Raw genomic sequence first — 144,179 nt, forward strand, 5'->3', positions numbered from 1 at the left:
GACTATGGGTCACATTTGCTCATATTTTTTGATTATATGAGAGGCCTTATGTATAAAAGAAGTATAAGGAATGTAGAAAATAATATTTACCTTGGAGAAGTACAGCCTCTAATTTGGGGGCTGAGTAACCCCCATTTGTAATAGAAGTAGGTCTGGTCTAATTTAAGCCAAAGCTTTTAGAGGTTTCATTAGTTTTAACACATCATGATCTCCAAATACTTTAAGGTCATGTTTGGGATTTTCCGTGAAACTGAGCTTGAGACCGGAGTACAGGCAAAGCTTTGGAGAGCTATTTATCCTTTACAGTTCAGAAAAAAGAGCTCCCTGAACTCTCTTGTGGTGTAAGTCCGAAAATTAACATACAACATGTACTTTTTTGACAGGCCAAACCGGAAGGCAAGAGATGGACTAACCACAAGTTGCCTCCCCGCTCTGCTCTTGAGGATAAGCTTGCAGTTAACCGCCCCTCTTATCAAGGACCAGGCACAGTTCCTGTTTATCCCTGAGTGGTGGGTTTCAGCTCCCTGCCAGCCCATAGCATTATTCAAACAAGCCAGTCTCACCCTCCCATGAGGGCCAGGGCGCCACACACTGTTGATTTTACAAAGCCTGCATCCTACACTCCTATGGTGCACTCTGCTCCAGTGTACAATCCCTGTGTGGCCTTGCATGGTGTGCCTGTTCTCCTTCCCAGGGCGGTGAGTATTTGTATGAAATGCTTTCTGTGTAATGCATCCAGTGTTGGGTGCTATGTTTTCAACTATCCTCAGAACTCTAGGGTGGGACTCTTCCCTTACTAAAGTGAAGAGGGGTGATTAAAATACTGTGAGGGAAGTTCTTCTACTTTGCATCCAGAAATCAGTCACTATTCATTTCTTTGCTCTTTCCACACCCTGATAAATTTCCACACCCTGATAAATATCACTCCATCCTCTTGCCTTATCTCCAGCCTTTGTAAAACTTTCATCCAAAGAGCTCCCTTTGAGGTATGCCTCAAAGCTATTTCAATTTTCTTGCTCTTTTACCAGCCTTTGGAAGGCTATGCAGTGCATTATGTGGTGCTTCTTTTATTTGTTTGGTTTTGGTTTTTTGAGACAGGACCTTACTATATAGTCCAGCTGCTACGAACAGGCTGTGCAGCCTAGAATGGCCTGGAACTTTCAATTTTCCTGACTCAGCCTCTGAGCTCTGGGATTACAGATATGCACTACCACGATGGGCTTGTGGTATCTTCTTGCTGATGAAATTTCTGGCTCCTCTGTTGGTCTTCTCTGACAATACAGTATAAGGGGACAAGGGTTGTGACACCAAGTAATCTTGCAAAGTGGAAGTCTAACTTCCATTTGGCAGGGTTGGGTTTTTTTTCTTCTTCTGATATTTAGTTGAAGTAAAACCCTTTCTATTTTTTTTAAATTCTATTTTCTCAAAATGTTTTAAAAAATTACCTGCTTTTTCAGGCTAAGAAATTTCTAGTTCTTTGCCTAGAAAGAGCAATGTTTTTTGGAGGAATTTATTGTTTGTGCCTGTTTGTGTTTCTAGTTTGCAAATTTCCTGGTACACCCATCCTGGAGCTGTGAGGTAAAATGAAGGCCAAGGAGACTCAGTGCTGTGCTGTTCCTCCTCAGGCTACTCTGACTTCTTTTCTCCACTTTTCAGAGTGCTATTATGTTTGTTTTATATATAACATCCAGGACTTTTAGATGTAGTTAGCAGTAGGAATAGGAGAAATGTGTCAATTCTGCATTTACAGAAATAGAAGTCTCTAATGATAATCACCTCATGACCAGCCATAAATTTCCATTAAGGAAATGAAAGCATTATTATTTCCAAAATGGTCAAAAGAAATGAGTCTTAAACACTTTTTAAATTTACTCTTTCAAGTGCTGTCTTACTTGAGTGAAAAATATAAAATAAGCAACAGATTAATTTTGCAAAGTATCAATATGGACATTTCCTTGTGAGGGACATTTACTCATCTTTATCTGTGTGTTCTTTATGTTCTTAATTATTAGACTTAAAATTAATGTTAGGCCAAAAGATGTGTTTATCCCTGAGAAACAAATATGCTTCTGTCACTTAAATTTAAGAATTATGTAAGCCAGGTGCTGGTGGCTCACGCCTGTAATCTTCCAGGAGGCAGAGATTAGGAGGATTGAGGTTCAAAGCAGCCCCAGGCAAATAGTTTGGGTGACCCTATCTCAAAAAAAACCCATCACAAAAAATGGTTGGAAGAGTGGCTCAAATGGTAGACTGCCTGCATAGCAGGTGTGAGGCCCTGAGTTCAAACTGCTGTATCACAAAAAAAAAAAAACAACAAAAAAAGGAATTGTGTAATTCATTATACTTCCATATTCCCTTTCCTGCCGATCCACTAAAACTTAAATTTTGTTCTTAATCTCATTTCATGTCTTATACTTTTCTAGTGTCACTGTTGTTTTATCATCCTTTATAACACAGCTCTTAGTCTTTGCTTTATGATTCTACTGTGGCCGTGAAGGCTCCAAAATAAACTTTCTCAGTTTTATTTCTAAAATGGATTATATAGAAACCATGCCTTTCTGGATTTTACTTACGAAGGATTTACAGGAGCAAATTTGATTGAAAGGGTATGCCAGGAGACTTGAAATTGTGTTCCTAGAACGAGTATGTTATATTTATTTTTATTGCTTCTCTTTTGTTTTGTGAAGCTATGAGGAGATGAAGTAGATTCCTACCAGTCCCTGGTAGGTGGTGTTATTGTATGCAGAAATGCATCCATAGCTTCATCTATGCATTCACTGATTCCACAAACTTCTATCAGTTATCTATGAAACGTTCTGGAGGCTGGGCATGTAATGTTCTGCTTTCCTGAAGATTCTGTTCTAACAAATGAAAGATGCTTATTATTTGTGTTCTCAAGGATATGGCAACATCAGTCCTGACAATTTTTTGCCAAAATTGAACGAGCACCCAGCTAAAGACATAAAAACAATTTCATTAGACTAAAAGAAAACTTACAAAAATACAAAAGTTCCCCTCTAATTCCATAGACACAAATTGATATAAATCATCAAAAATAACAGAGGATGAATTTAAGACAATCTGAAAACTATTTTCTCTAATTTTTTTCTAAAGTTAAATGCTTATTATATCTCTTGGGGGTTACTATCAAATAGTAGAATAAAAACTAGCCCCAGGTAAGTGTTTTATTAGTTCCTAGTACATTATCCTAGGAAATTTTTGACTTCTTAAACTTGGATTTCCTGTGGGTAAACTGGAAATAGAATAAGCACATAGTATGATTGCTAGAATTAAATAATATGCCAAATTTAACCTATCTAGCACATTCTTTCATTAAAACCATGCAGAAATTTGTTTTTCAACTTCTGCCAGCCCTTTTGCTGCATATGTGTAACTCCCTTTGTCTAATGTAAATTTAACAGGTTTTTAATATTTTCAACCAACATAAAATTTTTTTTAAAGCTTCAAACTCTGGTGTCTGCAATTATTTTTTAATAGATCCAACTTATAAAGAAAAGCTATAATAAAATTTTACTTTAAATATTTTAACCTATTTTATGAAAATAAAAATCTCTCATGTAGAAAATAAGATAGCTACCGAGAAGTCTTATTTTTCTAGTGGAAATTGTTGAATATCCACAGCATTTTACACATAATAATAACTCTTGAAGACATAAAAAAGGGTTTGAATCTACAATGCACACTGAAATCTTCAATTTAAGATTTTCTTTTAACTCACATTTGTATTTTGTTTCAATTTAATGAGCATTTTTAACTTTTTTATTATGGCTAAAAGATTAAGGTATATGGATTATAAAAGATAAAAGAAAAATACAGCAAATTGATTATCTCATCACCTATATAACCCATTTTGCATTGTATATTTAATTGTATGTTACTGATACAATGACAAATGACGTAAAAGTTTCCTGATAATACGTAAGCCTCAAGATTTATTTCTTATAAAATATTCAAAGGAATTAATATGATAAAACATAATATAAATAACCTTCTATGAGGACATAGCAGAATAACGGGGTCCGGGTGTACACAGATGATAGTAAGTTTAATTCAACAATTGCATTTAGAACATATAAAAGAATGAACTATTCTTGAGACAGTCACACTAGGAATATTACTTTTCTTAATTATAATCTGATGACTACTAATAACAGAAAGCAGAATTTGAGGTAAGGCCTTTGACAGTTTCTGTATTACAAATACAAATCCGGAAAAATATTACAGATATTTTATGTGTCCAATTAGTGGTTGATCCATACACCTAAAACCATCAAATGAGCTGGAGATTCTCTGGGGGAATTACAGCACAAAATGACTTACTAGATCAATATGAAATACAGAACCTTTAACCTTTGAACCACAAGGTCACTTGTAAGCGTGGATGAGGGCAAGCAAAGGGCATTATTGGGCAATACCTTTCAAGAGGTGAAGTGAATTTCCATCCAGTTTTACTACCATTTGTTAGCTATTTGTTGTCTGTTATAGATCCAATCAGTGACCTTGTACCACTAAAGATCACTTACTATAACCAGGATCAAGGAGCCCTTTTAAAACTTAGAAGCAAGAAGGAAAGAAAAGGGAAGAAGAAAGCAGAAAGAGAGAAAGGAAGGAAGGAAGGAAGGAAGGGGGAAGGAGGGAAAGAAGGGAGAAAAAAGGAAGGCGAGAAAAACTAGAGTATCATTATTCTGGTGTTTTTAAATATTCAAGATATTCTGTTCATCTACTTGTACTAAATCTAAGGAACTAGACTTAAAATCCTACCTTGAATAGAAATATTTTACTTGGAGTTTTCTGAATGACTATTCTGCTGTGGCCCAAAGTTAGTTGTTTCTGTTTTTTTCTAGGTAAAGAAACTACACTGTCTCTTTCTTAATACTGAACACCATACCCATATTGCAAAAATTATGCTGTTTTGTGGCTCTTTTAGTAACTACTTGCTGTCAGGATTGGATGCACTAGATTTTCTGCTGTTTTACTAATGCCAGGATTGTGAATTGTTCTGCTTTGTACTACACATGAAAGCAGAGCTACTGATTCTTGTGTCTTTTAGTTTAAAATAACTGCACCATATACTCTTTAGTAGGTTTACAATATGCTTGTAGGAATAAATGGCAAATATTGGGGGAGGAAAAGTGTAGTAAGACCAATTAGTAAGTAGGGGAAAATTAGACATTGTTTCATAATCCTGGAATCCTACGTTTAGAATTAGGGAAAAGAGCAGGTTTCTATAAAAATACATAACCAAACAGGCAGCAGGGACAGTTTTCCAGTTCTTAAAGATAATACTCCATGACAAACATTTAGTAAGAGCCAATACTTAGCATATAAACTGAAAGAAAGATTAATTACATATGGACTTCACCTTAAATAACACCTAATATACCACACCCAAAATGACATCCAAGAATATTCTTGATTTCTTTTAGAATCCCAGTACCTAAGAGAGAGTGCCTTTCACAGACTGTGGGATCAGGTAATCCCTTAATGGATGAACACGGGAATGCATGTAGAACTGTAACAAGTTAACACATTTGTCCAAAGTGTCTGGTATAGGGAGTTTTGCATATAAAAGGGGTAAACCGAAGGCTACGAATCAGAGATTTTTCTGCAGGAATGCAAGCATAACCCCTCTGAAGCATCTCCACAGGAGAAACAGCCCTAGAAAACTCTGATCAACTCAGCTGTCTGTGACTTACAACTAATATGTTTTGCAGTACAGCAAAAGTATAAAAGCATTATATGTGATCCCATTTTAATGTGTTTTCATGTGACTTCATTATTTCTTTATTTATTCCTCAGTGGTAAAATAATAACTACACCCAACCACTGGAAGATTGGTGTTGAAAACAGAGAAAGTGATATTCAAAATATTTATTCTATTGATTGGCATCATGGGTTCTGAGAGCCAAATTTAAAGTGAGTTTCTCATATGCCTTTTTGAAGGCTGGGTGTGGCACAAGTGGTAGAGCATCTACCTAGCAAACATGAGGTCCTGAGTTCAAGCCCCAGTACTGCTAAAAAAAAAAATTATGAAATCTTATATACCTTTACAACTTAATTATTTGTGCTATCTTTTTGTTATTACCTGTAATCATTAAAGTTAACTTCAAAGAATAATACAGGTGAAGTGTGTTTATAAAAAAGTGACATATGTATAGATATTTGATAATTCATCTTGTGATGTATGAAAGGACAGCAACATGACAAATACGTTTTTGCTTATATATGTGCACATGGTTTTGCATATGAAACAATGTAATTTTTTTCAGGTATGGCACAGTGGAAAATAAGTATCACAATTTTTTCTCAATTTCCTTAGGTGATAAAACAATATTAAACTCCTTCATTCAGCATATTCAAACACAATTCCATACTACCCATTGTGAAAGGGAAGTTTCTCTTCAAACCCAGTAAAACATGAAACACAAGCATAACTAGGAAAAGGAAAGTTACTTCATGGTTTTCTCATGGTTTTTCCTGATACTAATTGTCTGTGTTTTCCCATTTACCTTTAGCTTGGTCAGAGGCCCTTCATCACATCCACAGATCCATCCTGGGCCAGGTCACAGACCACTAAAGAACTACAGAAACAGGAAATCAAACTTCCTGAATTCACTCCAAAACAGAGAAACCTGTTTCCTCTACACATCTCAAACTGGCAAAGTTCTGTCTATGCACATTCAGTATAGAAGCAGTTGTCAAAAAGGATAGAAGGATTTTGCCTTTCAATTTCACATGAACTTTTTGCTTGAAGCTACTAAGATGAAGGGAGCGAAGTTATTTGTCCTGCTTTCTAGTTTATTGAGTGGTGGCTTTGGACTTGACAACACCAAGTATCCTTGGACTACACCTGAGGATGAAAATTCCCAGAAGAATATGACCTCTGCTTCTGCTTCAGTTCTGCTAAACAACATACAAAATCTGCAAATACTGTCAACCACTCGGATCACTTCATTTGAGGTAGCTACAACTCCAGAGGTGAGCTCTTCCGAAGAAAGTCTTCAGTCAACACTGCCTCCTTCAAAGACAAGGGCCTCTTCTGAAAGTTTGAGAAACCCAGTACTCACATCCACAGAGAAGACAGAAGAAAGAGTGGTAAAGTTAGAAAATATTGCCTTCCCTACTAAATCTAGTATCAAGTTCAGCCCTGGAGCAGAGACAGTCGTTCTTTCCAATGCTACACTGAAATTTCTTCAGAGCTTTGCTAGAACGTCAAATCAACAAGCAGTCTCTCTACAATCAGTTGGAAGTGTGGGAAATCGATCCCCGCGAGAAACCTACCTCAGCCAAGGAAATGGCAGTGGAAGTCAAAGACCTGGCTACCAAAAATCAAGTTTTGAAACAACTAGAGGAAAGTAGGAAACATTCTTTTCTTATTTTTTTTCTCTCTGACTATGAGATCTGTAAGATTGTAAGCTCAGTTACTAACTCACCCCAGAAAATTAATGAAGGTTTAAGATCAGATCAGGTCATAGATGCAATTTCACCATTACAATTGTTACCTTATCTGATAAGGTAACAAAATGCAGCAATTTCATTTGAACTAAAGTAGTCAAATCATTTTTCTATTCACTTATTTGTATCTTGTTACTAGGAAATTATCATTAACAAACAATGTAGCATCACAGTGTCTGTGAGTTTATTTAATTCAACTCAACAGAATGTTGATTGTGCTCAGAACACCTGTCATGAGAAAGAAAAAATTTAATAAAATTGGGACCATAAACAGATTTGAAAGTTGGAATAGGGTATACTGGAAAGTGCATAGTTACCAGAGATCAGACCAAATCCACTGACTTATGAGTACAACAACTGGATGTGATTGGGTTTGGATTGCAGTCCTGACTGCAAGACTGACTAGATGCATGACTCTGAGAGAGTCAATTGATCTCCATTAGTCTGAGTTTGTTCACATGTAAAATAGAAATATCATACAAGGAAAACAGACAAAAATACAGGGTTATCGTGCAAATTCAAATTTATGAATGGTACTTAGTTGTACAGAAGAGGTATTCAACAAGTTGTATTTTACTAGTACTGTGATTATATTAAATTGAGTTTCTCATCATAAATGTAATAAATCAGAAAGCTTATTTTTCAAATTTACTTTGATTTAAAGTTATAGCAATTCGAATTGTTAAAGTAAAACAATCAAACCAAGCTTAAAGGGATGTTGTTAGAGAAGGTTTTCAAATGGACTAAAAACCAAACACAACTAAGAAAGAACATACTTGAACAGGTCAATATTTTATTCAGTCATCTGTGTGTTTAGAGTACTAGAAGTTTATAATGTTACAAAGTTAAGCTTATAAATTCTTTTACCTATATTTAAACAATTTCAATACACCTTTTAAATGTGCCTTTAGAGCTAAATTGAGTTGAACATTTTACTAGTAATATAATAAAATTCTTCTTAAAAATAGTAATTGACACCTGACATATGAAAGACAGTTTGTCCAAGTTATTATTGATATAAACAGTTTGTGTCTTCAGGGACAAAACACAGGGAAGACTATAAGCTAGTGAATTTGTTTGTATGAATTTGTTATAGTTCAAGTCAACTTTTTCAGTACACTTCAAAAGCTATAGAATTTTTTAAAATACATAAATAAATGTGACTTTAATACTCACTTAGAATTTGGAATTACCCAAATTAAGTATAAAACAAAAACTACAGATGACAAAATGTTTAACTTGGGATGAGTAGATTTTGTCTGTAATAGGCAGGTAACTGACATGTATTGGTCTTTCTCACTTTGTCTAGTAAATAACAATGAAAAATGTCATTTATTGAGATCCTTTCTTAAGTTGCTTTCACATATCATTTCAATTATGTTTTGTTAGTGTCATAATTCAGTTTTCTTTAATTGCAATTGAACTATTGGACACTGATAAGGATTAATATGAGTTTGTCAGGAGACTTTTGCAGAATAGGAAATACAATGAAAAGAACAAAAGGGTAATTCAAATTAAAATACCACTTAAATTTTATATAGCATAAAAGATGTAGAAGATTGCTGTATCATAAATAAAACTAGTAATCAATAACTTGATAAATGCTAAGTTTTAAAGAAATGCTATTTATTTTATCTAATGCTCTCTCATTCAAAGCTTGGGAATACTTATTTATTTGATGATTTTATAATTTGTTTATCATGTGGCTAGCACTATGCTTGGCTCCATGAATACATAGAATTTAAATAATAATAATAATATCTGCCTAAAGGAATATTTATTATAAAAAATAAATACTGACATGTCTATTGAACTGCCAAAAATTCAATATGGTTTATGAGAAAAATATATATTAAGTGTAAATAGCCAAACAGAATTTCATTCTGTGGATTTTCCAATGAAATAATCTTAAATTCTTTCTATTGAAAAGCACCAACTGCACTTAAGAGATTCTACAGTTTGTGATCCTGGAGAGCTCTAAGTTTTTGTTCAGTAATCCTTTCAATTAAGTCAAAGATTTCCTACTCATTAGGACACGCAAATGAAACAGTATTAGAGAAATCTAAGTTGTTCTCTATGGACACAGTGCTGATGTGAAGAGCCATTTACAAGGTCAAAAGAAGTCTCACATTCTCATTTGATTAGCTAATAATAATAGTAGCAAACATTTATATAGCATCTTTTCCTAGAACTGTACAGCTCTGAGTAAAATATGTATACAATTTAATTTATTTAATCATTACCATAACTCTGTAAGGAAGAGAAAGATTTTTCCATGATTCCTTTGTAGAGAGGTTAAGTAACTTACCTAAGATCACTGAGCTAGCGAATCTCAGGGCAAAAATTCCAACCTAAGCTGCTGGCTAAAGTTTTAGCCCTCAGCTCCAGCAGGGTACTCCCTCCACAGGTACAGGTATTTCCCTAAGTGGGAAAATAAGAGAGAGTCTTTGGAGCCCATTAGTCTTCCCAGAATACAGTCTAGGGTCCTCACCCAGTACCTGCTGCCATCCTTGACCTGGCCTCTGCCTACTTTTCCAGACTCATCTTTGCTACTTCTTGCCTATGCAAATTTGTAGTTCTCTGGGCCACAATGTGTATTTGATAAGACTACCTTTCTTCCTGTTTGTCTCTTTTGGCAAGGACTTTTTCCATCAGGTAGGAATAATAATACCTATAGGAACTTTCTTGGGCTAAGTGACTCTTGTTAACTATTCCAGTGGCTCTCTGGTTTCTACACTACACTTATAATAATATATAATACTTATAACAAACTTGTGTGATATTTTGTATTATAGGGATTTATTTTCAGTGATAGCAAAATTTCTGGCTTCTGTGAGTAAGCAGTAAGTATTTAATCAAACTGAATGTGAAATACAAGGGTCAACATGTGAATATAAAGAAGAATCTTTCCCAAAGAAATATTTCTCAATGAAAATAAAAACTGGCTGACTTGGGATTAAACTCATCTTACTTTTTTCCACCTATCATTTTAAGAAATTTATAATAATTCTTAAAAAAAGAAGTACGTCTATTAAAGTTTTTTTTTCCTACAAGATAATTCTGGTATAGTTTTGTCTCATTTGTATTTTCTGCTATTTTAGCACTGCAAAAAACCCTACTTACAACAGAACTGTGGCTTCCTGTGTGGCAGAGGGGGTGTTTATAAATGATCAAGCACTTTGAAATAAGGAGAAATTAGACTTGGGTATTTATGTGTCAAACTGTCCTCAGCACTGTGGATGTGCCAGGAGTAAAAAGGTGAACAAAAGCTGCTTTATGTCCTGCCTGCATGAAATCCAGCACTCAGCAGGAAAGGAGCAAGGAGGAAAAACAACAAATCACAAATGCTAATGTTGAATGAAACAGTGATAAACATCTGGAGGGAAGTTTGTGAGCGTGTATAATGGGGTGATTGGTCTACCCACTGTGAATGGGGTCATTAAGTATAGCCTTGTCTGAGAGGATGATAGTGGAATAAGGTATTGATACAATCCAACTCCCTACTTTCCTTCTACCACACTCTTAAACCCTTGCATCTTAATTTTTATCATCTGAGTAAATGACTAGTTCCTTTATATTTTTCTGTGTCTCCTAGTTTTACCTAATTTACTAAATATTTTTGGTTCTCTAATTTATTCCAAATCTGGCAACTTCTCTCCTCCTTTGATATCACCATCCTATTCCTAGTGACCTTTTCTACTACTAACCTCCTAACTAGTCCATATCCTGCTGCTCCTGCCTTCCAAGCTTCATGCAAGTGAGAGACTTTTCAACATTTCACTGAACATGTTATTGTATTATTGTAAGTGACATACTATTTTAGGTGTTAAAATTAAAATGATTACATCATAGTTTCTTACTTAGAATTTTTAGGTTTATATTTTATACTTGAAGTTTTTTTATCATACATTGCTGTTTTGCAAACTTAAATGAAAACAGAAATAAAACTGATCAAAGAATTTCTAAGGCAATGGCAATAACTACTATCTGAACAATAGTGACCAAAAAATACCATTGGTTTCAAATACATACTGGATTCACAAAGATGTGTGACTTATATCTGTGAAACTTGGTATCACACTCCAAGCTCTCTACTTTCTTTCTTCCAGGGACACTGGCCTTCTATTTATTTGACATGACAAGTTCATATTCATCTCTAGAAAACATCTGTTTTCTTTTGCTGTAATCTACTTCCTTCAGCATTTAGAATAAGGGACACCTTTTCCTCTTACAACTTAAGCTTTAATGTCACCTTCTTGAAGACCTCTGATATAAAGCTTTTGTCTTCTTGCTCACCATTTCTATCTTATCATCCATATATTTTCTTTTTAAGTAGACAGTTGTGTATTTTATGCTTTTCCACAATAGAAAATATATCCTACGATAACAGGGACTTTGTCTGTTTTACAGATCATTCTATTCACTGCCTAGAACCGTGACAGGCACATAGAGCTAAAGAAGGACAGGTTATTGGATGGCTGGGGAGCTTGGAGAGCAGATCAAGACTAGAGGTGGAAATTGGGAAAGTAGTAGTGTATAGAAATCTTTTGTCATGAATGCGGGTAATACTGAAAGAAAGAGGAGTCCAGGGTCAGGACTGGAGAATTCCTAGCATTCAAAGCTCTAATTGTGATGGATACTTGCAATAGAGCCATAGGAAGGAAACTGGAAATGTGTGATGTCCTAGAGCAAGAGAAAAAAATATTTCAGGAAGGAAGTGACAATCAGCAGTGTGGAATATTTCTGAAAAAGACAGTAAAATAAGGACTGAAAAATATCCCCTTCTTTAGCGACATGAACATAAGTAGTGATGTGAACATGTGCCCTGGCCTGAGTGATTTGGGGTACAAAGAAAAGTGGAAAAAAGAGACAGCAGTTATGGACAACTCTGTTGAGGAGGCTTTTTTGTTTTTGTTTTGTTTTTAGTGAAAGGGAAGAGAAAGAGATATAGATCAGAAATAAAAGCTAGTCCAGACAATTCTCTGTTTTTGGTTTCTGTTTCTTTTCTAAATTTTATTTTATGTACAGAGAGGTCATACATATGTCAAAATGTTCACTCAAAGGGCCAAAAGGAAGGTGACATTTACTATGCAGGGGAAAAGTCACTTTGGATTGCTGAATATAGTGAGCATGGCTTTTACAAGTTTATTCTTTTGCTATAACTCGCTTTATTTACAAAGAGGTGGCACTTAATGTCTGGACAGATAAGTTCTACATATGTTTTATTAGGCTGCTTATAAATTAAAAATTACATGCTTCATTTAAAGTTGTGTTAAAATGATAAAACTGGGCTGGAGGTATGATTCAAGTAGTAGAGCTTCTACCTAAAAATTATAAAACCAACCCATTTAATTAATTTTGCTGTCCATCATAACACATTTTTCTGCTATTTTTATGAATTATGAGTTGGTTTGAGATGTGAACAATCTGAACAGTTTAATTCATGTGTGTTTAAAAAGTTATTATCAGGCCAAATGACAACCAGAGGGGATTATGCTTACATTTTATAAAGTTCCAAAGAGAAATGCAGCCTCACAGAGTGGTTTTTACCTCCTCAGCAATAAACGTATTTATTATTTTAATGCCAAAGAAAACTAACACGATACAAAATATGTTCCACATATCAAAATTTTCTCAGTAATCATCAACTTTATTTTATTACTTTGCCATTTCTACTCAAGGTTTCTACTAAATATGTAAATATACATTGTGTTTTTAAGTGCTAGAATTTAACAGGTTGCTTACATAGTTCAGGTACTTGAGAAAAATTTTGTATTTCCACACCTTCGACTTCTATAATTATAAAATATAATTTTGCAAATTATTCTTAAGAAAAACTTAAGAGTCAGTTTATAGGAACAAATGGATACAGCATAGAATTCCTCCTCACAGGTCAGCTAGCCTGCCATCATGCACTCTGGGAAAGCCTGACACCTACTGGCATAGAAAGAGTTTACAATGCCCTGAATGTACTAAGCCACAGTCTGAGGAAAAGTGGAATGAAATAAAATAATATAAGGTAAAATTTTTAAAAATTATGGAAAAGATTATATGAAATGATATTAAGAATCATTATTTACTATATATATATGTATATATACACACACACAGAAGTATATATACAGAGAGAGATGAGAAAGAGATATTATGTATTTTGAATTCAGTGTGCCTCTTTTGAAAAGTACTATTTTTGACTTTAAAATTAGAAAACAGGTTAGACAACCCCCCCAGTTATTATGTATCCTGGAAAGGGGACACATTCAGCTCATTATCCTACAATTTCACTCTGAGAATACTGTCTATAACAATAATTTTTGACTCTTGAGTCCCTGTACAGTCATTTGTCACTGAGAACTCAATTATGTTCACCATACTGTGCCCACTCCAGAAAGCAAATTAATGCTGCCTGACAAAGACTTTAATTGGAATAATTTATGTAGAAAGATGCTTCTTCTTAAAGCTTATATTAACCATAAAATTAAAGTATCAAAAATCCCCCATGATCGGGCTTTTGCATAGTTCCTTTTTGAATATTTGTTTTAAAAAATTTACTTATCTACATTTTTTTTTATAAAACTAAGACTTTTATCTAAGGTTGAATACTATGAAGAATTTTATAAAAGAGTGAACTGTAACTATACAAAAGCACATCAAATAAAAATGAACCACAAACATAAACTATTAATTATTATTATTATAGTTTTTGAGACAAGGCTTTGCTATGTAGCTCAGGTTGGCCTAAACTCTTGGTCCTCCTGCCTCACCCCACTGAGTGCTGGGATTGTAGGCACAAGCCACCATGCTTACAATAAGTACCATTTTTTAATATGAAGAGAAAGCATTCATTTTCCTAATGAAATAAGCATTGTAATAACTGACTCTCTTGGACTGTTAGTCAAAACTAAGTCTAAAAAGTGTCTAGTGCTTTATTTAAATGTGATTTACATATCACAAACCTTTAAGCTAAATGTAAACTTTTGCTTCCCATTTCAGATACTTTTTCATTCATCTTTTGTGTATTTCCCTCAGGCTTCTTTCTCATTTATGACTAGTGAATGACGTATACATTTCAGTCTCTGATATTAATAACTTGACAAAGGATATCTTTTAGTTTGATTGAAAAAAATGAGTCCTAATAAATTTTATAACACTTTGGAAATATTTATGTTCATAATTTCTTAAGACTATAGAGACATTTTGAATGCTGTATTTCTCTTGAGAGTTAAGTTTCTTCATCCATATTAAACATAAATGGTTATTGTAGCCTTCTGTATTGGTTTTCTGGAAATTATTATTGACTTGAAACATAAGCAATTATGGTTAAAAAGAAGTTATCAGGTCATTAAATCAGAAAACGGAGCTATATATGTTTGGATATGAGGTCAAAATAATTCCATACATATCTACTCCACATCTGTATATATCCTTCATAAAAATACCACAAAATTATTTAATTATTATAAGCAGTGGCAGCAGTAGCAGTGATTGGAATATGTATATATTAACTTATTTGGTCTCAGAACAGTTCATTGAGGTAGATAATTTTATTGTACTTACAATACAGATGGGAAGTCACCTATAACAGACAAGATGATGGCTCACAGGTTGTAGTCAACATCTAAAGCAGACATCAGCTTTGTTACCAGCCTCTAAATAACGTGTCAACAACTATGTTACATGACTATTCTGGGAATATTTTTCTTTATCTTTTTCTTTTGCTTATACCCCTCTCTTGCTTTACTCCACAATAGAAAACAGCCTCAACACTGAAATGAACTCTTCTTTATTTGCCTCCATGTGTGCAGTATAAAAAAGAATGAAATCTTATCCAGGAAACAGTTCGTCATCATCAGAAATCATCTTCCAGCTCTGACTTACAGAGGGTAGAGAGGAAAAAAAGCACATATTTGTGACGGCTATGATTTTAACAGAAATTCCTCATTTTCTCTCCCTACCCTTTCCTTTCCAGTTCTTATTTGTCCCTCTGTCTTTTCATTCTCACTTGTATTTATTTCTTCCTGGTTTTCTTATATTCAGCTGCATCTGATTTTGACAAGAATCATGCTGAAGTACTATCCATGGTCTTCTATGACATTTTGGTGTGTATATATGCATCAACATGTGTATGTGTGTATTTTGGTTGTGGTAAAACACGCACAATATAAACGTTACAGTTTTAACCACCTTTAAGTGTGCTTTTCTATGGCACTATGTCAACATTGTTCTGTAGCCATCACCACAGTCAATCTCTAGAACATTTTCATTTACCAAACTGAAGTCTATAGCCATTAAATAATAATTCTCCCTTCCTCCCTCCTCCCAGCCCCTTGCAACCAAATTCTAATTTCCACCTTTATGAATTGAACTACTCTAGGTGCCACATCACGTTAGTAGAATCGTATGGTGTTTGTCTTTTGTGACTACTTTATTCACTTTGCATAATATCTTTAAGATTTATTAATATTGTAACATATCAGAATTTACTCCCTAAAAAGGTTGAATAATGTTCCATTTTCTATGTGTACATATATAAAATATTACATATTGTATGCAAATGTAATGTACGTTATATATTTTTTCCATTCATCTATCAGTGGATGCTTGGGTTGCTTCCACCTTTGGCTATGGGGATACATGATAGTTTCACAATGCATTCAAATTAGAATAATGTGCTAAGGAGACCATTTATCCTTAGTGGCAGTGCTATATCTAAAATCTATTCTCTTTACTAACTTAAAGCACAGACATATCCTCTGGGACTTAATAATTGAACTGTGCAACCAAAGGAAGCTTTATTTGAATGTTAATATTTTTCCTGATAATTGACTTCAACAGAAATACATTTATTAAGAGATATCTTGCCTTTAAACTTTTATTTTCCTTTAAGAACAAACTAATTTTTAATAATTTATAGAAAGTAAGGAGCTAACTACAGATGTCAGGCTTGTTAAAGACTTGAGAATGAAATGAGCAGGTTAGATTTGCAAAAGCAGTAAACACTTATGAAAAGTGCAAGCCTAACTTTTATACATTTAGGGTATGTTTATCCTACTTATTATCATTGAATCAGTGGTGACCTAATTACTGTGTACTTGAGGGGTTTAGTGTACAAGGATTGCAATATTGTCATTTCACAGTTTTGCAACAGCCAAACTTAGTTAAGTATTTCTATGTGATAGTAATTTTATAATTAAGAAAATGGGGTGCTTTGGTGGATGAATTAGTGACAGTATGAATGATGTTTTCCTTATGTAGGATTAATTAATATTTTTACCTCTAAATCCCACCAGAGACTTAGTTTTTCCCTGAGGCATTTATGAATCTTTAATACATTATTACATTAATGCATTATTAATAATTATGATACATTATTAATACATATATATGTTATTGTCATCTGTAATGTGTATTCATCTTTAAGTTCAAAGTAAAGAAAAGTACAACCTTATACTTATCAAGTTGGGGAGGTAGGGATGGGAATTAGGTAAGCTGCAAGAGGTTGTTACGAGATTCACCAGATAAACTCATTTCTTTGAGAGAATAAAATTTCGGAAGCAGTCCTGTCTGTCTGGTTCTGTTTCATTTTTCTCTTGTCTCTGGCTGGATTCTAAATTGGCCTCAATAAGGGGATGACAGGAAATAAATTTCCTTCAAGCTAAAACATAAGATCTCCAACTTCTGAAAGAAAATTTTATACCATTGACTTGGTTTGTGGCAGATATTTTGCTAGTTTACCTTGACTAGTGAATCCTCAGGACTTGGTACTCTCCTTCTATTGTGTCAATTCAAACCACAGGTTATCAATAAGAAACTTTAAACATTTAGCCTGTAAGGAATTGGATGGGAAGGAATTTATTAATCTAAATTCTAAGTACTATTATAACTGAACAGTTCTAATTCTCGGATTGTTGCCCTTTATTTCTTAAAGAAAATATCCTGTGCTCTCATTATTTAAAGTTACCCTTGCTGTTTTAGTTCATGTCCACTCAAATCTAGGCAATAATGGATATGATTAGATGTGATTTTATCAATTAGTGGAAGTTTTCTTAGTTTAGTCTTTTCATTAGCTCCCTGAAAGACTGAGTTTCTAAAATGTCAAATAGAAAACAAGGTTTATTATTTATAATGCCTTCTCTTAAACTCATTAAGTAGTCTTTTAGTTTTTTTAAAGCATAATGGAACCCTTTTCAACCTTCTATGTATTCAACAAACTAGGCTTTTACTTACAACCAAAGATGTCTGCTTTTCCCTAGACTAAACCTTTTACCTAGTGACTTGGAAAATCCAAAGAATCAATACAAGCTTTTTTCAGTACAGGGTGCTGCACAAAAGCAACAAGTTATTACCCTTAAAGAGAGTTCCAAATGCAGTCTGTGGGGTGAAGGTTATGACCCCATGGAAAGCTAAACACTTCAAAGTCACTGCTCTCCATCCACTATAATCTGTCTAGAAAGATACAAATGATTTCCAGGTTTGAGCAAAATACTTGCCGAAATCATTGCCTTTGCCTTTAAACTGCCTGTCACCTACATTTAATAGGTACATTAAACCTACATTTTCAGATAATTTGTTTTTTAAATTATATTTTTTTAACATCCCTTCATGAGCTTATTTCATCAGTAGCATAAACTTAATTATGAGTCACACCAGGGGCTCTTTTTCTGAGTAGTTATCTCAGTTTGTACTGAAACAAAGATTGCTGGACCATGAGCATTCTGCTGATTTGAAGCTTTGCATTCTCATCTATTTTGGTCATGAGATTGTTTTATTATTTAGGATTTAAAAAAAAAGTTTCTGCTGGTGATAGTGCCATTTCATCTTATAGAGAAATAAAGATTTTTTTAAACCCCCAAGTATATAAAGATGGTGGCACTTCTGTTTTTTTCCTGCCCTCCACTCTATCCTTCATAGTCCTTTAGCTACCATTTATGTGATAGACAATCTTGTGTGTTTCTGTTGAAGTTATTTTCAGTGATTAAGATCATTATTGGATTTGCATCAGCAGTCTAGTTAATTGTTCTAAAGACCCCTTGATTATGGTTCTCTTAATTTTAAATCCTCCTTATTTTTATTTCTGGCTTTCCCCAGTTCTTTGTTTTGTATTATTTATGCCTCAAGTATCACCATGCTTTAGCAAAATTGCCAACATGTCTTTTTATCTCTTTATGGGGGCTGGATTTTTAAACATTTCATTCAAAAGAACCTATACAATATCTTTTATGGCACTCAATATGTCTGCTTTCCATGGATGCTTAAATAGATGCCCAGTGAGAATGATTAAATCAAGTTGACTTAATTGCCATTTATTTCTTTTCATGTGTTATTTTCTGGAATTTTTATATGATATAGTTCTGTGACATTATACTTTGCTTTGATCCTGTAAGATCAAATTTGTAGATATCTTTTCAAATCACATTTAGAAATTTTTTCCTTCTTTTTTTATCAAATGTTTATTCTGTCCCAATCTCTTTCCCACTCTTCTAGAACTCTAGCTACATAATCTTAGACAGTTTGAGTTGTACCTCAACTGTTGTTCCTCTGTACCTCAGCGAGGAAGGTTTCTACTGCCCTGTCAAGTTCATTGATATTAATTTCCATAGTGTCCAATACTCTGTTATGCACGTTCAGTTTTTAACTCAAAAACTTTGTGATTCTTGTTCTGTGGAATGTTAACTACTTTCGTCACTGGTTGCTAATTCCAACATCTATGTCCTCTCTCTCTTTTTTCTATTTACTGGAGTTTTGTTTTCCTGCTTCTACCTGTATCTAACTTTGTCCATGTTAAGCACTGTGGAGATTATGATTCAAGTGTCTGGGTTTTGTTGCTTAGAAGCAAAACATAGTACTTGGTCCCAAATTCAAGGAGATGCCTACATTGACTTCTAAAATGACATCTCTACCCAGCTCCCTCATTTCGTGAATCTTCCCCACATATTTTAAACATTTCAATGGCCCTAAATTTGAATCTCTGTTTCCCTTCCCCAGTGGTCTTTCTTTTGGGGGACTGACCACCTCTGTGATGAGTTTGAAGGTTGCTACTAGGCAGAAAACCAAACCAAATGTGAACTCATATCATATTGTCTATCTTGTTTCAAGAATTACATATGGCTGTTGTGTGCTCTACAACATCTGAAAGCTTTATATGATTTTACTAGATTTATAATTTTTACCATAGAAAGGTAATTTGATATCTTACAGAGACAGAATTCTCTGAAGTTCATGTTTTAGCTTATTATTAAAAAAATTATAGAGTAAGCTGGTTTAACTTTTCATATGTTACTAAAGTTTAAGTAGCTTGACATGTTAACATAAGATTTTCTCATCAATTAAAATAATTTATTAAATTTTGTTTAGTCTTTCAATAAAGCTTAATAATTTTATAAATTCAATCTTATACTGCTTTTGTTGAATTTCTTCTAATATATATTCCACTTACTAGATTTTCTATTGCAAATAGCATCTTTTATGAATAGAAATAAATGTAACTGATAGGAATCAAAATTAATTTAAATTAATTTGTTATCAGTTATAAAACATTTTATACTGAACTTCATTACATTGCTGAATTCTTATCATAATTTTCACTAAAACATTTTTATTTACTAACAAATCATTTTCTGCTAATAACAGCTCTTTTCCCCCGTTTTCTTCTTTGCACCATTTTTATTTACTTATGACTTTCTACATCTTATTCAGTTGATTTATTTATTTCTTAGTGAATATGACCCAAAGTAGAAGACCAAGAGCTGAGTCTCTGATCTCATTGCATTTATATTTGTAATGAGGCAACCTTGGATTTTGACTTATAACTAAATATAGTGAAGGTTCTGGTTTAGTTCTGACTTTTATTTCTTTATTTCAATCTTATAGTGTTTCTTTACTTTCCCTGAGTACAGTAGTGAGATAATGTTTTCTTTGTCTTATATGTGAACATTTTAAAAGTAAATATCAATCTTCCAAAGCATCTGATCTACAATATTGGCAGAAGTAGGTCTATAATGCTGACAGGTCTCTGAAAATAATTTTGATGAAAAGAATACGTGCTGACAATTTTTTCTAATGATAATGATTTCTGTCTTAGGAACTGGTGTGCTTATGTACATACCAGGTTATCTCCCACAGTGATACTAGACAATCAAGTCACTTATGTTCCAAGTGGGAGAGGACCTTGTAGCTGGACCAATGGCTGCCCTCAGAGGTATGTAGTGTTTCTTGAAAATGGCCACTGTTTGCACCATGATCATTTATGGCTGGGAGTATATAAAGTTTTCATCTCGGGTACATTTCTGTAGTATGGTGAGGGGAGACACCTTACATTACTTTGGTAAAGGAAAATACAAATATTAGTAATACTTTGTGTCATGTGGGATTTTTTCAGAATCAGGTGCATTTTGAATGTTCAATAAATGTCAATTCTCATGCTAATACAGTCAGTGCTACTTTTATTCTATGACCTGATCAACAATCCTGTTGTTTAAATCCTTACGAAATCTATCCACCATTTTGAACATTTGTTGATTAGGTAAGAAAGAAGTCCAAACATAAGTTGGCTTATATTCTAAAATTTGAGAAACCGTTAATTATAATTATGTGTTATAATTATGTATGGCAAAGCAGCTAAGTGGGGCCTTTCTTTCTTCCTGTGTCTACTTTAAATGCCCATATTATTTTTAAAAATCTGTTTCGTTGTCCTAAGATGTAGTGTTGAACACTTGGTAAATTCTCTGAATTCATGGAATCACAGTAGCTCAACTGGACATGTTCCTGAAGGGTCTGCAATAAAAACTAAAATTGCTGTTCAAGCCAGGGTGGCTAATATTATGCAAATTGTCATACAAATAACTCAGGAAATGAATCTGACACATCAGCAATATGGAACAATACACAGTAAGAACACACAAAATCAAGGTGCTTCTTAGTCCCCTGAGGAATAGCTAAAGTTCATGGTCCAGAGAACTAAGTACCTCTCAGAGATTTGGGAGAGCCAAGCTCTAGTTCTGCTTTCAGAATTTACTCCCTTTGTGACAATTTCCCTGTCACCACAAGACAAAAAGAATGCATTATTAATTCTTTAGTTAATAATGAAAATATTACAAAAGTAACCCCTATCATATTTCTCTTTCAGTTCAAGGTGAGCTCTTCTTATTTTCTCATTAAACACACAGGAATTCTTTATCTGTATTCTCATCTTTTTTCTTTTTTATACTTTTGTATGGGTCTCTCCATTCATTCACTATTTCAGTACTTACATAATTTTGTCACTTTTTCTTGTATTATGTCTGAGATACTGAGTTTTACAAAGAGAGAACATTAACCCCCAACTAAGTGCTGGAGCTTACTGGCACAAATTCTAAAATCCTTCCTTATTTCCTATTTAACATTAGCAACTGAACTGAACATGATATTTCACTGGACATAGTGATTTACTAAATATAATTTATTGAAATAAGAATAGGTAAATTGTTTTGCATGCTTTTAAAAATGGGAAGAATCATATAGCTCATTTTACAGTTGAGGAAATCTGGGTCTCGTAAAACCCAGTCCTTATAATGAATTTCTTTTGTATATTCTGGGGTGACTCATGGATTGGTTATATGTGACAATTCTAGAGCTGTGAGACTAGCCCACACAACATGAGGTAAAATTCCAGGTGTATCACTTTTGGATATGGGACTCTGAGTAAGTTATTTCATCTCTGTGTTCTCCAGGTTCCTTATCACAAATCAAGGTAAAAATATCTTTATCAAAGAAGTCACATGAAGATTAAACAAGATAATACGTACCAGTGCCATAGACCTTTTTGATATATGTCATATACATGTTGAAGTCATATGGATGGCAATAGTATGGTCACAATGCATGTACGACATACAAATGCCTGTAATTTACCACCACTCACTGATTAACTTGGGTATTATGTTCAATATTACAATTTACTCAGTTCTCTTTCATGATTTTATCTCAGAAATAGTATTTTCTCACATTTTATTCTCTCTCTTCTCTCTTTGAAATACTGTATGAAAAAAATGGTACATAGTATAATTTTAAAACTTGGAAGATGAGGTTGAAATGACAGTGGTTACCCTAATTCTAATTAGATCACTAATATTTATTTCAAGTTGTTTGACATTTGCCTGGAGGAAATGCAGATCTTTTAAATTATAACTCGGAGGTAAAAGGAATTGAAGTAGAATAAATTTTCCCACTATAACTTAAAAATTGGAGTTAAAATAAGTTCTAGCATGGGTTTACTTAAAAATTATGAAGGGAAAAGTTATAATAGATTCTTAAAATGGAGTAATAGGTATCAATTTAAAATAATAAATAGTATTATCACAAATGCTTTTTGTAGAATATTCAGAGAAATGTAGGTTTGGTAGTTTTGAATATAATATTTATAGTAAAAGATTACGATTATAATAATACCAGTTAACACTTAATAAATACTTCATATATTTCAAGCATTACTCCAAATACTTTACATTTTTAATGCTAACTGATAACGTGAGGCAAAAAAATCTGTATTCTCCCAATTGTTCTCTTTTCTAGATCACAGAAGGTATCCAATCCTGTCTATAGGATGCAACATAAAATTGTTACCTCATTGGAATGGAGGTGCTGTCCTGGATACAGTGGACCAAAATGTCAGCTGAAAGGTATGCTGCAATATTAAACTGAAAATAACAATTAGAAGCATAAAATTCTGAAGGATAAGCAACTGATTCCACTTCAGAGAAGACTTGAGTTTTTCCTTTTGAACCCAGACAAACTATTAAGACTGCTATTTTTAAAGTTTCCTAACTTATAGCTCTTATAACACTCTAAAATCACATACACAGTAAAATCCTTTAACTTCTCCCCCCAATTTTATGTTGATTATACATGATGAGTAGGTGAGATCTTACTATCTTGTTTGTTCTTAATGAAATGCCACAAAGACATGCCTTATTAAAATACCAGGAATGCTAATTTTATATTTTAAGCAATTTATTGTTAGAAGTCATCCTATGTAAAAATAAGAGTATCATCTAGCTTTGTTCCAGTCCAATTATCTGAAATGATTTGTATATGACTGAAATTCTGTGTTAAGAATATACCAAGTAAGCCATGAATAAGTCTTTTTTTTTTTTTAAATCCTAATGGAGACAATTTTTTCAAATGAAATTTTAAGGATTTTCTGGTGGTAAGGCTGATCAAAGACATGGAACCCCACTGCGGCCTAACATCCATGTGACAATTATTTCGCTTTTGACTTTAAACAGGCTTCCTTTGAAAAGTAAGATAGGGCATCAGCATAGATATTTTAAATGAATGAACACTACAAGAAAGGCCGTTAGTAGTCATGGGGAATTTAATCAACAGTGTAAGAGACTCTGATTAAAAATTAATGTAAGTGTGGAGAAATCCTTATGCTTCACATTAGGAAAAAGCAAATCATAATACAAAGGTGCTAGGAATTCTGCAATTTGGTTAGGGATATTATACATGGTTTTGCTTGCCCAGGCAATAAGAATCTGCAGGCAGATTTCTATGCGATGATATTTGTTCTGGGTCTGACTTGAATTTCAGAGATGATATAAATATTTCAATGCATTTTTCAGACTATAGCATGGATATGTACTAATTTTGTGATCAGACAAAATAAACTTTTAAAGAAAATATGATCTATACCAAAAATATTTGGAAATAAGGAAATATCCCATATCCTAAAAAAAAATCCAAATATGACCTTGCTTTCAAAAGATTTCTGATTTCCACAAGATGCACAAATATATTAACAATGTTAAAACATATTTGTTTCTCATCCATATTTTACAAATTATTAAAAATTCTGGACAGTATTTAGAATTATATTTCTAAGCTCTGTATTTCTCTTATTATATGAAGGGTGTTTAAAAATATTAATTCCATTACTACTTCTTGAAGTCAATTATTTGTTTGACTTTTAGAAATTTAGGCTGTCATTACACTCCTTTTTGTACAGAGCAGCTGAATGTTAACATGTAATCGGGAACAAATATCTGTCATAGAATGTTCCGACCTTCTGCTGAAGAGGACTGCAATTGTTCCGTGCTTTAGCCTTTTATATGTGTTAACTGATTCTTATTCACTGTTGTGGAGTACATACATGTAGATGAAAAAAAGCCATAGAACTCCATCATCACAAATATACACACAAGAAACAAAGATGAGCTGATAGGTTTGAACATCTAGTATGTGAAGTATTATCAAGTATTTATATCGAATTTTCTATTACTAATGACACTTTGTATTCTAATTGGAAGCAACCTTTAATACTAGATTCACAAATTGTTGTCTTAATTCACATTGACAAAAATGTCCCAGAATAGCTCTGATGGTGACCTCCTGTCAAAGGTATACAATTAGAGTTACTCAAAATTCAGGTATCTACTTATTAAGCGGTTATGGAAAGATCTCTTGCATTGAAACCTATGATGGCAGTAATGCTGTGATGGCCAGTATGTCCTGCTGTGTCACCTTGTCATGCAATCAATTCTAATACAGCTTTGATTCCACAAGAATGTCCGGTTGCTACACACAATACTCTGACCATTCATCTCTTACTTTTATTGTAGTCCATAAAGACTGCTGAATTTTTTATTAGTGCAATTGAAGCACTGGTAGTGCCAAGAACTTTTATGTTCCTTTGTCTCTGGACCATGCTTCATTATCTCTATCTTGTTTCTTTTTCTTATTTGCTCATTTTCTTTTCTAATACCAAATACAGGCTGCCTGCCCCTTCTCCCCCACACACCTTCTATCACACTTTAAATGTGCCACCTGTTCTTTACTTATACATTAGAGATAATCGTCCCCTGTAAGAAAAAGAAAAAAAAAACAGTGCTTGACAACGTTGCTCGGGCCACCTCCTATGACAGGCTTCTGCCTCACATTTGGTAAGAATAATCAGGTCAGCTGATCCATTCTTTAAACCTCTCCTAAGCCCTCAAGGGTTTGAAATAAACTGGCTATGTAGCTACCACGACAATTATTTCAGGGCTAGTCCCTCAAAGTGTCAGGAGATTGTTTTATTCATAGAAAATTGTAAAGTACTACACATACTTCACAAACCCCTGCTCCCCCAACAAATTTCTTCCCCTTAAATTTAATTTCACACTATAAAAATAACAATTTCTTTTTAATTTAGGTTGCAATAGGCTAATCTTTTAAATATACAGGAAACACCAACAAGTCATGAATAAAGTGGAATTGCTTCTCTTCTTTCCCTCAATATGCCACATCTTTCTTTTTCCTTCTCTTCATGCAGGTCAATCCTCAGTGTTATGAAGGAATTTGTTCATCAAAATTCATGTCACTTCTTTCAGGTGTCTTATTCCAGAATAGACCCACCGCACATGCCCATCAACTACAGCTCAGATGATAACAATGATAATAATAATAATAAAATAGGTAATTATTGTGGTAGATAACCTTACCAAGACATTAGTTATACTATCTAAAGAAAACCAATTTTTTTTTAACAATCTAAATGAATAGAACTTGGTTGGGAAAAAAAGGAGCATGAAGTACATCAAAGTAATAGTTTTAATATATTTTACATTTGTTATATCTTTCTGGGGATTACAGAGCTTTGCCTTCAGAAAGAGACCTAATTTTGTGATATGGTATTCAACACCATATCATGGTAACATGCCACTCTAAACCTGTTTTATAAAATTTGCAATTTTGTGCCTTTCCAGTAGATGTCTCTAAAATATTCCTAAATGGAACAAGGAAATTATGGCTTGCTCTAATGTCACAATTGAAAGGAATTTAAGTTCAAATCATGTTAAACTGGAGAGAATGATGATGGAAACTTTTTGCGATTCTGTTAAAAATACAGTCTGCTTTATACAAATTTTCTACGGAGGAAAAGGTATTTTATAAAATTATGTTTTACTGAAAAAATGTGAGTATACACAGATTTTGAAATAAACTGACCCCTTCTGTATGTTGTAAATATATGACAAATATTCTGTTTTATAAATGCCAAGAAGAAATTCAACAAATTATGAAATTATGACTGAAATTAACATTTTAACTATGGGACTTTTGCAGTAAGATTATTTTATGATACATTCCAAAAATATTAGTTGAAAATTACAGTGTTTAAAAGAGAAAAAAACCTATATTATTTTTTAATTTTACCAATCCAGTTCTTCCCAGTGGTATTCAATGTTTTCTGTTTTTCCATAGTCATCTTGCTCAATGAAATTATGATACATTTAGTTAAGGCACACTATTCCTTAAATCTTTGTTGCGCCAAGCTGTCACTTCAATTTAATTAGTAAATTTTTGTGTATATATACTGAACATTCATCATGCAAGTATTTACTTGATATTATAGGAAAATCTGGAAATCTGTTTTGTCAAGCCACATAGGAGGGCTTTCTGGCTCTAAGGGGGAGAGAGTCAGCATCCTCATTACTGAGTTGCCGTTAATGACTTCCTCCATATGGCTTAAAGGCCTGGAAGGAAAAAAAGGCTTGCAAATAAAACCTGTCTAATTAAAGAACAACAAAAAAGAAAAGCACTTAATAAGGAAGTTGTTGCTCTCACCATTGACACTTGCTGACCTTGTCTCTCTAGTTCTTGATCCACCAAGGTCAGAGTGTCCATAGTAGAGAAAGAAAATGAAACAAAGAATAGTTATGTTGGAAGATAAGACAAAGTGAGTCCAATTTAAAAAATAAATTTCATTTATCAAAAATCTAAAGTGCACAAAGATCTTTCAAAGTCCACTGAGTTAAACAAATCCTCTTTCTGCCTCTATCACTTAGAAAGCACCAAGAAAAAAGAGACCTACAAATCTGCACTGTACAGAACAAAGTAGGGGTCTGTATTTGACTGAAAGAGAAGATAGATTGCTTGGAAAACGTAGACTCTGTGGCAGTCCTTGTGATAGAGCATACTCTGAGAAGGAAGAAAGATTGATAAATGAAAAAGTAAAAGAACATCGATCCAGCAGGCTCTTTATCACAAGAGAGTAAATGACTCCACTGTCAGAGGTCCTATCAGCGCTTCTCAGCCCCTGGTTAAGTCCCAAGCAATAAATTGGGATGAATGCAAGTATTGAACTTCAGTTGACAAACCGAGCTAAGAAAAGATAACATGAACTACTGAATTTGTAAAACAAGCATTTCAAGTTTTTAACAGCCTTAGCAGGGAGTGACCCCATCCTATGAATTTCAGAGCAAAGAGGTTCATGTGACAACTGGATCCTAAGGATCTTTGCATGATGCTTAGTTAATAATTATTTCTTTTATTTGGAGTAATATATTGCTCACCTAGTTATACACAAAAAAACCCTCAACTACATTAGATTTTTTTCTATCGTTTAATGCTTCACAGCATTTTCCAATATTTTCTTTCAAATCAATCTTTTTAAAACTTCACAAAAATATTTAAAAATTTTATTTTTTTCTCACTATATATCATTTTGTATATAATCATATATACAAAATTATATATATATGTATATATATATATATATAGTGAGAGAGAGAGAGAGAGAAGAATTATTGGTCAGAATAGAATATGGAAGGAAACTAATACTTTCACTTGATACCTTTGCGTGTTGTTTTTTATCCCTTTCAATTTTCTTTCTGACAACTTTATTTACACCTGCTACCCACTTGTCATTGCAAAGTTTTTTCTTAAACTTTCAGTTCCTAGCCTGAAGCTACAGACTTTCTCTAACATCTCACTCTTTATTCCCTTGGTGTTGTTTGGATGGCATGAGTGATATTTAGCTGAATTCTTCTGACCCTAAGGTCAATAGAAAATTAGACTTTGATGCTCTTCATCTGCCTCTTTTTTTTCCTCCTGACACTTTACCTCTTAGTTGAAATTCCTCTTACTTCCTGAATACTTAGGGTCTTGCCTGAACTGAATAGCACAGAGAGAATTATAACTTCATGAAATTCTCACATTCAAATCTCAACTAGGACCTGAAAAGACTTAAAATACACCCCCACCTCCTGGAGTGTGTGTGCATGTGTATGTGTGTGTGTGTGTGTGTGTGTGTGTGTGTGTGTGTGCGATAGAGAGAGAGAGAAAAAAAGAGAGACAGAGACAGAGAGACCTAGCTTCCCCAGTTCTAGAAAGATGCTTAGTGAGACATGATGTTATAACCTCCATATTAAATATACAATATGCAGTGTTTTGCAAAGAGTGAAATGAAGACTTGATTTCATTAGAATGTAGTAACAAAATTTAAAATAAAGTTTTACTGTTAATACCAAAGCTAGAGCAAAGTATTTTGAGTTCCTTAAAATAATACTCATGGGGAGGAGCAGGGGCCATGTCAAATATTATCCACGGATTGAATAATATCCATTAATATTCAAAGCAAAGAGTAGAATTCATTATTTTAAAATCAGTACATATATTATTTATTATAAATATAATATTTGAAAAGCTATATATAAGGTAATAAAACCATAATTCAAGTCACACATAATCTAATAATTTCTAAAGAATGTGTTGACTTCTACAAATGGTTGGCATGCTTTCTCATTTGACCTGGCTGATATCAGCTAAATCATTTTCCTTTTGGAGAAATGATTTACATAAAGAAGTACTTTCACTTCCTTTGAAGACTTCCCTATCAGATTTAGAGTCATTGGGTGATGTGAGGTCTTCATAAATTGGTAATTTCTATTAATGTCAATGATATTGTAATCTTGCTGAATTATCTATTAGGATCTATTGAAGTAAAACTGATTGCATTCTAATTTTCTCCAGCCTATAAAAGCTGTGATTTTTAAATGTTCAATATCTTTCTTGTTACCTAGCTCATGAAAATTTTCATATGAAGGTCCTCTTTAATTGATAGAGCTCTATACACATTCTGTGACCAAATTTAGGGCACAGTAAATCAAGAAACATTTATTATAGTTTCTAGTTTGTTATATAAATTTAACTTCATATAAATTATTAGAAAATTCTATTTATTTTCTCATGCTGTTATTCATGGTTTCAAATATATAAAAACATTTCAAATATGTATATTTGTCTTAAATAGAATATTGTTTCAAATATGGATATATTTATAGCATTATGACATTTTAGCAAGAGGAGCTTAACAGGAGTACAATGTACAAAATGGCTTTTTTAGCCATAGTATCACAGGTTACCTTTGAAGACCAAACACTTTTTTCCAGTGTTTATTGTTTATTTAATTTTTTTCTTTATTGTTGCGTTAGGTAGGAGCTACATTGTGGCATTTGCAAAAGTTCTTAAAAATGTATCAAATATATCATACTTGGGTTCACCCACTCCACTGCTCTCCTTGATTCCTGGAATAGTTTCAATAGCTATCAATTTCCCATTTACATATAATTGTGCACATTTTTTGAAGGGTTTTGTTTGTTTAATACATCTGAAAAGAATGCATATACAAAGACTTGAGACATAAGAAAGCATTGTTCAACACTAATGAATCTACAAGAAGTAGGATTTGGGGAAGGTAGAAGATTACCTAAACATTTTTAGAAACTGGAAACTGAAACCAAAACAGTCTGATAAAATCCCTACTAACACTTACAAAGAGTCTTAGTAAGATTCTTGCAAAGATTTTTATTAAACTAGAGTTTCAGCAGGTTGCTCAAGGGTTCCTCAAATGCAAGACAGATAAAAAGGGATTTCCCTACCTGGTCCCCATGTTGATGCTGCCCTCTCCCAACCCCCCAGCTTCTCAATGAAGCAGGCCTGCATCCTCATCATCAGAAAGGATGCCACTCATCCTGTAGTCATCTGTCTTCTAGCACCACCCCTCAGTTTCTCTATGTGCCAGGTCTTCATCTGGGTTCTAGGAATATCACACTACTGAGTTGCAAATCTATGCTAAGCATATAAGACAATGACTAACAGAGGAAAAAAAAATTAAGTCTGTATGAACACAATCCATTTGGTGTACTTCAAAAGATACAATACTTTTTTTCATTTATCAGTGAAGTTAGAAATTACTTTAAAAAAAAATCAGCAAAATGGCAAACAAATTTCCTTGAAAGTCACAGTCACATATTGAGTGTGTCCTAGAAAAGAGGGGCAAAACAGCTTCCACCCACTTTTATGAGTATCATCAAATACTGGGTCTACTCAAGGGTGGAAAGGAAAGGCAACTTTCAAAAAGGAATACGTTATTAAATGAGGCATTTACTATACGCCTTCCTAAGAGCACCAGGTGGGGAACATTTTCTAAACTAGATCTATGAAGTGGAATGTGGAACTAATCCATCCTCCTTCCCCTTAAGGGATGTCCACTGGTTAATGAATTAAAAAAACAAGACTAAAAAACAAACCCCACACACTCTCCCCCCCCCCAAGAAAGGGAAGAAAAAGAAAAGAAAAAACAAAAAACAAAACAGAAAAAATCTAAGATGTCCCAGATTACTGTCTAAAATGGAACCAGGGAGCAGCTTCAACAATTCAAATTAGTCTGTTACAGAGTCATCACAAGCATGCCTCGCTTTTAAACAAAAAGAAAAAAATATTTTGAAACAAAACAAAAAACTAGTACTGATCATTTTTCTGACAATACACAATTATTAACTAGCACTGGGAGGGCAACGGGGGGCCATACCTATGGACCTTGTCTCACACAGTGCATGTGGGTAGATGCAGGGCATTTGTCATTATTGCAGAAACGAATTTTAATTTTTTTAATCTTTAGTTTGATTTAAACATTGCTTTTAGTATGATGCCGACACCAGCTGTGCAGAAAGGGCTCTGAAGAGATGTTCATAGCAGCACACACCTGCGGCTCGTCTTCGGTTCTGGAGGTTCCAGGGCAGCCAATATTGCCTCATCAAACACATTCTTTAGGCCTTTCTGTGTGAGCGCAGAACATTCCACACACTTGACAGCCTTCAGATCACGTGCCAGCTTTCCAGCAGTCTCTGGAGAGATAGGCTTCTGTTTGTTCTTGGCAAGCTTCTCAATTGTGGAGGGGTCATCTCTGAGATCAGTTTGGGTTCCAACAAGCCAGAAAGGAGTCTTTGGACAGTGGTGAGTTATCTCAGGCACCCACTTTTCTTTCACATTTTCAAATGAAGACAGAGAGACCACTGAAAAACAGACTAGAAATACATCTGTTTGTGGGTAACTCAGTGGTGGTAATCTGTTATAACCCTCTTGCCCTGCAGTATCAAAAAGCCCAAGGGTATACGGCTCTCCACCAATCAGAACTGTGACTGCATAGTTGTCAAAAACAGTCAGTACATATTAAGATGGAAATTTGTTTGTTGTGTAGGAAATCAGGAGACATGTTTTACCAGCAGCACCGTCGCCCACAATGACGCACTTAATTGTCTGCATTTCAGAAACAGTTTTGTATCCACTTTAAATATTTCAAATTTGGTGTTGACCTCAGCTTCTCCGCCGGGGCGTTGGCAGCACTGTGCAGGGTCTCCTCGCCTCCCGGACAGGGGTAGCGCCTCTATTTGTACACATTTTTTGACTGTGTTCACCCTCCTGCCCCCTTTCCTCACCACCTCCTCCCTTCCAACGGTACCAACCATCCCTCCTGGGCAGGACCAGTGTTTATTATCTTAATTACTAGCTGGAGGTTTTCTTTCCATCTCTCTTCAATATTCTCTTTGTAATTTATTTAATATCCGGCAAGAAATATGATGTTCATTAGAAAAGACTTAAGGATTTGTACTTGATGACACATTTGTCATGGTCTTAGTCAGAGATATGTGAATATAGTAACTTATAGTGGCAAAATTTTTTAAACCCAGAAATTTATAGGAAATTTTGTCTAGAATTTCTCATTTACTTTTTCATTATTATTTCATTGACTCTACAGGTTTAAAAATTCAGTACATCTTCCTGATCACAATTTTCATGAAAACATTGTTTTCTGGAACATTTATATGGTTGACTATAATATTAATGTAATATTGAAGATGTTTTTCTTTCTAATTTCCTCAGATAAAAGACAATTGTTACCTTCCCTCAAACTCTTGATTTTTACATTTTAGGTGAATTATGAAGACACTTAACATGTGAAATAGTTCATTTCATTAAAATATTTTAAAGTTTTATTTAACTGACTAATAAGTTTTCTAAGGATTTGTTCTCTCATTTTATAAGCTATGTTTTACAAAACTAATAACATAAAACTGATTTGCAATAATATAATAATAATGTCTTATTTCAGAATTTCTGTATTAGGTAAGTGCCAAATATTTTTCTTTTTCAGTATGAGCTATTATTTAAAATATGTGATAATGTTTAAGATTCTGATTTTATTTTCTTACTGTCTTTTTATTTATTTTTGGTGGCAGTAGGGGTTGAACTCAGGGCCTCACACTTGCTAAGCAGGCACTCTATCACTTGAGCCATGCCTCCCAGCCCTTTTTGCTTTGGCTATTTTTGAGATAGGGTTTCACTTTTTGTGCTGTCCATCCTGGACTATGATCTTCCTATTTATGTGTCTTGTGTAGCTGGAACAACAGACACATGCCACCATGCCTAACCATTAGTTGAAATGGGATCTCCCAAACTGCCATTATCCCAATCTGAGTAGCTAGGATTCCTGGTTTTGGCCATTGCTCCTGTTCCTATTTATATTTTCTTAATACTGTTTCATAAGGTGTTTTCAAAATATTTTATTTCTTCAAAATGTTTACTTCCATCAAAAACTTTTATTATTAAAATAGTTATTTCATGAAACTAATTTCATAATATTCTTCAACATTTCCTTCTTATTTTAATTAGTATATGTTAATTGTACAAAAGATATTATGATATTTCTCTCTATTCACATTATGTACTAGAATAAACTTCAATGTAATGAAAATGTAGTTATGATGAAAAATTAAGTTAAATAATTTTAACTTCAAATAATACAAACATGGAGCATTATTTGAATTTGACATTTATCTATCAAGTAAAAGTAATCTGCTAAATTTTATTAAAAATAAACTTGATTTTCATTCCAGGAACATTAAATATTAAATTTACTTTTGACATTGATTGATATTATTCATATAAATATTGTATGTAATTATTTCAGACAAACAGATATTTGTACAATATTAGGTAACTAAGTACTAAATTCACGATTGATAAGATTTCCACATTTCTTGCTCATTTTAAAAAAATTCACATTCATAATATCTGAAAGAAATGTTTCACAATTTAACTGTTGTCTCCTTCAGTGGTTTTAATAATTTATTATCAATTTCTAAATTACAATGGTAAATATGCCCTTAGAACAATTACTACATATTAGCAAGTAAATTTAGCACCAAAAATCTCTGAAGTTCTAGCATTACATAATCGTAGGTTAGGATAAACTGACAACTCTGCTGAAACACTGAATGCTTCACAATGTCTATGCTACGCATGACATGAACCAAAAACAATTCTGATTCTGAAGCACACAGTTCTCAGATGTTGCTGCCTTAGGAATTCCATTCATCATGCATCCTGTGAAACTCATCTCTTATCGTGTATTCACAATTAACTTGGAACAACTTAATATCACAATTTTTAAAATTAATTTTGTAGGTTATTGCTCTTTATCATTATATAAATATCATTATTTGCCAAAAGGTATGACTGTATTTTAATAGCTAAACAGGTTGGCTGCATACAGTCTTGGAGTAGGGGAATGTTTGAAACTTCTGGGTGGCATTGAGGATGCAACAGTGTAGCTTTGGAGTGGAAAGTGATTTTTATTTCTGAGACATTTTAACAATGTTTAATGTGGGTCTAGATGTGGTTGTTGGTGAGAAGGCAGCAAGACCACCCTTCCTGTGCACCAATGCTGAATGGCACCTCTGCAAGGGTTGAGAGTCAAAGATGCAGGATGGCAATCTATAGTGGGATCAAGATGCTATGAACTGTGCCTCCATTTCATATCACCTTGGTACTCTTTGCCATGGCCCACTTCTTTGTGGTAGGAGACTCAGGGTTCCACTTATTACACTTTTAATAAATTGTGTCTTTAACATATGCCCTGGTGACCAACAGGAATGCTGTTTAAAAATCTGTGAAGATCAATGTCTGGATTGCAATTTTAATATGAAAATAACCAGTCCTTTCTGCTTTACAGAAATTAGTTTACTTAATAGAATTGGAAAATTTTGTAATTTGTTCTAAGTTAGTGGTTGTCATCGAGAGCATTGCATCATAATCACCTGTAGAGTTAAAATTTAAAAAAAAAGTCACAAGCCCAATTCCCCAGAATAGATCTACTGAACAGAATCCCAGGTTGGGAGATGAAAGAACATGGACATTTTTAATGTGTCAAAGTTTATGGGTGCTTATTATTTTTCTCCATGATGGCAAACCAATACTCTAAAGGAATTGAGTAAATAAATAACATAGCAGTTGCTAAAAGTTGGTAAAGAAAGAAATCAAATAATAACCTGTTTTTATACCACAAAACAGTATAGTCTTTGTTTTCACTATAATTTAGCATCTTCCTATTGTCTCCTAAGTTATGGCTCTGTCTTTAAATGCCCTAGCTTTTTGTCCCAATGATCTAGCTCTAAAAAGTAAGCAATAAGAAAATGGAAAGGTCCTTGTTTATCCTGTTAAAACCACTGTTTCCTACTGCTTCAATATTTACAAGTTTGTGTCCTGAACACTACTCATTGCTCAGAGAAACAAGGAAGGTAGTGAGATGGGAAGATGTTAAGGAAAATTTATCCTGACACTTTACTCCAGCAGTTCTCAAACTTCATCATGCATTAGAATCACTTGGAGGACTTATTAAAAGGGAGATTGCTCTTATACCCCAGAGTTTCTTAAGTTAATAGGTCTAGGGTAGGGGTCTACAAGGAACAGGTACAAAAATACCTAGAGGATGTCCATAGTGCCAGTCTAGGACTATGGTTTGAAAACTACTGCTTTACTTTCCAGCCATATTCTTGAGTTGACTTAGATGCAAATCTCCAGAGAAAATGCTTCATTATACCATCTCAAGAGGAACCATGATAGAAAATCACACAATTATCTAGTAGATGTATTTGTATGGATTAATTTGAATTTAAGCTTTAAGAACCTGCCTGCTAGCACTTGGCAGAAGATTGAATTTTTCCGTACTTTCCCAGTCCCCAAGTAATTGTACTCCCCAAATCACACATGGTTTTCTTCCATTGAATAATTCAGTAATTATATGGGAATTTATGTAATACAATGGAGGAAAAAAAGAAAATAGTATCAAAACAAAAAAACATGGACATGAATCAAAATTCATTAATTTAGCTCAATTCCTTGAAGAAAAGCAATACAAAATCCAATCTAACAACAGAGAGACTAATCCAAATTAGTGCCAAACCCATTCTTCATGGAGTAGAAAAGCTTTAGTATTGTCACAGCCACCTGTGCCTAAGGGAGCATAGTTAACATATGCTAGAAGTACAGAATTTCACTGGTACCTAATTTCACTTGAGAAATAGTCTAGCCAGACACCAAACACTTGTTTGCACATGTTTGATTTGCAAACTTCAATGAATAAATTTTTTTCATTAAAAGTCTTGATGTATTCAGTTTTTAAATAAATTTTTCTAAGTTGTTTTTCCTGGTAAAGCATTATATTACCACTTAAAATATTACTAAATTTATGGGATTCCTTAAGAGTGGGTACAAGAATTTCTATTGTTCTAAAATGTCAATGACTTTATGGGTTCATTCCCTTGAGACATGCTTGTTACAGTTTATTTTTGCTTTTAGTCCACAAGAGGCCATATATTTCTTTAAAATCTGGGAATAAGCCATTTAAGTATCACTATTAATTAAATAGCTGTGTTTTTCTTCAAGGGAAAACATGCAGATCACCCTTATTTCCAGTAGTCCTGAGTTAGAAATTCCATTGTTAAACAATCACCTTTGGTGGCAGTCCCCTTTTAAGGATGCTGTAGCTTTTAACACAGTAAATTTTAAAGTCCACCCAATTATGCAGGCAGTTTACATCATGTAGTTTACACAGCCCACTCCTTTAAAGAAAAAAAAAACCCTACCATCCATTTTTACCTAAAGGGATTTTGAATAATTTTATCTTTTCCAGACAGAATTAGAGTCCTCACTTCCAACTCCGATGCGGTGTCACACTGCCCTATGGATGGGGGTGGAGTCACTTACTCTGCAATCATCCCAGACCATCACGCTTCAGTACACAGGAAAATGAATGTCACACATTATTGCACAGGACTGGAAAAAATGAGGCAGTTGCAACGCTTAACACTCTCTCTTCTCTTTGCTTCCTTCTAGCCCAGGAGTCACAGCAATTGGTGCACAGCAACCAGGCTGAAAGTCACTCAGCTACTGACAGAGGAACAGCTGAGCACCTGCAGCAGCAGCAGCAAGACTGTGGTGACCCAGGTCATAGATTGCAATTACTGTCATCTCTAACCCAATTATCGTCAACACTATTTATTTCGACTTCTAAACAAGCAATCTCCTGGCTGTCACATGTGTGATTGTAGCATATTAACAGACCTCTCAATCCTTCTCATTGGTGCTAGACGTCATGAGAGACTGCATGTGTTGAAGGTTCCCAGGGTGAAAGGACCACGTGTAATTGTAATTATTGAAGTGCTGTGCAGAAACACAAAAGGAGAATAAAAATGTGGTGGTACTAGGTTGTAAGGGAAAGGACAGATTCTCAAAATAAAACCAAACTTTTGTCTTCTAAACAGTGCAATCATGGAAGAATGTTGACATGGAAGGAATGACTTGATCATGATAAGGAAGTCAAGAAGGCTGTCTTCTATTGATTGATATGAGATCACTAGGGTGTGTTGATTACTGACTGAGAAAAACAATTATGACTAAGGACCAACAAGAACCTTGATCAAAAATCAATCAGAAGTTGGCATGTGCATGTTTTCCCATCTATATATTTATCATAATATAAATGCTTTGCCATTTCTTTTAGACTTAATTTTAGCCCTTAGAAACATACTGTATACAGATGTTACTGCTAACAACATCTCTTCACTGTGTTGACATAGATCTAGGCATAAAAAAACAAGGCACTTAAGTTGAGAAAAGTGATTTAAGGAGACAGCCTTAGGAATGCAGGTGAATGTGCCTTAGAAATTGTCCTCTAATTTATTTAAGAGATTTGGATATTATCAAATCCTTGAATTATTAAAGTGCATATGTAAGGAGATAGAGAGTACCATTGCTATATGAAATGAGTCAATCTAAATTCTGAGACTATCTCTCATTAAAGAACGTCCTGGTAAACAATATAATTCTCAGAATGCAGGGTACAGCTACATAGCACACACTGCTTCACAGACTTAATGCTGGGTCACTGGATTTAGAAGCAGTAGAGAAGTTATTAGCTCTGTAACCCCAAGCATGTCATTTTGGTTTTACTACCCTTGATATTTTCATCCATTCAGATGTGATAACAACTCTGAGAATTAAAAAAAAAATGACTGAAAATTCTGGGAAAAGTTAAGATATTATAGCGCATTTTACAAATACCTACCCTTACATACCCTTAACATTTAGGTTGCCATTTGATAAATGAATGCAGTCTATATTTTCAAATATATTACTGAAAACATGGTTATTTTGAATTTCCTTTAACCTATCATAAAATTTGAGTGGTTCTTAACATATACTTTTAATGGTTCCAATCTTCTTCCCTTCTCCATGCAGCTGTAATGCAAAAAATGACTGACCAGATGACCCAACAGGCAACGAAGCTCAGTCTTCTACAGAAGAAAGTAGACAATATCTCCTTGGCTGTAGGTCATATAAGGAGCACATTCTCCTCCCTAGAGGGGAAAATCAGTAAAGACAAAAGCAGGGAATTCCAATCTTTCCTAAAAGGTAAAAAAGAAACCAAAACAAATTATTCCTTCAGTTAAGACAAAAGGCAAATGATTCATTTAACTTTTCACATGTCACTTTGGGGTCTTTGCTTTAGATTGGTTCAATGGAAATCTAAGACATTGTTTTGGAATGAGATATGTTAAAATCATTCAGTTCCTAAAATAATTTGAAATATGGTATTGATTTTTTTTATTATATACTCAAATCTTTAACTGAATATTGCATCTGGTTGATTGGCATTATAGATATACCTAGATATAGTCTACCTTGTATTTATTTGTGGTTAAAATTAATCCACAAATCAATCCTGCAATATCCAGTTCAAGAATACTGATAGTGGTGAAGAGATGTTTATCAAGTCAGTTAAACATGCTTGTTTCAATATGATTGATGGAGGTATTGATGATAAAGCTAAAGTGATTATTCTAGAAATTATCTGGTTTGTGGTATACAATCAATAAAATATGTCTTAAAACATCAAAGTTCAGAGAAATAATAATTTCTATATAAATTGGACTCAATTTGCCTAAATTTTGTGATCTTAAATCAACAAGCAGGCTGTGTTTCTTTCAGGAGACTCAATAGGATAATCCATTTTCTCCTAATTTGACTTATTGGCTGAACTTATTTTCTTTCATTGTAATCCTCATTACAACTCTCTGACCCACTCTTCTGCCTTCCTCTCACTCCTCATATGATTTAGATTAGAACTACCTGATGACCCAGGACAATCTCCTGATCTCAAGGTTTTTCAACTTAATCACATCTGAAAAATCCCTTTTGCCATACAGAGTAACATAATCATGAGTACTGAGAATTAAAATGTGGACCTCTTGCAGAGAAAGGGGTATGCATTATTCTGTCTACCATCAAGATTTATATCTAGTGAGTAATCAGTATTGATTTTGTTATGCATAGGGTACAAAAGGGCCTTGTGACATTTGCAACACTTTCAACTAATTAAAGACCAGGAGTTAAGGAGGCACGGGGGTTCCAGGAAGGGCTTGGGTGTTCAGGGCAGATGGGTTGGTAACTAACAGTATCCCAGTTCACTGGGTTCATTGTGTGTTTTCAGGTCTCAGGACTCCTGATCCCTGTACTTTATTCATTAAAAATGGCTCTCATACCATTTCTGTCATTCACAGTGATATTTTTCCTCTATTGTGTTAAAAGGTTAAATTAGGTAGAAATTTGACATACTGTTTACCAGCACAGGCACTTTTGAAGCTCAATAGCAACCATGATTTTTCCCAATCACATAAATCACTGGTGTGATTAAGCTATAGGAAGAAAGACCCTGTCCTACATATCTGGGATGACCAAAATTACCCAAGCCAATCATAAGAGAGGAACATGTTTTTCTCCTGAAGTGATAACATAAGAAGTCAAATAGAAACAACTGTAACCACTGAATGAAATTTGTTCAGCAAACTTTGGTTATCATGACCTGAGAAAATTAGGCCTGGAAACTGCTTTATGTGAACTGGTAACCTACTAAAAAATTCTAGCACTGACATGGGAAAAAACACACAGTTGCAGCAACAGCAACACTATCAAAAGTCCCTACTCAGTAGGAGGGATTAATTGTGTACTTAGCACAGTCATTAGTTATGAGAACCAAAGGCCTTGCAGTAATGAATATTCTTACAGGGGAAAAAAAAAAACCCACCCCAAATTGCTGCACTTGCCTGGAAAAAACACAGCTTCCTCTCCTGTGTACTTCACATCCAAGGTGAAGAACACTGCTTAATCTGCCACCAGTCACAGACATAGTTGAAACTTCTATATGTCCACTCCCTGAAACACATCCCAATTTCATGAAAAGGGCCTACCTACATTCACAAATTATGGTAATGCAATTCTGTCTGAGACCAAATACATCTAAGTCATCAAGTTCAATATTATCCTTTTTGAGAAGGTAGAAGCATGTAAGTCACATGAAACACAATCAAATGTACCGACACATATATTAGCATAAAACATATCTTTTGCAAAATCAGATTCTTAAAGTAACATTGACCTTTTTTGAGTGTAGGATTTCTGGGGACATGTAAACAACCATCCATATTTACAAATTTTTCTTGTACCAGATTAATTAATATCAAGACATTCAAGCAGCACATCATTCTATTTTTTATAAATGCTCTTTTACAATAATTTTAAGTCCCATGTGCATGTTAATTATTTTTAAATATATGTTTGCAAAATACAGTGAAGATTATATTCATTTTGATTCTATCATTCTGGATTAGGCTGCATAGTAGCCATAAACTCATGTGGCAATATTCCATCTTACAGACCTTCCTTTTAAAAATCCTTTGTATTATGCTGTGGGTGTCTAACTTTATGGTTATTAAGTTTAAATGGATATGTCTTTCATTTATATACATTTTGTAGCTAGATATGCAATTATATATTTTAGTTTTTTTATTCTATAAGAAACTTTTTTTTATACTTTCAAATGTATTTCCTATTTAGGTCATTTGGAATAGTTCAGTACCCTTTCCCTTTTTCTTTTTTATTCTTTTTCTTTCTTTATTTTAATACTACTTTCCAAGTTTACTGCAATCTTGGCTTATGATCAGTCGTGCCTTCTCATACTGGAGACACTAATATGAGTTCCTCAGTAGCAAGTTTTCTCTTTCTGTTAAACATTAATGTCATCTTATAAAAATCAAGCATATCTTGATTTCCTCTTTTGATTTGTGATTGACTTGTTTTGGGATCCTCAAACCTCTTATTTCATTATTTTGTTGTTATTATAAAACATTGTCCTCTTGTGAATATTCATATTTTTCTTTAACTCATTATTATTTATTAAGGCAAAATGCCCAAAGAAACCTATTTTCATTTAATACTACATCTAGAATTATTGCACACAAAGGTCTGTTACTGAAAATGAGTAGTAGTTCCTGTATGCCTTTTGTTCATAGAACTCTAGGTTTATAGTTCTAGTATTTTCTGTACTGTAATTGATTTCTCTTCTCAGATTTATAAGTTTGGAAGGTGACCACCTTGTGTGAATTATAGCAATTTTTTTTGCAAAGTCGTAAGTAGTATGTTATTAGTATTTAGCGTCAAACTTTTTATCTCTTTGGAGATATTCAAAGTTTTTTCAAAACTGAACTCATGTAAATTTATTATCTCTTTCTTTAGGTCTAAAATCCAAAAACATTAATGATCTGGTAAAGGACATAGTAAAGGAACAATTTAAAGTCTTTCAAAATGACATGCAAGAAACTGTTGCACAACTCTTCAAGACTGTATCCAGTCTATCAGAGGACATTGAAAACACCAGGCAAGCAATTCGACAAGTCAATGAGTCTGTGGCTTCAATAACAGTCCAGCAAAAGTCTGTTTCAAAGCAAGAAAGTAGAACCACACTGAGTGATATAGCAGATCTAAAGAATCGCATTATTAGTGTAAGGCAAGAGATGACTTTTACATGTGAGAAGCCCATTAAAGAACTAGAAGCAAAGCAGGTTCATTTAGAAGGCACTCTTAGACAGGAACAGTCAAGGAGCTTTCTGTATTATGAAGCTCTCAATAAGACACTTTCTAAAATGAAGGAAGTACATGAGCAGATTTTATCAACTGAACGAGTATCAGACCAGAAGAATGCCACAACTGCTGAATCAGTTAGCAGTAATGTCACTAAAGACATGTCTATTCTACATGAGAAGATAAAGAAGCAAGGTTTGATGATGCTGCAAATGTTTGATGATTTGCACATCCAAGAAAGCAAGATTAACAATCTCACCATCAGTTTGGAGATGGAGAAAAAATCTGTCAGGGGTGAATGTGAAGAAATGCTGTCTAAGTGCAGAAGTGATTTCAAATTTCAGCTTAAGGACACAGAAGAGAATTTACATGTGTTAAACCAAACCTTGGCCGAGGTTCTCTTTCCAATGGACAACAAAATGGATAAAATGAGTGAGCAACTGAATGATTTGACATATGACATGGAGATCCTTCAACCTTTGCTCGAGCAGGGACCATCGCTTAAACAGGCAATCACACATGAACAACCAAAGGAAGCAGTGGTTACAAGGAAAAAGGTGGAAAATCTCATTAGTGCTGTCAACAGTCTAAATTTTCTTATCAAAGAACTTACTAAAAGACACAACTTACTTAGAAATGATGTACAGAGTCGTGGTGATGCCTTTGAAAGACGCATCAATGAATATGCCTTGGAAATGGAGGACGGCCTAAACAAGACAATGGCTATTATAAATAATGCCATTGATTTTGTTCAAGATAACTATGTGCTAAAAGAGACTTTAAGTGCTATGAAATATAATTCTGAGATCCATCATAAATGTGACCAAAATATGGAAACTATTTTAACTTTTATTCCTCAATTCCAACATTTGAATGATTCTATTCAGATTTTGGTCAATGACAATCAGAAATACAATTTTGTTTTGCAAGTTGCAAAGGCCCTTGCAGATATTTCTAAGGGTGAGAAACTGGGTCAGTCCAGCTTTCAAAAGGTTTATCAAATGTTTAATGAAATCACTTCTCAAGTGAAAAAATATCAGCAAAACATAAGTCATTTGGAAGCAAATATACTCTCAGTCATGAATATTTCTAAAAATTTTCAAACTCAATTGCAAGGCATTGAATCTAAAGTGACCCAGACACTCATACCTTATTATATTTCACTTAAAAGAGGCAGTGTGACTACAAATGAGAGAGACCAAGCTCTTCAACTGCAAGTACTAAATTCCAGATTTAAGGCACTGGAAGCTAAATCCATCCATCTTTCAATTAGTTTCTCTTTGCTTAATAAAACTGTTCATGAGCTTTTAACAATATGTCATAATGCTTCTACCAGTACATCTGAAATGAAAGTCACCATTGCTAAGTGTCCAAAAGGTTCCGTGCCAGATGGTGACCTTCCTCAGAAAGGTCTGACAGAACTTGTGGAATCAGTAATTGAAATAAAAACTCAAGCTGCACTATCTAATTTAACTTGGTATATAGAGCGATTGTTGTCTGATAGTCTGGCAAATATCAAGTCTCAGAAGCAAGTAAAAATGCAGAAGAAACCTCTTACACTTAAGAAACCAGCAGTGAATCTTACCACAATCCTGATAGGCCGAACTCAAAGAAACACGGACAACCTTATTTATCCTGGTAAGCTATTAGTACAAAATAACTTTTAACCTCTAGATTTGTTTAAATGGCATTTGGTAGATCTATACAGTTTATCAAGGCTATAAGCATGAAAGATACTTACTTAAGCTTGGATATACAGTCAAGTAGTGCAAAGATCACTGATACAGTACTTGAATATGATTCTGTATGTTAGGTGTCAATACAAATACATGTTTTTTCAAACTTTTTTCTGATTAGACCACTATAAAATAATTAAATTTTCTTCTATAGAACATATTTCTCCATGAATAATTAAAAAGAGCTGTTAGACAATGAACTTCTTGATAAATAAGACCATAAATTCATTTTGGCTGATCACAAAATTGGATATATAATAAGAATTCAATAAATATCTGTTCACTCACTGCTTGACAGTTAGATTTCAGTAGAGCACAGAAGGCCATGATTGTCAAACTAAGGCATTTGGATACAATTTTGTAATGAGGGGGATATATGAAAATTTGGAGTCATGGGTTGAGTATTATAAGAACTGTGATTGAGAAGTATGAAGCAGCAGAAAGGGCATAGCATGATTTCAGAGAACGACATTAGATTACCAGTTAGGACATTACTGAATTTGTGTTGACAAAAGCCTAAACATAAGATTTGAGGAAGAGGTAGTTGAAAAAAGACAGTTTAAGAAATGTGAGGGTATAAGCAACAGAAAAAGAGGAATGATGGGAAGAGTGACGATCTAAGAGTGGGACCTTGATTTCTGGTCAAGTTGTATTAGTTAAGTTTCTTTATTAGTTAGTAGCCTTAGGTAAAAAGTTTGCCTATCTGGGTCTGAGTTTACTCCTTTGAAGTGACATGATTGCAATGGGTTATTTGCTAAGGTCATAAAACAAAACAAAAAACCACCAGCTGTTTAAAGCCAGAACACATGACAATGACACTTGGAGAGAAGAGAAACCAGTTTTGAATTTGGGTAGTGAGGGGATAGTGATATGGTGTAAACACCCCGGGAGAAGCACAAATTTTGGAGGAAGGAGGAATTCAGTTTAGTGCATATAAACTGCATAATAGTCTCTCTGTGTGAAAGAAGTGTTTCACGGTTGGCATAAAAGTCATACCAAATAACATTTTGACAATTAGAATAGCTACTTATTCTTGCTAAAAGAAATGGCTGTGTTTTCCTCAAATAAGTATGCTGTTAAGTTTTGTGCCCATTTGGATGAATTTTTATGTTATTGTGTTCTAATTACAAAAAGATATTCATTATCCTAACATAAAATGACTTTCATATTTAATCTCTGATGTTTTGACAATGTTAAAAATCACAGAATAATATAGAGATGAATTCTCTTGACTGTTTAAATTAGTATATTTTTGTATGATTTTCACAAATTAATCTAACCTAGGAGGATTAATCTTGCTCTGATAGGAGCATAAACTTAACTACTTAGACTTCTGTGTTTGCCAGAGAAAGGTAGTCTCTTAGTACAAGATATTCTTATAGTAACAATTTTAGGAAGAATAATGTTTGTTTTCCATACTGCCATGCATACTACCCTTGATCTTTGCATGGGCACTGCAACATTTGCTTCAGTGAACCTCTCTCTGCACTGTGTGTGCATTCATGTAGGCTACTCCATTTCTTTTCTCTTAAGCCCAAAACTATCTGTATCTAAATAGTAAGTATAAAATTTAAAGTATCTCAAAATAAATTGAAGTAAAGAAAACTCATAGAACATAAGAAATGATAAACTTTAATAGTATAAATAATGCATATTGGGACCTCATAAAAACTGTATTTTGATAAATAGTGATTGACACAATATTGAGTTTAATGGGCTAATAGGAAATAACTCAGTTGTGATTCTCCTTTTTTCAATGATGCCTTGACAAAATTTCTTCCTGTTCCATTATACACTGTAAGTAGAATTTTTATAGACCTGTCTACCAAAATTAAAATTAATTAGAATTTCTTTATTCCATCTCAGTATAGATATAAATAATGCCCAGACAAAAAGTTGAATTGGCCTAATTCTATTGGCCGAGTTCTATTCTGTGTGCAGGATGAAATTCACTTTATGCAGGACTAGTGACATAACATGTGGGGCTGTGTCAAATAGGCATGTGGGTTTGCCTGCCCATTCAACTGTCCTTGCTGTATAAAATTAATGGCATTCTTTGTCTAACTGAGCAAGTAAGGTCTATGCAAAGTGATTAAACCAGTGGGATACAGCATAAGTTCATGTATAAGAATAAAGCAATTGCAAAATAAAGTGCTTCTTTTGACACTCTTAATACCTGGGGTAAGATATACTGGCAGATTGGCTAAATTTGGCTATATCCTTTGACCTTTGTATGATAAATACCAGACCCAGACTCTTATATAACTAAAGCCAGAAGATAATTTATAACCATCCTAGGAATGTCACAAACATGTTATTCAGATTTTGATGGATATCATTTGCCAAATAAGTATAGTTTATAAAGGAAAAGCTACATAAACATGGTTTTTAAGGTTTAATCTTAATTTTAATAAAGTATAACTTACTTTGAAGCCTAATACTAAAATAACATGATATTGGGCTCTTTTTGCTGTAGGCATACACTTTACACAGGCATTATAGAAATTATAATACTCATCACTTCATTTAGCAGTACCTGTGAGGTGGGTGTTATTGTTCTGTTTTGAAGATGAGTAAACAGATCCTCAGAAGGTTAAAGTTTCCTGCCTAAGGTCATTCAAGTAATAAATAGCTCCTGGTCCATTGGGCTCAAGCTCATCCTTTAACCACAGAGAGACAGGAGAGCACCTGCACCTGCCTTACTCTTCCTCTGCTTCTGTTCCATGCAGCATACAGTTTCCAGAGGCTGTTCCCTAACAGTTGATATTCCCAGGGAATTTCTTTCTTGAGCCTCCAAATACTGACAACTTATTTCTGCTTCTTTTCAGTTTAGCTTTTCAGTGACATGCCGGTGGGTACTTACTGGAAGTCACTATCAGGTAGTTACAAGATTGCAGGCAACACAATTCAGAGTACTCAACCTTCTTACTTCCTTTCAACCCATGTCTCCATTCACTTATGTTAATTCTGATACCTTGTAGGCCATTGCTGATAAGCTATTCTGGTTTAATTGCTAAATATTTTATTTGTTTCTAAACAACATTCCAATAAACATCAAGAGGTTTATTATTATTATTCATACTTGAAGATTTATTTGTACAGAAATTGGCAGACTTGTCCCTGCAGAGAGAGTTTGGCTGCTTGCCCTTCCAAGAATGGCTAAATCCTCTTCAGCATCACATGAGCAACTCCACCACTGAGCACATGCTCCTTCTGCTTGTGAGACCCTTCACTATTCATTTCAGCCATTTCCCCAGTATTTAATAATTCAGCTCTCACTAACAAACCCCTTTATTCTCAATCACCCCAGTATTCCTAGGAAAGACTGCATTTTCTAAAGCATTTGGTGGTGAACCATATGCAGGTTATAAAAATTATCATTGTTGTGAATCTAGGCAATTTAAAAGAGAATAAAAGATTCTGGGAATACTGGACTGTTTACTAATACTCTAGAACTATTTTTAGTTTTTGTGACTCTTCATAGGTAGTTGTGATGACTAATGAGCACTGAATTTGGAATGAGGAAACCAGGGTTCAAGTTCTGCCTGGAAACATACTTATTTGTAATAAGTCATTTCTTTTTCTGAAACTTCCTTGATTATAAAATAACAACTGAACTTTATAAGTTAATTTTGAGGATCCAGGAAATAATCTGCATACAGCATATTATTTATTTTATGACTACATGGTATAATTTTCTTAGCTGTATTCAATGTTCATATCTTCTCTATTTCACTTAGTATTTGCTATATAACTATTTTCATGCATTGATGTAATTTGAGAATCATGGTATTCCTTGTTCCCCATCTTTATTTTTATAAGTCATCGTGTTTTAACTTTAGCATAAGTTTATAATATAGCTTCTGTTTGTGGCATAATTATAATCAAAAAGTATAGTATACAAAATATAAAGACATAACTATATGAAAACATGTGCATCAGTAAGCACTAAAAAAAAACCTGCAAGACGTTTTAAGAATGGTGTTCTCCAAGAAATTTTTGATCTATATTATTGTCTATACTATAAAAATAAGGTTTCCAAAGATACCTCAAGATAATGAATAAAACTGACTTCGTACAAGTGACTAAATATAAGCCACTTAAAATTTGAAGGCTATCTTATTGACTTTAGAATATATAATCTATTTTTTAAAGTTCCTAAAACCATGTTCACTTTTGGTGGGTTTCCAGGAGCATTCATAAGACTTGGCATGTATATGTGTTTACGGCCAAGGTTATTATGAGGAAAAGATACACGACAGGATCAGGTAGGGAAAAAGATTCAGACAGAGTCTGGCAAACATATGCACAGGCTTCTTTATGAAGGAAGGGGGACATTTCTGTGTGCTATTTTATTCAGTCCGAAAAATCAAAATAACATGAGTGCAATATTTCTTTCTGGAGAAGCCCATCTGATACTCGGCACCAAGTGTCTCATTGAAGTCTGTCGCTTAGGTACTGTAGCTTAGCACATACCAGAACCTCATATCCTCTGAAGGAAAGCAGATGTTCTGCATAAACAGTATTGTTTGCACAGCGAATGGCTTTTATAGGTTAGGGTTTGAGGGAAGTCCAGTTCTCACAGGTCTGCCAAGGACATAGCCTTGCAAGCAGGCCTTTCTAAAGCCAGTAGTCCCTGGCCAGCTATGTTAGCTCTTTTGTGCACATGATCTTAATAATATTCTTTGTCTTTGTGTCGGAGTTGGTTAGAGGTCCATCTACTGGTAACAGCTACTGCAATTTGAATCAATAAAACATGTCAGTGTTGAAGAGAATAATAAATGAAGTACTTTTTGTTTACGGCTTACTGGGAGAAGAAAAGATTCCTCCAGCTTTCCATATCATTGCCTTCATAAGGAAGGGTGATGACAGATGAAGAGAGAAGGATGACAAACTTGACAACCTTTCCTGCCTTTTGTCTTACAATGAAATGACCTGAATATCTAAGGAAAATAATCAGAAATCCATGCATTTGGTGTTCATTTCCTGAACTGCAATCTTTAATATTTGGTCTGTTAAAAATGAAATATGATAAAAGAGCAGGTTCCATTTACGTAGTCAGTTAGCCACTACCTGTGCTTGAGTTCTTTCCCAAGCAAGAATCACAGGAGCTCTTTCTCCCCAAGGACTTGAAGCTAAATTCAATTAGCTGCTCTGTAAACTAAGTACACTGATCTTTTTTTTTTTTTTTACTGTTTATTCATTATTTTAAACTTGAAATTATGTACAATAGTATTAGGTTGAATTTATTATCAAATTCTTTTTATGGTTAATCTACACTCTTTTGTACATTTTTCACTCTAAGCAAGCATGAAAATTTGAATTTGAGTGGAGATTTAAATCTGAGAAGCATCAGTGTTAGACCTTGTTTTGTGACCTTAGGTGTGGTAAGATATGCCAGGGGAAGATACAGGTAACCAATGGATCTGGAACAGGATCAAAGTCAAAGAGCAGTAGATTTGAAAGGGTACTTGGAGAGAGATAAGTCAAGAGAATAGTGAAAAGAAACAAAGGATACCTTATGGGATGCTAACATCTGATAGCATTTTCCAGTCTTTCCAAGTACATGACAACTTATGGAAAACATTCAATAACCCAAATAATATTGAGGTATAACATGAAAAATACTGAAGAGACATAAACACTACCTTTCAGACATAACTTGAATTTATTGTCAACTAAGAAGTGACAGTACAAAATCATATGTATGTTTATTTAGTCATTTATTCTAAATGAAGACATTTATTTGAAAATGTTAAAATGCAGATTTATCCCAAGAAAATTTTTGTAAAACACCTTCCTAGATTACAGACAGTGAACATACAGATAACTTTTTTAATTGTTTCATATCCATGAACAATGTGCTAAAATTTATTTAAGCAGGTTTTTTATGATCAAAATCTTTAGAATTATTAATATTTTAGAACTCAATTTAATAAACATTAAATGCCAGATTGGATCATGTATTGTTATAGATGCATTGGATCTGTTATAATGTTTTAAAAAATGCTGACCTCCTGGAGTTTGTATTCTAGAAAGGATAGAATACAAACACATAATAAACACATAAATTACATGGTATGCTAAAAGATGATACATGCTACTCATAAAAGAAAAAGTAGAAGGAAATAGCCAGAAGTCAGAGCACCATGGGATGCATGTCAGGTGTGTGGAAGCAGTTTTTAGCATTATTAAGTAAAAACTGGCTTCATTTGTTGGAAACAGTGAACTCTGTAAGGAACTGGAATGGAAATCAAGGCTGTGGTTCAGGAAGTTTTGCATTTTTGTTCTAGGAAATGTTGATAGTGGAAGGAATGTCTATAGAGTATGTGATGTTTTGTTTGTTGTGTTTTATTAATTTTTGGCAAGTATGTTATTACAAAACTAACATGAAGGAAAAGAAATACCATACTACAGCATACACTAACTACTGAATGTTAATTATTAATTAACATTAATTTAAGAGGTTAGTCCTATCAAGAACTGGGTATTTGGGTAAATGCGGAAAGGTTAAGTGATTTGTCCAAACTTGCAGAGCTGATCAGTTTTGGAGCTGGGATTCAAATCTAAGCAATCTACCTTATCTCATTTTGCAGAAGTTATCCTGTCTCTCTATTACATGAAAAATTGTATTAACGTTTACCTACCTTATATTTCAATTTTTACTTCCAGATCATGTTCAGTTTTTTCTCCATTTTAAATAATGCTGTACAAATTCAGAAATTGTGTGTGCATCTCTAACTTTGCTTCCTTAGAATAATATTCAAGAAGTAACATCTCTGGGGCAGAGGCCATGTACTTTTAAAAAGAATTTGATAAATATTGCCAAGTTTCTTTTCAGAGTAGCAACTTATACTCTGCAGAACAAGTCACAAAAGGTCCTGAGTTGTATAACATTCACGGTGTCCAAACATGTATGGATATTCTAACTTTGCCTGAGAAGCTTGTCTGAAAAATATGAAAATGTTGCAGTATAAGATTTTAACATGCAATAATATCTGTGCTGTGGAGTATTAGGGAAGCATGTTTTGTAGCTTTATGGACAGAGTTTGTTTAAAGGCAGACAAAGTGGTTTTAAGATTATTGCGATCAAATTATCTAGATACGAGGTAATGAGAATGTCAAGTAGAAAATTAATGAGGATGAAATGGGCATCCAAAATCAAAAAGATAACTTTTGGAGCATTACATTTGGTAATAATAATAATAATAATAATAATAATTTTACAGACAAAGAGCCTGGACTATCCTCGAGTTATTTTGAAATCCCAGGTAGGAAATTGAGGGACTTGACATAGACATGTCTGTCTGTTTCTTTTTTTTTTAATTTTTAAATTCTATTTTATTCATATGTGCTGTTTGTTTCTTTATGCTATAATTTTCATACAGTTAATTTTACTGACATTGGTGTCCAGCCTATGAGTTTTAACAAAATATATACCTCCATCATTTCCTCTTCTAAATTTCTGCATGCACCTTTGTAGTCAAATCTTGTACCACTCTATTTTCTTCCCACACAATTTCAGCCTTTCCAGAACATCTTAAAAAAGAAATCTTGAATGTAGGCTTTTGAGTCTGGCTTCTTTCACTTATGTCTGACATTCATCCATGTTGCTGCGTGCATGTCTTGTTACTGCGAAGTGGTAGTCCATTTGATGGATGTACATGACACCTCATTTACCTGTATACCAGTTGAAGGATATTTTGGTTGTTTCCAGTTTTGGATGGTTGTGAATAAAGTTACCATAAATAGTCACATACAGGTTTTGTATGAACCTAAGTTTTTATTTCCCTTGAATTAACAAATAGGAATAACATAGCTTACTAGCTGTCCTTCTAAGGAATGGCCAATCACTTGGCATTTGCATCAATAATGTATAAAAATGTTTTTACTTGCTACACATTCTACCAGCCCTTGACATTGTCAACAACTTTTATTTTACCATTTTAATAGGTGCAGGGTTGTTTCCAAATGTGACTTTATTTTGCATTTTTTTAATAACTATGATTTTGAATAGCATTTTAGTCTATTTGCTAGTTCTTTCAATTCTTCTTTTGCTTGAGGGTTATAACTCTGAAGAAAAAGGAGAAAAACAGGTGATAATATCAAATAAAAAATTTTATCTTCTAGTTCGTGGCTTAAGACAACCAAATTATAGTTTCATGGCAAAGGCTAGAGTAAATCATCTGGGACAGGGCCAATAAGCCGGTAAAGATTGCTGATAGCATTGAAGTTATTTTAAAGTGACATTTTTTAAGGGTTGAGGAAAAAAAGACCTCAGGAGACTTTATCAAGTACAACAGATGTGATATAAAAAGAACAAATAGAAAAACTGTTCATTTTAAGAAAAAACAGGGCAGATGGTTAGAAGCAATATTTCCAGCTACTTATATACCAGTGAACACAATACAAGTAATTACAACAGTAAATCTCAACACTTAATGGAAACTTATATATTGACATTTCTAGGAATTGTTGGGAAAGAGGCTATGAAATATTTCTAGAGGAATGGAAAAGTAAATCTTATTTGATAGCAACAATTTTGGTAAATAGGGAGGCAGAATAGCACTGAAAGCTAAGAATGTATCTATAAATTTGAGACTGGAAATATTTTAGAGAGCATTGGTGTCAGGATGAAAGGTAAAGGAATGGGTCAATGCTGTGAGTATGTATTAACCAGGGACAAAGTTACACTGTGTGCAGTGATTTCCTCTGTGTATTGAAAACTGGCCCTCAGGCAGCATGATGGGTCCCCTCACTAATCTGTTGGAACTCCATTGTGTCATAAGCAGGGATAAAAGTCATCTGCCTTTTGCAATGTCTTGTTTTGTGGCAGTTCTGGGGTTTGAATTCAGGGCTTCACACTTGCTAGATAGTTTCTCTACAGCTTGAGCCATGCCTCTAGACATTTTTCTCTGCTTATTTTGGAGATAGGGTCTTGCTTTTTGCTCAGGTTAGCCTGCTCCTCAATCCTCCTATTTTATGCCTTCTGCTGTCACTTTGATTACAAGTATGTGACACCACAGCCAGCTATTGGTTGAAATGGGGGTATTAAGAACTTTTTGCCTAGACTGATCTCAAAATATAATCATCCCAATGTCAGTCTCCTAAGTACCTAGGATTACATTTGTGAGCCACAGGTGCTCAGCTGCAATGTTAATTTTTAAATGAAGAAACAAAGAATAAGAAGACCTTGATGCTAAAACACAAATAAGTAATAAAATAAAAATATAAGTGAAATAATAAATTAAATTCAAATATTGTATTAGTTAATGTATTATGACATATATCAACATAACATATTCTTTAATTTTTTTTATGAAATTCCTATTAAGTTCTGATTAAGCACTGAGAAAGTTTAACTAGAAAGAGAGTAAATTCAACACGTCTGTCTCCTCATGAAGTTCAGACACAAGGCAAGGAATTATAATAAAGAATGGCAGATAATAGCAAAGACAGGTTGCTTCAAAAATGCAAGGGATTCTCTAACCTGTTCAAATTTCACATGAACATTTATGACCTCTGATAGTAGGATTAAGAGAAAAGTGTTACTGGAGTACATATTAGGGTCCAGAAAGCAAAGGCCAGAACAAATGGAGATTTATGAAATATTCCAAGACAATGTAAAAGGAATTTTAATCATGTTCAGAGCAGGAAAATTAATATTGAAAGATTAGTCATGCTACTTGCACAAGAGAGTAGACTATTGAGTTGGGAGAAATGTTCAACTAATGACACTTACCTCTGTCAGAGAAAATAAATGAACTGGAAAGGGTTTAAGGGGTTTTTGAACCCAAAATAGGAGAGAAATTGTGGAATGTTTGCTTGAGATGATTTCAAGTCAATGAAATGATACAGAATCAAAGTCTATGTGATCTGTGCGAAAATGTAAAGGGATAAAGCTGGATAAGACTGTGGTCATCTATTCAATCTGATTTTTGTCCTTAAAAACACTAACAATTTCTATATACCATGTACTGTACTAATCAGTCGGGACACAAAGTTTAAGAAATAAACTGTGAGCTCTCACCTCACAAAAACTCACACTCCAGTTGGAAGGAAGAAGGACATGTGAACGATTACTGTCAAGTATTATAATAAGTTCAATGAGAGAACTTATTCAGATCATCAGGCAGTAATTGAGATAATGAAAGTAATTAACTCTAGCAGCACAGATGAGGGAAGATGTCATAAAATGATAATTTATTGGATTTTGATATTTGTTGTTAGTTGAAGAACAAATACTTTATTGAACACTAATATGAGCTGATATTAATAAAAGCACCTAATCATTTAAAAATGCATTAATAATGAGATAGAAAAGTATGAATCAGAAGATGTATAAAAATGGACTTGCAACTTATTGTATAAAAAATTATAGATAACTTCAACTAGCAAATCTGTGCCAATCAACTTTATTTGTCTAGGACACTGCACTTAACAATGATCCATGAAGTATTTTTATCAGTGAATAGCATTTTGAAGATGATGTCAAAGATGGGGAGGGATGGCTAAAACATCTCCTAGAAAATAAAACAATGAATGACCTCTGTGGACTGAGACGACACTCATGTATAATAAGATACACTTAATTATTATCAACAATTTAAATATATATTTGAGTGAAATGAACGTGGAATTGTGGAGCCTTTCAATAACATCAGCACATAGATGACTGCTAAGACAAAGTATGATACAGAAGAGAAACTAGACAATAAATACTGGATACTTATTTTACACTAACAGAGGTGTAAAGTAATTTCAGCAGGTTAACTAGGCACTGTTTCTGCAGGCCACACTATTTAGGTTCAGTTGGAATAATGTATCATGGATTCCATGACATTAATAAATGTGGGCTATTTTGGGAGGGACTTGAAGACCAGAGATACTTTAAATAGCAAGAAATACAAAGGAAGCAACTTAAAACCCAAGCGGTGGATTCAGGTGCAGGCAAGCGATGAGGTGTCCTGGACAGATGTCAGTCTGTGCTCTGAGAGATGTCCTGGAAGGCAAACTGTATGTGGTCTCAAGACTTGGAATACTGGAGTAACCTGAGAAAGTTGAGACCCTCACCTAGACTAAAGTGCATCCCTCCTCTAGATGAATGACCCTACAAAAAGACTAAAGGGTAAAATAACATGATCTGAAATGCTAAGAAAACAAGAGCAAGGCAAGACCATATGCCAGGATATAATAGAACACAGGAGGAGATAACTAGAATGTAGGTCCCAGGCATTAAATGCAAGGCAAAAGCCTTGGTCATGAAGAATCAGAGAAGAGCCAAAAGCCATGCAGCACAATCCATTATTTCTGCTTTCTTAGATTCCTCTCCCTAGAACAGATTTGGTCATTGAATCATGGGCAGGCTGGTTCTACAGGTGAGAGTGATTTTTGCTTATAAGGGAAAATTGCAATTATAGAATTGATTGAATTACATAAATAATTGAGTGGTCCTCCAACTCCATTTCACAAATGATTCATTTTGAGTGAAACATACTAATTGAGCACTCTCCTATGAGTCAATCATGGTGCTAGGTTCAGAGAAAGTGAGAACAAATGAAGCCAGGTAACAGATAATCATTGGTATTTTTAAAGCTAGCAAGTAATGTGCTAAGTTCTAGAATGACAGTTGACAGCAAATGAAAGTGATGACCTATTCCCTTGATGAAAAAAGGATGTGCACGAAATGCAGGTCAAGAGCCAAGCATGGTAGTAAGTGCCCATAATCCTAAACTACACAGTAGGTGCAGGTAGAAGGATCCTGGTCTGAGGCAGATCTGAGTGAAAAGCATGAGATGCTATCTGAAAAATAGCTTTAAAAAAAAGGGCTGACTCAAGTGGTAGAACACCTTTCTAGCAAGTACAAGGCCCTGAGTTCAACCCCACTACTGAAAAAGGAAGGAAGGAAGGAAGGAAGGTAGAAAGAAAAAGAAATAGGGGCTAGTTTGCAACATTTGTTACAATGAATTACACGTAATATATTTATACAAGTAAAAATCATAAAATATATTACTTGTAATATTTTCATACTTTCCTTGATAAGGGAAATAGTTTATAGGATATTGTGGAGACTACATCAAGATCATTCAAATTAGTTTGCAATTATGTAAGTAATATGTTAACATTCTCTTTGCAAAAATTTTAATAATAAAGCATGTAGTTACATTTTATGTAAATTTAAAACATGTAGATACAAAATATGAAGATATGAGTGCATACAAAATGTAACATGAAGCAAATATCAAATAAAATAAAACCCCCAAATTTAAAAATTGGCAATCGCATAATTTAAAACGTGAACTATAAACTTATTCACATTACTGCCACAACGTGGTGCTATTGTGGTGACTGTGGCAAGTTGGGTATTTCCCTACGTCTACATTTACATAAGAATGTGTTCATTCCACTTAAAACCAGACTTACAACTTTAAACTTTATAGACCTAAATTAATGAAATTATTTTGTATGTAATGTACAAACTGTAACCCACTGATGTTAGTAGACCAAATTCCTTGAAGACTTACCTCATTCTTTAACTGCTGTGTAATATTTCTTAGTTGGAATATATTATAATTGATTTGGCAAATCTTGAATTACTGATCAGTCACTGTTTTCAGATTTTTCACTAAGATCAATAATACTTTAGGGAATATCTTTACAGAAGAACTTTTGTAAATGTCACCGTGTATCCCCAGTACAAAAATTAAAAAAAATTTTAAAGTAATTAAAATTGGAAAAAAAATAATAAAGAGCATATTTGAAGAACTATCTTTGTACAATGGACCGAGGTCTTACACTTGTCAAGCAGGCGTTCTACCACGTGAGCCACTCTGCCAGCCCTGTTTGTGTTTTGTATTTTTGATATAGTGCCTTATGCTAGGATTGGCCTGGACTGAATTCCTCCTACTTGTGTTTACCTGTGTAGCAGGGATGAGAGGCTTGTGCCTGTTTTCCTAGGTTGAACTTCACCTTGATTCTCCCAATCTTCATCTCCCGAGTAGCTGGGATTTCAAGTTTGAGCCACTGCACCCAGCCAAATGAATCCTTTTTTCAATGCTGATAAATATGGTTGTCTTATTACAAAGGTGTAATCACTTAAGCTTTAATCAGTATTACATAAGAAACTTCATAATCCCTCATTACTTGTGTCTGCATATTTTTTACTTTTAAATATTGCTTCCTCAAATAAAACTGATGTTGCTGTAGTTTAGTTTAGTTTTACTAATTAGTAGCAAGCTATTGTGGTTTTGTTCAATGAATTTTCTGCTCATATCATTTGTTCTTTTTTCTTTGAGGTACTAGGGACTGAACTCAGGCTCTTCCCTACAGTGCTCTATCTCTTGAGCCATGCCACCAGTCCTTTTGCCTTCAGTTTATTTTTCAGATTGGATCTCATTAACTTTGCTAAGCTGGCAACAAACTCACAATCCTCTTGTCTCTGATTTAGGATTACCTGAGATTACAGGTGTGTACCACCACACTAGACCATTTTTCATTTTTTCTAAAGGGCCAATGTTCTTTTGCCTTTTGGATTCATCACAGCTTTTCCTGTGTTATAGATATTAGTTATTAGATTATGTCTGTTAAAACTATTTTTGAATTAATTTTTCACCTATCACAGAACTTTTGATTTGACAGTTTTCATTGCCAGTGAGTTTTAATTCTTAGGTGTGAGAATTATTTTTTCTCTTATGGCATCTGGGATTTGTTTTGTTTTCCTTTGAAAGAGTTTTCTAAAATATTTAAGCTATGAAGATTTTCTACTTTATCTGCTTGTAATATAACCCAAGTTTTTTTTTTTTTAAACACAGAGTATTTTTGTACACATAGAGTTTATATTTTTATAGATATGGAATTATTTTAGCACTATGAGATTGAAAGGACATTTTCTTTCTCTGACGATTTGAAAGTTCCTTTATCCTATGCCAGTTTGAAATATGCCTGGTTCTGTGCTGAACAATTATATTCCATTCTATAGTTGACCAAAATCTTAACATTTTCACATAAATAAATGCAATGGATCACAGAATTATCCCCATTTCACACGAAAGCAGGAGAGGAGGTTAGAGCTAAGATATTTGCATGAAATTCCATGACTACATTGGCAGGTGACTTGGGTCTAGGGACCCATTTTTCTTATTTTGCATTCAGTGTTTTACCTATCCACTGTAAACTATGATTTGAAATGAACGGGAGAAGAGGTCACTTTATCCTCTTTATCGCAATTCTCTTTTAGTGGCACAGGAGTACTCAGGCTGCAGCAGATCCCCGTGCAAGAATGGGGGTACCTGTATAAATGAGAGGACCAGCTTTGTCTGTGCGTGCCGCCACCCTTTCACTGGGGACAACTGCACTGTCAAGATGGCAGAAGAAAATGCATCAGCCCCAGGTAAAAAAGTCTGCAAGCTTGAATTTGCTCAGTGTCATGCACCGAAACATGCTCTGAAAATATTTGCAAATGAATCCTTAAGCCTACCTAATCTGTTTCCATGTGAGAATTAATTCATTTTACTTCTGAAACTTATTGAATAACGTACCTGATTTGCAAGTGGAAAAAATGTCTTTGTGTGAGAAAAACTTATGTTTGCAGGCACTTGTTGACATTTTTAATACTGGTATTCTAAAGCCAGTTTACTGAAAATCCGAGCACCCTCACTTTTATACATATTAAAAGAAAATGCAAATTTATGTATCTGAGTGGTATAAATTCTTTCTCCTCAAACAAACTGTTTAAGAAATAAATCTTTGGTTCATGTCAGACATGGCTGTTTAAGGGAGTTTTACTACGTGTTTGATGGTTTAAATGAAGATTACGCTAATAACACAGTTTCAACTACACAAAGATATGAGCATATGCTCAAATGTATTGCTCAAAACAAAATGCCTTTCTGCATTAACTCTATAGGTATTGTTTGCTTTACATTTACTGCCAGAGTACAGCACTTCTGATTTTTGTACAAGAAAATAGATATTATCTTTGAGAATAGCAAAACCATATTTAAAATTGACCTGTACTTAAAGTGCTGCATGCTCAAGAGTCAATTATTTTAGTCTGTTTTAAAATCTCAGCTTTAAAAAACACATTTAGCATTAATTATGAAGAAAATTCGTTTTGTCTACTTCTCTACAGTGATTATGACTTCATTTGGTTTCTGTTTCAGCCTCTAGAAACTGTTTGATGAGATGTTGGAAAAATTATTTCTATATCATGTCAGCTTCAATTCCTGCAAGGGACTCTAAAATATGCTAGCATACCGTGATAACCATCCAGTGAGCCCTCTGAGCTCCTTTATCTCCTGGGAGATCAAAGCAACATGCAAATTAATCTTTGAGGCGTTTCTATGAGGGAGGCATCAACTGTTAGTTTTATTCTGTCCTGATCTAAATGGAGAAACTGAGGCTTCAAGAGAGGAAAGTGACTTAGGATAGTTCAGCTAAGAGAAGAGCCAGGCAAACAGACACATATACCATTGTGAAATTTGATGTAGGAACTTTTGACTTCTCAGCATTTTTGCAACTGAGATAAAATGATAAGTATTTGGAGGAAAAACAAAGCAAGTCAAAATATGCAAATTAACCTCTGGTATTTTTTTCCCTTTAAACAGATTTTTCCAAAGGATCTTACAGATATGCACCCATGGTGGCATTTTTTGCATCTCATACATATGGAATGACAACACCTGGCCCTATCCTATTTAATAACCTGGAAGTCAATTATGGAGCCTCATATAACCCAAGAACTGGAAAATTCAGAATTCCCTATCTTGGAGTGTATATTTTCAGATATACAGTTGAGTCATTTAGTGCTCACGTCTCTGGATTTCTAGTGGTTGATGGAGTAGACAAGCTTACATTTGAGTCGGAAAATATTAACAGCGAAATACACTGTGATAGAGTCCTGACTGGGGATGCATTATTAGAATTAAATTATGGACAGGAAGTTTGGTTGCGTCTTCTAAAAGGAACTATTCCAGCCAAATTTCCCCCTGTTACTACATTTAGCGGTTACTTGTTGTATCGTACATAACGTAGAATGACTGACTACACATTTTCTGAGAAAGAGACAGCGGCTTTATCCTTGCATGCACATCTGCTCTGTGTGGTTTTTCTACACTAAATGAAAACCAACTTTTTAAAATCTGAGTAAAACTGTGTGTGTGTTTATCTCATAAAGTTATTTGGATAGCCTGTACATAAAGGAATTCTTTCTCCTACAGAAATTTAGAGGCACAGAGAACAAAGCATACTTTTAGCATGAATAACCCTGCTGTAGTTCCTTTATTTTAACTCATTTCAATGTAAAATGATATTATAAAATGCCACATTTATAATGCCATCACATAATATTGTCAGCCACAGTAGTCCTTCTGACGAAACTCTTAATTCTCATTATATTCTACAGCTTTAACAAACATTTCCTAGATTAACAAACTAAAATAAAAATTTCAAAGACAAAAAGTGCTTTACGAACTTTTATTTTTGCTTTATTGAGTTGTTTAATTTTACATACTAAAGTTTCATTACTAATCAAAACTAAAAGGTGAGGTAGAAATGTGAAATATGGTTAAGTGTTGTTCTCTTTTTGTAGTTTGAGGAGAAAGTCACAATTGATATGTATTGGATGTTTACACCCAAGTCTAAGGGTGTGTAAGTGGATTATTTACCTGGCTCCACTATACAGCTATAGGGAGAAACAGTAAAACCCTTTGTATAATAAGTATCTTCCTATTGAAATACATATATATCTCACCTAATTGTTACAAAGGATTAGTAATAATCTGTAAATTACTATGAATTATGGGATGTACAGAATACTCTGTTTATTTGTAAAACAATTACCATGAAATGTCCCCTTGAATCCTCACAATAACTCATATAAGGTGGCTTCATTATCGTTATGTTTATAGCTGAAAAAACTAAGACACAGACAGGCTAGGACCTGGACAGACATCCACAGCCCACAGGACTTGGCAGTGTTTAGAGTCAGGCCATATCTTATTCAGAACCTTCATCCTTCCTTGCTCTGTTTTGTTTCCTACAAAGGTACTAAATTTATCTAATAATCTCTTCTCTATGAGTGTTTAGGCTATCTCTGATTTTATTATAGAAATATTATTTTAATGGCATCCTTAAGATATATTGCTTGCATCTTTGACAAAGGGTTTAGTAAGAAAAGATTCCCAGAAGTAGTAAAAATAATAAAAAATTGATCTGGACATCATTTTCTATGCATTAGTTTATTTGATGCTTACTGTAATGACATACTAAGTTATGAAGTACATATTATATATTGTCATCCTCTTTAGTCCATGAGAAACAGAGGCCCATAGAGGCTAAGACATTTTTCAATATTATAGCAAATGGACCAAATGGACCAAAGGTCAAATATTTTCAGTTTTGGTTAGTATAATCAAACTGCCATAAAAATATTTCTACCAGCCTGTAACAAAATCAACAAGAAAGAGAGCATCTTCATGAAAGCTCATGATTTAAAAACATTTCCAGTCTTTAAGATGAAAATAGTATCTCTGTACAATAGAAACTTGAATTTTTTTTCAGATTTGCCAAAACTTGAAAGCATATGTGCATACAAAGAATTGTATATTTAATGTTCACAATTGCCAAAAACTGGAAATCACCCACATATCTAAGACAAGCAGTTAAGCCATCTGGACATGTCTGGACAATAGAATATTACAAAGTCATACAAAGGAATGAATATAATGCAACACCATGAATCTCACAGTAATTATTCAGAAGATTTTGAACTACAGCCAAACTAACCTTGGCAAGTCTGCAAGTGAGCATTCTCCACCAGAATGTCCCCAGTGGAACAGAAATTGCTGGGTCTTCATACCCCCCCCCCAATTCAGTAGTAGACTCAGGCTACCAGGGAAGAGTATGACCTAAGAGCCGAACACCAGAGGCTGGAGACTGACCACTTCTACCCTGATACGTGTAAATGCATCATTTGCAAAAGCATTTGAATAACTTGGATACTTTCCTCAGTCCTGGCCTAAAACTTCACTATAATTAAATTATTTTTCATTTTATTTCTTCAACTGCTCATAAATTAAATACAATTTTTGCATTCCAAATATACTTTTCAAAATATATCTTAGTGCTTTCATTTGATAATATTCATCATGGTCATGTCCAATTTAATTCATTGATTTTATAATTAGATAATTAACATCTAGCATTAAATAGTGTTTTGGTGTTTGGGAATTTAATTACCAATATTATTCTTGACTTTTGTATGTATTGATAGAATGCATGATTAAATAAGCAAATTATCCCCAATAACCAATTTTAAGTTGCTTTGAACTTGTTGGCAAAATTTTTATAAGATAACCAATACAATTTAAGACAATTTAGTAATTCAGTTCTAATTGTCATGATCAAACTTATTCATGTAGAAAAAAATATAGCACTGGGATTTTTCTTGGTTTCTTCTATGGAGATGGCTGACTATCTTGGATATTACTTTGTAGACTAGATTTCAGACTCCTTTTTCATAAGACCTCCCTGCCCAGCAAGCTCCCAAAGTATGTCAGTATCTATTTATAATATATAATGTAAAAATTAATATCAAGTAAGTCAGTACAAATGCTGAAATTGAAACACATATCCAGAGTCGGGATAGTTTACACTACCACTGACATCATGGGGAATTCTGTGATAATGGTAAATTTAATAACTCTCCTTTTCTTTCAATCCTTGACCAAAATTTTACTTTCTTTTGTGTCAGTCCAGGAGTTGAGACTTCATCTTCAAAACCAATTTTGCCTGAATTGGTTCTTTCTTTTACTATTTCACCAGTCAAAACCCTCATTTTAGAAGAATGAGTTAATGTTATTAGTAAGAAATAATTCAAACATGCCATACTGGTTTTTGGTTGACTTACCTATTTAGTCTTTGTAGAAAGGATTTTTTGGTTGTTTCAAAATATAAATTTACTAACTCAATCTAATTTTCAGATGTTCAATTAAATTATATATAATACATCATTTGTATTTTATTTTATATAATATATAATTTTACATTATACATGAGCCATACTTACATATTTATATAGTATTATAAATTATATTCATACTATATAAATTCTCATTTATATATCATTTACCTATATACTCATTTAGTTAAGTTTTATATGGCTTTTGTCATGCTCTTGTCATTCACATCTGAAGAAAAAGATAGACAACTTGGTTCTCTTTTTTTAAAATTTGCTATGCTATATTAGTGTCACCTTTTTTGTGCTGAAAAACTAGTGAGTCATATTCTTTGTCTTCATCAAAGGCAATTTCAAATGTAGCAAAATTTTCATCATTAATCAAACATATTTACCCATCATCTATTATTGCAGGGGACACATGGGACACATTAAAGCAAAATATAGGCCTGTTCTTTCTGGAGAGTGCAACTTAATTGGCTTGCTTTCACCTTAGAAGGCACAGACATTTGCTGCCCCAATGACTTCATACTCAAGCTTCCATCAGTAAGCTGGGGAGTGTTATTAAACACTCTCCCTTGAGTGCTTTTATCAGCTCAGTGAGATTTCTCAATGAGTTCCACTATACTTGTGTTAGAGAAAACAACACCACAGTAGTATTTATTTCTCTGGGCTGACATCCTAAATGAACAGTCCAAAACCTAGGGGAAGGTCTACATTTTGCAGTTTTTATGACTTACATATGAATTGCTTCATGAGTTGTCAAAGCCCAGTAGCCTAGGCTGGCCTTGAACTTGTGATCCATTTGCCTCAGCCTCCCTATTTATGGGAATGTACCATCATACCCCACTATAAAGCCCAAGTTTTAATAAAAACATTTTCTAGAAACAAATTGTCTTAGCTCAGTGCCATAATGAAATGTCATTGAGTTGGTGGTTCAAACGACAGGCATTTCTCCCAGTTCTGGAGGCTTACACTCTAAGAGTAAGGTCCCAGCAGATTTGGTATCTGGTGAGGGGCTACTTCTTGGTTTGTAAAAGCCTTTTGAGTATGTCTTCATATGGAGAAGGTGGAGGAGGGAAGAGCTCTGGTCTCTTCCTCTTATAAGGGCACTCATCCTACTATTAGGAACCCAGGTCTTTTCTAAACCTAATTACATCCCCAGGCCTAACCTCTACGTCCATTCATATCTGGGATTAGGTCTTTGACACAGGAAATTTTGAGGGGACACAGAAGTGCAAACCATGGTACCAAATGTTGAATCTAGTAATATTTACAATGGTGTTGTAAAGCTTTATTTTCATAAGTTTTGAAATATCAACCTGTAACGTAGTTCCCTATTAGCTGGATTCATATAAATTCTTATATCCAGCCCACTAAAGATAACACCGAAGATGCTACATGACATAATGCAGGAGTTGGTATTTGGTTAAAGTATTATTTAGCTTCAAATATTTACTTGGATTTTCTTTTTCTTTTTCAATTTAAATTAACATTTACATCAAATTCACTTAACAACGAAAATACTACATATACAACCTGGGGTGGGTATATCATAAAAACTACTCAACTGTCTTCAGCTACTCATGAAGAAGCTGATTTATTCCAAGATACAGACAATTACAAATAATGTTTAATTTTCTTTTTGTAATTTATTTCTTCTCACTTATCTATGCAGCTGCCATAATTAGGATTAGAGCACTGAATTGTACATAATGTATATTAAAAGGCCCACTTGTACTTTTCTTCATCTATATGAAATCTGTGGATTAAGGATCTCAGTAATTTGTCAGAAAACATATATAGAGAAATACATTTATTTTTAAAACAGCCATTTCTAAAGATGAATTAAGGTGTCTAGATGCATAATTTATAAGGAAAACATTAATTTTAGGTAAAGCCATTTAGCTGCAATTTATATCTCAAATATATGTCAAGACCACGTGCTCTCTTTATCTTGATGTCCTACATATATTCACATGCACTAATTTTCATGATTTGACACAGAATAATCTTGCTATTACCAAAAAATATCCTACAAAGATATCTTCCACATCTTCCTATTCCCAACTTTCTCCTATTCCCTACCTCTCTATTACATTTTCGATTTAATGAATATGTTTATAACTCCTTACTCCTGCTGAAAAAGCAGTAAATAGTGTGGAGATTATTCAGTAGATGAAATTCAAAGCCTCTACAGAGATTGCACATCTTTTTAATGTGTCTTTCATTGACCTTTCTGAATTTTGCCATTCAATGCTTTAAATTATGTTTCTGTTTTATAAACTCATTCTAATTCCTTTAAGTGATCAATGGCTTTTGCCTTATCACAGAGCTCTGAATTAACAACAAACTAAGAACTTTACTCCATGCAATGAAGAGAAGCTATGAACAGGCATCATCGCTGCACTTCTGTTTAATTGTGGCTCTCTGCGTCCCATGTGGTATACTCTGTAGAACATCCGTTTGAAAAATTAAAGTCATCATTATCCTCAACAGAAACAACATGCCTAATATACCAAGGGCACACCTGGACATCACAAAAGAGCCTATCTTTTTCAATTTGAGAAATACTTTATAGATATCACTTGAGTGATGCTAGTTTGTAAAACCTGATTCCATAAATAAGGCTGAAGAATAAGTAGACTAAAATGCTTACAGAGCAGTTCAGACCTGCCTGAAGCCATATCTGGCACTGTAGCTAAGGGGATACCATTGAGATGAGTAACTACACAGAACATGCTGAGAACATATTAAAAAAATACCATAAATCTGCAAATAAAATTTTAGAAATTTGTGAGTAAAAGTTTAGAAATTTATAAAACTTAGGAAATTTCTTTGTCAAACTTCATTTTACTTTAATGGAGACACATATTTCAATTGGTAATCACCAGTCCTAAAACGAGTCCTGAGATTTTTAATCTGGGGAGATAAATATGATGTTTATGTTTGATCAATGTTGTCTTCATTGCATAGAGATTTTAATCCTGTTATGATGACAAAAACTTTCCTTTAACTAATTCCTCTGTTCTAACAAATGATCACTATAAGTTCTAGCTGTATCCTTAATACATCAACGCACTGCAGCCAGCAAGGTATAGCTTCTTCACAGCAGTGGGCAAGTTGTTTTTGAGTGATCCTACGAGGAGACAATGTTTGCTGAAACCAAATAGTTTCAGTCTCATAAAGAATGACCACTTTTGAATTAATAATTGTGCAGAATTTGATTTTGCCAATCTTCTTTTGAAGTACATGCCACCCAGAGTTATTAGTTTTCCTTGTATATTAAAGGAAAGTATAAAGTTGAAACATCATTTTATCTATACTTGTGAAATCAAAAAAGCAGCACAAATTTAAGGGAGAAAACTCCTGGATATTTCTTCTTCTTATTTTTCATCTTCTAGTGACAGAAAAATTATGGTAGAGGCAAGAGGAAGAATTAAGAACAAGATGTAGGCAAAGAGGAGAATACGAATAAGCAGAAAGAAGTGGAAGAAGAATGGGAGAAAGAGAAGGAAAAGAAGGATGGCAATGAAAGAAAGAAAGGAAGGAAGAAGGAGGAGAGGGTTGGTGGAGTGGCTCAAGTGGTAGAGTGCATGCCTCAGGCATGAGTCCCTGAGTTCAAACCCCAGTGCCACCAAAAAAAGGAAGAGGAGACAATTATAGCCAGATTGGTCAGTGTAAAGATATCGATTGTCATCAAACACAATGTGGGTAGTATGGAAGAGTGAAATCCCCAGAGATATGAGATTCTGATACCACTTATCAACTGCCCTTTATCATAGATGATGTAAAAGAACTAACAGAGGGAATCTGAAACAGAAGTCATTACTGTCTCCTTATTTCAGCTGCCATTTTGAAAATCTGTAAGTTAGTCTTGGAAAAAAATGTAAGACATTCATTGTTCTTTGGACTTTGTGAAATCGCTGTTGTCTGAGTAACTTGATACTAGCATCACTAACCAGGGAAGAAAAAGACAAAGATTTTTTTCTGCCTTACTTTAAAAATCTTTTGTGGTCATGTATTATCATCTTCCCCCACCCCCACTCTGTATGTCATGAAACTTGGCAATTTTCCTAACAAGAGAAAAATTTACCATCCCTGTACATTTTCTTTTCATGGAATTCTGATGATTTTTCTGGTATCATAAGATCATCAATATGTTTTTTCAGTAGACTGTTTGAAGTCATATGAAGGAGGTCTGCATATTAAAACAAAAAGCACAACTGAGAGAAGTGAGTATAATTCTAACAATGGAACACAAGCTCCAGTAATGGAACTGCAGAAGTTCTACATTGGCATTGCTGTTGAATAAATGCAGAAAGTTAACAAACGCACTTAAACCCTTTCTGTGTGTTCTAAGCTCTAATAGTAAAGAAAATGATATATGAATTTTTAAAGAGTTCTCAGAATAATGGTTTTAAAACAAATTTGCATTGAATTCAGTGTGCCCTGAATACAAAGTACAAATATTGGTCAGAAAATACCCTGCAACAATATGTACGTCTCTCTCTCTCCCCACAAGACAAGAGAAAACAAATTTCCACCCACAGTAAAATTTTATTGATTTCAGCCTGCATCTATTTTGGAAAATGTGACAATGTTAATAAGAAACTGTATAAATAAGTAAATAAGCATGGGAATAGGTTGAGGGAGAGAAAGTTCTTTTAAAAAAACACAGAGTAGTTATCAGGGGTACATTCTTCTGCTGTTCCCTCCCAAAATCTTTTCATAATATCCTCTGGCCAGGTTACAATGACAATTTTCAGAGTGAATGGAGGGTACTGCTTTGTTTTCTAACTCTTTCAGTGGAGAAGGAGAAAAAATAGGGGCAAATCTGTTCCTTTTTGCCCATTTTATATGTTACTTTGACCTCCATACTCACTAGCCTTGTGTTTCTGGGCAACTCCCCACATTTTCTCAGGAGCCTTTCAAACTGTCATCATTTACCCAGCAACCACAATGGTTCCAGCCCCAGACAAATGGTGTTTGCAGTACCTGAGAACTGGCCAAGACCTAATTGCCTCTGCCCAGGTCCCATTGGCAGGAACTGTTATTCATTTTCAGGACACATCCATCCCTTGTCTGTGAAAGCAACCCCTGAGGCAGGGTATCACCTTCCCATTACCCAGCAGCGTGATTCTCTGCGTGCTCCAAAGAACGGAAGCATGGACAGTCTGGCCTCTCTTGTGAAAAGAAAAGATTTGGTCTTTACCTGGGTGATCCTGCTTCTCCTTCTGCATCCCCCTCTCTTTTCCCTTTCCCCTTCCTCCCTCCCTTTCTCCTCCCCATCTTCCTCCTCCTCTTCCTTTTCCTCTTGCTTTTTTGCTTTCTATCCATTTTCTGTATTTATTTCTGCATTACTCCTCTTGCTCTTCTCCTTAGCCCCCTTCTTCCCACTCTCTCTCTTTCTTGCACACATTTCCATCAACCATCATTTAAAGAATGTGCAGATTATAGAAACTTGCTGTTCCTTTTCCTTTTATTTTTGCCCAATATTTGTTAAGGTCCAACAATAGTTCAAAATACATCCTATGAGCTACCCATAGTAACTGTGAAATTAGTTTTCATTGAGTATAGTACAGAAGTAGGCCCAAATTGTATTTTCTTTATGAAAATGTCACTGTGAATGTGCTGTTTCCACAGGATTCTGGAGCTATCTAAATGAATCAGTTAAACTGCCAAGTGGGCAGCTTATTTAAAAAAAAATTAACATCATGATTTTTTAAGTGTGGTTTTAAAATGAATTCCAGTTTCAGCACAATATTTGTCATGTATAAAGAAACATGAAATGACCATAACAAAAAAAGAGGATTGCAGCCATAAATAAAAATAGCCACTTTTATAATAACATAATGTACAACTAAATTACTTACAATCAGGGCTAAAGAAACCCATGGAATAAATTAACCACCACACAAAAAATGTCTTGGTCAAATAATTTTCTTCTAAGTATTGGAAGCCTTTTGAGTGTATGGAGTTCACATTATTGAAAATCAGTACATTTCAGTTGATGAAGATTAAGTGTGATGAATGCTAGCTTGTCTCAGATGAAATCACATGTGCTGACAGAACATCTGTTACAGCCTCCCTTCTTACTATTTTATTGCAAATTTACAATGTATTGCAATTAAAATAACATGATTAAAATTATAGACATTTTGAATAAAGGATAATTTATAGACCTCTGTAAATAACCTATTTGGCAAATGACTGAAATTTTAAAAAGAAAAAATTTCTCAATCTTTATATATTGCTTTTCATTACAAAGAAACTCTAATATTTAATATTTACATTCAGGCATAGCTACTACAGAAAAAAGATTTGCATAATTAGTTATTTGAGAACTATAATACTTACTAGTTATATTTATTAGAGATACTTCACTGAAACTTAACCATTGTTTTTTCTTATTATTCATGATATTCACAAGGTCAACTGATAGTAGACATTTGATTTTTTTAACTGAACACTTGACTTGAAAAATGAATGCATGAATAAAGTGTTCATAAGGACATATATTTTAGGTGTGCACAAATAATTCATGTTACCAGAGAAAGCAACTGAAATTATTTAAAAGAGAAATATGCCATAAAGAATTGTATAATTTATATATATATAGTACAGTGTGTGGAAATAGTAAAAGTAATAATAAATGTTATAAAAATAAGTTTCCTGTAATCTTCTATCTGTTCATTGTAGCAATTAAATCAAATCTATAGAACTGGGTCAACTACAGATGTAAGGCTACAGGACTCATCTGAAAACTACAGTTTAACTTTTGCTTGTTGTTCAATGTTCTGATTTTAATATTTATTTACCTTAAATCAGTTGTGGGGTTTTTTTTTTTTTTTTTTTGGTTTTTAAAATTTTTTTACCACCAGTCATCACAGATTTAGATGCCAAGATAATCAAGTCTTTCCTTGTTAGAAAAGCTTCAAATTAGTTGTCAGTTGATCAAACCCAAGTCACACCTATGTGAGGTAAGTGTGGAGCTCATTGGACCTGATTAGCTGAGTTCAGAGTCTAGCCTTTTGCCACTTGACTGCAACTTTTCTGTGCCTTGTTTTCTTCATTTGTAATGGATGTAAACATGGTTCATTCCTTATTAAGATCCTCATGAAGACTGAATGTAACCATGCATATAAAACCTCAAACATAATGACCATTATTTAGCAAATACTCAAAAATGATTAGCTTAGACTGGGTGTGGTGGTACATATTGAAATCCCAGGTACTTAGTAGGCTGAAGCAGGAGAATTACAAGCTCAATCTGGGTAGGAAAAAAGTTTTATAAAACATTTCTTTAATAAAGAAAATTATAAAAATTGCCTAGCACTACTATTATGCTGGAAAAAAGATTTTGAAGAGTAAAAGGAGAATGTATAGAAAGATTGGAGATGATTAGTGAGATCTAAGTACTTCTGATTGTTGGATTTAAGTCTTAGTAAAGAAAGGGAAAAACAGCAAGATGAGCAGAGGTGGAAGAATAAGACCTTTTATGAAAATCAAGAGATATAATGTCACCAGCATAGTGTTGCCCAGGCATCACCTGACAAACTGAAAGAAATAGATGGAAGGATAGAGTAAAATTCAATTTCATATTTCTAAAGTGAAGTGTATCGTTAGTCTGAGCTAATATAAGGTATGGCTGAGGAAATACAGGAAATGAATGTATATGAACAAGAAAATACAACAGGAAATTATTCGTTGAGCTTCAGTTTCTACATTATGTCTTTTCTTTCTATCACAGTGATATAAGCATTGCAGGGATAGAAAAAAGACTTAACTACAAGAGGATATAAAAAAAAGGTTTTGTCAGGCTGGGGATATGGCCCAGTGGTAGAGCACTTGCCTAGCAAGCACCAGGTCCTGGGTCCCAAGACCAGCACCACACAGGGAAAAAAATCATTGCCCCAAATGAAGAAGAATTTCCCACATTAAAAAAAAATTAATTCATTTCTTTACCTGCTTATTTGCTTCCTAGAATCAGTTCTATTATAGTAGTCATAGATTCTTTATGGAGCATGTTAACCATAAATGTCAGTATGACAGGTCACATAGAACATGCAGGAGTTACAGCTATCACAAACTCTTCTAATGCATCAAAATTACATGAAAATTAAGGAAGTCCTCTTAACATCAATAAAAATTGTTTGGTTCAGAAGTAGTAAAATGTTTCACTAAAATTTCTTGATTGATCTTTTTAAAGTAAAATTTCAAATGTTCCATGAAAAATATTTTCTCTTGCTGAGCATGGTGGTGCTTACCTTATAATCCCAACAGGAGGCTTGCAAATTGAAGGCCAGTCTAGGCTCTGTAGTGGGATCTTATCTCAGAAAAAAAAAAAGAATTCTTTCCTCACTCTAGCAGGCTAGAAAAGACATTAAATATAGAGCATAGCAGAAACAATTAATTGTAAGGTTTTATTTAAGAGGTAGATGCATAGTGATGGCAAATGGAAAAGTTCAGCTCAACACCTGCCTCTTACCTGCTCTGTGACTTGTGGCTATTTATTTAATCTTCCCCAGCCTCTAATAATAAAAGTTGTATTTATCTTATAGGGTTTATGTAGGGATTAAATTAATTAATAGACATACAACATTTTGAATATTACTTGGCATATAGTCAGTACTTTTGAAGAATTCACTATTGGTATTTCTTCACTTAAGGATTATGACGACAAATATTTTAAACAATCTCAGAGTTTAAAAATTGCACATGATACAAAAGCAAAAAAACATGATACAATGTTTTTAGGGTTTCCAGAGATTGTTGCTAAGAGCTGTAAGTTTCAATTTATTATCTAACAAAATATTTGTTCCTAATCTCAAAGAGATTTCACTTGAAACAAAGATTTTTAATAGCTCAGGGAATGTCACTTGAAATAAATCAAGGACAAAGCAACAGGAAATATTAAGAATCTCTTAATAAAAGAGACAGGGGCAATGTAAATAATGCATAATATAAGACTAATTGGAATTGTCATTATGAATCTCCCCCAACGTGTAATGTATTCTAATAAAAATTATAATAAAAAAGAATCTCTTGAGTAAACCAATGTAGAACAGAAACCTTTAGCTACTAAAATGAATTTTTTACTCATGATTTCCATTCATCTGTCTTTGTCACCCTTCTGAAGCTTTTTTCATACTTGATCAAGTACCCAATCTATGGTATAGGTAAATCACAGGCTTCAAATGAAATCCATATGGATTTCTGAATGCCTGATTTAGTTTTGTATCACTTGAGCAGCAGGTCAGGTGATTATTAGTGATTTTACAGAGTGCCTAAATCCAATATAAAGAGATACTCTGGGTAAAAGAGTACTGATGAGAGAATAAGCATCTCAAATCAACCAATCTCCTAGGACAATGAATGCAATTAGGAGGAGAAAGGTAGAAATAAGACTAGGTTGAGGCTGATTCAATTGTGTTGTGGCCTAGTGATTTAGCCAGAAAACTGAAAAGCAAGATGTACAACTGAAAAGTAGAAGTAACAACAGAAAAAACCCTACGAGAAACTGGTTTTGCATACTGGACTTCTCTCATGCACTTCTGCTGTTCAAATATGTCCTTAACTTCTAGTAAGACAATTTGTGTCTGAATATTTAAATGAGACCATTATAAAAGGAAGATATATAAAATTATTTTCTACAACTCAGGAGTCCACTTACCTTTATGCTAGTATGTATCAAGTAAAAATTCCACCTAAAAAAACTGTAAATAATCAGTCAAGTATCAGTGGCTACTTGAGAGGCTGAGATCCAGAGGGCTATGGTTCAAGGCCAGCCTAGGAAACAGTTCGTGACACCCCGTCTCCAAAATCATCAGAGAAAAATGGACTGGCAGTGTGGCTCAAGTGGTACAGCACCTGCTTGTAAGTGTGAAGCCCTGAGTTCAAATTCCAGTGTCACCAAAAATAAATAAACTAATTAAAATTAAATTGCAAGTTTATCAACATAAACTATAACATGAATGTTTATAGATTAAATATTACAAATATTTTATTGTATAAAATCTTTGATTTTTACAATGATTGAAATGGTAATATTTTTGTTTTCATGACATATTTGTCCATATTTTTATGACAAAATTGTAGGGATAACTTAAGATGAGCTATATTATGAAGGAAGGATCCAGTTACTTCAATGACCCTCTTGCCACAAAAGCAAGTATGAAATCCATTTCCCTTTCTTCTATTACTGGTCCTTTCCAAACTAAACCCAACTCCCAAATCCATGGCCCATTGTAGGGATCTCAACATACTGGAAATGCCCTTCAATGACTTCTCTCAACCCTCATCTACCCATCTTCTCTTTGATGCCTACTTCTTTCCTGAAGACGAACTCCTCCATGCTGAAACATTTCTAGATATTTTGGGGGAAAAAAACGTCTGCAGTTCATTTGGTCTAGTAATTTGATTCACCATGAATGAAGAGACACTACAAAGGTGAGTGAACTTTCAGAACAGGACAGTATTTTTGAATTAGTCATAAAGTTCATTTGCATATTACAGTAATCTATCACACATGCTAAACCACTCACAGGCTACACAGGAAATTCTGCAGGAGCAAAGCCAAGGAAGCATCAGCTCATGATTGCTTTCAAAAGGAGAACATGCTTGCTCATACAAAAAAAAGAAAACACTAAAGAGAAGTTCACACCTTTTAAAAATTATTGTTAATTTTATAATCCAAAAATCCTAAAATATTAATACATAGAAGGAGAATAAAATAGTGACCTACCCATTGTATTTCATAAACATTTAACTTCCAGAAACCTGGATGCCATCAGATATTAAAAGAGCACTCAGGTGCTGGGTGTGGTTGTGCATTCCTATAATCACAGAGGATTAAGGGTTCAAGACCAGCCTGGGCTAGAAATTAAGACCATCTCTGAAAAAAAAGAAAAGTGCATCCAACATTTTACCAATTGCATCCTTCTTTTCTCTGGGAGAAAATTAGTAATTGCATTTAGAACTTAGATAATGTACAAATGATTGAGTGATATTAATAATAGAAAAGGGAAGAGAGAGTACCCGGTTGTGTGGGGTGTTGGTGGCTTTTCCTGTCCCTTGTTACTTCATTGGACATGATGAGAAGTCATTCTATTTTAAGGCACATATATGACTCCTAATGTTGAGAAAAATTCATTTCTTTGTTATTTTCATGTTAATTTAGCTCTGTTATGCATGTAGAAAATAATTTCTATGGTCTTGCTGCTGCTTGTCATTGTCTAAAATAGAGTGTCACACTCAGAAGGTAACACTGAGCTCTAAGGACCAATTCAAAATGCTGTGTAGGAGATGTAGGAGGATGTACCCAAGCTTAGTTCCAGCAGGAATTGGAGGGGGTTTTAGACCCTTGGCACAGAGGTTGCCAATGTTCACCTGATAGGACAGTAGGTTTCTTTCCCCACTGTTTTAGCAACTGAGACTAAAATAAGTCTAGAGCATTTTCCCATTAGTTAAGACAGTCTAAGAATGGGAATGGATCACTAAACTAAGGTCAATGGTAAACTTAGCCACCGTGGTAAAATTCATTTCCATGATTATACACATAATTGCTACACAATAATGGAAGAAGTATTTTTATGGGCTAAAACATGTCCCTTTCTAATTGAATTTTTGAAACCCTAACCCAGTAACTGACCAATATTAGGGATTTTGGACATAAGGTCTTTAAAGAGATGAGTAAGTTAAAATGAGATCTTTAGGGTAGGTCCTCATCTGATCTGACTGCTGTCCTTAAAAAGGACATGAAAGAGAGGTCACAGTGAGAAGGTAGCAGAGGGGCTTCAGAAAATCCTAACCCTACTGACATCTTGGTCCTCAAAATTTTGTTTTCAGGTTTCCAGAATTGTGAGAGTATAAATTTATGTTGTTTAAGCCATCCAGTCTGTGTGTGTGTGTGTGTATATATATATATATATATATATATATATATATATATATATATATATATAATATGATTAAAATAATTTGATAACATTATATCTTATATCTCTATATAAATTTACTCACTGTATAAATTCCCTTGAAAGAGATGGTAGAGCTCATTTATGCCAGCATGCAAGTTTCAAAACTATTTACATTGGAAAACATTAATGGTGCATTAAAAATAGTCAAGTGCAAAGATCCTTCTTCATGGATTGCTTATGAAGACATAATTTTTCCTACCGAGCAATTTGCCTTCTGTGGCTGAGAGCATTTTAAATAGTGGTGACAGCACACTTACACAACCACCTCCAACCTAATAACCACAGTGAGGAACTTCTATCTGTGTTTTCTCTTCCCGCGGTACAACCGTTTGCTCACGTGTGCTGACAACAGCATGCTGTCACCCATCACCACTGTAAGAACTGCCTATGTATTTGACATATTTGATCATGGGTCCCAGTTTCTTATGTAGCATACAACGTTGCCTTAAATAGGGTCTATTCTTTTCTTGAGCAGTATATGTATGCTACTTAATTGTTAATATTGGCAAGCACTTTTCCATTTGCCACTAAGACCAGTAGGATTGAATTCCTGAATAAATCTGGAATTCTTGATGTAAGGTATATTTTTTCCTTCCAAGACTGCCATTCTAAAGTACAGTTTCAGTTAAATTTGTTATGTTATTTATATACGAGTTTATTTTTCATCTCTCAAAAAGCAATTTGAAAATTAAGTACCTGAGTGTCATTTGTAAAGTAAAATTATGACAATTTATCAGTCATTTGACTGTGCTATATATATCGCTTGCTGTCCTAGGGTTGTATTTATTTCACAGCTATAGGGATAACTGATTCTTAAATTTAATGATAGCAGGAAACTTTGCTGGATATCACATTGAAATATTTTGGTGCTTCTTTGAAATTCTTGTAAAAGTAATATCTGAGAATGGCATCATAAAATGTTATTATCTTATAAATTATCTTATTATAATTATTATCTTATAAATAATAATAATTTAAGAGTCTAACAGGTAGGCATTATCATTATTTTATAGAAGAATTCACTAAAAGACTCATAAAAGTTAGATTATCCATTAATTGGTACTACATGTCCAAAGAATATGAACCATGTCTGATGCCAAAATTCACTCATACTAACTGTATTACTGACTAGCACACAACTCTCACTGAAGTAATTGTAAGTGAATTGTAAGTTGGCATTATTCAATAAACCAGATGTTTTGAAACAGCTATTTAAATTCATTTAGAGACTTGACAGAAGATGATATATCCAAATAGACATTGAATATTTAAAAAGGTGCACAGCTTTGCCAAATGCAAAATAAAAAAATAGAAGTACAGGACATACAAATACAGGACACCAATGTGCCAAAGGTAAAATGAATGAAACAAAGGTGTTGGGAAGGATGTACAGGAATGGATTCAGAATTTTGCTGAGTGAGACTCAGAACACTATTTGTTAAAGCTCATCAATCAGACAAGAGGTGGTTGGACTAAACTCAACAGTATTTGGAAGTGTCCCCAGTAGGGACTCACATTTGAGAGTTCCAAGCAGGCATGTTCTGAGTAATCTCAAGATATGTTAGTGTTATCCCTTCACCTCTCCCTGTGATAGCATCGAGTGAGTGTGGAATGATAAACTTGAACTTGAGTGCTTTTCCCCTATATTTTATGAGTTTCCACATAAAAGTGATGTGATACAGAAAAGTTTGCAGTGATGATTCAACAGCAATTTCACCATACCAACATCTACTATGGTTAAAAATACCTCTGACAGTGTTTTTGACTCTTTCTGCCTTTGGCTTGGAAACCTTTGTGCATAGTGTGTAAACAAAATAGGAAAGTAGGCGTTGATCTGGTTGTAAAAATGATTTAGCAAGGATATAAACCTTTCCAGCCTGTCCTGTTCCTTGAACAGGGAGGATTTTGATCACACAAAACTTAGTTCTTATCTCTAGGTGCTTGAGGAGACAAAAAGATTTAATTATCTGTACAGAAATCTGTAACAAAGGTTTTGCTTTTACCACTTCAAAAGAAGAAAATTCTCCCTCAGGAAAATTATCCACTAATTCCCACTGAGAAACATTAATTGAAGACCTTTAACTCTTAAAGAATAAAATATTAAATTATGAATTTACAGTATAAATGGGAAGTTACGTGTGTATAATTGTTAAAAATAATTTATAGGATGATTGAAAGAGGAGCAGATAGTTCAGTATAGCTCCTTGAATTTTTTAGTTCTCAGTCTCTGTGATTCAAAAGCTCTAGCTTACCTGTACAAAACCAGGTTCAGAGAAAAGAAAAGTGTCATTCTGCTTCTAATTAAATGTGAATTTTCTTGTTCTCCTTCTCCTCCTCTCCTCCTTCATTTTGTTTTATTTTATTTTTTTAGATAGGGTTTCACCATGCAACCCAAGCTGAACTCAAACTCAACCCACTTGTTTCTGCCTTCTCAGTGCTTGGATTACAAGTATGTACCACCGTGCCCAACTGTAATGTGAATCTTCTGTAGTGAGGAGACTGGTCCCCTGTTTCCGCCCTCTGCATGATTAGGGATGTGCCTACTGGGAAATTTCAACTCTGCATCATTTTCTCTAATCAAAATGATGAAGAGATATAAACTACCTGATATCTAAGGACTTGCAATAATCCAAATAATGCCCCCTACCCAGATATCCCAGTCTTAACCCTGGGAATCTGTAAAATATCTCATATGGCAAAAAGGGACAACAGACCCTTCCCTAGAGCCTCCAGAGGGACTGTGACTCTGCTGACACCTTAATTTTGGCCCAGTGATACTGATTTCATATTTCTGTCCTCCTGAACTTATTAGACAATAATGTTCTCTTGCTTTACGCCAGCATGTTTACAGTAATTTCTTACATAGCCATAGAAACTGATATAGGACCCTTCTAGCTATAAAATTGTATAGGTGACAAGACAAATTGAGAATATGGAAATCAACAGGCTTTAGAAGAATTTGGTTTTTATGAACTAAAATTCTAAAGTATGACTGATTGTTATGATCACTGGGCTTGCTGACTGTGATTCTGATTGGTGGAGAGATTGGTTCTGATTTTTTACTTTATGTGAATGGTTTTTTTCCTTCAAAAATGAAAGCAGTCATTTGTAACAAGTCCATAATGGAAATGATATCTAATTTATGCTACTTAAACTACAGTCTCTTATGACATGATCCTTCCTAACCATTGTCATGCCCTGCCCCATAGCGGTCCCCAAAACACACCCAGCATTTTATGCTCAACATTTCCCACTCACTGGGAGACCATTTATTTGCTTGGATATGCAAGCAGATAAACAAATGTTTCATATAAACTCACTCTTCCTGCTTCTACTGTTCCAACAGAGCTGTTATTCTCCAGGTCCCTAATGTTTTCCATACTGCTGAATATAAGGGACATGTTTCTTTTTCTTTCTTTGCTCTCTCGCCACCTTGACACAACTCTTCCTTCCTTTGACATAGCCATGTTCTCCCGCCTGTTTCCCAGTTTCACTGACTACACCTATTCAGTCTCTTCTTATGATTCTTTTCTTCTTCTTTCTCTAATTTCTAGAATTACTCAGAGTTCAAACTTGAGCATTCATTGTTCCTACTTTTAATCCACTCAAGCCAGGCGATTTTATCCATTCCCTTTGCTTCAAATACCTTCTGAATTCTGTCAGATTCCTGACATATATCTGAACTTCAGATCTACAAATCAAATTGTGAGCTTCATAACTCATCAGGAATATCTAATGGTGCCTTATATTTATCTTAGACAAAACCAAAGTCTACTGTTTTTGCACACATCTATCTGTTCTTTCTCCAGCATTTCCTATCTTAAATGGTGCCACCACCTACATTGTTGGCCCAACCCAGAAATCTGAAAGTTATCCTTAATGCTTGCTTCTCCATCAGCTTTCATGTTGGATCCACCATGTTGTGTCTCAAATGTATTTTCTTTTAATCATTTCTCTCCATCTCTATTGCTACCACTGTCTCTAGCCTGGACTACCTCGTAGGTGGTCTCCTACTTCCATTCTTGCCTGCTTCCAGTCCATTGGCCACATGGAAGACAGGTTACTCTTTTAATCAGCTTATTTACTGATTAAAAACTGTAATTTCTTCAAAATAGTTTTTATTTGAAAAATTATGCCTGAGTTAGTCCTTTCCCATTTTTCCAATCCATCTCAAACTGTCCATCACACCCACTATAAAATTTAATTTTTTCCTTTCTTGATTTGTTTAAACAGGTATTTCCTTCTGCATAGAACAGTATGCCAACCCCATCTACCCTTAGTCAGTCCACACATTAATTTTCATTCTGGTTTTGTCTCATACTTCACCTCCTTAAGAAGATATTCCTAACCAGCTAATGCAAAAAGAAAGAAGGAAGGAAGGGAGGGAGGAGAGAAGAGAAGAGAAGAAAAGAAAAGAAGAGAAAAGAAAGAAAGGAAAAAGAAGTCTTTTCCCCAGTTACTCTCTATTAGGGCATCCTGTTTGTTATGTTCTTTTTGCCGGTTTTCCTCACTAGCCATATGTACTTTGAGGAAGCTCATTAGTCTTTATGAATACTTTTTAATATGTTTTGTTTTTATGTTTTCAAGTTTTATAGGCACATACACACATATTTGTATCTATGTTAATATATAGATATATTTTTGTGGGGCTGGGGTTTGAACTCAGTGTTTCACACTTACAAAACCAATACTCTACCTCTTGAGCCACACCTTCAGTTCATTTTGCTCTGGCCATTTTGGAGATGGAGTCTTGTGAACTATTTGCCCAGGCTGACCTTGAACCTTGATCACCCTGATCTCAACCACCTAAGTAACTAAGATTATAGGCACCAGCCACTGGCACCTGGCCAGCATGTGAATTTGTAAAATATAAGCAAATGGTTCTCAAGCTCATGTTTATTTTCTTATTTCTTGATATTTAAGTTGTAGGAATTATTTTGCTTGTTACTGTAGAAGAGGAGCATTTACCTTCCTGTCCCTAAGCCCCAAAGACACATACTCTTCCCACCACCAAACTCATCATGTAGCAAGATTTGTTTGATTAGGTTAATACTCTATGTTTACATTAGTTTTCTCTTGAGTTAATAATCTTCTTGTGTTTGTTTGCTTGTTTTCTTAGTTTTCTCTGTACTAACTTCTAATTCCATCCCGAACCCTTGGCTAATTGTCTAAATCTTCTAAATGATCAGGCTCATGAGCCAGTCTATTGATATCATTTTTGATCTCTTGTTCCTCAAGACTTGTCTGGCTCCAGTCACAGCTGTCAGCCAGTGACTCTGTTTACTTTCGTAGTGTGGACTCCTTTGTTTTTCCAAAATGAATCTATTCCATGTTTTCCCTCTTTCTTGTATAAGCTCCTCATTCTAATGAGGATATAATAATTCTTTGCCCCTTCCATGACTAAAATATCTTTATTCCATTCCCATCTCTCATTAAGCTTGAATCAATTTCAAATTTTCAATTCAAGTCACTTTTCTTCAACAATGTTAGCACCTTGTTCCATGACTCTGTTGGCTTCCAATGTGGCTTAGAGAAATGAAAAATCATTTTGACCCTTTGTAATTGATAAGTACCCTTCCCTAACCCCCGGGAGCTTATAGTAGTTTCTTTTCATTCACAGTGTTCTGAATTCTCAGTATATGTCTAGATGTGCACTTGTTTTTATGCATTAATTTGGGTACCCAATGAAAAAAAGGGGGAAGATAAAAGTAGGAACAGATACACTTGAACCTGGAATGGCAAAATTGATTGCTTCTGATTTTGTTTTTCTGCTGAGATAAAGCCTCCTACTAATGGCCACAAGATATTTAGAAAATTGTCAAGTCTGTTGTAGAGAATGAGTGCTTATAAGGAAAGTTTATTCTTACCCTTATGAAAGAAAATAGTTCTCTGTGTCTTAGGGTTAGCTGAGGGACCCAAAGTTTCAGAACTCACAAACAGGTTGCAAGTATCTTCACAGTTCTTAGAGATTTGCTAAACATTTATGTAGAACTTGTAAAGCAGGTGATCAAACATTAATATTATACACTTAATGACTATCTTTCCCTTTGTTATGGTCCCTATGAGTTCTTAAGCTTTGAGGATGTATGGGCAGGGCAGACAGTTTTTTTTCCATGTTTTTATTTGGTTAACACTGATAAAGATAGTCTGCTTAACTCAGGTAAATCTTTTCTCAAGTGCTGTGCTTACAAGATTGCAGTACAAATGCACATGAAACAGTGTCTCCAGCCATTTTCTTGGTAGATCAGAAAGAGCTTCTTTGCAGAAAGTTGATGAAGTGCTATAGTGTTAACCTTTCCTCTCCCCTCTAGTCCCACAGAAGACAGAATCAGTTTATTGGTCCTTTACTCTGAGCTTGTAGGACTACCCTGACAGTTTTCCCAAATTGTACAGTTTGGGGGAGAGAGGTGAATGCTTCTCACACCTGTTAAAGTTAAAAGTGAGAGATTTTAGATGGCTAGCAGCTTTGAACTCATAATAAATAGAGGTGCCTTTATTAGAAAGACAATGACTTGACTCAAGTGGTCAAGTGTCTGCCTACCAAGCACAAGGCCCTGAGTTCAAACCTCAGTGCAGCAAAATAAATAAATAAGTGACAAAAACTACATCTGCAAACATGCATGACTTTGTGTGGCATACGATAAATACTTTCCCTGGGCTGGAGTCATCTAGAAGAGACTTTCTCCGGAGGGTGGCCAGAGAAGGCAAGGGACAGTAGGATTACAAGGACAGAGAAGGGGAAAAGATGCATGCTTCCTGACTGAGGGAGCTCAGTCAGGTACATATCACTCATTGCTCTGGTCTGAATGCTAGCTCTCTCCCCTCAAATTCGTGTGTTGAAACCCAATCCCCAGTGTGATGAAACTAAGAGTTTGGGCATTCAGGATGTGATTAGTTCATGAGGATGGAACACTCATAAATAGGATTAGTGTCCATATGAAAATATCCCTGACTTCTTCAACCATGTGAGGACATTGCAAGGAAGCACTATCTACTATCTATGATGCACATGGCAGGCCCTCACCAGACACTAAATCTTCTGGTGCCTTAATCTTGGATTTATAGGACTCCAGAACTATGAAAAATAAATCCCTGTTATTTATAATATTCCCAGTTTATTATATTTTGTTATAGGAGCCCAAAAGGAGTAGGACACCCCTGTAAATATAATGTACATTGCACAAGTCCCTACTCCAAGAGTGGAAATGAACCTTGAAAGCCTTCCAAGCATAAAAAGTGTCAAATAGGTAAATAGGATTCATGATTCTAACTTCTCTTATGTTCTACACATCATTCAAAATCTGGAGAAGATACAATCAACCAGTAGCAAGTGTGTGGAAGAAGAATGAAGAATCTTCCCTACCATCCTCACCTAGGCAGGCTTTCAGGTTAATTCAGATTCCAAGACTGAGGGTGTGGTAGCCACTAGCAAGTTCTTTGTAGTCCTCCAGCTGCAGGGTGTGAAACTGACCAAAGCTCAGCTCAGAAGCTGAGTTCTAATATCTATTACAACATTTGCACCAAAGCCAAGCTTATCATGGGGCTATTCCCACCAGTGTCCAGAACAAGCAAGGACTCCAAGGCATATCCATTTCTGAGAGACATGGGACTCTTTCGATGACTGATTTTTGACTCAAGCATTTCCCAATGACTTGGTCAACCTCCTTTAAATGGTATTACAGGCTAGAATGCTTTTAATCAGCTCTTTTAAATTTTCAGCTGACAACTTTCCCAACCTTGCCTTTCTCTTTTGCTATTTTCTTTCATACATGGTTCCCCTAATCTAGTCTTTGCATGTTTAATCCGTAGTTGGCTTCTAAAAGATTTAAATTAATACAGTGACATATTAATTACCAAGGTCTTTTGTTGTTAGAAAAAAATTAGAGAACTATTTTCTGAGAGTGGTGAAAAGGTCGTGGAGGTTACCAATCTAGATTTCATCCATGCTTTAGGGAACATCCAGTCCCACAGAATGGATTCAGAGACCAGCAGGAGGAAAGAGTAATGACTTTATGAGTCCTCTGGTTTAAAGTCACTGTTACATCAAAAACTCATTTTCCACACAGCAACCATAGGGATTTTTTATTTATCCTTTATTTTTTAAATTTTTATTTTATTTACTTTTATTCATTTCTTTTTATTATCAAATTATTGTTGTACTGGGGGTACATTGTGACATAAATTCACCCCCTCCGTCATTCTCTTTTATCCCCGCTCTCTCCTCTTTTAGAATAGTTTTCATAAGTCTCATTTCTTCATTTTCATGCAAGAGTACATACTATTTCCACCATATTCCCCCTTCTACAACCTCTCCTTATATCCTCCCCTTCTCTTGGCAACCCCAGACAGGACAAGTTTTATCTTCTTGTCCTCCATTTTTGAAAAAAAAATTTTTTTTATTATTTACGATATCTATGCAGAGAGTTCCATTAAGACATTTCTATATATATATATATTGAATTGGTTCATTCCCTCCATTTTTCTCTTTTCCACCTTAGTCCTCTTCTTTCTTTTTTTTTTATTATTGTTGTGCTAAGGGTACATTGCAACATTTACAAAAGTTCTTACAATATTTCATAGTTGAATTCACCCCCTCCATCATTCTCCTTTATCTCTACCTCCCCCCATTCCTAGAAGAGTTTCATCAGGTCTCATTTTTCCATTTACATACATGTGTATACAATATTGGCACCATATTCATCCTCCTACACCCTCTCCTCTTCTTTCACCAGGCTTAAAATTTTTATATTCATCCTCATTAAATTTTATTTTTTATTTGTTATAATATTAGGCATAATGAAGAGTTATGGATTAGTCTGTCCTTCCTGGAGCTCAGAGTTATTGCAGACTCAGTGCAAAGGAGACAGATGTAAAATGGAGGCAGGATGCCAAGCATTTATCCTGGTTTCAGTTAACTTGTGGACCCAGGTGGAAGAGTCAGCACTTTTAACAAAAGCAATTTCTAAGCATGTGTTATGCCAATTATCTCCTTCAAGTGCACACCCCAAGGGACTCAATTTCCTTCCACACAGCCCCACCTCCAAAGGTTCCACCAACTCCCAATAATACCACAGGCCAACACCCAAGTCTTTAATACAAAAGCCTCTAGGGGATGTTTAGGATCCAAACCATAACACAACCTATTCAGCTGTGAGAATTCAGCATCTCCTATAGGGGGAAAGAAAGTGAAGCTATATTTATGTAGGGTGGTCATTTGGTCAAATGGGTACAACAGAAAGGTAAGAGTATTGGCAAGAATAAAAGCTGGACAGCAGAAGATGAGTAGGCACACCATGATGGATAATGCAGATATATATTTTCAAGAATTATTTGTCAAAACAGGGGCACTGCTAGTGAGTGTGGGGAGAAAAGAATAGGAAGTAAGAATGACTTAGAATTCTCCATATTTATACATTTTGGATGGAGTGATTTGATTTATAGCTAAACCATAGTTCAGATGGGCAGCAACTAAGATCATTTGTAATTCCCCATCCTCTACTAAGTTTTGGAAACAGTAGTCATCTCTGAGACTTGCAGAAGATAGATTTCTGTGGTAGGAGCCAGCACTAGTTAGCTTGTGAATTTCTTATCAGTACGCAGTTGCCCCTATAGAAATGCATCTTGCTAGAGTGAATTCTCCTGGTTTCTAAAATTGAATTAACAAATGCAGTCCCTGCCTTTTCCTACTGTAATTACCTGTGGTTGGCCTGGTCATTTCCTAAAAATGAGTCTTAAAGTTATATGTGCTTAGATGAAGGTGTAGCTGGCAGATGATTTATGAGGTTAATATTAAAGAAGACTACAGAAATGGAGAGAGGGATCAAGAATGTTGGCCCTGTCTATCCTGTTGAGAAATAAAACAACCACAAAAATACCTTAAAAGGCTCAAATTACACAAAATGACCAAAACCTAATAGAGAGAATTGTTTTCTTTCTTCTTTTTCTGAACTTCATGATGTTTTTCAGGCCACTGAAGTACAATTTACTTCACTAGAAGAAATAATTTGTTAAATGTATTCTGGAGGAATCTGAGTCTGTGTATCACTGAAAATGAGCAATTTGTTCCTTTCTTGTAGTATCAGGCCTAACAAATTATATAGAAATAGGAGAAGCAAGAAATGTCATTAAATATATTGAACTGGCTAAAGCAGTATTTTTCAAACTGTGTTCCAAGGTCAGAAGCCACTTGCAGAAGGTCAAAGTGGAGACAATTTCAAATAGATCAACTCTGTTTTTATCTCTTTTATATTTTAAGTTTCTACATGAGCTTCAATTTCAAAACAGGTTTCTGCTCTAAAACAAATTAGAAAGCCACTGGTTTCCTAAAGACAGAATCAAAGGACCATGTTGAAACTATGCTATCTAGCTTTGTTCAAATATATACCATACAGATAAAAATCAAAATTTAAACTTATAATGGGTTATCATATATGAAGCCTTGTCATTTTTTAAATAAAAAGGAAGAAAAGAAAGAGATGTAGGAGGAAAATGGAGGCTGGATTCCAGTCTCAACTTTATTCATTTTTGAAGTATGTTACTTCTTGCTAAACTCTACTTAAAAAAGAAAATTTCCACTTCTTGAGAAGTGGAGATGGGGAGGGTCACAGTTTGAGGCCAGTCTGGACAAAAAGCAAGTTCTGCCCATCTGCAGTGGTATGCATCTTTCTGTGATCCCACCTGCATGGCAGGCCATAGGTAGGAGCACCATTGTCCAGGCCAACCCCAGGCAGAAATGTAGAACCCTATCTGAAAAATAACTATGAACAAATAAGGGATGGAGATGTGTCTTAAATGGCAGAGCACCTGCCTAGCAAGCATGCAGGCCCTGAGTTCAAGCCCCAATACACCCAAAAAAGAGAAAGAAAATTTCTTTATGAAATTCTAAATAGTCACTTAGAAGCTAAGTGATACTAAGATTTGATGAGAACACAGTAGGTCTTGTGTTAATATTAGATAAATGAATGAATAATGAATAAACTTGGGGAGAGAAATACAAGAGTGTAATCTCATCCATTCATTTAAATAAGAAACAACTAACAAATTTTTGTGTAAGTATATATTTCTATGCATTGTAATGAAAAAATAAGTCAAAAAGACTTATTTTTCATTGAAGTGAAATTAATGTAACAAAATTAATCATTTTAAAGTGACATTTAATACATTTAAAATGTTGTACAATCTTCATCCATAGCCAATTCCAAATCATTTTTATCATCCTAAAAGAAAAGAATAAGAATACCATGAAGCAGTCACTCTTGTTCCCTTTTCTCTTTAGCTCCTGCAAATACTAATTACCTTCTGACTATGTGTTTATCTATTCTGAATATTTCAGATAAATGGAGTCATGTGTGTGATGCGTGACCTTCTGCATCTGACTTGTTCACTTAGTATAATGTTTTTGAGGATCCTACATGTTGTAGCATGAATCAGTTCTGCATTTCTTTTTAATTACTGAACAATATTCCTTTGTATGTATATGCTGCAATGTGTTTATCCATTCCTCAATTGATTGGCTAGTGTAATGAGTGCTAGTATGACCATGTGAACTCGGGTATTTACTTAAGTACCTGTTTGTAGTTTTTTAAAGATATGTACTTAAGAGAGATATTGTTGGGTCATATGGAAATTCTACTTTAAATTTTTTGAGAAAGTGCTTGACTGTTTATTTCAAAGGCTGCACCATACAGCCCCCTCAAATCCCGCCCCACCTCCAGCTATATACAAGTGTCCCGCTTTCTTCACATCCTCTCAAATACATGCATTTCCTTTTTGGCCATTTTTTTTTCAGTGCTGTGGCTTGAGTTCAGGGTCTTGCACTTGGCTAGACAAGTATTCTACCTCTAAGCCATGCCTCTAGCACACTTTGGGCTATTTTTTAATCAAAGATTTCTGTGGTTAAATATACCTGCTGATTTTACAGGACAATATATTTTTGTAAAGGTATATTTTATACATTTATTACCATATATTCATTATACGTGGGGATTCATTGTGACAATTCCCAATAACCTTACATGTACATTGGTTAGATTGCCCCTACCATTCCTCCCCTGCCCCTGGCCAAAATTCCCTCTGTACCCCACTTAAAGCAGTTGCAAGAGGTTTCATTGTTCTATTTCATATATGTATATGAAGCCCATATAACCATGTTCCCTCACTTTCATCTCCTCCTTTCCCCCTCCCACAAGTACCTCCCCACACATACAATGTGCCATCTTTCACTTTTAATTTTAAAGTGAATGTTCAAAGAGGTTTCTCAAGGTATCCTCCCTCAGCTATGAAAATACCTAACTTTTGGAATTGTTCCAAAACTGAATTCCTTACTTCTTTTCACACACAGTATAAAAAGAATGGTTATGACTTTATTAAGGCCCATGTGTAAGATACCATTATACTGTGGAGTCTTGCTTTCTTTATATGAAAAACCAGGTTTCAATAGAAATTCAGATCACAGTCACTGCATGTTATTTCAGTGTTAATTTTTCTAGATGTTCATATATTTTATTTTTCTGCTCCATGGGTACTCTATCATCTAGAATAAGTCAGTTAGGCTACTCTAATGTGGCCACATATCAGTTTAATATATTTCTGCACAGTGATCAGTCACACACCACCTGACAAGCAAGGCAACTGGTTGCCAAGTGAACAATTTTGACAAGTTATTCCCGGAAGATTCCTATGCTGTGTTATGTAATAGGTGGTAGCTAGTGGGATTAGGGACTAGGAGTGTAAATCCCTAAGCAAGAATGAAGAAAGAGGGAATTAAGAGATGGAAGAGACTAAGTATAGACTAAAACCTTTAAAATTAAAAGTACTGAAAGATTACAAAAAATGTGAACACAGGAGGAAAACAGATTTTAAACAAGGTGGACTCAGAATTAGAAAGAAACATTGAAAAGACTACACTACCTGATTAAACACTGAAAATTAAAAATAGGACAGACAGGAATTCAGAATAATGCAAAGGGTAAAACATGGACCCGGATCAACCAGGGTTTGTAATGTAGTTCTGTGGCCTTGGAAAAGCGTCATAACCTCTGGGATCCTTGGTCTTTGCAGAGTAAAATGGTTCTCTACCATTCAGAGTTGTAAGAGCACTTTGCCAAGGCCTGGTGCACAGTAGGTCTTTCATAAATGGCAGCTTTAATTTTTTCCCTCTAGTTTTTCCATATTCAGTCTGAAAACTGCAATGATTTTCTTTGTCAAGCATATACTATTAATCCAATTTCCATTGCTTTATGCCTTTCATAAATCATTAACACAAATGTTCAGGTAAGAAAAGAAACTTTGGCAATAAGTTTCTTTCAAGTCATAGATAGAATTAAAAATTTGTGTGTGCATGCTTTGGCACCAAATGTTTGCCAGTGTGGCTGAGGTAGGGGTTCCATAAGCACCCCTATGTAACATGGGAAAAGAAAGTCTAGGATGAGTGTGACCTTGAACAAGACTATTAATAAATAGTACTTTATCATATTTAGTCCATTTCTTGACATCTAAGCAACAAATCAGTTCTGAGTTCTGTAGTGTTAGTATTTCATTGCTTAACTATTTATGTGTCTGCAAGGACAGCCTGGTGTTTTATCACTATCTGAAGTTTATTCAGATAAACTTGCACTACATTATTGGCTACATATAAACAAAAACCTTTGTTAAAAATTAATGAAAATTCTCAAAGATTTGTATCCAAATGGTCAAATCCTGGTTCTAGACTTTCATGTTAGTCGATGTGGATCTTCATACTTACTACTAATAGAGGGAGTGAGTATGACAAAGTACATTATACTCATATATGGAAGTATCACAAGGAAAACCTTCACTTTGTGCAATTCATATATGATAATTAAAAAGAAAACAAAAGGGTAAAATAAAGAAATAAGATTACATCATTTGCGCAAGATATGTGCATGAAGAAGATCTAGTTAAAGATGTTAGTTGAGAAAGATTTACATAGAAGAAACACCAACAACTTCCACTCAGACATATGTGACCATGTTCTTTAAAATCTTTTTGTCTGCCTTTCCCTTGGAGTTTCTCATTGGTACCTCATTCTGTAGGGTGTCCCTACCTGAACCACCTCAATCAGTCCTTGTTTCCACTTGTGTTCCCTTCTCGCTCTTTTTTTTTTTTAACTTCATCTCACTCCTTGAGTTGTTTTACTTTCCTTACAGAGACCTTCTTTTTGTTACACCACAGTGCCTATACCTCTGACATTTTATCGTGATCTATAGTACTGAGTCAGGAAAGCCGTTAAATTCACCTAGGAAGTTCTGATCTAGCCTCATGTGCAAGGAGGCACATGTCGACTAGATCATCCTTTGCAGTAGGCACAATGATGTGTCACTAAGTTCTCCAGTCACTATTGATGAACTTGTTCCTTAGGTAGGAGTAACGGTAGTTACTATGTAGTCTCAAATGTCAGCCTTCTTCAGGAATTGGCTTTTGTGGAGAGAGTGTCCTTGAGCACCCTCAAGGTCATGCTCCCATTCTAGGGGCTGCTCACATCTAATGAAGGTCTGAATTTAGCCCCTCACTAAAATTCAAAAGCAGGAATGGTGGAATGGTTCAAGTAGTACTGCACCTGCCTAGGAAGTGTAAGGCTCTAAGTTCAAACTCCAGTACAATCCCCCCAAATTCCTTAAACTGAGAAGGTGTGATAGCCTATCTCAGCTATGGGGTCAGCTGAAGGATATGAAAGTTTTGTTGGGAGTATGTTGTAGCTAAACTTCTCTCTTTGATGGATCCAGCTGTCCTGTTCTTTAGACTGAATTTTATATTACTCCAAAGTTTATCTGTTGAAATTCTAACCTCAAAGTGAGGGACTAAGCAAATGAGGTCTTTGATACATGAAAACTCTGATTCCCTTATTAAAGAGATCAACGAAAGCTTGTGTGCCCTATGAGGGCATAGCAAGAAGGTGCTGTCTATGAACCAGAAAACAGATCCTCACAGAACCCCACCATGCTGACACCCGATCTTGACTTTTAGTCTCCAGAAATGACAGAAAAAAAGTGTCTGTGATTTGTAAGCCAACCAGTCTCTCCTATGGTATTCTGTTTCAGTAGCCCAGAGGAACTAAAATCCTCTTTTCCTTCAGTTTTTAATCCAAAGACTGGTTTCTGCTAAGTTTCCTAAACAGAATTTTTCATCTCAAAGTATGTGTTCCAGGCAACCCAACCTGCAATAGTCCTTTATTAGTTAGGAATATGCAGTAAGTAACATAATGAAATGGTGCTTATAAGGGAAGGAGAAAATAGTCAGTGTGGAGGAACCTGAAAGACATTATGAAAAGAGAAGAATGGAGGGAAGTAACAGTGTATCAACACCTAAGAATAAAAGAAAAAAAATTGACAGTACTGGGGTTCTAACTCAGGGCCTCCAACTTAATAGGTAAGTGTTCTGACACTAGAGCTACATTCTCATCCCTTTTGGCTTTTTAAGTTATTTTTGGATAGGGTCTTGTGCTGTTGCCTTTGCCATCTTTGGGCTGCAATCCAACTACCTATGCCTCCCATGTGGGTAGGATTACAGACATGAACCACTATGCCTGGCTGTTTTTCTGAGATGGAGTCTTAATAACTTTCCCTTGGGGTTGGCCTTGACTAATGACCTTCCCAATCTCCTACTTCCCAGCAGGCATTTGCCACTTCATTCAGCCCTAAGAATGAAATTTTTATCTTTAGTGTCTTGGTGGTATCAGTCTGGAAATAGAAGACTAAGTAGCACTGATAAAGATAGACTTACTAAGGAGAGAAATTATTCAAGTAGAAGTTTCATTATACTGTAGAGATATTTCTCTACAACGTCACAAAGGCATAGTAGGATTTAAATTATCTTTATGTTTCTAGCTATTTTAATATATACAATGTTACATTTCCCTGAGACACAAGTTTTTATTCATTGATTTTAAGTCCAAAGATAAGTATTTTTCAACTATAGAAGCAAAGGATAAATGCCTGATTATAAAAAGTCAGAATATTTTAACAACCTTTTTGAAAAATGATTCCCAAAAGACATTGGCTGTAAAAACCATTGAAAGACATTTCTTGGTTTTGGTCATGGTGGGTTCACATCTGGCATTTGGTCAATCGCTCATTAAATATTAATTAGCTTTATTTATGCAATTTCAATGCTCTTTTACCCTTTTAATGGGAAAAAACTGAAGCTGAGAGAATCTTCAAAGGAGAGTTTTTTTCTTTCTCTCTGATCCATAGATGGCTTATTCAATTTAAATAAATCACTTTTCTTCTGATTTCTCTTTCTCTTAAGCCTGAAAAAAAGACAGTGAAGTAAGTACAAAGAAAAGGTTTCTTTCCAAATAAAATTATCCTGTTAATTTCTACTATCATACATAGAAATCACTTCATTATTGAACATATCCTCCCATCTAAGTGCTAATCAGGCCCTACCCTGCTTAGCTTCTGAGATCAGATAAGTTCAGGTGTGTTCAGGGTAGTATAGCTAAATAGGTAGTAGACCTATTTAACATTTGCTGAGGCCACAGTTTCAGTTTTAAAAACATATGGACTAATTTTCAGATAACATAATTCTAAAACTAAGTTATTTTATACAGTGAAAGATATTAATATGTCTAGCAATAGCTAAAACACCCAAAAACCTGGTTCTTAAATGTACCAAAGGTTAAAAACTAATTGGTGACAAATTGGGCATTTAAAATTACTACTAACTTTCTGGATAGTAACATGCTTTAATGGAGTCATATAATTCCATTTTCAATCTATTTTTGAGACTCTGTCACATGCTAAGCACTGTGCAAAAGGGTTTCAGTTGTGAACGTGACCTCCTGCCTTCTCAGCAGGAGCTCACCTTTAGGTGAGGGGACTACTGACAAGTAATGATTATAATACAGTGAGGAAAGTAAGATACTAGACTATGTATGGAGAGAAGAGAGAACAACACGCAAGAGGTGCTTAAAATGCTTTTGTTGAAAGCACTGACTCCTTACATGGGCCTATGAATTAACTAAAAATGAGGAAAATCTTGGCATCTCTGTCTTTATTTTGTACCTTTTGTCATTTGCTCTGAGCCATTCTCTCCTGTAGACACCTTGGAATCAAGAAAGAACAAGAATGATAGATAGCATCTTTATGACAATGGATTGAAACTACCCCTCAGGAATAGTGGAGCCTTGCAGGACAGACCACCTCTCCAAATGAGGACAATTTCCTATAATGTTGACACTGCACAACTTGTCTGGAGCCCTCAAATAACAAGGACTGAGATAATGGTCAACCAGTTCCCACCTGATCAATCTGACCACTGGAACACATCTGTGACTGAGACTGGCTGTATACCTATGCATACCTTTTGTCCTCTGCCCTCATTCTTTGTCTATTTAAAGCTAAAGCTCATGTCTGTACCCTGAAGATGGCTGAAGATGGGCTGAGTGCTTCCTTTCCTCTTCCTGTGTCAGGGCCGTGTAATTTCCTTTCTCTGCCCTTCACCGAGACTCTTCATTTGGCTTGTAAGGGATGAGTGTCCAGACCTGACATGTGGAGTTTATGTCATTGGACACAAAGGTATATAGGGTTCAAGGGGGAACACACGAACGCATATATTCAAGGCAGCTATAGGAGAGGAAGAACAGCTTTTTAAAATTTTCTCATATTTTTTGGGAATGAACCTCTTTAACAAAAGGAAGATTAACAAGATGAAAACAAACAAGTTTATTAACATATATACTTTACATATATGTGAGACATATCAAGGGAGTAATTGATTATCCAAAGGTAGTCAGCTTAGCATCTTCAAGAAGATCAGAAAATTTTTAAAGAAGTGAAAGGAAAAGGGAAAGGATTGAGTGAACAGTGACTGTAACTTTGGGGAAAGAAAATAAGTGGCAGATAAGGACCCTATCCACAGTTTTTAGTGAGGATTTCTCTGGAGCCATCTCTATGTCCCCAAGAGTGGAAAGTGGTCTATGACCCTTAACTTTGTTCTACTTGGCAGGGATACCTTTTGTCTTTGTAAATCTATGCCCTGCTTTGAAACAAGGCAGGCTGTCAGCTCAACAACACTTTGTATTTTGGGGTGATATATTCTAGTCTCCCACAACAGCAAATGAATATAAATATGGGCATAGTAAGAGACTAATTAAGGGTCTTGTGCACTCATTAAGAATTTTAACTTTAGGTGAAGATCCAAGATGGCAACTAGGGTGTGGAACTAAACAGTGTGAGCTCCATGACTCCAAAACCTTGCTGAGATGCTGGAGCCACACTTGGCAGAAATAAAGCACCAGTGAGAATCAAAACTTTGACACCCTCAATCCCTAGCCCACTGAAAGCTTCTCCATGCCACATTACACTGAGAAAACAGGTAGGCTGCCACTGGCAGATGCCAGCTCCAAACCTGCCTGCAAGACATTCAGGAGACCAAACAGGTGAGCACCAAACATCATGCAGAATTACCCCAGCTATCCCCTAGGATAAACCAGCACAGCCCCCTAGCAGACTGACCCACCACCCATAAAAAAGCTGAACAATAAACAGCGAACTGTAATCTAGCACATAGCAGATGGGGCAGGAATGCTGAAAGTGCACCAGAGAAGGGGGGATGGGCAAGGAGCTAATCTCCACACAAACTATCAGTAAACAAATGCTGGAAAGGCAAGAAGGCCAAGAGTAGGCAGGTGATAAGCCACTTCCTCAAGCAGGGCAGGTAGCAGATCACAAAACCCATCACCTGAGCCAGTGAGCAACACCTAAAGTCAAACTGCTTTGCAAAATTGAAAAACAAACAGCCAACCATCATGTCACACTGACAGCAGGGGGGGCAGCTTATGGATCGCTGACTTTGCCCCAGAGAAAGAGGGCAAGGCAAAGAAATAAGCCCCCCATAAACAAGCACAGCAAAAACTTACCTCCAAAGCATGACAACTAGTGAACTACAGAGCTGATCTCCTGAACCTGAGGACAGCATGCAAACTTAAACTGCCACACCTTACTGGGGGAGGAGCTGACCAAGCAGAAGCAGCTGAAAAACAGAAGAACAAAACACAACTCACAAACCAACCACCTGGAGAGACTATGACAGACAGAGTTTCTGCTTAACTACCAACACCAGGACTGGATGCTGGAGGAATAACTCCAGAACTTAAACTAAGACTGAAATTCTATTCTTCCTGAACCTAGAGGTTTTTGTTTGTTTGTTTGTTTCTTGTTTCTTGTCTGTTTATTGATCTCTCCTGTTGATTTCTTTGGTTTTGTTGTTGTTGTTGTTGTTAGTTTTGTTATTCTGGGCTTCTATTTTTACTTTTACTCCTATTGTCTTTTTTCTTTTTTTTCTCTTTCTATATTATCAACTTTACCATCATCATCCTCTCTTCCCTACTCTCACCCCCTTCACTCTCCATCCTTATCTTGTGCTAAAACCCATTGGTCTCCTCTCCAGCAACTTGTTCCACTCCTTCTCACCCACTCTCTTCCCCCAGCTCTCACCTTCCCCTCCCATTCTCCCCTAACCTGTCACCAGACTACCCCTCCCTCATTCACACTCATCACCCACTGAAAAACCTACTATACCAAATTTACATAACCCCAAACCCCTGCAATCCCTAACACAAACACCCTCTTCTACAAGAAAAGAAATATACCCAAACACACACAAAGACCACAAAAACAGCAGCCCCAACACTGCTTTCCCCACACACTGATCCCACTTCCCATCTCCACCTTTAGTGCCACCCAAACCAACTCCCCAAATTTCTATGGCTAGCATTATAAACACTAACCCCCTAAATCCCACTGCTTATATATATTACCACCAAGGGATCTTCTATATAACACAAAAACTACTGGTCAGGTATTAAACCTGTATTTAATATTAATATTTAGCTAATTCTAAATTACACCCAGACCATAGACAGAAATAGCACACCACCTTACCTAAAAACCCAAGACAGTCACAGAACAAAAATTAAAGCAAGGAAAGCAAAACAGGTGACTGAAACCACCAACTAGCCTATCAAGAACATAGTTGCACAGTACAAAGTGGAGTGATGGGAAGAAGAAAAAGAGACAGAAACCATTCTCCCCCCAAAAATAATTTAATACAGGATTAAGAGAGAAATGAACAAAGCGGATACCCAGTTCCAGACTCCAAAAAACCAAAGATAAATGACTCCAAGGAACCCAATGATGTCCACAAGAAAAACCTCAAAGAAGAAATCCTGCAAATAATCACTGAGAATTTCATAGAGATGATACTAGACATGGTTAACCAAAACATACAAGAGGCACTCAAGAAATTTCAATACACCAAAAATAAAGACTACAAGAAGACACAGAAACAAATAAATGAACTCATAGGAGCCCTAAATAAACACCAAAGTGAAACAAAGAACACTATAAATAGAGAGATAAATGAATTAAAGATAAAAATAGGCAATATTAAAGAGGAAGTGACCCATGATATGGAAAACATCAGAAAAAAGAATGAAACAGAAACACAAAACACAGTGGAACATCACTCCAGAAGACTAGAATAAGTGGAAGACAGAATCTCAGAGAAAATTTCCCAAATCTAGAGAAAGTTATATCCATTCACATACAGAAAGCCTCCAGGACACCAAACAGATGACCAAAAAAAACCTCCCCATGACATATTATCATTATGTCATGAATAATGCACAGAGAATACAGATAGAATATTGAAGGCTGTAAGAGAGAAAAAACAAATAACATACAAAGGTAAACCCATCAAAATCACAGAAGATTTCTCAATGGAAACTTTAAAAGGAAGAAGGGCAAGGAGTGAGGTCTTCTGGGCACTGAATGAAAATAACTTCAACCCTAGGATACTCTACCCTGTAAAACTATCATCTCAAATAGATGGAACAATAAAACTCTTCCACAATAAACAGAAACTAAAACAATATATGACCACCAAATCACCACTACAAAAGATTCTCCAAGGAATTCTGCACACAGAAAATGAAAGCAAACAAAACAATGAGAGGGCAGGCAGTACCAAACCACAGGAGAAGAAAAGGCAAGGAATCAGAGAGTGACATTGATTCAGCTGCACACAATCAAACTCTTAAACAACAAAAACAACTAAATGAGAAAAATCACCAAATACCCATCATTAATAACACTGAAAGTTAACGGACTCAGCATCAATCAAAAGACACTGTCTGGCAAACTGGATTAAAAAGGAAGATCCAACAATCTGTTGTTTACAGGAGACCCATCTCATTGGTAGAAACAACCACTGGCTTGGGGTGAAAGACTGGACAAGATTTATCAAGCCAATAGCCCCTGAAAACAGGCAAACAAGATAAACAAGATAAAGAAGGACACTCCATACTAATAAAAGGAGAAACACACCAAAAGGAAATAACAATTATCAACTTATATGTGTCCAATGTCAGTGCACCCAATTTCATCAAACATACTCTGAAGGACCTAAAAACACAGAGACTGCAACACACAACACAGTGGTAGAGGGAGACCTTAATAACCCTCTATCACCAATAGATAGGTCATCCAAACAAAAAATCAATAAAGAAATTCTAGATCTAAATCACACCACAGATGAAATGGACCTAGCTGATGTCTACAGAATATTTCATCCAACATCTGCACAATATACATTCTTCTCAGTTGCCCATGAAACTTTCTCCAAAATTGATCATATCTTAGGGCACAAAGCAAGCCTCAGCAAATGTAAGAAAATAGAAATAATCCCATGCATTCTATCTGATCACAATGCATTCAAATTAGATCTCAACAACAAAAACAATAGCAGAAAATACGCAAACAATTGGAAGCCAAACAACACATTGCTCATTGATCAGTGGGTCATTGATGAAATAAAAGAGGAAATTAAAAGGTTCCTGGAAGTCAATGAAAATGTAAAACACAACCTACCAGAATTTATGGGACACAGTAAAGGCAATCCTAAGAGGAAAGTTTATAGCCATGACTGCATATATTAAAAGGACAGAAAGATCTCAAATCAATGACCTAATACTACATCTCAAACTCCTAGAAAAACAAGAACAAGCAAAACCCAAAACAAGAAGAAGGAGAGAAATAATAAAAATAAGTGCCAAAATTAATGAAATAGAGACAAATAAAAACTATACAAAGAATCAATGAAACAAAAAGCTGGTTCCTTGAAAAAATAAATAAGACTGCAGACCCCTGACAAATCTGACTAAAATGAGGAGAGGAAAAAAAACAAATTAGTAAAATTAGAAATGCAAAAGGGGAGATAACAACAAACATCACAGAAATCCAGGGAATCATCAGAGACTACTTTGAGAAACTACATTCCAATAAATTTGAAAATCTTGAAGAAATGGACAAATTTCTAGATACTTTTGACCATCCAAAACTGAACCAACAGGATATTAACCACCTAAATAGATGTATAACACAAAATGAAATTGAAGCAGCAATAAAGAGTCTCCCAAAAAAGAAAAGTTCAAGACCTGATGGATTCTCTGCTGAATTCTATCAGATGTTTAAAGAAGAACGAATACCTGCTCTCCTTTAACTGTTCCACAAAATAGAAAGAGAAGAAATATTGCCTAACTGATTCTGTGAAGCTAGTATTACACTCATCTAAAACCAGACAAAGACATATCCAAAAAGGAAAACTGCCAATCTCCTAAATGAATATTGATGCAAAAATCTTCAATAAAATAATGGCAAACCAAATCCAACAACATATCAGAAAGATCATTCATCATGACCAAGTCGGCTTCATCCCAGGGATGCAGGGGTGGTTCAGCATACTCAAATCTATAAATGTAATACAGCACATTAATAGAAGCAAACACAAAAACCACTGAATCATCTCAATAGGTACAGAAAGAACCTTTGATAAGATCCAACACTACTTCATGATAAAGGCGCTAAGAAAACTAGGAATAGAAGGAATGTACCTCAACATTATAAAGGCTATATATGATAAACCTATAACCACATCATACTTAATGGAGAAAAACTGAAGCCATTTCCCCTAAAATCAGGAATGAGACAAGGGTACCCACTATCCCCACTCCTATTCAACATAGTCCTGGAATTCCTAGCCAGGGCAATTATGCAAAAAGAAGAAATAAAAGGAATATAAACAGGTAAAGAAACTGTCAAAATATCCCTATTTGCAGACAGTATGATTCATATACCTTAAATACCCAAAAAAACTCTACACCAAAACTCCTAGACACCGCAAATAGCTTCAGCAAGGTGGCAGCATACAAAATCAACTTGCAATAATCATTAGCTTTTCTATACACCAACAGTGAACAAATTGAGAAAGAATATGTGGAAACAATTTCATTTACAATAGCTTAAAAAAAAAACACATACCTAGGAATATACTTAACAAAGGATGTGAATAATCTCTACAAGGAAAACTTCTGAAGAAAGAGATTGAGGAAGACTACAGAAGATGGAAAGATCTCCTGTGCTCATGGATTGGTAGAATCAACATAGTAAAAATGTCTTTTCTAACAAGAGCAATCTACATGTTCAATGCAATTACCATAAAAATCCTAATGACATTCATCACAGAGATTGAAAAATCTACCCTAAAGTTCATTTGGAAACACAAGAGACCACGAATAGCCAAGGCAATACTCAGCAAAAACAGCAATGCTGGAGGTATCACAATATACAACTTCAAACTATATTACAAAACAATAGCAATAAAAACAGCATGGTACTGGCACAAAAACAGACATGAAGACCAGTGGAACAGAAGACCTGGATATGAATCCACACAACTTTGCCCACCTTATTTTTGACAAAGAGCCAAAAAAATACAATGAAGAAAAGCCAGCTTCTTCAACAAATGTTGTGGGAAAAGTGGTTGTCTGCCTGCAGAAAACTAAAACTAGATCCAAGTTTATCACCCTGTACTAGTATCAACTCAAAATGGATCAAGGACCTTAATATCAGACCCGAAACTCTGAAACTAGTACAGAAAAGAGCAAAGAATACTCTGGAAGCAATAGGTATAGGCAAGGAGTTCAATAGAACCCCATCAGCTCAGCAACTAAGAGAAAGGATGGACAAATGGGACTACATAAAATTAAAAAGCTTCTGCACAGCAGAAGAAATGGTCTCTAAACTGAAGCGACCACCCACAGATTGGGAGAAAATATTCACTGGCTATCCATAAGACAAAGGACTGATAACCAGAATATACAGGGAGCTCAAAAAACTAAACTCTCCCAAAATCAATGAACCAATAAAGAAATGGGCAAGTGAACTAAACAGAACTTTCTCAAAACAAGAAATTCAAATGGACAAAAAACACGTGAAAAAATGCTCACCATCTCTGGCCATAAAGGAAATGTAAATCAAAACCACACTAAGATTCCACCTCACCCTTGTTAAAATAGCTATCATCAAAAACACCACCAACAACAAATGTTGGCAAGGATGTGGGGAAAAAGGAACACTTGTACACTGCTGATGGGAATGCAAGCTAGTGCAATCACTCTGGAAAATAATATGGAGGCTTCTTGAAAAACTAAACATAGCTCTGCCATATGATCTAGTGATCCCACTCCTGGGGATATACCCAAAGGAATGCAAGACAGGTTACTCCAAAGGCACCTGCACACCCATGTTTTTTGCAGTGCTATTCATAACAGCCAAGTTATGGAAACAGCCAAGATGCCCCACTACTGATGAATGGATTAAGAGAATGTGGTATTTACACACAATGCAATTTTACTCATCCATGAAGAAGAATGAAATCTTATTATTTGCAGGTAAATGAATGGAACTGGAGAACATCATCTTAAGGGAAGTCAGTCAGGTTCAAAAAGCCATATATTATATGTTCTCCTTCATAGGCAGACTTTAGATCTAAAACAAATACAGTAATATTATTAGACATGGGTCACGCACTAAGGGGAGAACACATACAGGAGGAATAGGGAAAGGTAAGAAACCCAAAACTTGCAAGTGTTTGATGTGTCCACTGCAGAGGAGCTAATACAGTAACCTTAAAACAGCAGAGGTCACTATGGAAATGTGACCGGGAAGTAGTGAAAAGGTCTGGTAGAGATGAATCGATTTGAGTTATAATACATACATGCATGGAAGCAATGCTAACAATCCCTCTGTATAGTTAATCTTATCTCAACTAGCAAAAACGCTTTGTCTTTCTTATTATTGCTTATGTCTACTCTTCAACAAAATTGGAGAAGAGGGCAGAACAGTTCTGTCTGGAAGTGAGGAGGGTTTGGAAGAGAGAGAGGGAGCCAGGGAGGGAGGGGGGAGAAATGGCCCAAACAATATATGTACATACGAATAAATGAATAAAAGACAAAAAAAGAATTTTAACTTTATCCCGAAGTCCATGAGAACAATGAGAGGTACTGCAAGGGGAAGGTGGAAGTTCAGACTATAAGTGATGATTTGAGGTTAATCTGTGTTATACTTATGGCCTTGTGTTAGTCTATAACTCTATCCTACCAATTCTTCTTATTACCTTGGTTATATGCACCACAAAAGACCAGACCTCCTTATCCTGCAGTGGAGATTGTCCACACAAAAATCACCTGAATGTCTGCTTTAAGTGATCTGAGGAGGTCTTTGAATCTGAATATTAAAAAAATTTCTTTAGGCAAGAGTAGTGGGTAATGAATATTGTTGCCTCCAACTTTGTTTAAGTCATAGAAGGCATGCATGTGAGTGTGTGTGTGTGTGTGTGTGTATGTGTGTGTATATGTACATATATATGTATAAATATATATATAATATAATATATATAATTGTAAAGTCTTTAAAGAATGAAAGAAAACTGAATTTCAGTATTCAGGTATTTGAGATGTAGTTGTCCAAGTAGAGTCTAGGGCTTATTAGGTGTTAAATAAGGCTTATAATAATTGAATACATTTTAAATGAAAGTTTATGAGCTAAAGTAGAAAATTAAAGTCAAGGTTGAGGTCTTTCATTCCCCCAGGATACCGCAAGCACACAAGTCATCAAATATCCTCTGTACGTACCTTTATGTATGTACCTTTACTGTACAGAAGAATGTTTTTCAAACTAATCACATGGAAACATCCTAACCCTAAGCACACCTTTACTTGTTGGGTCTTTCCCTACACTGCTTTCAATTCCAAGAAAGAATGGAGTGGTCCCTTTTCTTGGCGCCTCTGGCACTTTTGTATTCCTGTGAGGAAGCAAGTGCTAGCCACAGAGTCTGGTTTGCTGGTCTGGGGACTCTGTGAGTTGTTGCTCAGTAGAGTAGAATTCCCTCTTGCAGAGCCCAGCAACAGATGTTCCTTGAATAGCTTTGAGTGTGGAAAGAGGAAACAAGTTGCAGGTTATGAATAAGAAAATGGGAAGGTGGGTACAGAGAGCAAGGAGGGATGAAAGACATTTGAAGAAATATTTTGCTTGACTGAAAGAATAACATAAAGAGGAATGGACGAAAAAAGCATTGATTGTTATGCAATATTGATTTGGAGGGAAATGATCACACATTTCTTTCTGCAGTATAGACTTGGACTTTCTGGATTGCATGGGAAAGGACACCAGCTCCACAATCTTGGTTTTCATTCATTTGAAGGCTGTGTGGCGATCTGGGTTAATGTGTCCTTGGGAGAATTTCTCAAAGCTATTTGAGAAACAGTTACTTGGAATACAGAATGATTCCAATACTACTATCAGTGGAGGAAAGTTCCCTATTTATGGAGACTTGGCAGGAACAAAATACCAAGAGCCAGGTGGCATGAGGAAGGAGGGGCCCAGCTCAGGATAAGTCCCTGAAAGCCCAAAAGTCAATTCATGATTGGAGAAAGACACAGACAATCAGTAAGTTCCACAAAAAGGGGGCAGCCAATTAAAAGTGGCCTAAACAGAAGTATAAAACCTACTCTCAACTGTCTTCTTGTGAGCTATGCTCTTTAGCACAGCCACTTGCCATTTTATCCCCTGTTGATGGCAACTAATAAACCTTTGATTTCACTTACTTTCCCTCTTGGTAAATTCTTTTACCAACCCACAGCTCCCCAAATTCACAACTTTGGGGAACATAGACAAGGAAGAATACAATTATTTTTCTTATGCCACTTTGGATAGCACTAACAAAATAAAAGCAAAAGTTTTTAAAAAGTTCATTATGTGTTGTATAAGATTTCACTTATAAGCCTGAAAGCATGTTTTGAGGCTTACTCTCTAATCACTCCCAGGAAAACAGGGCCCATTATTTCACATCCACACCTATTGTATACATACATAAGATATGAATAATAAGCTTGTTTCGAGTTTTCTTTCAGTTTGCTTTGTAATTCATTGCTAAAACTATACATATCCAATCTATTCTTGGCCTTCTCTAATATATATTTGGCCCAAGTTGGGCAAAAAGTAAGAATATTCTATCCTTTTTAGGACATTAACATCTCAGTGATTTAAAAATGAGTTTTTTAGAAATAACACAAAGTCTGTGCTATATCCTGTAGCATGCTAGATTTTAACAAACTTCTAGGTTATCACAATATTTGCTGACAAGAAATACACGTATCAGATGTTTGAGATTCAAAGTATACAAACCTAATGTATGGATATAATCAAACCTTAGTCTCCAAATTTCATTTTTTACAAAGTCACTATAAGAGAGCTTTTTTATTAAATGATATGAAGTATGACTGAATAAAAGGCAGGTTTTTTTTTATATGCTCCTCTTTTCTGGCTATCTGATTTAATAATGAAGCTAAGATGTCACAGTCACTGCTGTGATGGCCCATGAAGTGTGCTTTGACTCCGCTGTGGCTGTGGATATACTACACATGTACTACCCTTTTAGAAATTTGCATTCACTATGTCAAAAAGGACTTTATTACGAGGTTAATAAGATCATGCCTGTAGAGTATTTTAAGCTCCTTTATTCTCAAAATGATAAGCAAATGTGAGGTTTTATTATCATTACGATTACCATTGGCTTCATAAAGAATTTGGCTTTCATAGCTCTGTGGGGTGAATAAAAGAAAAGAACCTGGCTAGTGATGTTCAAATAAATGCCATGGCTAGCAATTCAAGGGGAAACTGAAGAGACAGGGATAGAAAAACCTTGTTTCATTGATACATCAGTAGTGAGAGCCAGCTGAGCAAGATTGAATCCTAAATAAACTATGAGGATGAAAATATACATTCTCTCTCCCTTTCTCTCCCTCTTTTCCTCCCTTATCCCCCACATCCTTGTCAGGCACACAGTCTTTCAAATTCATTTTTCTGTTATTTAATCTAACATATTTCTCATTTCCCTATATTACATTAAAAAAACCAAGATAAGTAAAATCACTCTAATTGTATTTCTGACTGCTTTTCTTAATGGATGTGTTAATGGAATTTTCCATGTTTAATGTTGCATATATTAATGAAAAATACTGTACTTCTGTTAAATTAGTCCAAAACACAGCTATTTAGTCTTAAGAAGTAACATCTGTAATCTCTCAGTTTGAAACCAGTGGTTACATTTAGAGGAAAATCTTTACATTTTTTGTTTGTTGTCCTATTGTGAAATCAAAAGGAACAGATTTTTAACAGTTTAACACTTGCATGTATTTGAGCTCCACTGAAAGCAGGAAAAAAAAAGCTTCATATATCTAATACTGCTCATTGAAATGTAAATCAAAGTAAATGACACATGTAAAGTAAATGGACAAACAGCAGAAAAAGTAAAAATGTATTACCCTACAGAGCCATTTGTCTTCCGACAGTATGAGTAAAGCTTAAGTCAGATACAATTATGTGGACTTAAGCTTTAGCAGTGACTTTTGAACTGCTTGAATTAACAAAATCAATCCTCATAAATTAAACTATCAGTGATCTATGATACAATTAAGTTCCATAATCAAAAAATTCTGGAGTGCATGTAATGTCACTTGTGTCATTTCTAACACTGAATTTTAACTACTGCTGGTTCACTCTTCCCACAGGGTTGTATAAAACTCCATCTGGCACACTAGACAGGAATGTTGTGATACCCAGTTTCTTCTCCATTCTTCAATTTAGGCTGACATCTGGTGGTCCAGGGGAACGAGGAGCAAGCCTTCTGAATGTAAACCAATTCACAAATGCTGCACTTTTCAATTTTCCCCTTTGTCTTTCTGAAGCGCTTGAAATTGTGACCAAACCAGTTAATTACATGGAAATTCATGTAGAATAACAATTTTAACAGCAGAACAATAAGGGTGAAAAAAAGTGACCTCCATGTGATGAATTATATACATGTAAGGATGGAACTCCGTGGAACTAAAAAGCATCAAGAGACCACGCCATATATTGGCCAATTAGAACCACTCAGAAAGGGGTCTATTTAATAGCACCACACTGAGGTCATAATGGGACTGTGATAGATGTGAGGTTTTTTTCCTTTCTTTCTCCTTGTCAGGTTAGCTAGAGGGAGGGGAATGAAGGGAACCAGTAGGAGGGGTGGCGGGTACTACTGTATATAGTTAGAATTGATGTTTAAACAGGCATAAGGACGTGTTTGAAAGCATTTATCTTTCTTTTTTCTTCTGGGAAGGAGGGGACACTTCCAGCAGTTAGCAGCTGTCCAGACGGCAAAACACACCGGGCCAGAAGCAAGAACTTGCAAATATCTCCAATTAATTTACTATAGTATATTCCACTAATTACCAAATCATACAGGGACAGAATGGTACTTTGTCATAATTATAAATTTCATATCATTTGTACAATTTATCAGTACAGAAAAAGCAAAAAAAAAAAAAAAAAAAAAAAAACCAAAAACTCTTGTGGTTGGCTTTTGTGAAATTCAGCACACATTCTGTGGCATTTTGACCATGAAGAGACTTAACAAATGAACATTTTGTTTCTAACTGATGAGTTCTTTTTCATATCATTTGCAGTAATTACAACACTTTGGGAAAGAAATACAAGACTTGAATTGATTTTCATCTACTTCCATACTGATGAACTGTTTCAGGTTGAGAGAAATATGGGCAAAGCTCTCTGTTAGGAAAAACAATCACAAAATACAAGTGAAAAAGGCTTAGCTGAGTCTAAGAAAGACCGTTCTAAATGTTTGGTTTGGTCTCTGTTTCCACTTAACCTTGTGACTTTGGAAAGGTTATTGGAAGGAGTGCCAATTATGTTGGTGTTTTTGAAATATGGCCACGTCCTCTAGGAGGTAGACTCAGGCTACCAATATCTAATTTCATAAAGGTCACTGAAAAGTTCAAATGAAATTGCTTTTTGTTGAAATGGGTGAGTGACAGGTAAATATTTCTACCTGCTCTTACTGGTCCTTTCTTTCAATTCTTTTAAGAGTACAGTTTAAACCAGGTGTGGTGGCTCACACCTATAATCACAGTTACTTAGGAGGTGGCAATCAGGAGGATTGTGGTTTTAGGCCAGCTCAAGCAAAAAGTTAGTAAGACTCCATCTCATCAAATAAAGTAGACATGGTCAAACACATCCCAGCTATGTGAGAAGAGCACAGTGCCAGGCTGCACCAGACAAAAAGCGTCAGATCCTATCTGAAAAATAAATAAAGCAAAAAGGGCTGGAGATGTGTGCTGGGGGTGGGCGTTGTAGATCTGTAATCCCAGTACTTGGGAGGTTAAGGCAGAACTATCCTGAGTTCAAGGCCAGTGTGGGCTACACAGTAACACCCAGTCTAACCCTGCCCCTCAAAAACAAGAAGGACTTTATTTTCTCTTAATGAACTTATAATTATTATTATATAAACTTTTAAAGAAGGAGAAGAATGAATAAATGCTTTTGGTTATGGTTTGGATCTAAAATGTTCCCCCATGTGATGAAGGTTTTGTTGCCAGCCTGTGGCACAGTTGGAAGGTGGAAGAACATTTAGGAGGTGAGGTCTAATGGAAGAGAGTTAGGTCATTGGTGGCAGGTCCTTGAAGGGGATGTTGGGCCCCTGGCCTCTTGCTCTTCCCCTTTTCACTCCCACCTGCTGTAAGGTAAACTGCTTTGCTCCACCAGGTGCTCCTCACCATGATGTTCTGCCTTGATACAGGCCTAGAAACAAAGAGACAGCCAGCCATGGACTAAATCCTCTGAGTTCATGAGTCAAAGTAAACCTTTTCTTCTTGTAAGGTGATTTTCTCCGGTATCTTGTCACAGTGACAGAAAGTTGACTAACGCATTCTATAAGAAAATTGCACACTCAGAGTCTATAACAAGCCACCAACTAGAAGGATAATGCCACTCTAGTAGACTTCCTAAGACTTAAATTTGTTAAGAGGGAAGGCAGAAAAAAACTTGTGCTGTGATTTTACAGGTACTCAAAATCACATATATCGTCCAGTGGTGAGCTAATGAATGAGCTCTCAAAATCAGACATTGACTTTGGGCTCTGTGGTCTTCTTAAATGTAAATAATTTTTCCAAGAAATTGCTCTTAGAATTATACTCATTTATTTTATTTTTGATTGACATAATAATCATACATACCCCCTGATGGAGGTGGAGCTTGTTTTTGGGAGCACAGGAAACCTTGTTAAAGGGGGGAATGGCTCCATTTTCCATGAGGTGCCGTTAATTTATAAAATGGCGGCATTATTGTTCTATCACTTACAGGTATACAATATAATACTTTGATACATCTACATTTATAAAGATCAAATAAGGGTAATGAGCATGACAGGTGGGTCATTTTTATCAGTCTAATTTCCTTAGAAAATATTTTTCATAAGTATAACTTCTAGTTTTTTTTTTTGCTATACTGGTCTAGGTATAAAAATGGTACCATTTTAAGAATAATTAAATCAATTTCCTTGGAAACGTAAGATAGTATTTTTTGTGTTCTTTAAGTTGAGAAACATATCTGTACCTTCTTGCCATATTAGGCAGAGTTCAAAGAAACGTCTCCTGTGCGTATTTAAGTACTCCATTCTGAGACCTGTGTTGCAGTTGGACCCGTGTGAAATTTCCTTATCAGTTGCAACTGGGCCATTTCCCATTGCCATTTCTACTATTGCCACTGCTTCTTACGGCTGCTGCTGCTGACACAGCAGTGCCAACAAAACCACAAATGCCAGCACCAGACTTCCCGACAAGAACATTCCTGCTATAGCCCAACACAGATGGTATGACTGGAGCACAGTGGCATAGCAACTCTTCTAGCTTCAGACTCAGATTTCCTTCATCTCTTCCATCCTTCCTCCATCTTTCTTCCTCTTTCTCCTTCTATTGCTTCCTTCCTCTCTCCCTCTCCTTCCTTCCTTCTTTTCTTCCTTCCTTCCTTTCTTCCTTCCCTTTTTTGTTTCTTTACTTCTTCATCAAGAAAAATATTCCTTAACTAACATGTATAGTTCATAAACTATTTATACAGAATGAAAATACAATTACCATGGAATTTTGTGATAGCACCCCAAACTTTTTACAATTACAGAGCACACCCAGAAGAAAGGAGGCTTCTATAAAGGTTAAAACAAAAGCCAAAACTGGGTCTTTCCCTTCCTAGTGGAATAGAGCTAGCACATTTTTAGATGAATATCTGATTTCTTTAACTTGGTGCTCATTTTTGTGTGTGGTAGTCTTGCAATTCTACTCTAGAATCTGTTTCTTAGAACTATGGGAATATGTTTTTGGAACTTATAAACAGATGATAGCAGAGGCAATATCAAGATCAAATAACAGTTAGGTTTACATGTACTAATTATATTATTATCTCTCATACTTTTCTCAAATCTTGTATGAAGTATGATTTATAGAAGTTATGGTAATGAAACAGTAGTAAAGAAAAAGACAAAAAAGAATCACTGAATTTAATATAGTTGGAACTCCTTTACCCACAGGTTCTACATTCTAGGATTCAATCAACCCTAGACTGAAAATATCCAGAAACTCATACAACTGAACTGGACACGAACAGATTTTCTTCTGCTTGCTGTGATTACTCAAACACAAAAATATAATTATTTACATGAGATTTTCAGTATATTAGGTATTGTAGCTAGTTTAAAGATGGTTTAATGTGTACAGAAGGATGCATGGAGTATATGCATGATGTCCTAGGACAAATCCTTCATGGATAACTACATGATTTCTTTTTTTTTATATTGTTCCCAAATCCTCATGAGAGTGTAGAGAAGAGAGGACACATATAATGGATTTTTTTTTACAGCAGAACTGTTATTGAAATGGTTTTATTACTTTCTACTATAAAACATGGAAATTTCAGTCATGTTACAGTGATATGATTTTGCTATTGATAAAATGGCAATAAAAGGAACTAGTAATGTGAATATGGTAAAATAAAGTAGATTTATTAATAGTGAGACATTTTTAGGTTTGGTTTTATGCTAACTTAGGGAGAATATGTTTAAACATGTTAGGCTTAACTGTTATTTTTAAATAACAAGCATTGTTTCATTTTGTAATGAATCTTGACTAGTGACATTTACTCTGACATACACGCACAGGTATAATTTCTCTACTTCGAGCACTTGCATGGACTTTCAGCTTCCAGGTTAAGATACAGGGACCTGAGTTTGAGGCAGGGCAAATGTGCCAGACTATGTTTGGACGTCATACATGCAAGGCGATTCATCTTAGCAAGTGGGTTCCACTTCCAGATGGTTAGCTTGAATAGACAGTGAGATTGGAAGCCTCTCTTGTCAGGCTGCCAAGGAAGGATTCCTGAGATGAGCCAATATTTACCTTCCAGGAAAGCCATAACTGGATGAAAGCGGCTGTCATGGCTATGGAAATTTCCATGTTGAGGGAGCAATTGCTCTCCTTTGTTGAGAGGCAGGGTTTTTGCTGTTTTATTTTTTTAAGTGCATTGTCACAGTGAAGATTAAAATGGTTGGCATTTGTTTATCTCCTTTGAGAACCAGAGCTTTTCCTGCCCAGCTGTCTGTAATTCCAGAGACCATTATGCATAAGTGATAGAAGCCAAGTGGCAGTTTCCTTGATTCATTCCGGAACAACTTTTCTTTCTATTCTCTCTCATTCCTAGATGTCCACATGGCCTTATTATGGGAGCCAGAGCCCAGAAAGTGAGTTAGCTAAAGGCCACTTGATGTTTCCCAAATGAAGCAGTTCAATTGCAGCCATTAAAACTGCTTTAAATATAAGTGGCACCATTTGCAAAACGTAAGTGATTTACTTCCTTTTCTTTCTTACATATACAACCTGGAATTTCCATTATTAGAGTCATTGTTTATATGAAAGTTTGATTTCTCCTCAAAAGAAAATATATTCTAGCATCTAAACTAGGCACTGGAAGTAAAAAGATGATTAAGAAATTTTTCCACCATTATTATGTGACAGGATAGTGTTTCAGTAGAAATTTTAAAAAGTCCTGAAAAATGGAAAAGCATGAATCTGCCTAGGCAAGAGGAAAGTGAGACTTTCACATGAGTGAAAGTGAGACTTGAGGTAGAGGGTATGGCCATTGTTTCAGAAGAAAGAACCAAAAAGCACAGCTGTGGAAGTGGTTAAAAAAACAAACTAAGAGGAGCAGAGAGCAAGGCTGGAAATTGGAGCAGTGTGTAAATTGCCTAAGTAACTTAAATTTTGTTTTATAGTTTTGAGGAACTACTGGAATGATTTTAAGCAAAGAAACAATATGATAAGATTTCCAATAACTTAGAAAATGAAGTGAAATACCCTGGAGATGAGACAAAGGTTAGGATTGATGCCAAAGGCTAGTGGAGAGACAGAAAGGTTTATAAAGGCAGAAAAGAAGCCCATGGATGAATAAAATTCAAGGAGGAGATATAAGCGTTTAAGAATGGAGTAGTATTTCAAGAACAGCCATAAGCATAGCACCAAGGGATGTATGCATTGGATTAATTACCAGTAAGCAAATTGCAGCAATTGAAGACATAGCACTCAAACAGGCAAGTTAAAGGGGCAAGACAGGAATGCAGGATTTTGTTCAGGGAAGAGAAGAGACACCCGAGTTGAGCCTCTGGGAGCCTGCAGGTAAGATGGCATTAAATGCACTGTGGTGTGCAGAGAAACTCAGTTGGGTGTTTAGAGCACCTGTTTCTTGATGGCTTAGTGGTATTGCTATACCAAGAATTCTCAGATGATAGCAGCCAATACTTCTCCTATTTAATTTAAAAATATGAACTCTAATAGTGTTATTCACTTTATTGTGGCACTTTTGACAGTTCAGAAAACGGAAATAATTCTTTTCTTTTCTTTTTTTTTATTTTTGTAGTACTGGGGGTTGAACTCAGGCTTCACATTTGCTAGGCAAGTGCTCTACAACTTGAGGCAAACTCTGAGAAACAATTCTTAGCAAGGCCATTTCCCTTAAGTTAAATATGTAGCTCTGTGCTTTAAAAAAAAAAGGTATCAGTATACTTAAAGAATTATTCCATAAGTATTTAACAATGAATAATTTTAAGTAGTATTTTCATCAGAATTGCACCGGTAGGGCTGGAGATGTAGTTCCATGGTAGAGAGCTTGGTAGCTCAAGGGGTGGGTTTGATCCCCGGCATCACACACACAAATGCAGAGCTATCTTATTGATAAGAATACACATGCAATTTAGGCCTGGGAATTAATTTAATGTCAAAGGTCAGTTCTCAACATTACATGGTGTTTCTTTTCCTATGGAGAATGTGTCAGTATTTATTCTGAGTGGGATGTCAGCATCCAAGGCATACTCAGATTTCTTCCAAGTCTGATTTTAACCATTTTTTCCATCTTTTCTGTGACTACTGTCCAAACTGTATACTTAATTCTTAAAACTTTTACTTAATCTTCAAAACAATGTAAAATGTAACAACTTTTATACATAAATTTCTCTCTCTCTCTCTCTCACACACACACACACACACACACACGCACACATATCTGCACACACATTCGTATTTTTAAAAATTACTATATAGATATGTATGTTAGATGTCTTTTCCTGGTGCTATGGACTGGATGTTTTTGTCTTCCCCAAATTCATATGTGTATCTCCAATGTGATGGTATTTTGACATGTGACTTTGGGAGGTTATTAGGGTTAGGTTAAATCATGAGGACTAATGCCCTTATATAATGAGGAAGAGACATGAGATATTTCAGTTTTTGTGCATCTACCAAGGAAAGGTCAGGTGAGTACATACCCAAAAAAAGATTAGTACACACCCACTAAGAGCCCAACTATATTCACACCCTGATCTCAGATGCTCAGCTTTCAGAACTGTGAGAAATAAGCATTTGTTGCTTAATCCACCCTGCGTGTGGTATTGCATTATAGGCCTAAATTGAATAAGATACTTGGCGTTAATAATTAGTTCATACAAACTAAAATTCTTTATGGCTTATTTATCACACACAAGCTTAATAAAGTAATTTTTGTCATACTGTTACCAAGGCAGAAAAACATCATATTAGATAACTCATGTTTTAGTAAGCACAAAAGAAAATAATATTGATAAATATTAATTTTTAGAAATTAATCCAACTATATAATATTAGCTGGTCATTAAATTTAAAAAATTTTATTTAATGAAATAAAATACTTCTTAAAGTATTTATTGTTAATCTACTGTGTTTCAGGCATCTTGCTAAACACAGAGGTATAATGGAAAACCACTTAGATTTTGTTATATAAGAAATTACTCAAAAACATAGCAACCAGAAGCAGCAAACCTTTAATATTTCTCATGATTCTTCAGATTCCCTAAGCAGATCTTCTACTCTGACCGTTTGAATGCTCTCTGAGGTCAGATAGTATCTCAGCTGAGGCTGCTTGGTCTAAGATGATTTCATGAGCACACCCTGCCACTGCCAATGCTGTTGGCCTGCAATAGTTCCACTAAGTTGCACATGGTCGCTCATCCTCCAGGAGACTAGCCTGGACTTCCTTCTAGGCACTGCCAAAGTGATCCCAGGAGCAGCAGAGGGAAAGAAAATCCCTCAGTGGTAATGTTTTCTCAGCTTTTCCTTAAGTCACATCTGCTGTTTTCATTGACCAAAGCAAGTCATAGTGCCAACTCAGAGTCAGCATGGGAGGAGACTATAGTGTGCATTTGAACCTTGCCAAGTAGTGGCATTACTGCAAGGTCTACACAAGTAGTGTGCATATGGTCACACTTTTAACGTACTTTCTTGATTACAGTAGGAGCAATGGGACATATATTGAAACATATGTGACATTTTTAAAGAAATGACAAAGTACATATCAGACCTTACAAAAGTAGATTTGTTAAAAAGAAGCTTATTCCTGAGACATGCATGCTAAGTGACTGATACACATTTTTAAATTTAATAGTCACAGAAAATCTGCCAAGTTGCTCTGCCATCCTAACAAGTTAAAAAAAAAAAGTTGTAAACAAGTTCTACCCAGAAGGGGTGAGGGGGGAGGAAGGGAGAGGGAGGGAGAGGGGAGGTGACCCAAACAACATATACACATGTGAGTAAATGTAAAAATGATTAAAAAATGTAAAATGCACTAAAAAAAAGTTGTACAGACTGAAAAAGCAATAATTGTCCCAGAATCCAAATGAGAGGTACAGGCACTAGGAAAATGACTGCCCCCACAACTAAAAAAAAAAAAAAAAAAGAAGAAGAATGAAGAAAGGCACAGGTTACTGGAGCAGACTCACCAACACCATTACAGAAACCAATGACAGCACAGGAAAGCACGAACAATTACTGGCAAGCTGTTAAAGGTTAGGTTAGGCAATTCTGAGAGTTAAAAATACCAGGGGACTCAGCCAAAGGAGGCCCCTACACTTTTGTGAATTTTACCTATAGAAGCACAATCAGATTTTTAATAATAAATGCCAGAGAAAAATTTTCTCACTGATCTAGCCATTTTCAAATAGGCCAAATCATTCTGTTCTTAGCAAGTTCTGTGCTTAAGGGCAACTAGTAACCAGATCCTAACCTGTCTGGTTATTGTGAGAAATATCAGATCTAAGGGAAGGAAAATACCTAACTCCAGTCCATTCTAGTCATCCTCACCTACCCCCTTACCTACCCAAGGTAGAAAAACCGTGAAACATTTGTGAAGTTTACAGGCTCAATAAAAACAGAAACCACAACACAGAACTGCAGAATGCCTCCCATACTCCCACACCTTACCATGGCATTACTAAAAGCCTATTTATATCAGCTCCTTTTACTTGGTACGTTATGTTTGGCTATTAAGGAAAATTGACAAAAAATAGCAAAAGATAAAGAGCACAGATTAGAATGACAAAGACCCAGACATGACAGGGATGCTGGAATTATCTAATTTTGAATGTAATATAACTATGATTAATATACTACGAGAGCTAATGAATGAAATAAAATCCATGAAAGAACAGATGAGAAATATAAGGAAAAAGAAGGAAATACTAAGAAAGAGAAATAACAAAAAAAAAAAAAAAGAAATGACAGAGATGAAAATCATTGTAAAAGAAATGGAGATCATCTTTGGTGGGCTTAGTAAACTGACCCAGCAGAGGAAAGAATCTACGACCTCAAGGACCTCTTAATAGAAATTTCCAAAGATGAAAAGCAAAGATGTCAAAGTCTAGACAACAACAACAGAATATCCAAGAACTGTGGGGAGAACACAAAAGGTGCAATGCATGGATACTGGGGATATGAGAAGGGGAAGAAAGAGAAAGAATCAGAAGGAAAAATAATGACTGAGAATTTTCCCAAACTGATGTCAGACATCAATCAATCATAGAGAATAATACCAAGTATGTTAAATTGATTTTTCAAAAGAGAAAGAGAAAGAAAGGAAGGAAGGAAGAGAAAGAAAGAAAGAAAGAGAAAGGAAAGGGAAGGGAAGGGAAAGGAAGAGGAGGGAAGGGGAGGGAGGAAAGAAGGAAGGAAGGAAGGAAGGAAAAATCAAAGGTAAAGAAAGGGAAAAAATCTTTCTTGCAGAGGAACAAAAATAAGAGTTACACCCAACTTCTCAGAAACCATGCAAGCAAGAAGACAGTGGGTTGAAATATTTAAAGCACTGAAAACAAAAATTAAATAACCTTTCTGCCAGTAGCCCTGTGTTGTAGGAAATATCTTCACAAAAGTTCTTTAGAGAAAAGAAAAATAAAGTAAGAACTCAGTTCTACATAAAGAAAAATATCAAAGAAAGAACAGTTGAAGGTTAAAAAAATTTAATTTTCCTTATATTTATTTGAACTAACAGATGAGTTATAATGATGATGCCATTATAATGATACAATTTATAATTATAATGCATAATGACATAAAATAATAATGCCAACAATGCATTGAATAATACATGGTTATGTATATTTTCATATGAGTGGAAGGAATGGTCATAGTGACAGGAGAGATGAATTAGGACTATATTGTTATAAAGTACTCATATTACTATAAAGGGGCACAGTATTTTTTCAGATGGGCATTGGATTAGCTATAACTCTATACTGAAAATTCTAAGGTTCCACTTTTTAAAAATTAAGAAATGAAGGAAATATAACTGATATACTAGCAAAGGTGAGAAAGCTAAATCATAAAATGCTAAAACAAACACCACAAAAAGCAAAGTGGAAGACAAAAAATGGAACCAAGAATAAGGGCAACAAATTAAAATCATGAACAAATATAGTAGATACTAATCCATTTCTATTAATAGCTCCTTTACACATCAGTGGTCTAAATGTGCCAACTAAAAGACAGAGATTGTGAAAGTAGATCATAAAATAAGACCAACAACATGTAGTTTGTCAACAATAAGTCATCTTTAAGTCTTGAGGCTCATATAGACTAAAAGTAAGTGAATGGAGATATACTATGCTAATACTAACAAAAAGAAAGCAAGATTAGCTCTATCAACTTCAGATGGAGTTTTTAAAGCAAGGGAAGTCATCAGAAATAATGAAGAACACTGCATAATTTGATAAGGAAGTCAGTTTTGTAAGAACACATTATATCCTTAGTGTATATGCACCCAACAATGGAGTTTCAAACTACATGAGGCAAAAACTAATAGAATTGCAGGGAGGAACTGATTAATCCCCTAACTCAGTTGGAGACTTGAACACTCTTCTATCAAAAACGGACAGATGCAATAGTAGAAAACCAGTAAGGACAGAGGTGAACACAACAGCACCATTAATCAGTTCAATATAATTGACTTCTATAGACTACTTCATGAACAAGAGTAAAATATGCATTCATCCAAAAAAAATCACAAGGAACATTCACTAAAATCACATTCTAGGCCATAAAACACATTTTAACAAATTTTTAAAAATAGAAATGATATAGGCCAATAAACATAAAGATATATTCAATATCCTTGAGCGTAAAAAGGAAATGAAAATCAAGATCACATTAAAATTTCACCTTACTCTTGTTAGAATGGCTATCATTGAGAACATAAACAATAACAAATGTTGGTGAGGATGTGGGGAAAGGAGCTCTCATACACTGCTGATGGGAATGTAAATTAGTACAACCACTATGGAAAACAGTATGGAGGCTTCTCAAAAAACTAAAAAAAGAACTGCCATAGATTCAGCAACACCACTCCCAGGAATATATCTGAAAGAATGTAAGTCAGGATACAATAAAGACACTTGCACACCCATGTTTATTGCAACACTATTCACATAGCCAAGCTATGGAAACAGTTCAGATGCTCCACAATTGATGAATTAAGAAAATGTGATATATATGTATGTATACACTACATACATATATAATGAAATACTATTCAGCCATGAAGAGGAATGACATTATGCTGTTCACAGGTAATTGGATGAAACTAGAGATCATCATGTTAAGCAAAATAAGCTAGGTTCAAAAAGACAAAAGTCACATGATTTCTCTCATATGTGGAATGTACATTTAAAAATAAACTTATACACAAATACAAGTATCTATATGTCTATATATCTATATCTGTATCTATACAGAGAAAGAGAGAGAGAGAGAGAATGTGTTTCCAATACCAGGGCTGTTTGAGGAGAGTAGGGGGAGGAGAGAGAGGAAAGGGGAATGATATGAAGTGAATAATATTAAAATATATCACATTTGAGTAGAAAGAAAGCACATCAAAACACACTGAAAGCTGTGTCAAAATAAGTGTAGGGAGGAAGGAGGGGGATGAGGAAGAATGATGGTGGGGCTGAGCCTAATCATGGTATGCTGTGAGCACATATGAAATGTCACTGAAACCCTCTGTACAACCATTACCTGTAATAAAAGTGTTAAAAAGTGGAAAAAAGAAAAAAATAGGAAGGACAGAAAGAAAAGAAATGATATAGTTTGTGCTCTCACACTGCTGATAGAATTAAATAGAATTTGAAAGCAGAAAGAAAACTGGAAAATTCCAAAATATTCAGTGAAGCAGCGCACTCCTAAATAATGCACAGGTCAAAGAGTAAATCTCAAATGAGTTTTAAAAAGTATTTAGAATTAAGTTAAAATAAAAACACAACTTACCAAAATTTGTGGGATACAATGAAAGCAAGGTTTAGAGGGAAAAGTGCAGGATAGAATGCCTTGAATGTATATTAGAAAGAAGAAAGATCTGAAACCAATAATCTAAATTTCCTGCTTAGGAAACTGGAAAAAAGAGCAAGTTAAATAAAAACTAACTGAATTTTTTAAAAAGAAGCATCAGAGGAGAAATCAATAAAATTTAAAACAGGAAGATCAACAGACTTAAAGTACTGTTCTATAAATATACTAATAAAGTTGGTAAGTCTCTAGCCAGATAAAGAAAAAAGACAGAACACAAACTACTAATCCCAGAAATGACAGAAGGCATTATTACAGAGTCTCCGCATATTAAATGAGAGTAAAAGAATACTTTGAAAAAATACATATCCACAAATTTGATAACCAGGATATGCTATTTTATAAATTTTTATTAGGATATATTCATTATACAGAGGGGATTCATTGTGACAATTCCAATTACTTACATGTACATTGCCCCTCCCCTCCCCACTTAAAGCAAGTACAAGAGGTTTCTTAGTTCTGTTTCATATAGGTGTATGAAGTCCACAGGACACATTTTTTAAAATACACAAGCTGTCAAAACTCACATAAGAGTAAATAGAAAATCTGAATAGACCAATAACTTTTAAAGAAATAATTAATAGCCTTCTGAAATAAAAAACACCAGGCTCGAGTGGGTTCACTGGTGAATTCTACTAAACATTTAATAAAGAAGTTATACCAATTCCCTGTCAGAGGACAGGAGCAGATGGGAAAACTTCCTAGTTCATTCTCTAAGGTCAGAATTACCCTAATACCAAACCAGGCAGATAAATTACCAGGAAAACAAAACAAAACTATGGGCCAATAACATTTATGAACATAGATGTAAAAATCCTCCAGAAAATAAACCAAATACAACAAAATATAAAAAGAGTTATATACAATGACCAAATAGGATTTATCTCAGATTATTTAAAGTTTTTTTTAACACTCCAAAACCAATTAATAAAACCCATTAACAGCCTAAAAAAAAAGGAAAATCACAAAATCATATAAAGAGATGAGGAGAAAACATTTTACAAAACTTAATACTTATTTATGACAAAAAACTCTCAGTAAATTAGGAATGCAGGAAAATCCCTTTAATTTGTTAAAGAATGTCTACAAAAAACTGAAAGCTCAAACTTTGCCACTAAATCAGATAAAAAACAAGGATGTCCCTTCTACCACTCCTTTCAACACTACTGAAAATACTAACTAATGCAATAAGGACGGAAAAGGAAATTAAAGTATATACAAATATACATATTCAAATTATACCTCATCATAGTTACAGAGGCCTATCTTTCACACTATATGATCTCTTGATGTGTAGTATGGAAATCAGTATGAATGTTCCTCAAAAAATTAAAGTATCACTATCGGCTACGCCACTCTTGGTCATATATCTGAAGGAGTCTGTGTTAGCATACAATGGCTGTGCATCCATGCTCATCACAGCTTTATTCACAACAGCCAAGTTGTGGAATCAGCCTAGGTGCCCATGAATGACGAATGGATGAAGAAAATGTGGTACATATACATAGTAGAGCATTTTTCAGCCATAAAGAAGAGTGAATTATGACACTTGCAGGATCTTTATGACATTTGTAGGAGAATGGATAGAACAAGAGATAATCATGTTAAGTGAGATAAGCCAAATTCAGAAAAACAAATATCATGTCTTTTCTCTAATATGTGCAATCTCCATCTGAAAAAAGGACACGATATATTTGATATAGTGTAAGAAGTTTTGTAAATGCCACAATGTACCCCACCCAGCACAACAGTAAAAAATAAAATAAAATAAAAACTACATAAAATAAAAGCTCACATCTCTAAAGAAGAGTTTAAAAAAAAGGACATGAACAGGGGGAATCAGCAGAGGGACAGAAGAGGAAGAGTGGGTGATGTGGGGAGAACATGACCAAAGTGCTTTATATATATTATAATGTATTTATGTGCATTTTCATATTTATATATATATATATATGAAAAGGTCATAATGAAACTCATATGTAAATTTGTAATAAAATTAAAAAAGAGGTAGTTGGGGGAGCAGAGGATGAGAAAGAGTAACAGAGGTGGTAAATATGATCATATATACATGTATAGAAATACCACAAACAAAACTCCTCATGTTGTGTAGTTACTATGTCAATGAAAAGTATATATGTATGTGTAAATACAAATTTGGAAGGAAAAAATAGAACTATCTTGGTTTTTGGATGACACAGTTATCTATACAGAAAATATGAAAGAATTAACAAAACTCTCCTGAATTTAATTAACAATTATAGCAACATTGTGGATATGCAAGATTAATATATAAAAGTCAATCACTATGTTATATATCAGCAATGAATGAGTTGAATTTGCAATTAAAAACAAAATACCAAATACATTTACAACCTGCCAGATGAAATACTTAGGCATAAGTTTGACAAATTATGTGCAAGATCTATATGAGGAGAACAAATAAACCATGATAAAAGAGGTCAAATAAGAGCTAAGAAACTGAAGGAAAAAATTATATTCAGATATAGGAAGGCTCTATATTTTCCCAACTTAATGTATAGATCTAATGTAATCACAATAAAAATAATTCAAATTTCTTTTGTTATACCAACGGGCTGGTTCTAAAGTTTATATAGATATCTAAAATACCCATAAAAAACCCCCACAATATTGATGGGAAAGAATAAAGTTGTAGAAATGAATAGATCCCAGGAATAAACCTATATGAATATAGTCAACTGATCTCTGAAAAAGCAGCAAAGAAAATACAACAGAGCAAAGATGATCTTTTCAACAAATGGCTTCGAACAGCCAGCTAACCATATGCAAAACATGAATCTAGACACAAACTGCATGCATTTCACAAACCCCTTGATTCAAAATGGATTATAGACCTAAATTTAAAGCCCCAAACTATAAGAATTCCTTGAAAATAACATAGAAAAAATTCATAATTTTTAGTATGGTGATAATTTTTTTAAGAGTTGAAAACTTGGCTCATACCAAAACCTGTACACAGATGTTGGTAACAGTTTTACTAATAACAGTCCTTCAGACAATGCAAAATTATTCAGTAATAAAAAGAAATAAACTAACAGACAATGAAAAGACATGGAGGAAACTTAATGCATATTATTAAGTAGAGGAAGTAAATTTGAAATGCTTCAAATTTAAAATATTGTGTGATTTTAAGTGTGTGATATTCTGAGAAATGAAAAAGTATAGGTATGGTAAAAAGATCAGTGGTTGCCAGAGGCTGGGGCAAGAAGGATAAATAATTGGAGCCCAGAGTATTTTCAGAGCTGTGAAATCCCCTGCATGACACTAAAATGATTGATACATGTTATGATACATTTGTCCAAACCCATAGAATGCACAATCACCAAAGTCTTGTCATATTAAACTATGGACTTTGGGTGATTCTGTGTGTCAATGAAGGTTCCTCACCTGTAACAAAGGCACCACTTTGGAGTGGGATGTGATAATGGAGAAGTTATGCATGTATGGAGGCAGGAGGTATTTGAGAAGTCTATGACTTCCTCTCAGTTTTGCTGTGAACCAAAAACGTAAGAAAATAAAAGTCTTAATAGCAACAGAAAACTTGACAAAGATTATTCATTCTCCAGCTATAATGTGCAGTGAACTCTGATTCTTCATTTGTCATGCCCATGCTCCAATGGTTTCCCTCCCATAGGTCTCAGTCTCATTCCTGTATGCATTTCTACCCAGCTGATAAACAACTATACAATCTCACTACCTAACGAGACAGGTTCACATTTTGTGTGGGGGGGGGGGGGAGGATCTGGAGATGAAACTCAGGACTCCTGCATGCTAGGAAAGTGTTCAACCAGAGTCACACCTTCAGCCCCTCATGGGCTCTTACTGCTTTTTAAATACATGCTTTATAAACAACTAGCAAGAAAGAAAAAGTGGGGTTCCATTCCTTTTCTGAACCTAACAATAATCCCCAGGCTGGAATTTTGTAGAAATTCTTTGTTTGTAAATAATTTAAATGTGCTATCTTAAAGAGCTCTTCATGTTGGAAATATTTTTGTAACCAGCATTCAAATTTGTTCAAAATGATTTGAAGGTCATTCTTTTAAAATTATTTTGTTTTGTTTTATATTTTGATCTCAAAATAATAGTTTCTCTGAATTATTTGAGGACTTATAATGAAATGTATTCCATGGAGCTATGCCTCATGCACAGATTATTATAAATCTATTTATGAAATATATGTATTCATATATGTATTCATATTTCATAAATGTATTGTTTCTCATTTCTAGTATTTTAAGAGTCCCTGATCAATGTGTAAATTGATGTTCAGATCACACTTCAGAATTACTTATGCTGAAAATTAGTTCTTGTCACTCACTTTTATTTTACAAATAGTATGGTTCCTGCTGTGTGCTTAAATATATTTTATTTTCATTGCTATCATTCTAAAACCAGTAAAAGACAAAGAATAGTTATCTGTCTCACTTTTTTATGTTTAATTGCAACATTACTAAAAATGTACACTTATAAGGAAGATTAATTTCACTAGACATTAGAAATTCTTTATTGCTATCTTACTACAGAGAATTTGTATTCATTTAACTAAAGAATTATGAGATACCAGGTTTCATATCAATCTTAAGGGAAGAATTTTTTTTCACTTTCCATTTGCATGTTTTATTTAGTGACATGTTTTTTACATTTTGTCTTCGTTTTGTGGCCTTTTGACAAAATTATTTTTATTAGTCTATATTAATTGTTCAAAGTAGATGGTTTCATTATGACATTTCCATACATGCATGAAATGTGCTTTGCTCATACTCACCCCTCTACTACTCTTTGTTACTGGCTCTCTTCCTCTCCCTTCTCCCTCCACATCCTGAGTTGTCCCCTTTCACTATTTTATCCAGGTTAGTCTTGGAATATATTTACTCTTTGCTATCTAGAGAAATCTTTGATAATACCCAAGTCTTTCTGACACAAAGAAGTGATAAAACTCATGGTGTACCAAATAGAAAATAATGAGGTTTGTGCACTGAGCAAGAAGAATGCTTGAAACCATCCAAGAGACAGGGGGAAAAATGAACAGATTCAAATTTATCCTCAAGTTTATCATCCAGAAACTGAAGGTATAGACATTTTGATTTAATTTGCAATCCTGGTAAAATAATAGATTCTTGAACTGCTTTGGCTGAAAAGCCCAGACTTCTTACTTGGACACACCAATTAACTAAAAACAGGAGAAAAACTTGTCTTTGCTCCAAGCCATTCTCTTTGCAGTCACTTTGCAATCATCTTGGGTTCCAGGAAGGACAGAACTCATAACATCTTTATGACCAAAACTACTCCTAAGGAGCAGCCCTGCCTCCTCAGGACAGACCACCTGTCAGTCAATAGTGACTCTGGATAACAACTTCTCAGGAATCCTTCCAAAAAGAAGGACTGATAAAGTGACCAAGCAGGCCACAACTGTGACTGGGCTGTTTACCTATCATACCTTTTGGCCCCTGCACTATTTAAACCTAAAGTCATGTCCATACGCTTACTCTGCCTCTTCCCATGGCGTGTCCTGGGCCTTATACTAAATCGTGTTTCGAGAAAGATGGAGAGGGTGGATTTAACTAGGATATGTTGTAAGCGCTTTTAATGTAACAATATACCCCAGTACAACAATACTATGATAATAAAAATTCTTTTTTTAAATCTCCTTTCTCTGTCCTTCACCGTGTCTCTTTCTTTGGCATATAGGATTGAGTGGGCAGACCTAACGTGAAAACCCAGGAGTTTGGGCCTGGAGTCCAAAACTCCAGTTTCAGTAAGAGAAGCCAAAAGTCATTTTAGAGAATTGACACAAATCTACTGTATGTGGCCTTGGTAAGTACTATAATCAAAACAAGGCATGGGCACTTAATCTAAATACACGAATCAGATTTTCTCCATTTGGTGAAGGTCTCTGGTAATTAAATATTAAAAGTCTCCAAGAATGGACAGGAAAAAGTAATCTGTAATCTAGATACTGGGCACAGAAGTAAAAGCCCAGGTTGGTTAATTATAATTTTATAATTTATTACAAACCTGATTAAAGTATTATGAAAGAGAATATACTACAGTATAAACTTCATTCTATTTCTTCTGAAGGGAGTGAAGATTTTTCTAGAATTGCCAGGAAATAGAACCTAAAATTATGTGCTGTAAGTTTGGAACCAGCTCTGCCACTCCACCGCTCTGCCACAGTATTACTTACATTGTTCTGATCTATCCTCTCGCTCACAACTCTTCATGTGAGCAGACAAATGCTCACCGCTTACGGGACAGGGTGGTGGGCGTTTAGACATAGATAAAGCTAGGCTAAATGAAGAGCACGATCAAGTCACTGCTTAAAAACAATCACTTCAATGTGGCAGAACAATTGGTGGCATTTATCAAAATCTACAGAACATTTAAGTCCTAAAACTCTTCAAATATGATATATTTAATTCATTGTAAGAAACTTTGTAAATGCAAATGCCACAATGTACCCTCACCCAGCACAACAATAAAGGAAAATAAATTAATTAATTAATTTAAAAAATAAAGAGCCTCAATACTTTGAGTATTTCTATGCTGAGAGGAACTATATCATAAAACTAAAGCTTCCCAAATACAAAGACAGTGGTTTTTTTATTTGCATATGGCTTCTTCATAAAGCTAACTTCATGTTTAAAATTTTAAAGCTGTTTCTGATTTTCAAATCTTACCTTATTTAAATATTGTTTTTAAACAAAAATTGAAAATCAATAGTGAATATTGAAATCGACAGTCAATATTATAACCACTATCACCACTGAATGTCATAGGAAACCAAAGCAACCTAGATAACAGAAGAAATTTAAAAAAGAGCAAAAACACAGAATTCTTAATCCGTAATCTTAGTCGTTAATCCCTTCAAATCTTAATAATGTCATAGGCCAACTGTAATTCCCCAGATCACTTCCTAGATATTTAAGTATAATTTAAAAACATAGCACATTGCTTTCCCACAGCAAACTGGAAAAGTCCTATAATGGTGGCTCCTATCGAAATTTCCAATGGCAGCAAAACTGCTTCTCTTTTGGAAAGTATAGTACCATAGGGTGTGCCTCCTATTCATATTCTAGAATCTAACTATATTGGATTATAGAATTATATCTAATTACATCATAGAGTCTAACTACATTCTAAATCTTTAGCTGTATATTAATTATGAAGTGGAGAAAAACAAAGCTTTAATTTTTTGATCCAACCTCATAGCCTTTTATTTCAGGATTATTTAATGGTTACCATAGTGAAACATCAGTGGCACAAGTAACCTACAATCGTGATGATCTGATCATGCCTTGGTTGGGCACCCTCTGTCTGTTACTAGGTTTTATGTGTTGTTTCAAACTTGGCTTTCAGTCTTTCTAACATCTTCACACAAAAAGTAGAACTGACTAGTTAGATCTATCATTTTATTTTTATGCATTTGTCATTTAATACTAAGCCATCACTCCTTGAATTGTCATTGCTTTATTTGAGATATAGCTTGACCTTATTTTGTTATATTCATTATAGCTTAAATTTCTGCACAGTTCTTTTCCTAATCCAACTGTGTTACATCCCTTGCTATATTTCCTCATTAAGACATCTTGCTGACTATCCTCCCATCTGGCAAATGGCATGCTTCTTTGCTCTGGAGATTTTTTTATATGTATGTTTTTTACAAATATTAAAACCATTGCATAGTTCTTCAATATCACTTTTTTGGCAAATTAATAATTTTATTTTCCTTAAGGAAACATAAACATGAAATTTGAATGGGTTGGATGTCTGTTAAGGATGCTAAACCAATAATAAATACTGACTATCTGAACATGCTGGGACTGCCAGCTATGCTTTGATTGACTATCAATGTGGCAGTGGAGTAAACTCAATATACTTTGTAAAATATACTCCAGTACTTTCTCAGAAAATTTCATATAATATTTACATATTAACTACAAATATACCTAACAAGGATTAATATCTAACACCATTGAAAACATACAAATGAAATGAAAATTAAAAAAAAATTTAAATTAATATACATAATGTGAATTGTCAAGAAAGAAATTTCCATTGATTATTCATACTTCTAAAGTGCTAGATTTTTTTTTCTTTAACAGAGGGTAGACAGTAAGTTCCCTATTCTTTGATTCTATTATTTTAGCCACAATAATGGTGAAGATCTTGATTTTACAGGGGTAGTGTAAATAACTCAGTGTTGAGCCCCACTCCTCTGCCATTTGCTAACTCTTAACTTCCATTGCATCATCTCACTTTCCCATCTCCTTTTAAAGATGAAAGACTCAGAATATTTGATAGTCTGGTGATAAAAATGTAATGCCATGATTTGTACTGTATTTCTTCTTTTCTCTTTCCTCACCTGTATCTCTAATTCTCTAAAAATTCTCATTTCTTTTGAGAACATTCATTAATCTTGTGACTATTCATAGAATTTACAAAGTCATACAATTTTAACATTAGAATGATGTATGTAGGGAAAACTACTTCCCTTCATATGTAGGGAAAGCTCACTTTGAGTATGTGTCCCTGACCAGTAAGGCACAGTTCATTAGTACTTAATAGGGATTAATAACATAAATAGCTATTTTATTTTACATACAGCTTACAATGGGATTATGTCCTCAAGAGCCCATCATAAGTTGAAAATGTGTCTAATATTTGCAATTTACAGAATACCATAGTTTAGTGACACAGCACACTAGAGTGTCTTTTGTTTATACTGGAGATCTCCTGGTTGATTTGGAGTGGTATCTCACTATCAGAAAAGATTACCATATTACACATTGATAGCCTGGGAAAAGATCACAATTCAAAATTAAGGTACAATTGCTACTAAATGTTTATTGCTTAAATATTATCATAAACTAGGGAAATCATAAGTTGAACCATAAGTAAGGAATCATTTGTATTTAGGAAGTGAGGGTCAGATTGATTAAGTATTTAATCAAATTTATAGCTATTTGGTGGCAGCTTATTAAATAAATCCCATGACCCTTATTTCATCTCTGCATTTTTTTTTTCTTATGGTACTGGGGATTGAACCCAGGGCCTTAAGCATGCAAGTACTGTAGCACTCTAGCCATGCCCCCAGTCCTTTTTTTGTATTTTGTGTTTGAGACAGGGTGCCCCTACTTCCTTTGTCCAGGCTGGCCTGGAACTCACAATCCTCCTGCTTTTACCTTTCTAATAGCTGGGATTACAGGCATGCAACAAAGCACTCAGCTGTCATCTACACATTTTTTTTACTATACATTTTCCTTCCTTTTCTGAATTTCAATCTTTAATATGCTTAATTTCATGAAAATGTTCATATTTTACTCTCATATTAATGACTCATGTCCAACTTGTTATGAGCTATGATCCTAAACCATTTTCTCTGCTAGATTTATGAGATGTTTTTATTTCTTTTCTGCAGCAAATTGCTCCACAACTGTCTTTGCTGAGTCTCATTCTGTCTTTGATTATTTCTGTATATAATAATAGTTTCTTTCAAATCTTTGACGTTACTTAGTTTTTTGGATAGGTTAACTCTTGCAGAATTTTTTTTTTCATTTTTCTTTTATTATTCATATGTGCATACAAGGCTTGGTTCATTTCTTGCAGAATTTTTTACCTCTAAAATATCATTGGAACTAAATCAATCTTTGGCTCCTTACTGCCAGTTGCAGATTTAAACAGTATTTCTATATTTTATCTTCGAAATGCTTGATGGAAAGATAGACCAACACCAGGGCCCAAATCAACTCTTCCAGGTCACCATTTGTCACATTCTCCTGAGCTGACACTAGTTTATTGATCACATCTCTATTTCTCATTTATATTCTCTGCAAGTGTTTTCACTTTGGAGAACAGTTGTTGATGTTTTACACAATTTCTGGAGGAGATTAATCTTATCGTGTCTTTGTTTAAAAGTCTTATTTCTTTAAATTAGTGAAGGTATGCAAATTCATTTGAGATATTATTTTCCATGACTTTAAAAATATAGAATGTTTGATTAATTCAGTTCAGTTAAAAATACCAGGATTCTAAGAATGATATGAAGACTATATTTGTCTAGTATTTAAGTCTGAGAGAAATGCATTATAACTATTGTCAAAAACCTGCAAAGCTTGGATTAATATCATAAAGTAGTCTAGATTTATTTTGTCTCCTAGAATACTGATGGAATAAACCAAGCTAGGTGTTCAAGCTATATTATTTTTCAACAAATTAATATAAAAATGTGAAGAATGAAATATAAAATTGTTACTTTCCAGTAACTTCACTGAGCCTTGCTATAAAACACAATATTAACTTGTTTAGTGTCTTTTCAGGACATTTACTTAATCAATTCAAATTTGTCTTGCCCTTCATTAAAATGTCTTTGAATACAGTATGCTGTTCTGTCTTCAGGATTGTTTCTATTGTTTCTAAAAAAGATTATCATCTTTTCTTTGCCACCAGAGGGCACGTGTGCATATTCTTTGTTCCTTATAATCTACAAAAGGAAATATTTTTTTAAAAGATATATTTGAGGTTCTATAAGATCTCACCTTATCTGAACTGAGTATAATCAAAAAAAAAGAAAACACCACCACTATATCTATATTTTCTTCATAAACTTTAACACTTGAGTGAAAATCAAAAGACATTCATGCTGCTGTCACTTAACTATAAATCAATTTAATATATACTTTTGCTTTGTAAAATTTGGGAATTTTGACATTTGTTCGGTTCTAATGTTTTGGCCCAGTCTTTCTGTTTTTAATATTCAGTTCTGGAGCTAGATGTAGCAAAGAAGTGGTCAGCTAAAACTTATTTAAGAAAAAAAAAAAACGAATTGCTAACCTGTTTTTGGTTAACATAAAGACGTATGTACAGGTTCAAATCTACTTGGAACAGTGTTTAAGGTTTCTGAGACTAGTCCTAAAGAAAATAAGTTGTAGTACAGCAATAAAAATTGGTCTGTTGACCATTTTGGTTAATGGAATCAGAATACTTGTGAACATCTAAACCTTTGGGTGCCTCCAATGATTGTTAGAGCCATGGTCAGCTCAGTGAGCACAGCAGAGCATCTGTAGCTTCAGCATGCATATGCATCAGGTAATTATATAATTGCAGATATGTTGTGTCTGCACATATCAAAAGGTTATGCTTTAAAAATGGGAGAATGTTAAAAGGCAAAAATCACAGGCACTGGTGCTAGCAACAAAAATTTTAAGGATTTTTGTGTAAGTCACTGTACAGCCTGACTTGCACCAAAATCAATACAAAGGACTCACAAGTGGAAGTTCAAGTGCTACATCAGCTTTTTAAAAGTTCTAAAGGATTATTCAAAATTTTAGCCTATGTAGAACAAAGGTCACATGATGTTTTATTACTGAGTTATATAAATCAGAACACCTTGGATTTAATTTTTAAAAAGCAAGCTATTTTAGTCTCAAATCTAGAAAAAAGTAATAAAAATGTAAGTCAAGAATTCAAGGCATAGAATCAGCTCTTTTAAAAATCTTAAGCATAATATACTTAACTGTAATTAGGTTCCTGCAAAAGAAGTAAAGGCTCTCTGAGACTATGGGACTATTTCCATTCAGAGGAGTATTTTTTTTTTCCAAATAAAGTAATTTCCTGTTGGGAACCATAATTTGTTTTCCTCCAATATTAAAGAATAGCAGCCAATGGGTTACTATTAATGATAGCAAACATTTTGTCAGGACTAAAAAATATTAAATAAATTTTTGGAGTTCTGAAATTTACATATTTGTATTTGTATATGTATATATATTTACTTAACCTTTAATTATCTATGTATATATTTATAAGTAATAAAATTACTAAATCTTTAAAAGAACTAGTTCTCTGTAGCCTATAGTATTTCAATGAATTTGTCTTTATCTTTTTCTTTTTTTTTTTTTTCATGAAATAGAGACTCTATGCAGTCTTAAAACACTGAGTCTATCTGACATCCAGGAGCTGGAATAAGAGAAAGAGTGAAAAAGAGACCTGTTGGTAATAAAATAAGGGAATAACCAGGAAGGCAGAGCATCCCACAACGAATCAGACCACGCATTCTGAGGACATATGTCTTGCATTGTTTCCTACTTAGCTAACGAGCAGGCTCGAATCAAAGTTTCTCTGGTACCACAGCTTGTTTTCTCTTGTTTGTCTTCTCTTTTCCTCCCTCTTCTTTCTCTTTTATCCATTTTCGAACTGGACTATAGTATCACAACTTGTTGAATTATAGCTTATATTAAGATGTACTTGCTTATATTAAGATGTACTTAATCATTTTACTTAAAACCTGACCAATGTAATTGAAAATTAATATAATTATCCTAGAGCATGCCATGAGCAACAAGGCTTGTAAAAAGAGATATAAAATCAGGACTCACTGCTCCTAAATTTTAAAAATTTATATTGCAGAACTAGACAAATCAATCAGACTCCTGATGTCTCAATTCATCTACTTTCCTAGAACAATAGAAAAAGACAGGCAATGCCACAAAGAAAATCTGGCTCATATTTCTATGGCTTAATTTAAATTGGTTCCATAATATTTTATATTTTCTATATATGCTTAAGTTATATTCTACTACCCTGGCTTACACAGGCATTTTCAAATATGTAGTAATGACTTCTCCTTTAGAATTATGGAAGTGAAATGAGACGTATGTTGTTTCAAGGTATGGACATACTGGGGTTTTCCACTATATGACTCATCCTGAAATAAAGAACTGAAACATGAACATTGATCACCACACCAATTTCATGAAAGACTTATCATTCTAATCTTTAAATTTAACTTTTAAATTATTATTGTTCATGTTTTCTTTTTTATCTCCTACTCTATAGTAACCAAATGGTTAAACCAAGAGTATCCTTACCTTCAAAGGGTAAAAACAACAAAAAAGAAAATCTTCTTTAGTTACCTGGGTGGCTTTTATTTTAATATGAATAACCAATTTCCTTTTGTCTTTGAAGGGAGTAGATGATGACATATATTTATTTCTGTCCTTTTTCAAATGCCTTAGTAGACTGTGTGTTATGCTGAAAGAGTTAAATTGGTAGACTATGAGAATGAATTCATGTTAGTGATTACATTGTACAATTACAACATGATAAAACTCTTTACAAGAAATGACAGAAATAAATGAGTCCAGTTTATTAGTTTCTGTCCTAAACAATGGTCAAATGAGGAAAATAAGTGTGAGAATAGGTTTTGTGATTAATGTGAATCAATGCAGAAGTTGGATCTGGAGGTCCTGCATTGAGCAAATTCCTGAGCATATTACCCACATGGCAAAGAGGAAGTACTTCTTCTTTTTTTTTTTTTTTTTTTTAGTGTAATATAGCTTAAGGTTAAGGAAATGCAGGGGTCTGAGGGCAGAGAAAGGCATAATGGAGGCCCGCAGACATAGTTGAGTCTTAAAACAGCCATAGGAAGTCCTGCATCATGGAAGCTTGTGATTTAAAAGATGGGGAGTGTATTTTAAGGCTCATAAGGAGCCTTGTTGGTAGTGGTGATGGGAGGCTCTATGATAGAATCTAATTAGGTGGTTGCTAGCAGGTTGGAACAAAAGGAAGGTCATTTCTATTCAGCAGCTAAAATGTGCTAATACCAAATTAGATGCTTAGTCAATCTAACCTCCTCTGCATGTGGTAGTGCATAAACCTCAGAGAAGCAGCTAATTATCTCTCCTCAATTTGCCAGCCTCCACTCGAAACCCAACTTCAGCCATATATTTAATGCCATATTTGTGGCAAATGTATTTCCCCATTTTATGAAACAAAATCAATCTATTTCTTTCCCCCAGAGAGTGACATTTAATCACCTTTGTATTATTAGGTTTACGATTCGGATTATGATTATTACTCTCATTTGCCTTGGAGGCTTTGTGTTTTCAACGCCTTTACAGGGAATTCCAGACCACTGTACAAAGGTCCACTGATAATTAGCTCTCCAACGTGTTCGGAAGACACTTTTTGATATTTCTTATCAGTGGATGGTCCACAGTTGTTTTTATTCCATACAGAGAAGATGCAGGCCACACACAAACCTTATGCCTTTTTTTTGCCTTGTTTCTTGTTGGAATTATACATCTCAATTTTGTAAATTTGTTACCTGTAAGAATAACACAAATCAAGACTGTGGGTTATTTTATATATTCTTACTTTATTGATTTCAAAAACTGATGCAAATTATTGATTATTATGGCTAAGAATTTATGTATACTTTCTTTTAAGGGAATCTGAGGGCATTATAGGCAATAAAAATGTCAGTGGTCTTAATTCTCTATTAACTGAGTCAGTACTAAAAGAATCATGAGTTAAATAAAGCACAGTTGGCTCTGCATATCCAGAGGTCCTTCATCTGCAGATTCTACCAACCATGGACCATCGGTGGTCAGGCCTGTACTGAACATGTACGAGCTTTCTCTTTTAACCTTGTTACTATTCTATTCCCTGAACACTGCAGTGTAGTAACCATGTACCTAGAGTTTGCATTATATTAAGCACTATAAGTAATCTAGAGACAAGTTAAAATATTAGAGGGGGATGTGCATCAATTATATGTCAATATTATGCCATTTAAAGTGTATTTGAGCATCCAAAGATTTGGGTACCTGTATGGGTCCTGGAAGCCCCACAGATAGCACAGGAAAACTGTATTAAAGAGTATGTTTTATGGAGTCTTATCAGGAAGAAAGCTTTTTTCAGATATGTCTTGATATCTTTTCTTTTTTTTTAAATTTAGCAATTCAATATTTATTTTATTCTTCCTATACACAGAGCAATGAATATGGTGCATTTGGAAACAGTAATGGCACAGAGTGCCAAGTACTTCCTCTCTAGCAAGCATCATGATGTAGGCTTTACACATGACAGCTCATCATCCTCAAATGACACAGCTATACAATTATTACTATTATCTGTGTTTTTGAGGCAAATTCAGACATAGAGATTAATTTACTCAGTCACTCAGCTTATAAATTACTTATCCCAAGTTGGATAAAAGCTCCAAACTTTTTATTTTTAATTTTGAATCTATCCTGTTCACTTATTTATTAGACTCTCCAGATTCAGTAGACTAGTTTGTTTTTTTTTCTATTTCTGCTTTAAAACAAAGATTTAGAATTTGACAAAAATAATGTAAAATAAAATAAACACAAAACCAAAACATGTTCATTGGTAACGTAATTTAATTTTTCTGTTACAGTTTCTTTGATAAGTGGTCCGAAATCATTGACTTGTTCGAAAAAAAATTAAACAAAAGCACACATATACACATTCCATGTCATTTGGGAAATAGAACATACACTAAGAGTGTACATAAGCAAGAACCAGGATAAGTTACATCAATTTGTGTGCCTGGTACAAAATAAAAATATGCAGTCCCTTGTTCAAAAATGATTAAGAATTCTGAGGTAGAAAAAGGTGGATATTAAACAAAATTGCACAAGTCACACTCCCATGAGGCTCTGGGAAAACACCAGCATTGGTCACTTTTGTACCATTAATATTCCTGTCTTCTTCTAAGGAAGGGAACAAAAAGTCAAGTAATCCATTCTCCCTCTGTCTCTTTCTCTTCCCTTCTTTTGCCTCAAAAATTTACTTGAGGAAGTAGGAATTTTAAAAGGCAACATGGCTACTATAAACAACAAATCTTGTCCTGGTGCTAATATTTACAGCCCCCATGAGATTAAAAATTGGTCTGATAGCAAGCTAGAATGCAGGACATTTAAGATGATCAGAATTTTCCAAAACTTCAAAGACTGAAACTTCTGTGGTTTGAATACATCCCTACAAGATTCAGAAATTTGCCAGTGTATTAAGAGGTGGGCCTTTAAGAGGTGATTAGGACATGAAGGTTCCTTCCTTGTGATTGAAATTAGGTCCCTTATAAAAGAGATTCAGGAAGTTCCTCTCTTTAGACACTTCCTCCTTCTGTCATGTGTTTCCAAGATAGTATCTTGGAAAGGGAGATCACACCCTCACCAAACAACCTGCCAGCACCTTGACCTTGGATTCCCAGTTTCCAGAACTGTGAGAAAACAAATTTCTGTTCATTGTATATTACCCAATCCAGGGATGGAGGTGTGCCTCTAGTGGTAGAGTACTTGTGTGGCAAGCACCAGGCCCTGAGTTCAAAACCCAGTACCACTAAAATATAAATAAATAAATAAAGCATTTCTTTTGTTTTTTTGGTGGTACTGGGGTTTGAACTCATGGATCTCACACTTGCTAGGTAGTTGTTCTACCACTTGAGCCACTCGGCCAGCTCTTGAAACACCTTCTTGAATGGCATGATGAGCTCATAAAATATCAGCAAAGCAGAGTCGTTCTCTAGTAACATAGAAGTTGAATAACAGAGACCATACTTGAGAAAAATCCTTGATGGGTGATCTGAAATTCGTAATACAAACTCAAGTATGTCTTATAATTCTTAGAGGTTCATGTAAGTAATGAGAAAGCTGTAATTCTGTGATCTGGGAAAATCCTGTGCAAATTAAGTAGAACATTCTGTTTGTATTCAGCCTTTCAGCCAGTCATACTCAGCTGCTGGAGAGTGGGGGTGGTGGGTTGACAAATGAAAGATAAAACACATTGGTCTACTTGTCCACATCTCATTGACCTTCAGGGATGCTCATGGTAAGGCATTTATATCTCTGTCCTTTGCTTCAGATGCATCCACAGAAGTTCACGTTTTTCAGCTAATCCTAATCAGGACTCTTGAAAATATCTCCTGTCTTACTGTCCAACCAACTGAAATCTTTGTCAAAACATGTGCAAAAAAATTTATGTTATTAAATATTTCTGTATATGAAAGGAAAATAGTTTTTAAAGGAAAAAGCTAGAAACCTACTGCATTTTTGACATGAAAAATTAGGACTAGACAGTTTTAAACAGATACATTTAGGCACACATTGTAACCTACCTGGAATTATTTAGAAAAATCCCATTATGGAATAGTTTCATGGCGAGTTTAATAATGGAAGTAAGCAAAGTTAATGATTATTTTTGGAAAAGAGTAAGAAGAAAGAGAAGATTTTGCAAATAAATGTATTTTAAAATATTAGTTTTTGAAATATTCAAACTTAATTGTGAGTAATAAAAATGAATGTACTTCTAATACAGTTATATAAAAATAGATGAGATAGATGATAGCTAGCTAAGTAGGTAGACAGATAGGTAGATGGACTGACTGCATGGTCAGTCATAGCAAAATGTCCTACAATGAAAAAAGAAAGATCTACAGATTCAGATCTGAACAAGGTAACATTGCATACTGATTTCTTAATTTCTTGTTGATGTACATTCCAAGAAGAAAAATATTACTGGTCATTCTCATTTTCACTAGAGATGATCCACTTTCAGTCTAATGAAAGTGTATTCCTTTCATAATAAACTCTACTATCACTTTTATCACAAAAATGAAAACACTATTCATTTTAATACTTGTAAAGTAACAATATTAATAATACAACCACCTGACTTGAATTAAAAAGGCTCTGCTTCTCTCCTTCATGTGAAATCATGAACACATGATTAAGACTTTTTTGGTACAGGTGCCTCATTACAAAAGTTATTAATATTGACTTTCTTGCAGACTGTGAAAATAAAGGAGATAATAGTCCTAATTCTAATGTTGAGATAGAAGTCAGAAAAAAGCCACATTACCTACTCTAATGAGGGCAAAAGCATTGCTCCTAAAAAGGAAACAAAACTGCTTTTGCTGAGCTGAATGCAAAACCATTGACCTATCATCTAAAAATATCCCCCAATTTTACATAGCTATGGGATTATTATGTTTTAACAGAAATTCCCTCTATAATTTATTATATTTTCTTATGAGATAAGGTCATTAGAAGCTAAGCACATGCAAAGGCACTGAATGACTGATACCCACATGCCTTTAACTAAGGATTCCTCATCACAAAACATATTATTTCTTGTAGTCTCATGTGTCTGACTGCTCTAGCACTGTTTAATATACTGTGGTCAGTAGTTGCTGACCACAAGTTAGTGAGCACAGTGTCATCATTTTCTTTTGAATAAATAATAATAATGATGAACACTGAAGTGTCTGGCACATGCAAGCACCCTCAAAGTCAGACACTCTTATCAATTTGCCCAATAATCCCATAGGAGAAGTGCTTTCTTATTACCATTTTACAGATGCTTAAACTTGCTTGGCCACGGTCACCTGAGTAATGCTGAGAGCCACTATTGGAGCTCAGGTTAACAGGATACAGAGTCTGGGCTCCTGACCATCACCTTCCACTGCCTTTACCAAATACAACATGTAATTAGGTGTAGCATCTTACTGTAATCTGTTAAATTCTCAGAAAGACTTACAATGTTGAATATGCAAATTTAAAGACATTTATAATTCATGAACTGTAATATTTTCAGAAATATGAGGCTCAGGTTTGATGTTAAAGTATTATAAAGTTGTTACTAAACACTAAATATTCACAAACTGAATAATTCAGATGGTCTTTATATCAATAAGAGAATTATAATTTATTAAATATTTAAGAAGGTGTGACTAACCTTTTTATTATATATAACATCTATAGCTGCATTAAAATAATAGCAGTAAAACATTTTTTGATGATGGTAGGGATCAAACTCAGGCCCTTGCACAAGGTAGCAAGTACTCTAAGACTGAGCTAACTCCTCGGCCTTGGCTTTTGGATACAAGGCCGCAGTAGGTAGCTCAGGCTGACCTTGAACTCACTATGCTTCATTCTCTACCTCACAGTTGCTGGGATTATGGGCAAGTGTCACCATACTCAGTTCAAAACCACTTTTATAAATCTTTGTGTTGAGGGGGGGAGGATAAACTTCTATATTAAAAAAAAAACTTGGAAAATGTGATCATACAGCTTGAATACTGCTCTCAAACTGGCCTCTTATAGGTGTTCCCTGATAGACCCCAGGATGCTAAGCAACAGCTCCAGAAAAACAATGATAAATGAAACCAATCATGTTAGAACATTATAAAGTGTAAGCCTACTTAACAAAACAGCATAGCTCAAGTAGATAGGCATCACAAGCGTATGAAAAAGCTATTTGCCTTGGGCCAGGCATGGTTGTATATACCTGTAGTCCTGAGGCAGGCTAACATTCGGGAAAGTCTGGGACTCATAAATATTGCACTTCAGATTCACTATGCTCTGGGAACCATCCACAGCCCCTCCCCACTCATTGATTATTGGGTAGGAATCACCTGGTTCTGCCCTTCGCCATAGGTCAGCATAAGTTTTAAAAGCACCTGGACAAAAGAACCATGCTCTCTCTGCTTCCCTGCTTTCCACCTGTATTTCCCTTCCCTAACTTTTAATAAACTCATTTACACTCATGTGTCCTGTCATGGATTCTCCCCACAGGACACAAGGACTTTGGAAGTCTTCTGATCACAGACTGCACCACACTACCAACAGTCTACCTACTTGAGAGGCGACAGAGGTAGAAGGGCAGCCCATGCAAAGTTAGACTCTATCTGAAAAATAAACTCAAAGCAAAATGACTAGGAGTGAGCCTCAAGTGGTAGAGCACTAAGATCCTGAGTTCAATCCCTAGTACTGCAACATAAAGGAACTATTTGCCTTGAAATTTCAAATATTGTTTTACTCTTTATAGAAACTGATTTTGAATTGCCTCTCATATGAACCATGTGTTATTTTAGTGAGTTTTCACAAAATATAATATTTCAAATTTATGTGGTAGTTTTCTTACTCCCCAACCCCGCCAGTTGTTAATGGTAGTAATAAGAATAGTGGACTCGAATGATTTTCTTTAGCACAATTATCAGACGACAAGCTTCTTTAAGTTTTGATTGAGCCCATTTTCCTTTGTTTTGCATCTGGTTGCGGTGGGGCATATGTAATCCATAAATCCATAAATCATTGTACAAATACATATTGAGCAGGTACTCTGAACCAGAAACTGAAGAAATCAAGCAAATAGCTTATGGTCCACTTCTAAAGACAGCAAGCTTGAGAATGGCAGAGAGATTCTAGGTTTTCAGCCACTTCAGAGATCTAGATGAAGTTTAATTCCAGGGGGTAGGCTTACCTGTGATAAAGATACAGAGGAATTCCTGAGTTAGGTGGCAAGTGATGTATCTGGGCAGACAATACATGCATAAATGAAAGAAATAAAACAGAAAATAATGGCACTGTGCATATTAATTCTGTAACTAAAATATTAAGGTCATACTGTAAGAAGTGCTTAAACTGCTTTGGCTGAAAAGCACTGACTCCTTACGTGGGCACATGAGTTAACTAAGAGTAGGAGAAAAGCTTGGCTTTCTGCCTCAGTTTTGTACCTGTCTTTGCTCTAAGCCATTCTCTGCAGTCACTTTGCAATCATCTGGGTCTGTGGAAAGACAGAACTGATAACATCTTTATGACAAGGGACCAAAACTACTCCTAAGGAACAGCAGAGACTCTTCAGGACAAACGAACTTTCAGTCAATACTGACTATGGATAACAACTTCTCAGGAGCCTCTCCCAAAACAAGGACCGGATAATGACCAAGCAGGCCACACCTGTGACTAAAACTGTTTATCTATGAGTACCTTTTGTCCCCTGCTCTAATTCTTTGTCTACTTAAAGCTAGTCTGTAACCCAAAGATGACTGAAGATGGGCTGAGTGCTTACTTTGCCTCTTCTTGTGGCTCTTCCAAGTCATGTAATAAAACCCCTCTCTGCCCTTTCATCATGCCTCTTTATTTGGTGTAGAGAGGTGAATGTCTGGACCTGACATGGGGAATCCCAAGAGTTTGCACCTTGGGTCCAAAACTCCAATTTCAATACCTTTTATAATACATTTATTACACAGCTACTAAATACCTTTTTATTTCAGCAAATGTTAGCTATCAAGTGCATACAACTTTGTGAAATGATTTCACCAATACACACAATCCTAACAATTGACTTGAATATAAATTCATGAACCCAACCTTATCATCATTCCATAATTCAGTTTTCCAATCTCCAAGTAGTTATTAAGTTCCTTATAATACAATGCTTGCAGAAACTTTAGTCCAAATTTCTCGTAATCTCATGTATGCCTGATTGTTCTAACACTATTTAATATACTGCTGCCAGTGGTTATTAACATGTAAACACTCACAGTCCCATTATTTTCTTTTGAATAAGTAAATAATGAAAAGAATAGCTAATGTTGAAGTGCCTGCCACATAGCATTGTGACCTTGAGTAAGCAAAATAACCTTCATCTCAACAATACCACCGAAAACACGAGCCTCACCTGGTTGTTATCAGAATTAGTAAGAAATCACATGAGTATATCTCCCTGCAATACCACCTAAACAACTTTACAGAATTCATGATGTGGGGATGGAGCTTTCATATATTTTGAAATAAACATTTTGTTCCAACAGAGGTCCAAGAAATAAAAGATTTAAGAAAAATCCAAAGTAAGAAGCAGGTCAGGGAGAGCAGTCAACTTTCTATTTTGGGATCAGGGCAAGATGGGTCTTAATAGTCTCCTCCACACTGTGTTTTTGCTGAAAAAAATACTTAGCATAAAAATTGTCTAGACTAAGGCAGATATAGGGCTTCCTTTAGGTTGCTCTTAGACAGAATTGTTTGAAGTTGTAGGCCCCAAATTCTAGTAGAACTAGGCCTGTGTCTTATATCCAGGCGGACAAACCCTTATTCACAGTAAGGCAATTTTTTGATGATGCCTGTTTCTTCCAGTATTACTTGAAATTGACTTAAGTGACAAAGTGATAATCATGGGCACGAGCCAAGGGATCTTCGCATCCAGGAAGGGAAATGCAAAAGCTTAGCCACAGCTCATGTTCAGCACGGGGAATTGGAGAAAAATCTGTGACACTTTGCTTCTGAGGAGGGCTTGCATTGTGTGACAGCCAGCATCTGTGTGATTGCATTTGACTCCAAACACCTGTAACAAGGGAGAAAGGGTCTTAACAGCAGCTTTGCCTGCTATAGAAACTATTAAACTCAAGAGAACTCATATTTTCTTTATCCTTCAAATTTAAATCTTCCTTAAGAAAAAAAAGGAGGGGGGTGTTGACTCTTTACCATCTGTTACTGTTTTTGGCTGATGGCCTGTCTCCCCACTCCCTAAGAAACAAAGGGGGATTTTATTGACCAATTCATTTTCAAAGACACTTTAAAAGACATTAAGCAATCAATTCTCACACAGTGTCCAATTTGAGCCTCTCATTCATTCTCTTGCCTGAAAAGAACCTGCAAGCAATATTCACGTAAAACATTCTTCCAGGAAATACAACCTTGTTTGGTGTGCCATATTTACCAAGATATAGGGCTCTTAAATACTGATGCTTTTTCTTCCCTCTCCTCCCTTTCCCTTTTTCTGTTTCAATATTTAAAATTTGAGCTGATTAAAGTTTATTTACTCTTGTAAGTATTGTCATGAATTCTTTGGAGAAAACCTGATTCAAATCCCACAAAACAATTAAAATGCTTATAATGGTAGTTACAGAGGCCAGGGGATAACTTGCTCAAACATTATTGTTTCTTTTGACCTACATCTTCCTGTCAAGGGTAATGACGGTCTTGACAGTCAAGGTCTCTCATTGTAAGCACCTGAGAGTGACATGTGTATTGTTAAATTTCATTTCTCTTTGCTGTGAAACACAGCACTTTATGTGAGGGAAAACAATGGATTTATTTTCCATTACTTCTCTGGTTTAGAATACCAACCATTCACCTCAAGACATCTGTGTAATGAAAGATAATCACTTCTTGAAGATTCACCTCAAATTCAAATTTGTATGGGTTTCTACAAAAATACACGATACTCTTGACTTTTCTGAAATCTGAAATCCAGAAAATGACTATAAGCTGGGTGTGATGGCCCATACCAGTGATCCTAGCTTCTCAGGGTTCCAGGCAAAATAAGTTATGAAGACTCCCATCTCAACTAATAAAGCTGGGTATGGTGGTGCCTGCCTATCATCCCAGCTATGTGAGAGTCATAAATAGGAGAATACAATCCAGGCTGGCCTAGGAATAAACGCAAGACCCCCATCTCAAAAATAACCAAAGCAAAAAGGGTTAGGGGGGTGGCTCCAGTGGTAAAACACTTACTAAGCCCAAGGCTCTGAGTTCAAACTGTAGTACCACCAAAAACAGAAAACAATTTACGCATACGAGTTTTAAAATTAGCTCATTTTAAAATGCATCTTATTTTGGACAGTATTGGTAACTAAAACTGCAAATGGCCTTAATCAGCTTTCTTACCTATGTCCCCCTTTTCTACAATTGATATAGGTATCCTTTATTTTAATTTTACCAAAGTAAATTAGAATCTTTATTTCAAGGTTCTCCCTAAGCCAGTAGATTTCATATTAAAATTCTTATTTGTAAAGAAAGAAACTATACCAATGAAAGTGTGAATAGTTACTGTTACTTGTGTGTACAGTACCTACTTACATTAGTAAAAAAATCAACTACCAGTCACCAACATCTTCTAGCTACAATTGACCTCTTGAAAAGACGACTTACTGTCCTCTAGAAAAAGCAAAGGAGAAATGCTAAAATCATCTTTATTGACTTCAGTTGCAATAACAAGTAAATTGAATTTGAAAGGGATCTTTTTCCTAGCATGGTAAAACATGAGTAGAGTCTGATAGTTTTTGAGTATATTAATCTTAAAGTCAATTAGAAAGAAACTGTACGTCCAAGGAAATTATCTTAAGTTCACACACCAGTTTGGGGGTTAGGCTGTTATGTAAGATATGAAGTTAGCCTCAGGAGTGGAGGGGGCCAAGTTCAGATCTACAGTACAGCACTGGCTTTATTTAATAGATGTCTAAAGATGGGTGTGGTGGCTCATAGCTGTAATCTCAGTGACTTGGGAGGCAGAGATTGGGAGAATCAGGGTTCAAGGCCAACCCAGGCAAAAAGTTAGAGAGACCCCCATCTCAATTAATAAACCAAAAGTAAGTGGCCCGTGGCTGTGGTCTCAGTTATTCAGGAGACAGAAGACAGGAGGATCTTTATTGGAGGGGTGAGGCAGCCATGAGATCCTTCCTGAAAAACAACTAAAGTAAAAAAGGACTGAGGTAGAGTCTCTTAGCAATTACAAGGCCCCAAGTTAAAAGAAAATAGATGTCTATATCTTTGGAAAATTATTTAATTTCTATGTACCTCTAGCCCTTCAATTTCACATATGTGAATCTGTATCAGATTTGTTTTGAGATAAACAAGAAAAACTAAATCAATACTAAAAAAAACCTTGAAAACTGTAATGCCTCTAAAGATAAATGATTAATTTATTTCATAATAATATTCTCTTTTTTATATTTGTATTTTTATAAGTAAAGCCAAAAGTTTAGTATGGCAAGGCCAGGCACCGGTGGCTCACGCCTGTGATCCCAGCTACTCAGGAGGCAGAGATCAGGAGGATCGAGGTTTGAAGCCAGTCTGGGCAAATAGTTTGTGAGACCCTATCTCGAAAAAAACCCATCACGACAAAGGGCTGGTGGAGTGACTCAAGGTGGAGGCCCTGAGTTCAAACCCCAGTACTGATAAAAAAAAGAAGATTTTAGTATGGCAATAAGGTAAATAGGTACAATTTTGTTAAGACAGTTGACAAGTTCATAGTGTTATATTGTTTTATCTGCTGCCTTTCTGGAATTTTGCTTTGTAAAATTTAATTCCACTGCTACTTTCTAATATTCCAGAGTCACCGTGGGCTTCATTAATGCATAATTGCTTTTATTTTTCTATATTTCTTTTTTCTAGAAGTTACCATAAAATTGTAGTTTATTAATTACACCATCAGAAATTTGATTACTTCATGCATTTATCTATGAATCTCCTGTTTCTCAATTTTCTCTCCTGATCTGTTTATTTATTTCTTATTGACTCATCTTTGTATTTTAAAATTTTCATGCAACTGAAATTAATTTACTAAAAAAACCTAGGTGTTTTATAATCTATACTTGAATAGATCATAAAAACTGATACACTACAGGTGTTGAGAGCAAGAATTCAGTAGATCATATTCAGAAGTCTAAAATATTCCAAAGTGAATTTAGGGACTAAGGGGAATGAAAATGAAGACTTTAGGGAATGACATGTACCTAAAACTCAGATTGAAATGAAAATGGTGTGCTGGGAAAACAAGCAAAAAAATCATTCAGAGAGAAGGAAAAAAATCAAAAACCTACTTATTTAAAACCATGAAAACATTACAGCTAAGATATTGGCCAAATATTTTCCTTTCCTCCAGTGTTTTTAGTTTTTAAGGTTTCTTTGTTTTGTATTATCTGTAGAATTTAACATTACTTTGGTACATATTCCTTACAAGAGAAAGCCTCAAGTAAGGGATAATCAAACAGATTACAAAAACCACTGGGTTACCTTACCAACATTAAACTGATCTGTTTAAAAAAGAAAACAACAAAAATGCTTTAGGAAGACTTTTGATTGTTTGCATAGGAAAATAAGGATGATTCAGAACATTCTTGAGGATGGTGTCACCAGTATGACCAGATATGACCTTTAGGGATTCCCAATGGATGGGTGACTAAGGCATGCATTGGCACCTCTTATTCCTGACACTTCTGGTTCTTAGCAAACTTCCACTTCCTAACCTGTCTTTCCTTCTAACCCCCTGCTGTTGGCTGTCTCAGATAAATACTTGCTCTCTGTCCACATCATTTATTTTTCCCCTACAGATATTCTAGATTGCTTTTTTTCCTGACAATGTAATAAAAGTCAAATGTGTCTGTGTCTGCCACGTGAAATGACTTGGTTTAAATGAATTATGGCAACTAGCTCTTTAATGTTTGAAGTACATATTCTCATTGTTTAAATTCTCATAGTGCAAACAGATCATAATTTGTTTACATATACATCTTTATATCTATTCTTTCTCCCTAGATCTAGAAAACCCTTTTCAATGAGTATCATCTATAGACACCTTTCCTATTATAGTTTTTCATCAAAAATAGGCTTTAATTATGTTCCTTCTTCACCAGGTTGTAGCAAACAACATCATAGCTCATGACAATTATGATCTGATTTAGTTTTCAAAAGGTATGATAAAGGGGAAGAGAAAGTGTTGTTGTGACGAAAGTGGTTATTATTATTGTAAATAATAACCAACATTTACATAGCATTTTATAGTTTTGGATGAGCACGCATGTGAATTATGTCATTAAATAAGACAAATGAGGAAATTCACAGTTAATAATTTCAATTTATGAATGAGATAGTTTAATTTTTTCCTTCCCATTATCACACTTGGGGTGCACGTCTATTAGGTTCCCGTTCATTATCTACGAGGATTCCAAGTGCAGTTGGAATGGGGCAGTGAAATGAAAAAGAACGACATATCGTCAAGCTGTGTGATTAGAAAACAGAGAATTATTTTGGCAGCAACAGAAATCAGGAAAGATTTCAAGACAGTGATAGGTACATTGAAATAAGGAGGTAGACTGCAGCTCAACCTTATAAAGCAAATAAATACCACTGGAACATTAGAGTAATAAATTAAGTATTGACACCCCTTTAGGACTTGCTTGCTTTTGAAAACATGTCTTGAACACATTTATATAGATAATATGAGAATCTAATTTCAGCTCTTTATGAAAAAGGTCACGATGAATGCAGTCCCTTTTTGTCTACCAACAATAGCTAAGGTTAATTTGCTGCATCCTGTAACATAAAGCCTATCTATTTTCTCCTTAACTCTGTAACTTGAAATATCTGTTTTCTCACTACACAATTGAAATTTATTTATTTCATTCCAATCAATCTTTACATACATAACTGGAAAGTAGGATATCTTCCTTAAATCCTTCCAACTCACTCTTGGACTCCCTTGCCCCTTGCCTTTGCAACCCAACCCAAGTTAATCAAGGAATATAAAATCAAGATCTCAGAATTGGGAGATAAGTTCTCAGAAGATATAAAGGCCTGCTGTATTTGAAGGTAGGAACCAAAGAGAATCAGACATCCTGGACCCTCTGTATTCACAGCTTCTGCAGCTTCAGATTCAACCCAGGGTAGGTCCAACCAACCAAAGCACTGAGCTTTGCAGTTCAGCCTACAATGGCTGTCTCTGTACTGCACACCAACATGCTTATTTTTTTTAACCAGTATTCACTCAATAATGTATATAACAACTGTTTATAATATGCTGTTATAAGTAATCTAGAAATGACTCAAAGTTTTAGGAGGATGTGTATAGACTAAATACCAATATTGCACCATTTTTAATAAGGAACTTGAGTGTCCTACATTTGGGTTTCTGTAGAGCAGGGATTCTGGAATCAGTCCCCACAGTATGGAGAGATGACTGTTATAAGAGTATTGTTTGCTTGTTTGACTCTGAGGGAGGCAGAGAAGAAAGGAAATGAACACTACTCAGAACAGGAAAACAGAAGAATGGGCCAGGAATAGAGAAAGATAGAGGGAGAACCACAACAGCAAAGATTCAACAAGAAGCCTGCATTGTGGTGAGAAGCTAAGTCATCAGATTTAGAAAGAGCTAAAGAGAATCTATGAAGAGAGAATTTCACATTCAAGTCAGTTTGTATTGCAGGATTTCTGAGCCTCAATTTTCATGATCTAAACATTTCCCCATGTGCTCATCTTTCTGTGTGTGTTGTATGTATTGATATAAAATAAGAAGAGAAAGTTTGAAACAAACAGACAAGTGTATTTTACACGAATAGTTTAGAACGAAAGTAAAAATAAACATGAAAAGAAGTACTAAAGTAGTAGAATTAAACATTATATATAATTTACTGTTTTCCTGGTGTTGGCCTCTCTCTAGAGAAGCTAGCATTAGATTTTGGGTTTGGGTTTATAAGGGAAAACAGGTATCATCATAGCACAACCCTGACCTTTAAACACTAGACAAGACTGGCTGACAAGCCAGTGCTAAATGTTTAGAATGTTCAATAAACTTACCAGACTTTCTTTGCATGTGTGTGGGGGCAGGGAGGGATTTGCACCTGATTTAGGCTGAGGCAGGCAGGTGGGGCTGGCTGAGTTCTCATGGTTACCTCTGGAACTAATCCATTTTAATAATTTAGTTCAGTGTATTATTGGTCCAGACATGGAATCTAGTTCTTTCATCCATATTCTTAAATACTGAAGGCCACTAATTAAGAGTGGTCAATTCTATCTGAATAGTTTTAAATTATAGTTAGAAATGCATTTTTTCTGAAAGCCTGAAAAGGCCAAATAAATAAT

The 144,179-nt window shown here is 34.8% G+C and overlaps 1 protein-coding gene and 1 pseudogene across 1 annotated transcript; one reads left to right on the forward strand and one right to left on the reverse strand.

The window, feature by feature from the left end:
* The first annotated feature begins 538 nt into the window (after window positions 1–538).
* Window positions 539–61,609, forward strand: Mmrn1 (multimerin 1). Its single transcript, XM_020186740.2, has 9 exons — window positions 539–698; window positions 6,537–7,376; window positions 20,558–20,674; window positions 23,026–23,132; window positions 36,730–36,840; window positions 38,134–38,307; window positions 41,467–43,449; window positions 57,784–57,936; window positions 59,153–61,609. Exons 2-9 carry the CDS (start codon window positions 6,757–6,759, stop codon window positions 59,572–59,574), a joined length of 3,687 nt encoding a protein of 1,228 aa, XP_020042329.2. The 5' UTR covers window positions 539–698; window positions 6,537–6,756; the 3' UTR covers window positions 59,575–61,609.
* Window positions 31,087–31,925, reverse strand: LOC109701273 (cell division control protein 42 homolog pseudogene; annotated as a pseudogene).
* Window positions 61,610–144,179: the final 82,570 nt, after the last annotated feature.

Source organism: Castor canadensis, chromosome 9 (genome assembly GCF_047511655.1).
Source record: "Castor canadensis chromosome 9, mCasCan1.hap1v2, whole genome shotgun sequence".
Classification (NCBI taxonomy): Eukaryota; Metazoa; Chordata; class Mammalia; order Rodentia; family Castoridae; genus Castor; species Castor canadensis.

Coding starts and splice junctions, on each gene's coding strand:
- Mmrn1 (XM_020186740.2), top strand. CDS start 6,757: ATGAACTTTTTGCTTGAAGCTACTAAGATGAAGGGAGCGAAGTTATTT. Junction 36,841..38,133: donor GCAAGACTGTGGTGACCCAG/GTCATAGATTGC, acceptor TTCTCCATGCAG/CTGTAATGCAAAAAATGACT. Junction 57,937..59,152: donor AGAAAATGCATCAGCCCCAG/GTAAAAAAGTCT, acceptor CCCTTTAAACAG/ATTTTTCCAAAGGATCTTAC.